The sequence below is a fragment of the Marmota monax genome, unplaced genomic scaffold (genome assembly GCF_021218885.2).
Source record: "Marmota monax isolate L192 unplaced genomic scaffold, Marmota_monax_Labrador192_F-V1.1 WCK01_AAM20220418_F8-fsc00900, whole genome shotgun sequence".
NCBI classification, from domain to species: domain Eukaryota; kingdom Metazoa; phylum Chordata; class Mammalia; order Rodentia; family Sciuridae; genus Marmota; species Marmota monax.
Window position 1 is genome coordinate 6,365 of NW_026693642.1, and position 125,362 is coordinate 131,726.

The 125,362-nt window shown below is 36.1% G+C and overlaps 1 protein-coding gene across 1 annotated transcript; it reads right to left on the minus strand.

The window, feature by feature from the left end:
* Positions 1–11,811: 11,811 nt before the first annotated feature.
* Positions 11,812–112,308, minus strand: LOC131424754 (zinc finger protein 260-like). Its single transcript, XM_058584079.1, has 3 exons — positions 112,145–112,308; positions 47,834–47,960; positions 11,812–18,554 (listed from the first exon to the last, which is right to left on the minus strand). The coding sequence occupies exons 1-3, from the start codon at positions 112,145–112,147 to the stop codon at positions 16,882–16,884; spliced, it is 1,803 nt and encodes a 600-aa protein (XP_058440062.1). The 5' UTR covers positions 112,148–112,308; the 3' UTR covers positions 11,812–16,881.
* Between the last annotated feature and the right edge of the window lie 13,054 nt (positions 112,309–125,362).

Sequence of the window (125,362 nt, forward strand, 5' to 3'; positions counted from 1 at the left end):
TTGTTTGTACTCCTTTTCTTCCTTGCTTTTTCATGCTGCTCATGTTACTTCCACTTCTGTTTGACTGCTGAGTTACTGTTTAATCCTATAAATTTATTTGGTTTTGTGTATCTCCAGAGTCTGTTTTGTGATGGGAGACTATGACTAGAGATGATGAATTTTGTTGCACTTTAATGCAGATTCATTCGTTTCCTAAACTGTGTACGGATTCTGATGGCATATAGCGGTCTGTGGTTTGGTCTTGGGACTTATGTTTAGGTCGAGTGATGTGATGGTATTGAGGTTGGTATATCTTGGCAACCTTGGAAGATTGCTCTACTGACAAGGGATATTAACAGGAGAATGGTCTGGAGTATTTGGGGGTAGCTAGGGAATTGGTAGCACTATATAACGCCTTGGAACATTTACCTATACACATTTAGTAAATTACACATAAACAGCGTCGTGATGCTTGGGAGGAAAGGTATTAGAAGGGGAGGGAAGAAGTCACTAAAGGGAATGAGAGTAAACAGGTAGAATTCAAGGAAAGGGGAATAAGGAAATTGAAACAACAAAATAAAAAAATAAAAAAATATAACTTTTAAAATAATAATAATAAAAAAAAATTTTAAAAAATAATAATAATAAAAATTGGGCTGGGGATGTGGCTCAAGAGGTAGCATGCTTGCCTGGCATGCATGTGGCCTGGGTTCAATCCTCAGCACCACATACAAACAAAGATGTTGTGTCCGCTGAAAACAAAAAATAAATATTAAAAAATTCTCTCTGTCTCTGTCTCTCTCTCTCTCTCACACACACTCTGTCTTTAAAAAAAAAAATTAAAAATGCAGTCTTAGAGTTCGATTAACTTCTCTTCCAGTAGGTGGAGCTGTGCCCACCGGGCCAAGCTTCTCCTCTCAATATGCAGGAACCAATTATTGTGAAGCGGCTCCTCCTCCCCCACTGGGCGGCTCTCCAATCCTGAGTGCCTAGGGCCTTTTCTTGTGTCTAGTCACTTCCCCACTTTTCCTCCAGCCAGGCCTCGTTCACCGGTGATGCTCACCACAATACTGGCTACACACCAGGTCTGCTGCTCCAGGGAGCCCTATTTTCTTGAACGACTGGGCACACTCTCCCTGCTTGCCATTCCCCCAGACCCTAAGGTTGTGGAGCATGGGGCTGAGAACTGTCAGCATATTTTGCCTGCACTCCAGTAGTCACACCCCCGGGAGCTGATGCAAGAGACCTCAGTTGTCAGTGCTGGTGGGAGCGGTAGCCTGGGGTCCCACGCCGCTCCTGATTCCCTCGGTCTGACTATCGAGCTCATGGGAGAGCTGGAAGGGGTCCTTGAGGTTTCCCCGCTGTGTGTTTAGGAAGGGCTAGGGGGTTACTCACCTGCAGCTGCCTGTTTCAATGAAGTTATCTCCTCCGCCGCATTCTGGTGATGTCAGTTCTCTGCCATGGTGATGACGCATGCGAATGGCGGCTGTTCCTTCCCTTTGCCGGGTGTCCGATGCAACGGGTGGGTTCTGACCTGCTCTCCCAAGCCTCCTCTCAATCGTGTGACTGCTGCCTATGAAGGCTCCATTGGTATTAATCTCAAAAGGTTCATGGAGGAGCTGATGAGTTGTTTCTCTATTCAGTGGGAGCGTTTGTAGCGCTGAGTCACAGCGGTTTGGCTGTGAGACGCAGGCTTACAGGAGCCTGAATTCACCCGCTCTGGGCTGGGTGTGTGTTCTGAGGGGTGCAGACTGTTTGCCCTAGGTCCACGTAAGCACAGCATTGCCTAGTGATCCTGAGCAAACAGCATTCAGATGGTTTAAGACTCCCTTTGTGTGCGCAGATGAAGAGGTCAGAGAATTGATCTCTCCGCATCTGACGCCATGTTAAGATTTTTGAAATTTGATAAGAATACCATTCAAACTTCTGGTTTGATATTAAACAACATGCATTATAAAATCATATGTTTATTATCATTTTTTCTTATCAGTTGGTTTAATCTGGTCTGGAGTAAACCACTTGCAAATTCAAATTGTTCTTTTGATTTACTCATGCAAGATGAGCCCAATCTCCAACTAACACATTGTGACAATCCAAGTGAAATATTTTGTGTGAGGGGAGTTTATTAAATACATGTGCAAAGGTTTCATTCTGAGGAAGGATGACAGCTAATCCTCTATGTTCTGCCATAAGAGTTGAACAAAATATAGATGTTCATAAGAAAAGCAGTTCAGAAAACACAGCATTGTTTACATAAAACTACTTTGGCACCATGAGCCTCTTATTCCTTTGGTTGTTGAGACTGTTCTAAAATTCTGAGCAAAGGGACAAATTTTTCAATAGGCCTTTCTAAGTATAGGTATTATGAGGAAGGCTAATATTATCTCTCTTCTTCACAGGAAGTAGTACAGCTTTGTTAGAACATATACAAAGAAGTTAGGGATGACCAAGGAGTACATCTTACTCCTGTACTTACCAATGAGAATGGTGTGCTCTGCTGTTGCTTTTCTGAGTAGTTCAGTTCTAGTATTGGGATGCTGGGGTATGACAAATTGCACACAGTATAAGTTTTGATGATCAAATTATGGAATATATATATATATATATATATATATATATATATATAGAGAGAGAGAGAGAGAGAGAGAGAGAGAAAGAGAGAGAGATGTGGATATATGTATATTTCAATAGCAAAGTTTAGATAAATCAAAACATAATAAGGACAATCTCAGCAACTTAGCTAGAACCTGTCTCAAAATAAGTATAAACATACTGAGGATATAGCTCAGTAGTAATGTATCCCTCAGTTCAACTAGCATTAATAGTAAATAATAATAATAATAATAATAATAAAAACAAGGTAAGGATGAAAGAAAGTGAAAATGAAAATTAGCTTAGCTCAGGAAGATATGATGTCTCTATAGACAACATTTGCTCTCCTGCAGGAAAATGGCCTAAAGATATTTGATTATGAGAATCATTCCACCTATCAATCACCAGCATCTGGGAAGACTTTACCACACAGTATTTCAGGCAGGGGGTGAGGATGCACTTTGAGGATAAGGTAGGTAGCAAAGAGCCTCTGCCACTGACATATTCCCCACTTGGAATGGCCAATATGATTGAGGGCATACTGCCCCAGAGGAGGGCTTGGGCCTGCAGACTCCAGAGATTGCCCAGAGTTCAAATCTGTTAGCTTCTATTCCTGCCAGAGCCGGTCTCATGGTTCCAAAAGTCTTTCTCCTCCAGCCTTCCTCCCCAGGCCACTGCACACTCACCATTTCCTGATGCTCGGGAGTCAGGCCTGATCCCTAGGGATCTTCAGCACCTGCACAGCAGAGCAACCTAGTACTCAAAGCATGAGACCCAAGTCCAGCCAAATGGCAGAAATGGAGGACTCAGGAGAAAAGGAGTGATCAGGAGGCCCACCACTTCCTCCCTGCTGACACTCAGGATTGGATAGTTCTCACTAAGTACTCTTGATTGGACAAGGCTTCAGACCATGCCCTGTGAATCTGAGACCAGTGAGCCTTCTTTCTGAGTGACAGGAAATATTATCCAATCCAGGCATGAATACTGTTAGAATGACAGGTTCTTGGGTGTAGCTATTTTTTTTTCCAAATGTACCCCAGAGCCCAGAGACTCAGACTGCTATTTTAAGGCTAGGTTTCCTTCCAGAAGTGGGATCTAGCCCAACTAGCAGAACATTTTTATTTAAACTTATATATATAAGGTAATTTAAATTTATGGATTAAATATGTTTGTATATTATTCAGGAATGAAAAAATAATAATGAAGATCGTTATAAAATTTTATTTAACTTTTTCTGATCTCTGTTCTTTTTAGGTGACAGATTAAACTTTGAACTGGGAAGCAAGTCCCTAAAGCAACAATGCCCAATGAAAACAACACATAAGACACAAGGGCATTTTAAGTATTTCCAGTATATACATTAATAACATAAAAAGAAAGAGTTGAAATTGACATTAATGCTGGGTTATGTTTAACCCAGCATATACAGAATACTACATTTACGTGACTAATATAATGTCATAACCTCAAGTTTGAGCCTTTCCATCATATCTGAGTTCACGGGTACCCACATTACAATTTGAGAGCTATAGGTCACCTGAGTTTCTAATATTAAGGTTAGGTGAAGCATTAGCATTAGGGGGAGGGAGGAGGGAAAGCTTTCAGGTGCCAGTCAGGTACAAGTTCTTTTGTGTTTCTTTGCTCTAGCTGATTTTAAATGACAAAAACTTATGGAAAAGATCTTATTTACCTTATTCTTTAAATTTACCTCAAAGACAAATACCAGCTATAATTTATCTCAACATCCCTTTACATGTAAAAATATATGTTGATATTGAATATATGAGAAGTTTAATCAGGGTTTATTAATTATAGAACAGGCTGATACAGAGGAATGTAATTGTCTTCAATCTTACATTTTTGAAACATAGAGGGACTTTGGCTATAAAGACATACAACAGATTTTTTTTTTAATAGAGGGCATAGAGAATAGGGAGACCAAGGTGGGACATATAATTACTTACAGTACCATGAAACATCAGAGAATTGGAATCTGGATTTAAGAAAAGGAAGATTTGACATATTGTATTTGGCATATGAGTGACATCAGTGTGAAAAACCAGCCTCTATCTCAGAGCAAAGCCTGTCCAAGGAAGGGACATCACCTTTGTCCTTAGAAAGACCCACAGAGCACTCCTAGGCACATTCCCATCCTGCCAAGTTGTTTATCTACAAATAACAGAAGAGATCTTCTACACCAGGTGTCCCTGACTCAGGCTAGGTGGGGATCCATAGCAACCCCCTAGTAGCCACTAATCAGCATGAGACAGGGAAATACCTGGGATGCCAGATGACCCTCCCAGTAGTTTATGGTGGTTTGATAACGTGTTGGGAAACCATGTACTTCAGCATGAACACCCCTCTTGACTTAAACCAATTCAGTTCAAATGAATCCCCCTCTTGTAACCAATCACCCCTACCCAACTTGTTTCCACCAGTGAATGTGCTAATCATGTTTTAGAATTGTTATTTGATTTTCCCATGGTGTGTGAAGATTTGCTAAGAGATGCTATGATGTATGTGGGGGTCCCTGCCTTCTCCAAAGAATGTACAAAACTGCTGCAAACCCTGGGCTCGGGGCCTCTTAGCATCACCAGTTGCTGTGTGTGTGCGTGGAGGACCAAGCTAGCTCATAATAAACACCTCTTTGCTGTTTACATCGATCTTGGTCTCTGGTGGTCTTTTGGGGGTCCTGAATTCGAGCATAAGAAGTGCCCATGATGAGAAGGTTATAAGATTCTGAAAGAAAATTGATAGTGTGTCAGATAATAGTTAAACATTATCTTCAAGGTGTTTGTCAGCTGTGGAAGCACAGCACCTACTTATATGAATATCCCCCATTAAGCCATCATCCAACTGCCAATTTTATAGATGAGAAAAATATAGGCTTTTAGATATCAAATATCTCAGCAGCATGTGTAAGAACAAAGAAATGCCCAGGAGAGAACTTTATGAAATCTCTTCTAGCATTCTGAAAATTTGGTTTGCTTCTTACTTAGGGGTTGTCTGTCTAGAGAATTATCATTTCTTCTCTATTTTAAAGAGAGAGCCTAGTGAAGACATCACAGTAGTTCCCTTTGACTTGAGAGACTATTATTTATTCTTTTTTCACATTAAGGAAATTTTTAGTAACAAGTCTGTGTCAACCCAGGTTTTTTTTTTTTAACTTCATTCATTCATTTATTTATTTTTATTTTTTAATTGAGTTTTAAAAAAATAAATGACAGCAGAATGCATTACAATTCTTATTACATGTATATAGCACAATTTTTCATATCTCTGGTTGTATATAAAGTATGTTGACACCAATTCGTGTCTTCATGCATGTACTTTGGATGATGTCTATCACATACCACTATCCTTGCTAATCCCCTGCCCCCTCCATTTCCCTCCCACCCCTCTGCCTTATTCCTACCCCCTCCCTACCCCACTATGAGTCAGCCTCCTCATATCAGAGAAAACATTCTGCATTTGTTCTTTTGGGACTGGCTAATTTCACTTAGCATTATCTTCTCCAGTGCCATCCATTTACCTGCAAATGCCATGATTTTACTGTCTTTTAATGCTGAGTAAAATTCCATTGTGTATATATGCCACATTTTTTAATCTGTTCATCCACTGAAGGGCATCTAGGTTGGCTCCACAGTTTAACTATTGTGACTTGTGCTGCTATAAACATTGAAGTGGCTGTGTCCCTGAAGTATGCTGTTTTTAAATCCTTTGGGTATAGTTCGAGAAGACGGATAGCTGGGTCAAATGATGGTTCCATTCCCAAATTTCCAAGGAATCTTCATATTGCTTTCCATATGGACTGCACCAATTTGCAGTCCCAGCAGCAATGTTTGAGTGTACCTTTTTCCCCACATCCTCTCCAACACTTATTGTTGTTTGTCTTCATAATAGCTACCCTTCTGACTGGAGTGAGATGATATCTTAGAGTAGTTTTGATTTACATTTGTCTAATTGCTAGAAATGATAAGCATTTTTTCATATATTTGTTGATTGTATAACCTCTTCTGAGAAGTGTCTGTTCAGGTCCTTGGCCCATTTGTTGATTGGGTTATTTGGTTTTTTTGGTGCTTAGCTTTTTGAGTTCTTTATATTCCCAAGAGTTTAGAGCTTTATCTGATGTGTGAGGGGTAAAAATTTGCTTCCAGAATGTAGGCTCTCTGTTCACCTCAATTTTTTTTTCCTGAGAAGAAACTTTTTATTTGATTTCATCCCATTTATTGATTCTGATATTTAATTCTTGCACTATAGGAGTCTTATTAAGGAATTTGGGGCTTAATCCCACATGATGAAGATTAGGGCCTACTTTTTTTTTTCTATTAGACACAGAGTCTTTGGTTTAATTCCTAGGTCCTTGATTGGGCAAATGCTTGGAGACTTCAGGGAGCAACAAAGCACAATACTTAGTCCAAAATCTGAGTATGACCCAGGGAAGAAAATAATATCTAAATTGCTGAAAAAATAAATGTAACTCAAGCTTTCCAGTTGGAAAATTGGGGAAAAAAAATGATGTGATTTTATTTGCCACATGGACCAGTGATGACCCAAGGGAAAAAAATAAAAAAATAAAAAAGTAAATACCAATACCAAAAGAATCTTGCCTACAGAGAAACAATTGCAACCAGAGAATTCTTGTGGCAATACAATAAAATGTCCCAAAATGTCATTTCGAGTGCTTGATTTGTCATCTTCTCCTGGAAGGATGTGAAATGTAAGTCCAAGAACATTTTCCCTAAGCTTTGTCATTTAAAATCCCAAGCCTTAGCCAGAGTTAAGTAACACAAAAGGAACTTGTGCCTGACTGGCACCTCATCCCCCACTTCAATGGGTCAGCTGACCCCAAAGCAATAAGCCCCAGGATATTTCCTGCTTATTTTCCAGTTGGACACTAATGGATCAGTGGATCCAATAAAATGAACTCCAGAAATTATCCTCCTGTACCATCCTAAAAGAAGCACATATAACCCAGACCCTTATTTAACCCACCGCCATTTTCTGCCCCAATAATAAGTCATGCCAGGTGACTGATTGAATTCACCATTGAATACTGAATAAAGAAAATCTTGCTGATGTGAGGTTCCCTTCTCCCACTTTTGTCATGTGTGTGTCATTTGTGCTAGTACTCCTCAACCCAAAACTATACAAACAGGAATGGTGTTTCAGCCCCTTGTGTATTTGTCAGTGTATCACTGCCCACTTTCAAGGAGGCTCACAGAAGGCCTGGCAGGTGCCATGGAGAAGACTTGGACCTGGATGGCAGCATTAGAACACTCTTTTCTTCCAAATGAAGTTAATCAATATCGTGAGCCTGCATCCTGGATGGAGGCAGAAAATAACAATCATTACAGAAGATTTAGAGAGCTCAGAACAGTGTAAAACCAAACTGTGTGTCTGGGCTCATTAGCTCACTGGTGAGAAATATCTGCAATGGCCACATGATGACAGCCTTTCTCAAACCAAGGTCAACCTGGGTGCTTGCCTTGTTTCCAGGCCAGTCACCTGGAGGCCAGGCATTGGGCATTCACCTGCCTTCTTACCAAACCTACAAAGCCAGTGCCCAGGTGTTTGTTTATTTACATATGTATATAGATACAATATCTTTATTTATTTATTTTTTTGTGGTGCTTAGTTTCAAACCCAGTGCCTCATGCATGCAAAGCAAGTGATCTACCACTGAGCTACAACTCTAATCTCAGGTGTTAATTTTTAATTGCAGCTGAACACTCTGGGCAGGGGAAAAAACAACAGCGTGATGAACTACTGACCCCAGCTGGCTTGTTTTGCTACAGAGCTGATGAGTTTCAAAAGGGAATTATGTGTGAGGTCTTGCTCCCCAAGTTACAATGATGCAAAAATACACATAATACAGAGAACTTATACTTTAAAAGGGCTCAAAGTTTTTCTCTCTTTAAGAAAAAAAAATATTTGGCTATCAATGTGAGTCTAGGAAAGCTGATTCCAGATTTTCCTTCTTTTGTAAATAACTTCATAGGTTTTAAATAAAAAAAAATCAAGACTCTTACTAATCCACTAAAGTACATGCTGTTTTTCCTTGCCTCAGTTAAACATGGGAGGCCTTGTGACTTCTTGTTTCCTGGGATCCCATGCATCATAGCACCCAGCTAAAGCCATAGCTTTTTAAATACATGTTTCATACTTCATCATGTATGAGCATTAAATTATTGATATTCCATTATTACTAATATTTCTATAATAAAATAAAAACTAAGATATTTGTTAAGTGGATAAAAATTTTGATTAATATATTGATAACATAAACATGAAACATTTTGAGAATGATGAAAAATACATTTAATTTAATGTCTTCATTATTTTAGCTCTCTATGACTAATAGTAGATAACTCCTTCAATGTTTCTTCATTTTCTTTTGGTCATTTAAATTACAGTTCAGCAAATGTTTTTAAGTACACAAATTCCAGATTTTGTATTTTTAAAGAACAAAAATGAGAGATTTGAGCTCCTGTTGGGATTTTAAACTTCATAAGCCATTTGGGGCATTTTAACACATATTTTTATATATGTGCACACAGCCTAATTCTTAGAGAGGGATGACTTGGAGTTACAGTGTACTGTCCTGAACAAAAGAGAAAATTGCCTTAGGTTATTTCTAATAACTTTCAACTTTTTGAAAAAAAATAATTATTTGTCTTAAGAAATAAATTGTATGAAATCAATTATTTATCTTTCTAGCATTCTTCTTCCCTTTTTATTTTATTAAGAAGAAATAATGGGGCTGGGACTATAGCTCAGTGGTAGAGCACTTGCCTTGCATGTGTGAGGTACTGGGTTCCATCCTCAGCACCACATAAAAATAAATAAATAAAGATATTGTACCAACTACAACTAAAAAAAATAAAAGAAGAAGAAGAGGAAGAAGAAGAAGGAGGAGGAGGAGGAGGAGGAGGAGGAGGAGAAAAAGAAGGAGAAATAATAACGCAAAAGAATTCCAAAAAGTTAAGTGGTTCAGTGTGGGTATAAAGGTATATCTGTGATTCTAAAAATAGAAATAAGGAGCAAATTATCAGATTTGCCTCAAACAAGAAAGGTACTGACTTATTTCCACCATTCTTCACTAGGTTCCTGAGATTGTGAAAAATCACCAGCTCCCCGGCCCCAAAATTTATTTTGTTTCTCAAAACCAGTTCAAGCTAAAATATACTAGGAGCACTGTAGTTTTAGACAAAAGTGGGTTTCTAAATGATACAAATAATGAGTTATCTACTTTATTTTGTAGATAGAATTTTTTTCTTTTCTTCTTTTTCTGCCTAGATAATCATTCTGTACATATTCTCTTTTAGGCACAGATCTTGAAAGAAAGTTCCAGAAATAAGAAATGGATCTTACCTTGATACACAGAGTAATTAAGGCACATACTTGGAGCTTGGCATAAAAAGTGGCATAGAGAAATAAAATAAGTAGAGAACATCATAGAAAATTATACCTAAGTGCTAAGCAGCACATTCATAGTCTATAACTACATGAAGAGACAAGTAATAATAGCATATTTCATAAATCAGTCACTACTAATATACCATGATTACAGATATTTATGAAGAGACAGTTTTATGTAGATTTATTGGTTTAAAAAGGAAAAAATCAAATAATGTAAGTGATTTAAAAATGCCATTGATATTTTTCTGCCTTCAATGCCCTTTTAGCTGATATTTAAATTGTAATTAATTCCAACCAATAAGATGGATAAATGGGTAAAGGTTATTCACTATGAGTAAAACTACACAAAAATACTATCAAAACTGCCACTCCTGTCAAAATACTTATGCCTGACCAAAAGACTACTTCTTTGGAACCATTGCTGTAGATATGATTTTTGTAATAAGCATTTTTGTAATAAGAAAATTATGATTTTCTTGCACATTATCTGACATATTTATGCTGCAAATTTACTCCTTTGTCCTAAACATAATTCTGAGAAAGACTCACATATCTGCTGAATCTTCTGCAAAGCCTTTTCTGAGCTCTTGTCTTCCTCCCAGCACATGTTCCATCTTCCAATTTTACCACCTATATTCTAAAAGGAAACTTTTTAACTTCTAAATTACCTTGACACTTGAGCTCTCTTTTAATTTTTAAGTTTATATCATTTTTATATTAAATACAGTGTTTTCAGTAAAGAATGGCCATTAATATATTCCTGGTTTATTTAGAAGAATTCTGTTATGTTCTTGGTTTTGTTGACTGTGAAATGAAAAATAGGTTAATACTGTACAGAGTAAAAGGATTGTTTTAAAATTCCAGGCCTTTTAAATTATGTTTTATATTATGTCATTGAGGTATTTATACCAATATAAATATATTTGATAGCACCAGGTGAAAACATTCATAATTGGAAAATAATTTCCTATGCAATACTAAATACAAAATTTACTACTTTTTAATGTTAAAAGTCCTTTAGGACAGTTCACGTTACCAATATTTGTTGTATATATTACATCTAGTTTTAATGTTAAGGCTTATATTTGCTTGTGTTTGAAATAGAAAGTATGTTAAATTTTATTTCTTCAAATGGTGAATGTTAAGATTAGATTAGATTTTCTAGCAGAGGTTTGCATGAAACACCTGTGGTATGTTAAGGCAGATCTATCTAAGACTGCAGTTTCTTTTTAATATGATTGCTTTGGTTTTTCTAAAATAAGTGAGATTTTGTATGATAAAACTATATATATATATATGAAAGTCAGATGCAAATTGAATTTTGAAGTTGAAATATAGAGTCCACAGTCACACTTTATTTGACTCACCTAATGATAATATTTTCCAAAACAAATATTTGACAAACATCTGGTAAACAATGTATGAAAAATCCTTTTAAACTTAATGTTAAAGAAACATATCCCATTTTCTAGAGGTGGACAAAATATTTGAAAAGAGTTCACAAATAAAGATGTACAAAATACCAGTAAGAAGGAGAAAGAAACCAGTCATCAGAGATATTCAAATTAATATCTTAGTAATATACTGTTACACATCTATTAGGTTTGCTAAAATACAAAATGTTAAAAACCTCTCAAGTGGGCAGGATTTTTCAGCAACTGGGAATCCCATGTGGAATTTCTGAGAATAAAAAATGGTACCAATATACGGGCATTTTTTATTTTTGTTTCTGAAATTAAGCATAGACACCAAATCTGAGTCCCCAAAATTCCACTCTGAGGTTTTACCCAAGAGAAATGAAAACATAGGTCACAAAAATAGCATTTAGTAATATTTATTCATAATAACTAAAAACTCTAGTTTGGAGTCTACAGATAAGAAAATAAATACACTCTGGCAAATTTACTTATACACTGAGTAGTATTCAGTAAAGTCCTTTAGTGCATTACTGATGAATGTACCATGAATGAATAACCAAACAGAATAACTAAAGTGTATCTTATATAAAAGAACATAAACCCTGATATGTTTTACATAAAATTCTAGCACAGAAAAGTCATCAGTTAATACTAAAATACTGATTGTTTCTGGAGTGATGGGGTTGAAATGGACTGGTATAAAGAATTGGGGGATTTGGATGCTTATCAGTCATGAAGATACAATCATGGGACAGGGTTTCATAAGAAATTATGTTCCACTGGGTGTGGTGATACATGCCTCTAATACTAGGAGCTTGGGTGAATGAGGAAAAAGGATCACATTTTTGACACCAGACTCAGCAACTTAGGAAAGTTGTAAGCAACCTAAAGAAACCCTGTCTCAAAATGTAGATAGATAGATAGATAGATAGATAGATAGAATAAAAGAGCTGGGGATGTGGCTTAGTGGTTAAGCATGCCCTTGGGTTCAATCATTAGTACTAAAAAATAAATTAATTAATTAAATTAAATTAAAATTTAAAAAATAATAGAAAAGAAATGACACCCCTCATAGTCTGAAATTGTCCAGAGGATTATCCAAAAAGGAGAAGTTTGAGGGAACTCATGGGGAAGAAGAGAGTCAGAGAAGTTGTCTATTGGAATTATTTTTCCAGGTGATATAACTATTTGTATGGCAGGGGTTATAGATATCTGAAGGGTAATAGCACCTTGGGATTTCTTAACCACATTTTCTTTTAATTGTACATCAGATGCTAGGTGTCCAAAGTAGGTGAGTTGTGAGTGGTTAAATTTTTACTGCTTGGATTTATATTTTTAATATAATTAGTGGTAAATAAATTTGTATTTCTCATTCATGAACTTTTTACCCAATGATTTTATGTCTGTAATGAATATTTAATCCAGGAGCAAGCACATGGAGACCATTCTTGCTAGTTTAAATAATTAATGACAAGGAGAAAAAGAGAACTTTTGGGATTGATAATAATTACGTATATTTTGATAAGAGTTTAGAGTACACAAATAAATAAATCTGCCAAATCTTGGTAAATGTATACTTTAGATCTGTATATTTGTGGTTTCTTTATGTAAGTTTTTATAGAAAGTGAAGAAAATTGAACTGTAGTTAGTGATAGTCATGTTGTAGTATTTAAGGAATAATGAACTGTTTTTTTTGTTTTGTTTTGTTTTTGTTTTGCAGTTCACACTAAAATGCCAAAAATGAAAGAAGTTAATCAATTGAAGACCAGATTCTTGGATGCCTATAAAATTTTAATTTTAGAATCTAGCTTGGGTTATACCAAGATTTATACTAAAAGACAGATGGCATATGTAGTAGAGTAGCATGCAAAGGAGTTAACCATTCAGATACTGAGAAGTACTGTAAAACAAATTACCTCAGAACACATTGTTTGAAAACCAAACATGTCATAAAATTTATTACAAAACTAATTCAAGTTTTATATTTCAAAATGTTTATGATGAAGTATGAAAAATGACTGTGTGTCAAATTGGCCAGGTGATCAATTCATGACACAATGCTCTTGAATTAGAAATATTATAGACTTACTTTCTTACCAATTCTAAGGTATAATTTTATAAAAACTTTGTCCTATAATTCTTGATGTGACTAATCGATATGAGGGTTTTTTCTGTTATGGGGGAATTCCTTCTGCTATGACAATACATGTGAATTGTTGTCATCATTTCTGTGCTCCAGGAGGGCTCTACTGGATTGCTGGATGGGTAAAACACAAAAGAGGCCTGCAGAGGGTGAAAGGGCATCTCTTTCTCTACAATGATCGTCTTATTGTGGCCAAAATCTAGTAAGTATATTGCACACTATCTTCTATTTATCATTAAATAGAAGAGAGTATGCAGTAAACTTACTAGATTATATCTCCACTAACAAAGATATCCTTTGTACATAATGCTCACAGTAAAAATGCGTGGCCTCCATCACTAGAGTTAATACCTAAAGTGAGCTATATGTTTGGTTTTATTTTCCAAAAAATTATTCAAATTTTCATGTAGTCAACACATTTTTATTTAGGCGGTCTTTTTTTTTTTTTTTTTGGTCATACCCTGAGTAAATATAGGAGATACAGTGAAGAATGTGATGATCTGGTCCCTGTTCTTTTAGGTGTTAAATTTTAACATGATATTATATTTTACATGAATGTGGCAAAATTAGATTATTTGACTTTCTCTGGAGAAAAGAGGGTAACATGTAAAATAAAAGACAGAGGGTGTTTAGAGATATCCAGGGGGAAAATTATTATTTGTTGCAAGCAAGTTACCACTCAGGACCCAAGAAGAAGAATTATATATCAAATTGTCCCCAAACATAACATTTTATAACTAACCATCTCATGTACTTTCTCTGAGTCAGAATCTAGAAATGTCTAGCAGGGTGGTTCTGGCTCAAATACCAAAAGAAATTTGCAGTCATCTCAAGAATCAACAGGTGGGTGTACTCTAAGCTCACAAATAAGGGTAATGGCAGCCTCAGCTCCTTACTGGTTATTGGGCCAAGACTTTACTTGCTTCCATGTGAGCCTCTGCACAGTTCTGCTCATAACTTAGTAGGTCACCTTCTTCAAAGTGAAAGAACTTTTTGAAGCAATGTACCATCATTTCTGATGTATGCTCTTGGCCAGACAAACCAAACATGGCACAACATAGAAGGATCCACAGAAGGATAAAATATCAAGAATCAGGGATCATTTCTGGGCCATCTTGAAAGCTTGAAACCACAATGGCTATCATAAGAAACTTGGATTTCATTTTACAGTGTTTTCATTGGAAAGTGTTATAATTCATATCTTGAAACATTTACTCAAGTTAGATAATAATATTTACTGAAGTTATTCAATGTTCCTCAAGTTGGAAAGTGGTCCAGAAGAAATATAGAGTTATTATTAATACAAGGTTATTATCATTGTTCCAATAAGAGAACAAGAACTATATCTGGGTATACAATATGTATAGAAACATTTGGATAAATATGTATTTGTAATGTGTTTTAGGAATACCTAAGAGGATTCATTTGTTTTCCACAATAAGTACCAAGGCAGATAATATCCAGCCTAAAGAAAAGGGTCTCTTAATTATCTTTTTCTCCTCTTTGTTATTGATCAAAAATCAAGAAACAGTATTTTAACAAATGCATTTGCATAATGAGAATTAAGTCAACAGAGAATAGAAAATGCCTTATTTTTATTTATCTATACCCTCACATCTAAATTATGCCATGGCATTAATAAGTCACAGGCAGGGCTACATCCAAATTTGGCAAAACTTTATAATTAACATGAATGGTCTTATTACAAGTAAACTTAGGCTCTTACGGTATGTTAGGGATTAGTTTAAAGACACTAAACATTAAAACTATTCAGGGTATTATTTTTCTCATTATATAAACAATTTATATTCAAAGAAGTTAAGTGACTTCTCCTAAATTACCAATTTTGTAGTCAGTTAAACCCACACTGGTAAATAGGTCCATTTTATTTCAAAGTATACTCGATAAATCAATATGGAGTTTGCTGTATGTATTGCTGAATTTTTCTAAATTTCTTAGATGTTGTAAACATGTAAGTTTTTTGTTTGTTTACTTGCTTTTTTTAAATTTTTACTTTGGCTTTCTTCACAGCCCCTCCCCTCTCCCCGTTTTTTTTTTTTTTTTTTTTTTTTGGTACCTGGGATTGAATGCAGGGGTGCTTAATCACTAAGCCATATTCCCAGACCATTTTTATATTTTATTTAGAGACACGGTCTCACTAAGTTGCTTAGGGCCTTATTAAGTTGCTCAGGCTGGTTTTGGACTAAAAGTTCTTGTGCACTCGGCCCCCAAGCTGCTGGGATTATAAGCAAAAGTTAAAGATAACTACTCATTTTCTATATTTAAATTAGTTCTGTATTTCACTGATCCTCATATACATCAAGGTGTAATGTATAGGTAATGACTTTACTATACTCTCACATTTGTCAAGGTGTTTATTGTAAACATTTTATTGTTATATAAGGCATTCATTTTGGACAAAATATGTTCAATGTTCACTACTGGTATGAGTTTTAAAATGTTCAATGAATTGAAAATTTGAATAAGTTTTGGAAATATTATTTAACTTTTTAGGATTTCTGGGCACAATGAATTCTCCAAATATCAGTAGTGTTTAAGAAAACTGTGGCTTTGAAACATTTTTTTTTTTCCCATTTGTATTCTCTCTAACCAGTATATATCCTCAGGTGCTGAGTATTGGTGAATCATTTATGGACGCATTGTCACATTGTCAATTTTCACATTTCAAAAATTTCTCTCTGCTGTGATGATTGTGGAGAGGATTAAATGTTGACCCATACTTAAAGAAATGGTACAAAGTTCTTTTTTGTATAGCTTCTCTCCAGTGTGTTTTCTTGAATGTCTAGTAATGTGTGATATATAATTAAAAATGTTTCTACATTCTTTACATTTGTAGTCTTCTTTGCAGAATAAATAGCCTAGTAGTGGTGAAAAAGTTTTGATTTCTTATTAAAAGCTTTGCTACATTGTTTCCATTTGTAGGGGTTCTTTTCTGTATAAATTTTGTGGTTAATAAGGTTTGCTTTTTCTTTAAAAGCATTATCACTTTCTTCATATTTTTAAGGTTTCTCACCAGAGCATCTTCTGTTGTGGTAAATAAAGTTTTATTTTTGATTAAAAGCTTAGCCACATTATTTACATTTGGAGGGCTACTCTCCAGTGTGAGTTCTTCTGTAGCAAGGAAGGCTTGTTTTTTGACTAAAGGCTTTGCCACATTCTTTACATTTGTAGGCCTTCTCTCTAGTGTGAGTTCCGTTGTGGCAAATAAGGCCAGATTTTTTATTAAAAGCTTTGCCACACTTTTTACATTTGTAGGGCTTCTCTCCAGTGTGACTTCTATTGTGGCAAATAAGGCCTGCTTTTTGGCTAAAAGCTTTTTCCACATTCTTTACATTTGTAGGGCTTCTCTCCAGTGTGAGTTCTGCTGTGGCGAATAAGGTGTATTTTTTGACTAAAAGCTTTTCCACATTCTTTACATTTGTAGGGCTTCTCTCCAGTGTGAGTTCTGCTGTGGTAAACAAGGTGAATTTTTTGAGTAAAAGCTTTGCCACATTCATTACATTTGTAGGGCTTCTCTCCTGTGTGAGTTCTGCTGTGACAAATAAGATTTGATATTTGAGTAAAAACTTTGTCACATACTTTGCACTTGTAGGCCTTCTCTTCAATGTGAGTTCCGTTGTGACAAATAAGGCTTGTTTTTTGACTAAAGGCTTTGCCACATTCTTTACATTTGTAGGCCATCTCTCTAGTGTGAGATCTGTTGTGGCAAATAAGGCCAGATTTTTTATTAAAAGCTTTGCCACACTCTTTACATTTGTAGAGCTTCTCTCCAGTGTGAGTTCTATTGTGGTAAATAAGGCCTGTTTTTTGACTAAAGGCTTTTCCACATTCCTTACATTTGTAGGGCTTCTCTCCAGTGTGAGTTCTCCTGTGGCGAATAAGGCCTGTTTTTTGACTAAAAGCTTTTCCACATTCTTTACATTTGTAGGGCTTCTCTCCAGTGTGAGTTCTGTTGTGGTGAATAAGGTGTGTTTTTTGAGTAAAAGCTTTGCCACATTCATTACATTTGTAGGGCTTCTCTCCCGTGTGAGTTCTGCTGTGGCAAATAAGGTGTGATATTTGAGTAAAAACTTTGTCACATACTTTGCATTTGTAGGCCTTCTCTTCACTGTGAGTTCTTTTGTGACAAATAAGGCTTGTTTTGTGACTAAAAGCTTTGCCACACTCTTTACATTTGTAGGCCTTCTCTCCAATGTGAGTTCCGTTGTGGCAAATAAGGCTGGCTTTTTGACTAAAAGCTTTTCCACATTCTTTACATTTGTAGGGCTTCTCTCCAGTATGAGTTCTGTTGTGGCAAATAAGGCCTGCTTTTTTATTAAAAGCTTTTCCACATTCTTTACATTTGTAGGGCTTCTCTCCAGTGTGAGTTCTGTTGTGGCAAATAAGGTGTGTTTTTCGACTAAAAGCTTTTCCACATTCTTTACATTTGTAGGGCTTCTCTCCAGTGTGAGTTCTATTGTGGCAAATAAGGTGTGTTTTTTGACTAAAAGCTTTTCCACATTCTTTACATTTGTAGGGCTTCTCTCCAGTGTGAGTTCTGTTGTGGCAAATAAGGGTTGATATTTGAGTAAAAGCTTTACCACATACTTTACATTTGTAGGTCTTCTTTTCAGTGTGAATTCTGCTTTGCTTAATAAAGATTGATTTTTCTTTAAAAACTTTATCACATTCTGCCCATTGGTAGGACATCTCTCCAGCATGGGTTCTTCTGTGGTAAATAAGACTTTTTTTTTTACTAAAAGCTTTGCCACATTGTTTATGTTTGTAGGGCTTCTCTCCGGTATAAATTCTTTGGAGGTGAACAAGGCCTGATTTTTGATATAATTTCTGATGTTTACTCTCACATATAGTTTTCCATATTTTCTTTTCTTGTAAATAGTCAAGATAAAAAATTCTATAGTTCCCACTTATCACTTTGTGAAATATATGTTTTATGCCCTTTTCTGGTGAATATTCTTCGTTGTGATGAGTAGTCATGGCTGAAGTAAACAAAAAATTTTAAAAAAATTACATACTAGATTGGGATAAATATATTTGCATACACAACATGAAGTTAAGGTAAAATAAGTACATCAGGAGTGTAGCAGATTAGTAAATCCAAAGTTATCATTAATCCAGAAATATATCAGTTCAATAAAAATGTATAGACAAAATTACCTTGGGAATATTACCCAAATTTTTGAAGAGACCACAGTATCCAAGAGTAGTACATCACTAAGTAGAGTAATACAATAGAGAGAAGGAAAGTATGTTACTTTTATCATCCACAGACTTTTGTCCTCCATAAGGTAGCATTCTGTATTTAGTAAATATCTACCAGTTACCTTCACTCTCAGTAGAATAAGGAAAATGTAAAACATATATAAACATCTGTGGCTTTTTTAAAGAGTGTCTGAAAACTGGTTTTTATCTACCATGATATAGAGACATAAAAATAACTGATAGATTTTGGGTGATAATACCATAAATATTCCAAAAGGTTAGAGTGGTTATGGACTCTTAAAAAAATATGAACAAAAATTTTACTAAGAATTATACACATATATGCTATAAAATTTTCCCTAAAAACCTATTTAAAAGACTATAAAAACCTTGCATAGCCTATGGCCATAATACTTTGATGAAATCAAAATATGGCAATCAAGAATAATAAATTGATTTTTATAGTTTTAAATTTGTGTGATATGATGATTTCTTTTAATGAAAATACAACTTTATGTATTTACTACATACATTATGGTATCTTATACTATTTATACAAGGTAAAATGACTAAAATGATTCAACACATGCACTATTTTATATAATTATCAGTTTTGTACTTACAAGGTATTGTATTCCTTCTATTGGTATTTATGAAGAACATAATACACTACACTCACCATGTGGTAAACAAAACTCTTCACCCTCTTATGCCCACTAAAATAAAAATATGGAGACTTTGACTAACAATGTCAGCCCTACACAAAACACAGTACCTGGTGAGCAAAATTTTACTGATTAAATTTTTGACTTCCACATGTGAATCAAAAGCTCCTGCAACTGACTCTCTGCCTGCCATATTTTACTTAATGCAAAGTCCTGCATATATTTCTTATAACACTTTAAGAGACAAAATATTTTATATAACTAAATGATAATAGTATATAAGTACAATATTTATACTCATTTAATCATTGATGGGCACATATATTGAGTCCCTGTCTTGAATATTAAGAACAATGTTTGCACTAAACACAAAAGCAGAGGTATCTCTTCAATTGGCTGATTTAATTGTTCATTTAGTGCTGGCATTTCTGGATCTTTAGGTCATCCAACTTTAAATTTTTTTATGTGTGGTGCTTGGGATTAAGCCCCAAAATTCTATATCACTGAATTACAACATAAATCTTGGACAAGAGCATTTGTGTTGCATTCTGGCAAAGAATTTTTTGACATTTTGCCCATATCTTGAGACTCTCTTTGAGGATAACTTTAATGTTGATGGACTAATTATCCTGGTGGAGGATATTTCAATGCAGCACAATATTCAATAGATGGCCTAGGTGTTTCTGAAAGATTTTAATAAGGTTTATTTGAGAATCAGAAGCAGAAAGCAGAGCAGAATTTTTTTTAAGTTTTGCAATATGGCCATAAAAATATATGTAAAGTGAAGTTTTATTTCTGAAGAGATTAGTGTTGTTTTAAAAAAGGAGGCTAATATCTTGCTCAGAGAACCTAGAAAATGTGCTTTGAGGACATCTCAGCAATCAGCAAGGCCACACCCACTGAAGGACAAAGATTGTAGAAGTGAAAACACCTTTAAGAGACCATGAGATATAATTATACAAGCATGGAATATATCTTACTCTAATTATGACTTCATTCTTGTGGGTCTACATGATAGTGGGATTCACTATATATTTATATGTGTACATTAAAAAATTTTGCCAGGGGTCTGGGGATGTGATTCAAGTGGTAGCGTGCTCCCTGGCATGCGTGCAGCCCGGGTTTGATCCTCAGCACCACATACAAACAAAGATGTTGTGTCCACTGAAAACTGAAAAAGAAAAATATTAAAATTCTCTCTCTCTCTCTCAAAAAAAATTTTCAGATTCATTCCACTTTCTTTTTCCTAACCTTCCCTTAATTTCTCTTTTTCTAATCTACTGAATTTCTATCCCCTATTTATTGTGGATTATATTCCACCTATCAGCAAATATTTTTGACTTTGGTTTTGTGGGACTGTCTTATTTCTCTTAGCTTGATGATTTCCACATCCATCCATTTACTGGCAAATATCATAAATTCATCTTAAGAGCCCAGTAATACTCCATTGTGTATATATGCCACATTTTCTATATCAATCTATCTGTTGTATATGTGTTTCATAGTTTGTGTATGCTGAAAACATATACTGTAATTTTATGTGGAAATACCTTTAAACATGGGAATTGTTCAAAAAATAAATATATTGACTACTTCACAAATGAGAAAAAATAAAAATAAAAAAGACCTTTGGAGCACTGTACTGCATAGGGATGCTGAAATGAATCTCAGGATTCATTTCAACATGCTCAACTGCCCAGGCTTTCAAAAGTCCTTTGCAGCTGTGGTCCAAGAACACATAGCTACTGCTGCACAAGCTGGGAAACAGACCTTGGCCTCACCAATAGGCTTCCTTTTCTGAAGGAATGCAGGATGCTGGAGTTAAAGGTCCCTAGAGCTTCCATCAAGATTTCCAAAGAAACCCTTGAAGGTCAGGAAAAACATACCAGGGTGAAAATCTTGCAAGTATGACAGATGGAAGTGTGAGAAGGGAGACAGTGCTGCAGTGGAGTTGTTCCAGATTTAGCATGGCACATGGAATATGTACCAATGAAAACTATTGGCTGCAGACAAAGCCAGCCTAAGGGAGAGGCATATAAGCTGCAACAAAGTCACAGGGATGGGGTACCTGAGTCCTTTCGAGAGCATGTTTCATTGCCAATGTACCCCAGATGCTAGATTTGGTGCTACTATACCTAATGTTTTCCCCCACTGGATTTAGGTCTTATTTTGATCACATTCCTTTTTTCTATGTCTATATCCATGTCTTTTGAAGTGGGATTTTGTACACTGTGACATTATATATTGGATGTGTATATTTTGCTTTTGATTTTTAAAAGGCCTCATGGCCAAGAATTCACCTCCAGTCTCCAAATATGCTTTGAACCTAAACTTTTGGGCAATCCTGGAAGTATTCTTACTGTGGGGACTCTTGAAGGTGGGCAAAATGTTTTGCCTTGTTATGATGCAAATTAGCATTAGGAGGGTTAGAAAAGGAGTATTATGGTTTAGATATAGTTTGTGCTCCAAAGAATCCTCTGTTAATACAGAAATACTAAGAGGTAAAATTGTTAAATTATAAAAACTATAACCTAATCAGTGCATTAATGCAGTTGATGGTTTGATAATTTAAGAGTATACTGTACTGGATGGTAACCATAGACACATGGAGCCTGATTAAAGTAAGTGTGTCACTAGGGGCATACTCTAGGAATTATATATTTTGTTCCTGGCTTTGCCTGCTCACCCTATGCTTCCTGGCCGTCATTAGGTAAGCAGATTTTCCCCACAATGCACGTCCACCCAGATATTCTGATTCACTCTAGGTCCAGAGAAATAGAGTCAGCCCATTATAGACTGAAGCTTTGAATCCATGAGCCCAAAGAAACTTTCATTTCTCTAAATTGTTAATTAGGCTGTAAGCCACAGCATTAAAAAACTAACAAGCACAGCAGTCTTCATACAGTGCACCTTAGTTCTGACAAAAGTGGCACTTAGCAGTATGAAGCCATCCATCTATGATCTGCTCTGCCTGAAACTCAGTATTATTCACTCTTCCAAGTTCATCATTTTTAGAGCAAGGCCTAAATTTCTCTCCCAAGGTATTCACAGAGAAAGCTTAAAGATAAACTGTTTCACAGCTGGCATAAAGTTTGGCCAATTATTTTTGCCAAGCCCCACACCCAGAACCTGCCTACAGCAAACTTTTTATGAAATCAAGACACGTTTTTGTGGCACAACTGAAACTGGCTATTATATCAAGGAAAAAATTTGTGGTCAATGTTCCCAGAAAAAATTCAGGTAAAAGGGAATTGCCTAGATATATTTGCTCAAGATAAGGACACTGTAAGTGATTGGGGAAAAATATTCTGGAAATATTTCTTAGGACATACCAATAGTTGAACAAACCAAATTTTTCTTCCTACCTTGGTAGTATTAGTAGGCTTGCATGTATCATATATATAAAAATTTCCAGAAGGTGTATTTATTGTACTCAGCTACACTGCTTCTCTTCTACTCACCGAAAGGGTTTTCTAATATGATAATTGACATGTTACTTGGAGATTAAAATGTTTACTAGTTAAAGTTTCTGTGAGTATCCATAAAACATATAGAATAACTGGGGTGAATTGATGCCTTACTTTGATGACAAGCAGAAAGAATATGTTTTTTGCTCACTACATTAAAGGAAACTAGTCTGATAGATAAAAGACAGGAAGGGATATTCTTTTTTAAAAAATTGTTTATGAAGGCATCATAATTATACATATTAATTAGGTTTATTTTGACAAAAGCATACATGCAAGGAATTTGATTTCAAGTTCCATCTGTTCTTTTTTTTTCTTTCTCCCCCAATTCTTTCTCCTCAACTCTGTTAAATTTCCCTTTCTTCTACTTGTGCATAAGAAATTCCCTTAGTATCTTTATATGTGTATATAACATGATTTTGTTAAATTCATCTTTTTATGTTTCTCTTTCCCTTCCTCCCCATCATTTTCCTACATCTACTACAATAATCTTTCATATATCATGATGATATCCAGTCCTCTTTCCCACCACTGTCTTTCAATTATTTTGCTCCAGCTTCTGCATGTGAGAAAAAAACATATGTCTGCCTGTTTTCTGAGTTAGCATGATTTTCTCCATTTCCATCCATTTACTGGCAAAGGCCATTATTTCTTTCTTTATAGCTGAGTACAACTTCATTGTGAATATATACACCACATTTTCTTAATCCATTTGTCTGTTGATGGGATCTGGGTTGATTCTACAATTTGGCTGTTTGAATGTGGTCCTGCAAACATTATAGTGGCTGTAAAGTTATAGTTTGCTCATTTTAGATCTTTTGAATAAACACCTCTCTGGAACAAATTCCTAGTTTTTTCAGGAATCTACATATTGATTTCCAGTTCTTCTAATTTTCAGTCCCACCAACAATATAAGAATGTATCTTTTTCCCCATGTACTTGCTGGCATTTATTATTTTTTATGTTCTTTATTAGTTGACATTCTGAATGGAGATGAATTTTTTGTGTAATTTTGATTTGCACTTCCCTAATTGCTAGAGATGCTGAACATTTCATATATTTTTTGGCCATTTGTGTTTCTTGTTTTGTGACATTTATGTTTATTTCTTTTATCCATTTATTGATTGGACTATATGTTTTCTGTTTGGCATTGATATTTTTGACTTTATATATTATGCATATTAGTCCTTTGTCAAAGGAGTAGCTGGCAAAGATTTTCTCCCATTCCATAACCTCCCCCCTTTAATCATTTCCTTTACTGTGTAAAGGCTTTTTAATTTGGTGACATCCATCTTATTGATTTTTGGTTTTACATTGTGGGCTTTAGGGGTTTTGCTGAGGAAGTCAGTGCCTGCAACTTTGTGATGTACTGTTAACCCTTTCTCTTCTAGAAGTTTCAAGATTTCTAAGTATTTGATCCATTTTGATATGAGTTTTGTGCAGGATGAAAGATAGGAATATAAGTTGATTCCTCTACATATGCATATCCATTTTTTCACAATGCCTTTAATATAAAGTCTCTATGTTCTCCAACTCAAGTATCAGATGGCTGTAAGTGTTCAGCTTTGTCACTATATTCTATTCTATTCTATTCCATTGGTCTTTATGTCTACTTTGATGCTAGTACAATGATGTTGTGGCTAATAAGACTCTGCAGTATAATTTGCAATAAGATATTGTGATGCCTCCTGAATCACTTTTCTTGCTCAGAATTGATTTGGCTATTATGGATCATTTATTCTTCCAAACAAAGTGTAGGACCTTTTTTTCCCTAAGTCTTTGAAGCTTTTGATTGTATTTTTATGGGGATTGCATTGAATGTGTATACTGCTTTGGTAGTATGGCTATTTTGACATTATTAATTCTGCCTGTCTAAAAACATGAGAGGTCTTTTAGTTTTCTGAGGACTTTTTAAATCTCTTTATTCAGTGTTAAGTGATTTTTGTTGTATAGTTTTTCACTTCCTTGAGTAGATTAAATCCCAGGTATTTTATTTTTCTTGAGGTTATTGTACAAATGATAGTTTTCATGATTTTTTCTCTTCTGAATTACTGTTTATAAAAAAGCTATTGATTTAATGAGACTTTTTTCTTGTACCCTGTTATTTCTTAAATTCTTTAATCATCTCTAGAACTCTTTGGTGGAATTTTGGGGGTCTTCTACATATAAGATTCTGTTACCAGCAAACAATGATAGTTTAATGACTACTTTTCTGATTTTTCTCCCTTTAATTTTCTTCTCTAGCCTGATAGTCCTGGCTAGAGTTTCAGAAACTATATTGAATAAAAGTGGTGAGGGTCAATATCCTTCTTTTGTCCCTGATTTTAGAGGAAATATCTTTCAATATTTTTTCATTTAATATGATGTTGGCTATGAGTTTTTTGTATATTGCCTTAATAATGTTGAGGTAACTCCTTTCTAACCCTACTTTCTCCAGTGTTTTTTATTTTTATATTTTTATTAGTTGTTGATGGTCCTTTATTTTATTTATTTATATGCAGTGCTGAGAATCAAAACGAGTGCCTCACATATGCTAGGCAAGTGCTCTATCACTGACATACAACCCAGGCCCTTTCCAGTGTTTTTAACGTGCTTGAGTGCTGTATTTTATGAAAGGTCATTTCTGCATCTATTGAGATGATTATATGATTTTATTCTTAATTCTGTTAGGTGGAGAATTACATTTATTGATTTGTGTATGTTGAACCAGCCTTGCATCCTGGGATGAAGCCCACCTAATCATGGTATATTATCCTCTTCATATGTTTTTCAATGTGGTTTTCAGATGTTTTATTAAGGATTTTGGCATCTATAAGTTTTTATATGGAGATATTCATAAAAGCTCATCAATTCACTTAAGCCTAAAGCCAAAAACATTGATTTTGAGGACCCAAGATACACCAGATATTACTACATTGTTTTCTGCCCAAGTGGCACAATCTTCCTTTTGTGTGTTTCCATTCTGAAGACAGGGCTTCAAATATGTGTTTATTTTATTTCCCCCTTCTGGGGAAAGCCATACGTGAAAAGAAGTGTTTTTTTTTTTTGTTTGTTTTTTTTTTTTTTTTTAAATCAGGTAAATTCTCCCACCAGGACGTCTCAGATATGGCATCAGGCTTTCATGGCAAATTTTTGTTGTGATGACCCCACTGTACATGCGGACAATTTTCCTCATGATTTCCTAGTTTGTGTGGCACTTCTATAAGTGCAATATAATTTTAGTGACCTCTGCCTTTCTTGCTTGGTGCAATTAATATTCTCTTACTCTGTCCAGAAAAGTCTTACTCCAATCCACCTAGATTTTAACATATGTGGGCCGTAGGGTGGTAGAGCTTCTCCGGTGTCCTTTAAAATCTGAAGTCCTTTTTCTTTCTAACATGGTATTTCCATTCTCCCCAGGACTTAGATATATCAAAGATCACAAGCACTCAGCTACAGAAAATGTATTCCCTGGTAAATTCTGGCCATCTTCACCATCCTGAGATCCCACCTTAGAAAAACCCATATGACATTAAGAATGGTTTCTGTGACACATTAGAGAAACTTGTTCTGCAAGGCCAGAAACACATACTCTTGACTGGGGTTCCCATACTCTTTCATGAAGATGTAATATTCTCAGATATTTTCCCTCAAAGTTAGGTATTGAGGGAAATATATGTGGATTCTATTGAGTAATACAGTAATAACTGTATGTTTTAGTCAGCTGTTTAGTGCTGCAACCAAAAGACCTGATAAGAAAATTTTCAGAGGAGGAAGTTTATTTGGTGCTCATGGTTTCAGAGGCCTCAAGGTATGCCAGAAGATCATAATAAAAAGATGTGGTACAAGAAATTGCCTCAGGACATAACCACAAGGAAGAGGGGAGGAGAGAGCATTTCTTACCACAGACAAAATATAAATTCCAAAATCATGCCCTCAATGACCCCCCTTCTCTAGCCACATCTTAAAGGCCTACAATTACTACCCAGCTAATCCCTATTAGAATATTAATGCACTGATTATGTTAAGAATCTCATATCCCAATCATTTCACATATAAACTTTCTTGTATTTTCTCATGAATGAGTTTTTGGGGAACACCTCACATTTAAGTCATAACACTGTTTTTGTCAAGGTATTCTTTCTGCCTCATTATACACAGTGAGTTTCTGTGTGTCACAACATACATGCTTCTATGTGGATTTTTAATTGTAATTATCTACTCTGACTTTTTTATTCTCCTAAGGAGATTTCTATTATGATAATCAACTAGTTCCTGGCTGATTGAATGTATCTTACCCAGAATTACTCTCATTTTCCAAAAAGTACACAAAATTACCTGGTTGAATTTATGTGCTGCTTGGCAGCTCTTCATGAAGAACATTTTTTTCCCATCAGTATATTCAAGAAACACAGTCTGGCAGATAATCATCATGCAATAAATCTATTTTAAATTGTGCATTGGCATAGATTTAGAGGATTCATCGTGGGTTACCATGGGTCTTGAAAGAATCATGAAGATTTATATGGAGATATTCATGAGAGCTTATTAGGTCTGTGTAGTACAACTTAGCCCTGAGGTAAGAACCAAGATGCACAATTTAACAAAAGAGGTGAAAGATCTTTACAATGAAACTACACAACCAAAGAAAGAAATTGAAGAAGAACTTCAAAGATGGGAAGACTTCCCATGCTTTTGCATAGGCAGAATTGGCATTGTCAAAATGGCCATACTACTAAAAACATTATAACATAGTTAATGAATTTCCTATTGAAATCTTAATGACATTCTTCATAGAAACAGCAACTATAAAATTCATTTGGAGCCTGGGGATGTGGCTTAATGGTAGAGTGCTTGCCTAGCGCACGTGAGGCCCTCTGTTCAATCCTCAGTACCACATTAAAAATAAATGAATAAAATAAAGCTATAAAAAAGTTACCTCATTAATTTTTTTATTTGGAAAAATAAGAGACCTAGAATAGCCAAAACAATCTTTAGCAAGAAAAGTGAAGCAAGGGCTGGAGATGTGGCTGAAGTGGTGCTTACCTGGCATGCATGAGGCACTGGGTTCTATCCTCAGCACCACATAAAAAATAAAATAAAGATATTGTGACCACTTAAAAATTTTAAAAAAATATTTTTTTTTAAAAAAGAAAAGAAAAGTGAAGCAAGGGCTGGAGATGTGGCTGAAGTGGTGCTTACCTGGAATGTGTGAGGCACTGGGTTCTATCCTCAGCACCACATAAAAAATAAAATAAAGATATTGTGACCACTCAAAAATTTTAAAAAAATAATTTTTTTTAAAAAAAGAAAAGTGAAGCAGAAGGCATCACAAAACCAGACCTTAAAATTATACTACAGGGCCATAGTAACAAACACCAGAATGGCATTGGCAGCAAAACAGATACATACAAAGAATAGAAGACACAGAGAAAAATCCACATAAATACAGTTACCTTATACTAGACAAAGGTGTCAGAAACATACATTGGAAAAAGATAACTTCTTCAACAAATGGTACTGGGAAAACTGAAAATCCATATTTAGCAAAATGAATTTAACCTCTATCTCTCACCCTGCACAAAAATCAACTCAAAGTGGATCAAAGACATAGGGACTAGAACACAGTGCCTAATAGAAAAAAAAGTAGTCCCAGATCTACATCATGTCAGCTTAGGAACTAACTTCTTATCAAGACTCCTAAAGCACAAGAAATATTATCAAGAATCAGTAAATGAGATGGAATCAAACTAAAAATATTTTTTTCACAGCAAAGGAGAAAAGAACATGAACAGAACGATGACAGAATGGGAGGAAAATATTTCCACCTGAAAATCTGGTAAAGCATTAATCTCCAGGATATATAAAGAACTCAAAAAACTTAACACCAAGAAACTAAATAATCCAGTCATTAAGAGGACTAAGGAGCTGAACAGACACTTCACAGAAGAAATACAACTAATCAACAAATATATAAATATATGTACAATATCTTTAGCAATTAAAGAAATGCAAATCAAAAATACACTGAGATTTCATCTCACCCCAGTCAGAATGGCAAATTTTAGGAATACAAGCAACAATAAATTTTGGCAAAGATGTGCGGTAAAAGGTACATTCATACATTGCTGGTGCATCTGCAAACTTTGGAAAGTTATATGGAGATTCCTCAAAAAACTTGGAAAATGCAACCATCATTTTACCCAATTATTGCCCTTCTTGGTATGTACTCAAAGAACTTAAAATCAGCATCAACAATGACAGAACCACATCAATGTATACAGCAGCTCAACTAATTGAGGTGTTCTTTAACAGATGAATAGATAAAAAAAAAATTGTGAGATTCAATACCCACACAAACCCATTAAATTATATTCATGCCCTGGATGATTTGAGTATTCCCCAAATTCAGGGTTTCCACCTTTAGCTAAATCATTGTGACATCAATTATTGTTATTAGATGAATTCTAGATAGGGAAGATGGGTGGGAGGGAAAAGGAGGGGGCAGGAGATTAGCAAGGATGGTAAAATGTGATGGACATCATTATCCAAAGTACATGTATGAAGACTTGAATTGGGTGTCAACATACTTTATATAAAAACAGATATATGAAAATTTGTGGTTTATATGTGTAATAAGAATTATAATGCAAAAAAAGTATGTGTATAGAGGCATGAATTGGTGTAAACATACTTTACATACAAAGATATGAAAATTTATGCTCTATATGTGTAATAAGAATTCTAATGCATTCTGCTGTCATGTATTTAAAAAAATAAAATCAATAAAATTAAAAAAATATTCTTATACTGGAAAAACTTGAGCTGGAAGGCCAGAAACATATGGTGTAAATTTTAATCAGACTTAGATAAGTGGAAAATGAACAGATGTATTTCTTCCATGTGAAGTTCCTGAAATGGAGTAAGAAAAATAATTACAGAATATTCCAAAGGACATACTTATGACTGTCAGTGTCAAAGTCCTTCTCTTGCCTCAGAACCCTTGATGGTCTTGTTCCTATCAAAATGTATAATTTTCCTGGGAGTGTATTCAACACACATAGCTACTTTGGCTAATTTATACTCACCAAAAAGTTTCATGTTAGACAATTAAGTTCCTTGGTGAGTGGAATATTCCTTGCTCATAATTTCTGTCAATTTCTTAAAAACACACAGAATTAATCTGATATATCTATTCTCTGCCACACTTCAGCAAGAAGTTTTCTGTCCCTCAGTACATTTAGGGAAGTTAATATAACAAATAACAGACATGTAAGGAACATCTTTAATATTGTGGATTGGCAAGAATGCAGAGAACTCAGTTCAGGATACTATATAACCTGACATATACATGAATATATAACAGTTTACCCATCTGTTTAGAGCAGGTGAGCTGATGTATGTGTATCCTGTTATTGAACAAAATATCCTTAAGTGAAGCATTATTGTGTGGCACATAAATATATATCAGATAAGCCAATAGTCTGTTGTTAAGAAAATTTTTATACATTCAACATTAGGCTTGGGAGAGTAGTTTCTTCTGACTACTATAAAGTCTTGTAGATTTTTGAAATTTGATAAGAATACCATTCAAACTTCTGGTTTGACATTAAACAATATGCATTATCAAATCATATGTTTATTAATTATTATTCTTGCTTATCATTTGGTTTAATCTGGTCTGGAGTAAACCACTTGCAAACTTCCGATTGTTCTCTTGATCTACTCATGTAGGATGAGCTCAATCTCCAACTAACACATTGTGTCAATCTAAGTGAAATATTTTGTGAGAGGGGTGTTTATTAAATACATGTGCAAAGGTTTCTTTCTGAGGAAGGATGACAGCTAATCCTCTATGTTCTGCCATAAGAGTTGAACAAAATATAGATGTTCATAAGAAAAGCCATTTAGAAAATACATAAAACTACTTAGGCACCATGAGTCTCTTATTGCTTTGGATGTTGAGACTGTTCTAAAATTCTGAGCAAAGGGACAAATTTTTCAATAGGCCTTTCTAAGGATAGGTATTATGAGGAAGCCTAATATTATCTTTCTTCTTCACAGGAAGTAGTACAGCTTTGTTAGAACATATAAAAAAAGTTAGGATGACCAAGGAATACATCTTACTCCCTGTACTTACCAATAAGAATGGTGTGCTCTGCTGTTGCTTTTCTGAGTAGATTAGTTCTAGTATTGGGATGCTGGAGTATGACAAACTGCACACAGTATAAGTTTTGATGACCAAATTATAGAATTATAGAATACACACACACACACACACACACACACACACACACACACACATATATATATATATATATATATATATATATGAGAGAGACTTAGAGATTATATATATATGAGAGAGAGAGACTTAGAGATTATATATATATATATATATATATATATATATATATATATATATTATATGTCTTGGACATTTTGAGTATATATTCTACTTATATCAAACTTAACACAGCCTCTACTACACATTTGTGTAATGTTTTAAAATTCAGAGACCAAAAAGGAAATGTCTATTAACTTCATTCTGGAGGGTTAGACTTTGCTGGATCCTGCCCAGTAAAATCCATGCAGAGATGTGATGCAAAAAGTCTTCAGAAACCTGCCCAGTAAGATCCATGCAGAGATATGATGCAGGAAGTCTTCAGAAACCTAGGTAAGATTAGCATTTGTTTGTGTGTGTGTGTGTGTGTGTGTGCATTTACGCACGCATGTGTTCACTAGGGATTGAACCCAGGGCCTTGGGCATGTGAGGCAAACATTCGACAAATTGATCTGCATCCCCAGTCAAGAATAACATTTATTTACAAAATCAAATACTTTAGGAAATATATCCAGCTTGATGTCATTGTCTAGTGCATCAAATCCCATATTTTTTATAATTTTTAATAATTCATAATGATTCTCTTGGTTTTTCGGTTTAGGAAATCAGAGGATCCAAACATTAATGATCTGAACAATATCTTTTGAAAAATCTAAAGTAATTTGTACTTGCAAGAGGCAGTTTTCCTTGAGAAAATCTTAGCACACCAGATAATATTAGAAACGAGCAAACAAACCAAATAAGCACAATTTGAAATATTTACTTCTAGAAGTTTTTTTTTAATATATAACCAGAAAGATATACTTCAATGTAATATAGATGTTTAGTATTTTAAATACAGTAGATTCGCAAACACTACTAAGAAAGTGTATTAATGGATACCACTTTTTTTGTAACTATTGGGAAGCAGTCAGTCAACTAATCAGTGCATTTCCTTTCAAACAATTTAGAAATGACATATACACTTCCCCTTATATTGGTAATAATGTAAGTAAAATTCTATTAATACAAAAACATTAAAAAAAAACAATAAAACTGTCATTTTCTCAGAAATCATGATTGAGGCACTTTTAAAATAAAAATGATATTGTGTTGGACTGGGGATATAGCTCAGTTGGTAGAGTGCTTGACTCACATTAACAAGGCATTAGGTTCAGTCTCCAGTACACACACACACACACACACACAACACACTCACACATTATATATATTATATATATTATAATATATTATATTATATATATATATTTATATTATATTATATTATATTATATTATATTATATTATATTATATTATATTATATTATATTATATTATATTATATTATATTATATATAGTGTTTAAACCTGAAACTTAAAAAGAAAAATACATGTGAATACAGTATTTATGAAAAAGTCTTCTTGCCATCTATTACTCAATAGGCACATTGTAACTTACTCTGGCAAGAAGCCATATGAAAGATAAGAGTGTGGATAGAAGTCACAAGAACTTCTCTCACATGATCATAGACAAGGTAAGGCATAATGGTAATTCATTTAGAAATGAATGTTACATAGGGAAGAGTTCAATTTTTCAAGGACTTTCAAAAACATGATCTCATGATCTCACTGGAGAGAATCTTTATGGATATATTCAATGCAGTAAAGCCTTCACTTATTACAGTTTTATTTACATTCATAAAAATCTTATACTAAAGACAATCCCTATAAAGTAAACAATATGGAAAAGCTTTTAGTTATTCTAGCTCCATTAGAAAACATGAAAAAAATTCATATTTGAAAGAAGCACTATGAATGGAAACAATGTCGTAAAGCCTTGGCTTATTAAAATTCCACTCAAAACCATGATCAAGCCAGGTGCAGTCATGCATGCCTATAATCCCAGATGTTTGTGAGGCTAAGAAAGGAGGATCACAATTTCAAAGACAGCTTCAGCAATTTAGTGAGACCCTGTCCCTAAATAAAATCGGGAAAAAAAGGGTTGGAGATGTGGCTCAGTGGTTCAGCACCCCTGAGTTCAACCTCTGGTCCCCCAAACAAAACAACAACAACAAATCTATAAATTCATCCTAGAGGAAAGCCTTATCAGTGTAAGCAGTGTGTTAAAGAATACACCTTCCAAGGTTATATCTCAATTACCCACCTTCTCTGCTTAGTAGAGAGGGAAGGGACAACAAAGTGAAATAAAACAAAAGAAATGTTCATATGTACAGACAACTGAGGAGTGGGTGATTTCCACTATTATCCTTTGTGTTACCTATCAGTTAGAGGATTGTAGCCTTTTAGAGTTTTTTTCTCACAGCAGAAGGAAATTCATCTTAATTCAAACAGGAATCTCCAAATTTTGTCAATTTAGACCTTTCCTCCTAAAGTTGTTGTCTCCTTGCACAGCACCATTGGCTGTGGGTCGAATTCCCAGCACCTGAGCCTTTCGGGGACACTTTATATTCAACCTATACCTCTTTATTTACATTTAAAAAAAAAACTCATGCAGGAAGTCTCTATGTAAATAGTGTGGAATAGAATTCAAGTTTTCCAATTTTATTCAAACAAACTAAATGACTTTCATTAGAGAAAAACCTGATAACTTTAAGAAATCTGATAATGCTTTCAATTTTTCAGTTTTCTTTTTTTTAAAAAAACATGGAATTATTCAAATGTGAGAAAAGTCATGCATATGTGAAGAGTATGGTAATGTTTTACCATATTCATTTTAAAACAAAAAAAAATTAGTCTTGAGAAAAACACTACTAAGGCATGGAAAGGGGGATGCTTTTATTTTTACTGTATCTATTCAGAAGTGAATAATGAATGCTGGAACTGAACATGTGTGTTAAATTGACTTTAAAATGTGAAAACGTTGTTTTTCCTGGCCCAATCTCTTATCATGGAATAAGAGGTTTGTATATTCAATTTTCTAATATTTTGATGCTTTTTGTCTTGATAGTCAAAAATTTTGTATATATTGGTATAATATATCGTACATTATTAGCTAGTACACATAGTGTATGTATGTGCACACAACATTGTGTAAAGTATATAGGAGACATAGTAGTTTGTATGAAATTACATTGTAAATAACTAGTTTATATGATAATGTACATAAATGTGCTTAAACTGTATGCAATTGATGTTATAGTATTTTGTATTAAATAGTTTCATAATGTAGTTTTTAAAACTTATCAATCTGTAGTATAAAATGATTCATCTTTCTTCCAGAAAGCCCGATTAATTATCCCAAACCAATTTTTAGAAACTTGCTTTAATGATACTATATAGTCTCACCCCCTTGCTAGCAGTTTGTTCTCTCAGCCACCCTTAGTGGCTCTGGAGAACTTACAGTGATCACCTATGCTCGACAGTGAATACATGTGACAAAATGCTGTCCAGCCCATCTGTCATGTGATGGTTGTCATGTGTTTGTCTCAGTAACCTAGGGTATTATTTTCTATAATCAGTGCGGTCAGTGAGAAATTATTAAAACCATTTATAACACAAGCAGAAGTATGAGTCATATTTTCAGAACCAACAGTTGTTGATGGCCTTTGGCGCATGTCATCACAAACTTATGAGTTATACCATGTGTTGTCATCTCTTCCCACACATAAACATTCTCGTTACATAGAGAGAAATGGTTTATAAACTGTGCCATGCATGGCACTCATCCACCATTAAGGTCGTAAAAGCAAGGTACCTTAACCATTCAGCATTGAGTCCTGATTACTAAGAGTCAGGCTGTAGCTTTATGGTAACTGCATTTAGTCTGGTCACCATTATTATTTGTATTGGTCACCATGTACATACAACCATTGTACAATCCTGGGAGATGACCAGGCATAGTTTCTTGTAAAGTTGCAAAAAGCAAGTAGACACATAACTTGGGGAGAATTAAAGGAATCCCCTAGTTAGATTCAGTTGTCTAACAAGGGCTATTGTGCAGGCAAGATGGTGTATTTGTCTCCTGTGTGCGGCTTCCTCTGCAGCCGTATGTTTACCTTCTGATGAGGTTTCAATCTATGGTGCTGGCACTGATGAGTATAGAGGGAAGGAGCATTTGGCATCAACCTATCATAATGCATGAGAAAAATCTAACTCAACAGGTTCTTCCCATGAAAAAAGACTGGATTGTTTGTGGGCTTTCCTTAGTACTGCTGCTTGATCACAAAAGTGGATATGGCATCTACTTTTATAGGTTACTAATTACTGAAATAATAGTAATTGCATTGACATAAGAAATTGGTAAACTAATAAGTCTCAGATTTGAAAATTCAATGCCCTTAAGTCAAGAACAGGTTCAACCAGATTAAAATGAGGTGTTTCTTCAAATAACAAATATTAAAGGAAAAGGGTAATATTGTTAGTTGAAAAGTAGCCACCTAAGTCAAACAATGGAAACATAAAACTGTGAAGCATCAAGAGTATAAGTGTGAATATAATAAAAGGCAAATTCATTTTAAAATGATCTCTTGAAAAACACTGAACTTCCAGACAGACTATGTTGGAATTTTGAATCTATCACTTGCCTCAATGTGAGCCTGGGTAAGAGTTTACACTTCTGTGAAATGTGGATAATGTTGCACCCATCCTACAGGATTTCTTTGAGAATTAAGGTACATGAAGCATTTATAACAAAAAATGTAATGTAAAAGGTGAGCTTAGGCCATGCATGAAGCAAGTGGATTTTAACCCTTTTAATGTTTTAAAAAGAAAAGAAATACGAATTCTTATATTTTGGTTTGGATTACGTGGATCTAACTGCCCCAAAATAGGGTATAATTTGAATCCCAATAAATTTTCCCCACTGTTTTGGTGGCTCTAAGGCCCTGTTGAAACAAGAAAAATTTTACACCATACCACACCCCACCCCCAGACTTCACTGCCTAATGGCTTCACCAATGTTTTAGTTCTAGCACCGTCCATGGATGGCTTCCCAAAAATGGTAAACAAGATGAGTCCATTACTAAGGAGTGTAATATAATTTCCCTCCCTAGGGAGGGATACTGTGTTACTTGTCAAACATAGTCTTTCCTTCTTTGTAATATAGCACTGTACAATTAGGGAAAAAATCTACCTACTCTCTTCTCTCAGTGAAAAAAGGGAAATGTAAAATAAATGCAAACATATGTGACTTTCTTGGGGACTCTCTAAAAATTGGTTTCTATCTTTCACGACAAGGGTCCTGGAGAAAATAGATATTTAAATGAAAATAAAATATATTCAACAGAGGTCTATGGACTCTTTAAAACTATATATGGACAAAATTTTTAATTGGAAAAATACATGTCTTGAGAAGATTCACAAGAAAAACAAGTTTGAGAGACAATTAAAAACATGGCATAGCCTATATCTGTATTACACAGATGACACCCAACACATGACGATCAAGGTAAATGACTTGCTTTGGATTTTTAAAATTTTTGTTATTTATTGACTTATTTCATTGACAAATTAAACTTTATGTATTACTAGTTATATCATGGTATTTTTGAGTATATATATATATATATATATATATATATATATATCTCCAGTGAATGAAAACCTGTATTATTTCTTATAATAATCATTTTGTGCTTAGAAAACACTTGTTCATTCTATTAGCATTTATCAGGAATACAGCACAATACATTCACTACACTCATGTGGTCCAACAGAACTCTCAACCTTCTTATGCCCCTTAAAATAAAATACTGCAGATGTAGAACAACACTACACCAAACACAGTGCCTGGGAACATCAATTTACTCATCTGAGTTGGTTCCAAACTCAGATGCTCCTGCAAATGAATTTTTTGATCTGTTTTATTTCACAATAAATGACAAGATTTTTTTTACAACTAATAAGAACAATTCCATATTTTTCTCATTCAATCATCAATGGGCACATAGGGTGAGTCCATAACTTTACTATTGTAAATGATGCTTGCAATAAACAGTGGAGATATCGCTTGAACATGTTGATTAATCTCCTGTGGACACATAATTAAGATTTGCATTTCGAGTTCACATAAACATCTACTTTTAACTTTTATTATATATGGTTCTTGAGATTAAGCCCAAGGATACTGTACCACTAAGTTATGAAACAAGCCCTTTTAAACTTGTTAGTCACTAAATTGTTGTAACTTGTCCCAAACTTGAAACACTTGTATGGCTTCTAAATTAGCTGGGATTGACAGTATGCATCACTCTTGTCTATTTTTTAATAACATTCAAACTATTTACCAAAATGACTATAAAATCCATCATTGGCTGATTTTCAAATGGACAAACCAATTAAAAATAATACACCACACACACACACACATAAATGAAAACAAGGCTTAACCAATGTAACAAACTAAAGCAGCAGGAATTAAACATTAGAAAACTGAGAGTTATGAATTACCTGAAGTATAGAAAATAAAAATTTAAAATAAGTTTAGTGAGCTAAACCAGAATACAGAAAACTGAACAAAAATCAGAGAAAAATTATTGATTCAAGCAGAAATTTTATATTTCAAAAATATAAAATTTTATATTTAAAGAATTTTATACTTTAAGATCAAGGGTTAATGTGCACAGCTATAATCCCAGCAAGTTGGGAGACTGAGCCAGGAGCTTCATAAGTTTGAGGTAAGCCCCAAGTTCATGAAATCATGTCAAAAAAAAAAGGTATTTTTTTTATAAACATGAGGTATAAACCCAAAATCAAAACCTAAGAAGTCCAATTATCTCCAATTGTTGGGGGGGGGGGGCATGAAAACACTCAAAGCAGGTTTTCATCAAAGACTAAAAATTCACAAAGAGCTGGGCAGGGTGGTACATGCCTATGCAAAACCAATGATTTGGTAGATTGATGCAGGAGAATCACAAGTTCAAAGCCAGCCTCAGCAACTGATCAAGAACAACTAAGTGAGAACCTGACTAAACAATTAAAAAAAAAAAAAAAGTTTTGGATATGTTGCTCAGTGGTTAAGTACCCCAGGGTTCAATCTCTAGTACCTCCATAAAATTCAAAAAGAGAAATACTTGAGGTCACAAAAAAAAAAAAAAAGATGTAAAGCCTGGAAACATATTTCTACATAATTATTATGCAATTCCTTAGGAAGATTTACAATACAGAATGGATTTCTGAATATATGTTCTTGGTTGGCATTTTTTTTCCTTTTACCCGTTTGACAATATTTGATCTCTAAATAGCGAAGAAAAATAAACACTTTTAACATATATAAATGCCTCCAAAGAGCATCACCACTAGATCTGTCCTCTAAAACTACTAAAATAATCCATTATAATGAAAAATAAATCTGTACAGCAACACAAATTACATGAAATTTTAAAGTTCTCTTGGGGAAAAAACATCACTTTCAAAGACAAAACACTTAATCTGGCAATACAATTTGAAAGACAAAAGCATAAAAATCAATATAAACTTGTTAATGTATATGCAACATTAAAATAACTGTAAAATTATCAAAATTGTGAAAGTATATATGAACAAAACAAAATTTTATAATACATCAAATTTAATTTATTATTAGCTCAAAATACAGTGTAAATTTAATGTAATTTTTAAAAATTATTTTTAGTGTTAACAGACCTTTATTTTATTCATTTATTTATATGCAGTGCTGAGAATTGAACCCAGTACCTCACACATGTGAGGCAAGCACTCTAACATTGAGCCATAACCCCAGCCCCATAATGTAATCTTTATAAAATCTTATGTGAGTTACAAAACAAATAGCCATACAATATGCAAAGGGATATGGGAAAGAAATCAAAGCATGTCAGTCTGAAAATCAATGAACCACAAATTAACTGATTAAGAAAAGTAGAATAAACAATTATAAGAAATAAAGAAACTCTGAAAGGAGTAATTCTTCACTTTTGGAAATTTGTTAGATTGTACCTGCAGTATTATAAAACACCAATCAAATCACAAAACTTGACTAATAGAATTTAATCTAAAAAATACTATTGTATGTAGTGTATAAAATGCTTTAAGTGTAAGAACACAAATAAAATGCAAAAGAATATGAGAATATTGCATACAACATTAACCAAAAGAAAAGTGGAATAAGAAAATTACAATATGCAAAACATAGTTTGAAATAACAGTTACATGGGGCAAAACAGATTTTTAATAAAGAAACTGTGACAGGTAGACTAGAAAATTATATGACGATGAAAGTAGCTAGGTGCTCTAGCACACACCTGAAAACCCAGCAGCTAAGGAAGCTGCTTAAGGAAGCTCAAACCAGCCTCACCAACTTAGAAAGGCCCCAAGCAAGTTAGGGAAATCATGTCTCAAAATAAAATATAAAAAGGACCAGAGATTTGGAGCAGTGGTTCAGCACCCTTGGCCTCAATCCCCATTACCAAAGTACATTAATTAAACTTAAAAATGAAAACTTTTTCCCCCTCCATTACTACAATAACAGTATGAACACTTGTAACTCACATCGTACTTCCCAAATATAGAAAGCAAATATTGAAAAAACTGGATAACAAAATAGGAAATAACATTGTAGTATGAAATAACATTGTAGTACTAGGAGATACAACATCTAGCTTCCTGTAAAGTCAAACAAAACGGCAGTCACCAAACAGAAAAAAAAAAAAAGAAAGACTCAGAAAAACTATTTTGAACAAATTACATTTACAAAAGTAATGTTCTCAATAGCAAATGAAATATTATACTGGATAGAACAACTCAGGTTATAAAAAGTTAATATATATGAAAATATTAACATTTCCTACATATTATGGAATAAAATTAAAATCAAAAGTGAAAGAGGGACTGGGGTTGTAGCTCAGTGGTAGAGCACCCACCTTGCACCTGTGAGGCACTGGGTTAGATCCTCAGCACGACATAGAAATAAATATTGTGTCCAACTAAAAGTAAAAAAATATTTTTTAAAAAGTGAAAGTGATGTTAGAAAATGCATAAATATTTCATAATTAGTTGATTTGCTCTTTTTCATGAATTGAAGGGCAAAATTAAAAGATATTTCTACTCCTCAAAGTTTTCTGGAACTTCATGCAATATCTATTAAACTCCAAATGTTATTTTTCCCAAAAAGAGAAAAAAGATATTCTACAAATTGTTATGAATAACTCAAAAATATTCAAAACACAACCAAATTGGAACAATGTTCTGACTTAAAAACTACAATATTCAATAGTTAATACTGGCAATAAGACCACTAGGCATATAGAATTCTAAGTGAGTATGGTAGTAAACTCAAAGTTTATGGCAAATTAAGACACTTGCAATTGTTAAAATATTATTCAAAAGAGACATCATGTCAAAGCAAACAAAATATTCCTTGAAATAAGTAAATAAGAAAATTTAAAATATATAAACTACAGAATATTTTTCAAGTCCAAAAAGGTAGGAAATTTTGTAAGAGCTATAATAAGGAAAACCATAAAGCAGACTTTGATAAAAGAAATAAGTCACTAGAAGCTACTGACGTGGATCTGGGGTTGTGGCTCAGTGATAGAGTGCTCACCAAGCATGCACGAGGCACAGGGTCCAGTCTTCAGCACCACATAAAAATGAAATAAAGATATTGTGTCCACTTAAAACAAAAAGTAAATAAATAATTTTTTAAAAGAAAAACACTGAACTGTTCTACTAGTATAAATAAGATAGCTAAACTTAACAAAATGGAGAATAGTGTTTGAGATGGAGGAATATAAATAAACCTTGTTTTTATGAGATTTCATTTTTTTTGAGATGTAAAATTTCTAAAGACATATTATATAACAATTTGAACTAAATATATTTGAGATGTTGGAAATAGCAAGATTTATTTGTGGTTTTGATCACAATTAAAATTTCAAACACTATACAAAAGATAAAACATTTTCTTGTCTGCACAAAAAAAAATGCCATTTTTTTCCTAAAAAGCAAGAATTGAAACCTAAGTTATTAAGGATAGCCTTTAATTTGCAATCCTCCTGCATCAGAATTCCAAGTAGATGGAATTACATGAATTTTTATTATCTATATATTGATGAATTTGTTCTAATGTGTAGCATAAAGCATTTTAAAGGTAGCTTTCAAAATTTTGCAGTTTTGTTCCAATTTTGTTGGCACATTGGTGCAACCACTCTAGAAAGTAGTATAGAGATTCTGCAAAAAAAAAAAAACAAAAACCAAAAAAACTTGGAATGGAATTTAACCTGGTTATATCACTATGTGATATATATACAAAGGAGTTAAAAATCAGCTATCACATTGACACAGACACACCAATATTTATAGCAACACAATTCAAAATAGCTAAGCTACAGAGCCAACCTAGATGTCCAATGAAAGATGAATAAATGAAGAAACTGTAATATATATATATATATACAATGAAATATAAATTGGCCATAAAGAAGAATAATTTTGTGACATTTGCTTGTAAGTGGATGCATCTGGAGACCATCATCTACATTAAAGAGCCAATTAAAAAAATAAAGATTGAATGTTCTCTGATATGTGCATGCTAACCCATAACAAGGGAGGGTGGGGAGGGGAAAAATAGAAGTTTATTGGATTAGACAAAGAATGAAGAAAAGAAGACAGAGGGCTGGGGATACAGCTCAGTTGGTAGAGTGCTTTTCTTGCATACACAAGGCCCTGAGTTCAATCCCATCCTGCATGCACACACACATACACACACACACACACACAAAGTAGGATAGAAATAAAGGAGAATGAATCTGATTACATTCATATATACATATATAAATACAACATGGTGAATTTCAACATTGTGTACATCCACAAGATTGGTTTCCCAATTAGAATAAGATGTATTCCATGCTTGTATAAAGGATCAAATGTTTTTTACTTTTTTGCATAACTAAAAATAACAAATAAAAGGCATTATTGTGGGAGAGGTTTTCAAGATGGCAGAATAGAGAGGTTGCCTTCCTGGCTGCTCTGTGGTGGGAAAACAAAAAAGCAGACACACAGTTTTTCCAAGATGGGTTTAAAAAAAAAAAGTGAGGAGTGACTTGGAGAGTTGGAGGTTGGATATTTTAAAAAATTAAAAAAAAAAAAAAATCCCAGGCAACATAGCTGCTGCCACAGCCAGGCTTGAAACACCAGCCAGCTTTGTTCCACCATGAGCACAATGGAGGGATAAGGGAATTAAAGAAGCCTGTATGGATTCTTGGGAGACCCAAAGCATACCTGGAAACAGCATTTAGATATCAACGACATTGTCCAACAAACCTGAAAGATGTAGTATCCAATATCCTGCTGAGGAAGAGTAGCTACCATCCCTCCAAGAAGCATGCAGAGGACATCATAAGGAAACATTCTGCAGCCACAGCAAAGAGGCTAGCAGCAGACAGAACCAATGCCTAATAAATCCAAGTTTGGCCTGAAATACAGGCCCAATAAATAAACGCACACTGAATGACATATAGTGTTCTTACATGACCAGGACAAAAATCAAACATGGAGAGAGGTAGTCTCTTAACAGACTACTGGTCATGTTCAGCCTCCAGACACCTCCCTCTCCAATCTGGCTCCTTACAATACTAGTGAGAGAGATGCTTCTGGTAAGGAATTTGGAAGAACAAGGGGGAAGAAATTGGAGTCTGAATCCAAGACCAGGAACTGTAGGGTCTCCATGTGAGGTATGGGACTCACAGTTGGCTCCCCAACACAAAAAGGGAATCCAAGTGAAATCCTTGGGGTATAGTCTTTCAGCCTGGACCAGTAAGTCTTGGACTCTGGAAGTGTGCTTATTTAAAATCTCCAAAACAATGGGGTTCAGTGAAGAGTCTGGAGCCTACTTCAACCTAAACACTGCCTCCAGGAATTCTGACAATTATATTACCTCTTGCACTCCAGCAATCCAGAGGTTGGAGCATTATGCTCAAGACAACACTCCAGATCACTTCAAAAGGCAGAGATTCTGAAAGAAAAATAATAATAAAAAACAGTAGAAATCCTCAAAGTGAAGAAATCAATAAATCAAATAAAAACTCAATAGAAGAATCAGCAAAAGACTAGACCACTTGGAAGACATAAAATCAGGCAATGAGACAAAATACATAATCTTGTAAATGAAGCTAACTATGCAGAGAAGATGTTAAGAAACCATGATCAGAACATCCAAAACATATGGGATGACATGAAAAGCGGAAGTTTGGAGATTTATTGAAATAAATGAAAGAGCAGAGATCTAAACCAAAAGAATACACAAATTTTTCAATAAAATAATATCAGAAAATTTCCCAACCCTAAAGAATGAAATGGAAGATCATATAGAAGAGGTTTACAGGACACTAAATGCATATAATTAGAATAGGCCCACACCAAGACATTATAATGAAAATGACTTACAGAATAAGGATAGAATTTTAAGGGCTGGGAGAAAAAAATATCAGATTACATATGGAGTGGGGGGAAATTGGGATCTCAGTTGACTTCAAGCCAGACATCAAAGATAAGAGGTCCTAGGATATTAATACCACATTCTTAGGGGAAAAAATGGTTTTCAATGAAGAATACTATATCCAGAAAAATTAAGCTTCAGATCAGATGATAAAATAAAAAACTTCCATGATAAACAAAAGTTAAAAAAAAATTCACAACTCAAAAGCCTGCACTACACAACATTCTCAACAAAATATTCCATGAAGATAAAATGAAAAACAAACCAAAAATCAGCAATGGGAGGAATTATGCTACAGGAGTAATCAATCAAAGGAGAAATTATTTCAACTTAAAAACCAGAAATAAACCCAAGTGGCTGAGAATACATATCATATCTAAATCATAACCTTGAATGTAAGCGGACTAAAGTCATCAATTAAAAGACATACACTGGCAGAATGGATTAAAAATGAAGATCAAACGATATGCTGTCTCCAAGAGATTCCCCTCATAAGCAAAGACATCCACAGAATAAAAGCAAAGGGATGAAAAAGAATATATCACTCACATGGATTTCCTACACAGGCAGGAGTTTCTGTCCTCATAACAGATAAAGTTAACTTCAAGCCAAAATTAATCAGGAGAGACTAAGAAATACATCTCATACTGTATAAACAAATAATACATCGGCAAGACATAACACTTGTTAATATTTATGGAGCATCTACACACACCAGACAAACCCTTCTCAATTTCAAGAATCAAATAGACCATAGCATAATAATACTGGGTAATTTTAGCAGATCTCTGTCACCAGAGGACATATCCTCCAAAGAATAATACAAAAAACTAAAAAGTACAATCAACAATTTAGATTTAAAAGAAATATATTGAGTATTTCATTCATTAACAAGTGATTACACTTTCTTCTTAGCAGCACATGGTTGCATCTCTAAAATAGACTGTATAGATTTTTTTTTCAATTTTTAGATTATCCATTTTATTTATAAGTGGTGCTTAACATTTTAAGCCAGTGCCTCACACATGCTAAACAAGCAATCTACCACTGAACAACAACCCCAACACCAAATAGAAGATATATTAGGCCACAAAAAATTCTATGAAAATTTAAAAAAAAATAGAGAATATACCCTGCATTCTAACAGATCATAATGGAAAAAACAATTAGAAATCAATGATAAAGTAAAACAAACAAACAAAACAAAACAAAACAAAAAACTGAAGCTAATCTAACATTGAACAACCAATGCAACCAATGCATAGCAGAAGAAATCAAGGGCAAAAAACAAGTTGATGACGATGTGGGGAAAAAGGCACACTCATGCATTGCTGGTGGGACTGCAAATTGGTGCAGCCAATACGGAATGCAGTATGGAGACTCCTTGGAAAACTGGGAATAGAACCAACATTTGACCAAGGTTTCCCACTCCTTGGTCTATATCCAAAGGACTTAAAAACAGCATACTACAGGGACACATCCATATCAATGTTTATAGCAGCAAGATTCACAATAACTACAGTGTGGAAATAACCTAGTTGTCTCTTGGTTGATGAATGGATAAAGAAAATGTAGTATATATACCAAATAAAATATTACTCAGCAATAAGAGAGAATAAAATCACAGCATTTGCAGATAAATGAATGGAGTTGGAGAATATAATGCTAAGTGAAGTTAGCCAATCCTAAAAAACAAATGCCAAATGTTTGCTCTAATTTAAGGATGCTAATTCATAATGCTGTGGTGGAGAAGAGGATTAGATGAAGTCTAGATAGGGCAAAGAAGAGGGAAGGAAAGGGAGGGGCGTAGGGGTAGGAAAAACAGTGAAATGAGATAGACATCATTACCCTGAGTACATCTATGGAGACATGAATGATGTGACTCTCCTTTGTGTACAACCAGAGATATGAAATTTTGAGCTCTATACGTGTTATAGAATTGTAATGCATTCTGCTGTCATATAATAAATTAAAACAAAAAAATGTTTTGAAAAAATAAATAAAATAGATAAACACAGCCACACTAATTAAGAGAAAGAGAACAAGTCAAAGTACTAAAATTTGTGATGAAAAAGGAAATATCATGATGGACACTACTGAAACACAGATGATAATCAGAAACTACTTTAAAAAATTATAATACAATAAAATATAAAATCTTGAAGAGGTCGACAAATTTTTAGAGACATATGACGGAACCAAACTGCATCAGGAGGACACATACAATTTAAACACATCAATTTCAACTAATAAGATAGAAGGTGCTATCAAAAAAAAAAAAAAAGCCAAGGACCAACTGGATTATCAGCCAACTTCTACAAACCAAGTGGATTCTAAGCCAAATTCTAGCAGAAATTCAAAGAATTAACACCAACAGTCCTCAAATCATTTCATGAAAACAAGAAAAAAGAGAACCGTCCAAACTCATCTCATGAAGCTCATCCTGATAACAAAAAGCAGACAAAGACACATAAAGGAAAGAAAACTGCAGACCAATATTCTTGATGAACATAGATGAAAAACTTCTCAATAAAATCATGGCAAATCACAAACAAAAACATAATTAAAATAAGTGGAGTTCACTCCAGGGATGCAAGACTCGTTCAACATAAGAAATCAATAAGTATAATACATCACAACAATAAAATTAAAGACGAGAATCGTAATTATCTCAATGCATAAAAAGCATTTCACAAAATATAGCATCAACATATGTTCAAAAAAAAGCTATGAATAGTAGTTATATACTTCAACATTATAAATGCTACATATGCTATACTCAAGGACAACATCATTCTAAATGGTGAAAAAAAATGAACGAATTCTCTTAAGAACTGGAACAAGACAAGGATGCCCTCTTTCACCACTTTTATTTAACATCATCCTTGAAAACCCTTCCAGAGAACTTAAGACAAAAGAAATAAATTAAATGGAAACTAACAGAAAAATAACTCAAACTATCACTATTTCCTAACAATACATTTCTATTTTCAAAAGACCCAAAAATTATCACTGGAAAATTTAGAACTAATAAATGAATTCAGCAAAGCATCAGGATACAGAATCAACACCCACAAATCAAACATGTTCTTGTACATCACTGATGAATCACCTGAAATAGAAACTAGAAAAACTCCCACATTCACAAGAACCCTCAAATTAAAAAAAAAAAAGCGTGTGTGTATATATATATTTGGGAATCAATCTAACAAAAGAGGTGAAAGACCCCTACAATTAAAACTACACAATACTAAAGAAAGAAATTGAAGAAGACCATGAAAGATGGAAAGATCTCCCATTCTCCCATGCTCTTGGAAAGGCAGAATTCACACAGCAATTAGAGAAATGCAAATCAAAACTACACTTAGACTTCATCTCACTTGTCAGAATAAAAACTATTAAGAGTACAAGCAACATGAATGTGGAAAAGATGTGGGGAGTAGGACTGCAAATTGGTGCAACCATTCTGGAATGCTATGTGGAGATTCCTTAAAATAAAACTTGTAATGAAAACACAATTTGACCCAGTTATCCCACTCCTCAGTTTATACTCAAAGAACTTAAAATCGGCATTCTATAGTGATATAGCCACATCAATGTATATAGGAGCTCAATTCACAACAGCTCAATTATGGAACCAACCTAGGTGCTCTTCAACAGATGAATGGATAAAAAAAATGGTACATTTACACAGTGAAATATTACTCAGCCAAAAATAAGAGTGATATATGGCTTTGCTGGTAAAAGGATACAACTAGGAAACATTATGCTAAGTGAAATAAGCCAATCCCAAAGAACCAAAGGCCAAATATTTTCTCTAGAATGCAAATGCTAATTAATTCACATTAAGTGGGTAGCTAGGGAAAAACAAAGGTACTTTAGATTAGATGGAGGAGACTGAAGAAAGAGGAGAGGGTAAAGGTGTAGAAAGGATAGTAGAATGAATCAGTTTTATCCTAGGTGAATATATGATTACATGACTGCTGTAATTCTACATCAGGTACAAACAGAAGGATGAGAAGTTATACTCCATTTATGTATGATGTGTCAAAATGTGTTTTACTCTCATATAAAACTAATTAGAAAAAAATTTAAGTTGAAAAAAGAATAAATAAAACTAGGTTTTAGATGTAAAAAAAATATTCTTCAAGTAAAGAAAATTAAATATTAATACTTATTTAGAAATCCCAAAGAAAGTTATCCTCACCCAGGAAGACCAGGTTTCTATAGTTCTCTAACATCACATCTCTGTATAAATTCTTCTGAGCAGGTTCCAGGCGTTCCCATTCCTCTTCAGAGAAATCAATGGTCACATCCCTGAATGTCACTAGTTCCTGAAATAAGATAAATAATAAATAAGGAGACTAATTAATAAATAAGGAAAGTAAAGAACACACTGACCATATGACTATTCATAGTTTTTGTTAATTGACCTATTCAGTTTTATTTCTATTTTATCAACTAGTGCATTACCTTTGGCCTTATGAAAATCTCCACAAATCTGCAATCCTAAACAACAAGCCCAATGAAAACATTCAAGGCCAATTCACACACAAAGCGCTTTCTTTAGATATTGTTTTGTAAAGTCCAATAAACTAGCCAATGAAGGTTCAGGAAGGATTACAATAGACTATATCTATAAAAAATACGACTTTTAAAAAATAAGTAAGCAAAAACAAAATGCCATTAGGTATTAGTTATTTATATGTATATGTGGGTTAAATTTAGCTTCTACCAAAGTGGAAACTATCGTGTCTACACATCCTGGGCTGTGCCTAAATTTTTCATATTATTTGCCTTGATCACAAATAGTACCTTCCCTTTTAAGAATTTATTGGCTTTTTAATAAATTGCAATGGCTGAAGCCAAAATTAAAAGTATATTAGCCATCAGTAAATTCAATGTCTCTCTCTTTTTTAAAATTTTTTACAAAGTGTTAGCCTTTCAGAAAAACATAAGAACACAGGGTAAAATTATTTCTTAGGGGACTTTTTATCCAATTAATCTGAAAATAGTCACTTCAAATTTTAATGCAGTAACAATCATACTGAAAAAAAATGCCTAGGCTTTTAATTAATAAATACCATTTTCAGTGCAAAAGATTTGCGGATGTATTTGTATTTCTTTCAAATTTTTAAAAAATCTCATTTCAGAACCAACACATAAGGTACAAAATAATTTTTATAGAACCTCATTTCCATGATCAACTTCATTCTTGTTTTCTGAAACACTTAAAATATTATCTGAGTATTCTTTTAGTTTAGAATTATAGTTTTTATTTAGCTTACACACTGAAAATATGAGAAGTGTCTAAAAATATCGACAATTGGTGCACAAAAAGGAGGCAGTATATTAAGTCATTCTTTCACACTATAAATAGAACTAAGGTTAGTAAACACCAAATTTTATGTAGATAAGTAAACTTCTTTCTGAAAGATGACAGATATCAAACTAGTTTTACAACAGTTTAATGAGGGGCTTAGCACATGTATTATAAGCTTGATATTTTTCTACAAAAACGTTTTGGGGGCTGGGGATGTGGCTCAAGCGGTAGCGGGCTAGCCTGGCATGCGTGCAGCCCAGGTTCGATCCTCAGCACCACATACAAACAAAGATGTTGTGTCCGCCAAAAACTTTAAAAATAAATAAATAAATAAATATTAAAAAATTCTCTCTCTCTCTCTCTCTCTCTCTCTTAAAAAAAACGTTCTGGCAGCATTTTGGGGAAATAATAAATTTACTGAGAATATAACAACATATTTCTAAAGGGGGCAAGAATACTGATTATTTTCCTTAGAAGTGAAATACTTGTCATAAAATGTATGACAGTCACTTTGTAGGATTGCGTACATTTTAAAAATACCGATTAATCTGCAGGGAATTCCACATAGGCACATTTAACAAAATTTTCTCCATCTGGTAAGGTTTTCGTATAGGTGACTCCTACCATTTCAATCATTTATTTTTTTTTTCTTTTTGCTTCTTTATTTTCTACTTCCTCTTCTATTCATCCTTCTCTCTTCCCATACTTGTATTTGCTGCTCCCTTTTCTCTCAAAGAAGAATCAGTTAGTTATCTGATAGTCCTCAAGGAGTTTTTTCCCCCTATTTGTTTTGCAGTTTTCTTTACCACTGTTTTGATACCAATGTTGTCAGTATTATAGGCAGTTATACCAACATTGATGACAGAATCCATTGCATGGAGTGTAACCTCTCCTGCATTGTGCTCATATTTGTATCTGACAATTTGTTTCAATAACAATGATATAAGAAACTTTTAGATAGAACTAAGGGGAACATTCATTGAAGACTGTGAGTTTAAAATATATTATGGGATTTATAAATGTTATTAAAATAACAAGCAGCAATGTCAATCCTTTTTTACCATTTCAAATTTACACATATTACTCTTAAGAGTTTTTCACATATTGATTCATAACAACCAAAATAATCTGATACTAATAATAGTATTTATCTTTTGACATTTTCTGAAATATACACTAAATGGTACAACCTGATATTTACCAAAGTTTATTTGTCCTGTAATTCTGGGGTGGGGTGGGGAGGATAAACATTAAGTTCAAAATAAATTAAAACAATTTTCAGAGCAAGAGTTATTATAAATAAGAAGAGTCATAGACACATGTTAAGAAGACATAATCAAGTCAATGAAATGATATTTATTTTATGGGCACATACATAAAATTGTAACTTTCTATACATAAAAATGGATAAATTTTCGTGTAAAATAATAAATTTGGTTTTTAAAAAAGTTATAAATCTATGGGGATTGAGCCTTTTTAAAAAGACACTATAGAGATAATCACATTTAAACATAAAAAATAAACAAGAATTACATTTGTGAGTCTTAAACATTCTTCAATTTCCCTTGTTATTTATAATTTGTTTTGAGATCTATTTCATAATTTTCAGACATTTCAATCATATGATTGTTGTTTCCTTAACTGAAAATTCATGGAACTTTTGTGGTTTGTGTCTGGGAACTGGAAGCAAAATAAAAAGAAAGCCTACAGGTTGCAGTCGGCTTCATGACCTCCAATAATAAAGCAAACACCTCTGGTAAACAACAGGCAGAACATTCATTGTCCAAAGAGAAGCACAAGAAAAAAGTTATAAAGAAGAGATTCTGTATCAAATATGATGGTTTCCAAAGGTTATTTAGAAAACTCTTGACAATGTTCTTAATGAAAACAAGAAAATGTTTATCTTTAAAGAGAAAATCTGAGAGGATTTGGGCCAAGCAAATAAGGCTAAATCTGTGCAAGAGCAGATTGGTATGAAGTCTCAATTGACATAGAAGGACATATCACTGCCGTGATACCAGTGGACAAGTCAAAATATAATAAAATGTAAAGCCCAATGTCAGTCTACTCATAAAAATACATTAGTTTTATGCAATTGTTTAGCTTTACACGTCTCTTATGCTCTAAAGTATATGTCAGTAGGCTTTCTTTAGCATTCTACAGAATGAATCTGCCCTAATTACTGCATCCTTTCAGGACTAGCTAAGTTGTTAGGGACAAAGGATGTGCATTTCTCAAGTACTTAAAGACAATGGAACATCTAAACATAAAGTAAACAAAGCATGTTTCATTTCTTCAGCAATGTTCAGTGAGCCCAAAACATCCCCAACTGAAGTCTAGATTACCAAGATTTTTTATGCTCCTTTTTCAAAAAGAAAACTTTTTCAATCTTGCAGGTCATGCAGTCATGGCATGAATTTACAAAAGTGTAAGAATGGAAGGGAGGCTCTCAATATAGGAGATATATATGGGTATATATATATATAATGTAGAGTTAAATTTGACTATTGTGAGAAGCAAAGGAAGTAAAGTAGGTAAATATGCTAAACACAGATGTGAAAGATAGAAAAGGAAGACTGCAAGTTCTAAACATGAAGTACTTTAGGAGGTAAATTTAATGCAGCCCCTGACCTGGGCCACACAACTGGAGACCAAGCATGTCTTCTTCCCTTGTCCTTCCCTAGGCTTCTTTCTCAGGAGTGACTGTCCACAATTCAAACCCACATCTTGAAAATAGGCCTCTAAAGAAACAAAACATGTGGTTCTTCAAAGACTTTATTTGTAGGTTCAAGATTAATTTAACTAGAAGTCATTTAGCTCAGACCTCCCTGATTCCAAATTTTATTCATATAGTTTTAAAGGAGAAAAGACCCCTTTAAATGAGTAAATACAGAAAAATATTCGCATTTAGTGAGTTTTGTTTTGTTTTTTATTAGGGGTTGAAACTAGTGTCAATTTACAGATTTACCACCAAAAAATATCCACTGAAATATTATTTATTTTTCATTTATTTGTTTGTTTAAAACAGGGACTCCATAACTAGTCAGGGCTGATTTTATATTTCAAAACATAAACAAACAAAAGCACCCATTTTCCCAGAAAATATATAATTTTGGTGCTATCTCCACAATAACAAATCATTAATATAAATCATATGTGAATAATTCTAGGATTTGCCAAGCCATATCTCACATGATTTAATGTTAGCTTAAAATGTCCAGATAATAATATATATGCCTGACTCTTACAAGGGTTCAAAGAAAAGGAACAGATTATTTAATATATCTGGAATTCACCGATTTAATTACAACACAATTTCAAAGAATCGAGTTTGTTTTTCTTCAGCCAAAATGGAAGAGAGATTTTTTTCTACTTACAGATAAACCATGGAATTTTATCTAAAATAAGCTACCAAATAGAGCACACATGAGAAACCACTAAAAACACTTTTGGGTAGAAGAAGGCCAAATAATATTCTTACATAATGTAAGGGCAAGTTATTTTCTAAAACTCAAGTTATATCCAGTTGTTTTGGTTATATCTGTTACATTTGAAGCTACAGAAACAAAATATACTTTACAGTTAGAGAAAAGTTAAACATGAAACAAGTTTTTTTGTTGTTGTTGTTTTGGTCCCTTGTTTGTTTTTGTCTCTTTGTCTTTGTCTTCCTTTGTATTTCATTTTGTCCTAAGGTGACAAGCCAAGGGAAACAGTACTGAATATAACACACCTGCAGGATCCAAGGGTATAGTCAAGAAAATCCTGGCATCTAAGACATTCTCCCATCCCTTTTTTTACTCACTGAAATACATTGTGGAACTTTTATATGCACAACTGTGTGTGGGTTTTGTTGGAACTTTGGGATAATCTTCTTGCATTCACAACTCAGAGAAAATTAAGATAGGAGAATACATTCTATCTGCAGTGAATTGAGGCTAAGGAAAGAATACATACAGAGCAGTTACATAAGTAGATTAATTGAATAATGGGAGATGCTTCTAAGCCACAGGACAACTAATTTTTCCTGTGACTCCACTGCAACCCTCAGGATGTCTTCTAGGAAGATTTTATAAGGAGGCTGATAGTCTATTGACAATCCAAGTGAATGGCCCCTGTGGGTACCAAGGCTATTCAGCAAGCAGTTCTCAAATCCATGACCAGGTACAAAAATAGGACAGTGGATCAGGGCATTCGACTTAGTAAAGTTTCTCTTTCAGTAAGCTTTTCAGTTCCTATGACCTAAACAACTATACAAAGAACTCAAAAAATTAAACAATAAGAAAACAAATAACCCAATCAACAAATGGGCCAAGGACCTGAACAGACACTTCTCAGAGGAGGACATACAATCAATCAACAAGTACATGAAAAAATGCTCACCATCTCTAGCAGTCAGAGAAATGCAAATCAAAACCACCCTAAGATACCATCTCACTCCAGTAAGATTGGCAGCCTTTATGAAGTCAAACAACAACAAGTGCTGGAGAGGATGTGGGGAAAAGGGTACTCTTGTACATTGCTGGTGGGACTGCAAACTGGTGCGGCCAATCTGGAAAGCAGTATGGAGATTCCTGGGAAAGCTGGGAATGGAACCACCATTTGACCCAGCTATTGCCCTTCTTGGACTATTTCCTGAAGACCTTAAAAGAGCGTACTACAGGGATACTGCTACATCGATGTTCATAGCAGCACAATTCACAATTGCTAGACTGTGAAACCAACCCAGATGCCCTTCAATAGATGAATGGATTAAAAAAAATGTGGCATTTATACACCATGGAGTATTACGCAGCACTAAAAAATGACAAAATCATAGAATTTGCAGGGAAATGGAAGGCACTAGAGCAGATTATGCTTAGTGAAGCTAGCCAATCCCTAAAAAACAAATAACAAATGTCTTCTTTGATATAATGAGAGCAACTAAGAACAGAGCAGGGAGGAAGAGCAGGAAGAAAAGATTAACATTAAACAGATACATGAGGTGGGAGGGAAAGGGAGAGAAAAGGGAAATTGCATGGTAATGTAGGGAGACCCTCATTGTTATACAAAATTACATATAAGAGGTTGTGAGGGGAATGGGAAAATAAACAAGGAGAGAAATGAATTACAGTGCATGGGGTAGAGAGAGAAGATGGGAGGGGAGGGAGGGGGGATAGTAGAGGATAGGAAAGGTAGCAGAATACAACAGTTACTAATAGGGCATTATGTAAAAATGTGGATGTGTAACCGATGTGATTCTGCAATCTGTATTTGGGGTAAAATTGGGAGTTCATAACCAACTTGAATCTAATGTATGAAATATGATATGTCAAGAGCTTTATAATGTTTTGAACAACCAATAAAAAAAATAAATTAATAAAAATATAACCCTTTTTTTAAAAATTGAAAAAAAAAAAATAAACAACTAAAACTAATAACTTAGAGGTGAAAACATTTATTTTACGTCATAGTTTTAGAGAATGCAGTTTGTGGTAGGCTCATTCCTACCATGGCATAAACATCATGGAAGAAGGACATGGAGAAAAGGTGTTCAGCTTTAGGGACCAGGCAGTAAAGAAAGACCAAATTACTGAGAGAAGGTAATCAGATTCAGGGCTACACTTGTGACCTACTTCCTCCAACCAGTTCTGTCTTTCCACAAGTCCAGTTAGACTAATATACTGAAGATATAGAGCACTCATGAAACAATGTAAAGTCTATCTTTTAACCTTCCTGCAACTGGGGACCATGATTACAACATGTGTGATTTGGGAGACATCCTAGATAAATGCATAACAGTTGTCAAAGATATTCTGATAAAGTGACCACGCCCAAGAAAGTCAAAAGTGGGAAAGGCAGAATCCAGTGAATGTTCTCTCCTTTCTTACCATGAGAAACATTATCCTCTTTAAAACAATTATTTTTGAAAGGATCATCCATTATTCGTGGGGAAATAACAATTAAATCACTATGCCAGTTTCAAATAGTGCAGGGAAAGGAAAAAAGATATTTGAGGACTTGTGGAAAGAGTTCAAAATTGAAGGCTTCAATGTCAGCTCAGTGAGCAGTCAGAATGAGGGAATGGGGGTCTTCAATTTAAAATCCTGCTTCTCATATTGTGAAAGAATCAGAGAAAATGAATGAACCCTGAGGAGAAAGGAAGAACTAATGTCCTCAGTCAACAAAGCTACTCTTTGACTTTTTGTGTACTCAAAACAAACTGTGGAGACATAGAAATATCCAGTAATAGCTCCTGGCAGACACTGTCCAGAAGTTTTAGCTGCTGGCTCATCTGCCACAGCATGTCCCAGAAGGGTCATAGGGTCATGAGGTCAAAGCAGTGGTCCTTGATCAGATGAATGTAAAAATAATTTTAGGCAGGACACAGTCTCTCCACAGCTGATTCACCCTTTCTTCAATGAGCTACCCTCATCATTTCAGTATTCCCAGCTAAACATATTCTTAACTATCTGGCATTCTAGGTATTTCAGCATGCTTTCTAGAGTTCTGCATGACCTGCACTTCAGAAGAGGCCTCTACAGAGTTACATGGACCTCACAAGCAGAGAAGACTCCAGAGTTCCAGAGGCATGATAGACAAAGTGCTGTGAGGCTGTAGAAGGACGACCCCTCATTTATGACTGCTGACCCAGTTGAACAGTTCACACCAAGAATTCATTACTAGACAGAGTTCCAGGCCCCACACAGACATAGAATAACAGTAGACGCAATTCAAACCCTGCCTGAATGATGTCAGAATAATACATCCTTAGCTGAAGCTCTTCTAAACCTGTTTCTTCTTTTCAAGGGACCTTTGAATTTTATCAGAGCTTTACCTTGGCTTTCAAGAACTGGGAGTTTTCTTACCGTTCCTTTAGTGGGCTACTCCTTTATTTTCCTTTCGGACATGGAATCACCATTGTCTCTATGTCATATTACAGAGATAATATTCAAACAAGAAAAATCTGGACTCTGGACAGAACTGCACAAGAAAGAACTGGCTACCATACAAAGGAAGGAGGTAGTAGAGGCTGGTGGCTGTACAATCAAGGCTTCTAACAATTGTTCTCTCAGTCTATTTTCATCAAAGAAAACCAAAGATTTTACAAAAGGAAAACAATTATTAAACACATAAAAATGGGAGTTGGACAGAAGCACTACTTTTAAATTAAATAAAATAACTTATTAGCTCACTTAGATAAGGAGTCTGTTTGAAACACATTTCAAAAAGAAAACCTACTCGCAGAAGAATATACATTTACACATTCCAGATTCTAATTGATGAAGAGTAGCTCCAGAAAAAAGCCATTCTCTGGAGATGAGGCATGGGAATAATATGCTTTAATTCTCGGAGCTTAATATCCCCTCTGGTCCCTTAAGATTTTTTCTTTTTTTTGAGAAAATTAAGCAAGCCCAAAGAAGAAACTGATAAATTAAACTCCACCAAAATTTAAAAGTCCATGAAAAGGTAAGAGGAGGTGAAAAGAGATAATGCTACCTGAGAGAAAATATGTATATGAAAAGAGTATCAATAGAAATGAATTATCAGTGAAATATGTTAAAAAGGATAAAAGTAATAAACATACAAAATGATTAAGCAGAATAAGATCACATAGGAAAGTGCTCAATGTTGTAGGTTATCAATAAAAAGTAATATATATTCACATGAAAAGTAAGGGTAAATGTTCCTAAGGAATAAACACACATGCATGCAAGGAACCATGGCTGATATGTTTCACTAATATTTACCAGTCAATTTATGTCAATCTATTTTATATAATACACTGTTTCATGTAAAGTGTAAAATATTTATGAAACACTATTTGGAGACAAATAAAAATAACACTGTCCATATAATCAAAAGAAAAAACATCAAACAATTCAAACTCCATAAGCAGTGCAATGGGTGAATAAGCTCCAGAAGTTTACTGCAAAGACTAACCCCCTATTATCACATATACGGTGCTCCCAATTTTATCTGTAACAACCAAGGCACTGATTTTGCATATTCCCAATTATTCTTTCATAAATAGTTTACTGGACAGCGTTTTACCCAGTGGCAAGAACAAGATAATTTTAACAAAACTTGGCTTTAATTTCCCTCCCTCCTTCTATACCATTAAAATTGACCTGCTTCAGCCTAAGCCAAAATGTACTCTTTTTATGCCCTGTCTTAAGTATGTAGCTTTTCTTGAACTTGTGACTTTCTTGCCCTATTTCAAGTACTCAGCATTAACAGCATGTGCCACTATGCCTAGCTCGATCTAAATTCTCCAATTTTCATCAATGCCTCCAATTCTGAACTTCCTTGTGTTTTATTTGCTCCTTCCTATGGGGCGGGGGGAAATAAGTCTGCTTCATGCTTTGATCATAACCCTTGCTGTTCTATCACTGTGGCTTATTTTAAAACTAACTTTTTCCCCTTTTTCTCTATTTCCACTATGTCTTTATAGCCATAAAGAAAATGAGATTGACCTTTCTTCCATTAAACAAGCTCTCCATCCTTCAGAGCCTGTACCACAGAAATGAAGAAATCCATGTACTCCAAATTGGTATAAATGTCAAAAATTAGTGTCATGTATAATGAAAATAACAAATAAAACTAAAAAAAAAAAAAGATCTAAGAAATGACACAAACTCTCTCAGGACTACAAGTAAACTATGTAGGGACACCTGGAGTGTACCCATTGAAATCACCTGGTCCCTTTACCCCTGAAAATTAAAAACAGATTCTAAAACAGAAATCCCCTGAATTTCTCCTTTGGTAGCAAAGCAATAAAACCTCGATTTTCCTTTTTCTCTAAACTTTGTACTCATTACTGTTGTATCGGAACAAGGACCAAAACATCTGTATCAAATTTGGTTTCTAGCAGGGGACCTGAGAGTGCACCTGCTTCAATCTTCATAAGCAGGCCTGGAACTCTGTGTAATTTTGCTTCCATTATAGAGGATACAAAGTGGTTGGTTGATAAGCCTGTTGAAGCCTAATCACTGGAAAATTAGGAGATGGGGTAAGATTGCCTCAAGTTGAACTGGAGGTGCTTTTCCTCTAAGTAAAGGGGAAAAAGAAAGATACCTTCCCAGAAACTACCAAGGCTCCTTTTGCTTCAGGGAATTTCTGTCTTCTCTACCTTTATGGTATGAATTGCTCCACCATTGGTTTGCTTTGGGGAAAAGGAAAATGAATGCAGTAAAGTCATGACAACTAGCCACTTGATAATCTCCTTCACTTTGCGTAAGACCCTTGACTGCACACATCTGCTTTCCTTCAGATGTGCATCTTGTTCCTATTTGTGTAAACACCTTTGGCACCATTGGTGGAGAAGTCATGGTTAAGCTTAAGTATGAAACATAATTCCTGCCCCTCCTTGAGGGGAGTGTTAAGCTTTTTGAATTCCTTGTATATCCTAGAAATTAACAACATGTCCAGGTGGCAAATATTTTCTCCCATTCTGTAGATTATGTCTTCATGCTCTTTTATTTTTTTGGAACACAGTGTAAAACCCAGGACTTGACAAATGCAAGACAGATGCTTTGCCACTGAGCTAATCTCAGTGTGATTGTTTCTTTTGCTGTGAAGAAGATATTTAGTTTGATGCCACCTCATTTATTCACTTTTTAAATATTTTTTTAGTTATACATGGACACAATATCTTTATTTTGTTTGTTTATTTTTATGTGGTGCTGAGGACCGAACCCAGTGCCTCACATGTGTCAGGCAGGTGCTCTGAGTCACAACCCCAGCCCCTATTTATTCATTTTTTTATTATAGAGTCTTGTTCAGGAAGTCAGTTCCTGTGCCAAGGTGTTGAAGCATTAGACCTACCTTTTCTTCTAGTAGTTGCAAGTCTTCTAGTATAATTTCTAAGTCTTTGATCCACTAAGAATTGATTTTTGTGCTGGGTGAGAAACAGGAATTAACTTGAATTCGATTACATATAGATTCCCACTTTTCCCAAGACCATTTGCTTATAAGAGGCTATCTTTTCTCCAGTGTGCATTTTCAGTACCTTTGTCTAATATAAGGTAACTTGTATGTATGTATGTATGTGTGTATGTATGTATGTGTGTATGTATGTATTTGATTGTTTGTTTTTAGTTGTAGTTATACACAATACCTTTTGTTTATTTATTTGTATGTGGTGCTGAGGATCAAACCCAGGGCCTTGCATATGAGAGGCAAGTGTTCTACTGCTGAGCCACAACCCCAGTCCCGAGGTAACTTTTTATGTGAGTTTTTCTGTTTTCTATTCTGTTCCATTGGCATTTTTGCCTATTTTGGTGCCAATATCATGTTGTTTTTGTTACTAGAGCTCAGTAGTATAATTTAGGGCCTAGTATTGTAATACATCCTGCTTCATACTTCTCCCTAAGAATTGTTAACTATTCTAAGCCTCTTACTTTTCCAAATGAATTTTGCTGGCTGCTTTTTCTATTTATAAATGCCTTGTTTAACAGAAGTGGTAAAATGGGATATCCTTGTCAAGCCCCTCTTTTTAATGGGAATTATTTCAGTTTCTCCAGTTAGAATGATGCTTGTCTTTAATTTGTCATATATGCCTTTTACAATGTTGAGGAAATTTCCTTCTATCCCTAGTTTTTCCAGTATTCTATACAGGAGTGGAAGCTCTATTTTGGCAAATACATTGTCTGCAACTTGAGATAATTATGTGTTTTTTGTCTTTAAAACTATTTATGTGATGTGTCACATTTATTGATTTCCATATGTTGAACCAACTTTGCATCTCTGGGATAAAACCCACTTCGCCATTGTGAACTATTTTTGTAATTTGTTTTTGTATGCAATTTGCCAGTATTTTATTAAGAACGTTTTACATCTATGTTCATTGAGGATATTGGTGTGAAGTTTTCATTCCTTCATGTGTCTTTGTCTGGTTTTCATATCCTTTTCTATTTTGTGAAATAGTTCAAGGAGGATTGATGTTAGTCTTTAAAATGGAGAATCCATAGAGTCCTATACTTTTCATTTTGGGTAGGTTTTTGATGACTTATTAAATTTTATTATTAGAAATTTATGCTTAAATTTTCTATATCCCTCTGGTTCAATTTGATCAGATCATGTCACTAGGAATGTGTCAATATCACCAAGATTTTTTGGTTCACTGAAGCATAAATTTTCAAAGTACTCATTTATATTTCTGTAGTGTTTCTGGTGATATTTTCATTGTCTTTATGGGTTGTACAATTTGCATTTTTATTTAGCTGGACTAAAAATTTATGAATTTCATATTCTATCAAAGAACCAACTCTTTGATTCATTAATTTTTTTAAATTTTTTATTTATTTTTGTTGTTGTTGTTGTTAATGTCAATTTCAATGTGTTGGGCTCTGATTTTATTTCCCATCTAGTATTGGCACTCATAGTGATTTGTTCTTCTTTATCTGGAGTCTTGAAATGTAATGTTAGATTATTTGTTTGGTGTCTTTCTGTTCATTAAATGAGCTCAATACTATGAAATTACCTCCTAGAGCCACCTTCATAGTGTCCCAGAGGTTCTGATATGTTGTAATGCTGTTCTCATTTACTGCTAAGTGTTTTGTATTTCACTCCTTATTTCTTCTCCTTTCATTTCATCAGTATGAAATGGCCTTCTTTGTCTTTTCTGATTAACTTTGGTTTGAAGTCCATGTTATCTTATATGAGGATAGGAATCCCCTGCTTGTTTATGAGGACCATGTGAATGATTTTTTTCCCCAAAATTTTTACCTTGATACTGCAGATCTCTTTCTTTTTGAGTAAATCATTCGGAGACAACTAATTTTTGGGTCTTAATTTTTTATTCAATCTGTCTTTTAATTATTATTTTTATCAGAGTTTAGACCATTTACATTCAGTGGTTTTGTTGTATTTTTTTTAAGTCATGCAAACTGTGCATTACTTATTGTATTAGAAATCATTCACCTACTCTCACAGGTCAAATACTTCAAAATTAAATGGAACACTTTTAAATATCTGAGAGGTCAAGAAAGAAAGTACAAGATAAGTAAATAAAAAGGGCTTTGAACTAAGTACTAAAAACAGCTTAAAATATCAAAATATCTCAAATGTAACAGTACTGAGAAGAATAATTATAACTTAAATTATTTGTATCAAAAAGAAGCTAGAATAACAAATTATTTTTTAAATATGTAGTAGGAGAAAAAAATAAGAGTAGGTGCCAAAATATATAAAATTAAGAAAAAGAATACAGCTAAAATTGGACTAAAATAAACAAGTCTAATCAGGAAGAAAGAACAGAAAAACATAACTTTACAGATGCCAAAAATATGTTACGGTAATATTACAATCGTATGCCAACATATGTGAAAGCTTACATAACGACTCTATATTAGAAGGATTCATGTGCTGCTAAGAAAGTATATTCAGTCACTGATGGATGAAATATTATATGTATACATACATATATGTCTTAAGTCTAAATTATCAATTGTATGTTTTACTTCTATAACTTTTTTATTTAGTTATTGTTTGAAGATCTATCCAGTGGTGACATAGGCATATTAAAAGTGCCAAGTATTATTGAATTGTGGTTTATTTCTATTTATTTCTTCTTCTTTAAGTTAGCATAAACTTATTTTATTTTTTAATTTGTTGTAATTAGTTATACATGATAGTAGAATGAATTTATACACTTTGATATATCTTACACAGATGGAATATAATTTCTCATTTTTCTGAGTGTACATGTTGCAGAATCCTATTGATCATGTAGTCACATATATACATGTAGTAATAATGTCTGTTTTATCCTACTATCTTTCCTATCCCCACATCCCCTCCCCTCTTTCCCCATCACTTCCTCTACCTAATCTAAGGTAACACTATTCTGCCCTAGTGCCCCCACACACACACTCACACACCTTATTGTGAATTATCATCCACATATTAGAGAAAACATTTGGTGTTTGGTTTTGTGGGATTGGCTTATGACATTCTCCAACTCTCATCATTTACTGGCAAATGCCATAACTTCTCTCTTCTTTAAAGCTGAGTAATATTCCATTGAGTATCTATTTAATATTTTCTTTATCCATTCATCTATTGAGGGACACCTAGGTTGGTTCCATTGAGAAGGATTTGTTGGATGTACATAGATGCTCCATTGTTTGGGTATAAATATGTGATTGTTTTGTTGATGTTTGATCCCCTTAATACATATGAAATGGCTTTCCTTGTCCCTTCTCATTAATTTTGCACCTTCTCATATCCGATAAAGTTCATTTTATCTGATGAGGATAGAGACTTTTGTCCCTTCTCATTAATTTTGTCCATTCTCAGATAAAGTGGACTTTATCTGATATGAGGATAAAGTGGACTTTATCTGATATGATGATAGAAACCCCAGCTTATTTACATGATCCATGTGAATGAATGATTTTTTCCATTTTTTTCACCGTCAGTCTTCAGATGTCATTGCCTATGAGTTCAGTCTCTTGGAGATAGCACATTGTTCAGTTTTCTATTTTAGTTCAATCATCCAGTCTATGTCTTTCAATTGATGACTTTAGTCCACTTACATTCAAGGTTATTACTGAGATGTGCTTTGTATTCCCAGACATTTGGGTTTATTTCTAGTTTTTAAATTGAATTAGTTTCTCTTTTTTTCTAATTTATTTTATATGACAGCAGAATTCATTACAAATTATATTACATATATAAAGCACATTTTTTCCTATCTCTGGCTGTACAAAAAGTAGAGTCGCACAATTCGTGTCTTCCTACATGTACTTAGGATAATAATGTCCATCTCATTCCACTGTCTTTCTTACCCCCATGCCCCTCCCTTTCTCTCCCTCCCCTTTGCCCTATCTAGAGTTCATCTATTCCTCCCATGATCCCTTAGTTTCTCCTTTGATTTCCTATATTCTTTTTTGTAGTTCCTACCTTTGTTGGATTTGATTTTTTTTTCATTTCATCTTCATAGAATATTTTGTTGGCAATGTTCTGTAGTGCAGGCTTTCTAGTTGCAAATTTTTTAACTTTTGTTTATAATAGAAGGTTTTTATTTTATCTTCAAATCTGAAGCTTAAATTTACTGGGTATAGGATTCTTGGTTGACACCCACTTTCTTTCAGAGCATGACGCATGTTATTCCAGGATCTCCTAGCTTTGAGGGGCTGGGTTGAGAAATCAGCGGAGATTGGAATTTTTATCCCCCTATATGTAATCTGATATTTTTTTCTCTCACAGCATTTAAAATTCTGTCCTTATTCTGTATGTTAGGAATTTTCATTATAATATGCCTTGGGTCTGTTGTGATTTTGTATATTTGGGGTCCTGTGAGCCTCTTGTATTTGATTTTCCATTTTATTCATTCGGTCTGAAAATTTTCTGATATTATTTTATAGAAAAGAATGTGCACTTTATTGGTTTGTATCTCTGCACCTTCATCTATCCTGATGAATCATAAATTTGTTTTTTATGTTATCCCATAGTTCTTGGAAGGTCTGTTCATGATTTCTGAAAATCCTCTCCATGGTCAAATCTATTTTCAAGATTATATATTTTGTCTTCATTGCTTGATGTTCTGTCTTCTAAGCAGTCTGGTCTGTTGGTAATACATTCTATTGAATTTTTAACTCCATTTATTATTTCCTTTATTTTGACGATTTATGCTTGTTTTGTTGTTGTTGCTGTTTTAGAATCTTTGCCTCTTTATTGAAATGATCTTTAACTTCATGTATTTTCTCTTGAATTTCATTTCTTATACCATCATTTACTTTACACATAAAATTTAACTATATACATTCTAAACTCCTTACTTAACATTTCTTCCACTGTGGTATTGATGAATTCTGTTATTGAAGTATCTTGGTTTGTTTGGGGCAATTTTTTCCCTTGATTTTTCGTGTTTGTTTGTCTACCCATCTAATAGTATGGATCTCAGGTAGGAGAGTTTCAACCTTGTGGACTTTATTGTTCTAGAAGGTTTCCATCATATCACTGTTTAGGGGAATACAAATAATAAGAACAACAATATGCAGCATTAAACCAAATAGTTCCCACTATGATGTCAAAAAAGTTAATTATCACAGTAAAGAGAAATTATATGATCAGTTATTGCCTACTATAAAAATAGAAAGTTTCCAAATGTTTTATAATTTCAAATTGTGGACAGGGGAAGGAGAGAAGTCATATACAATGTAATGACTATAAGGGAGGAGGAGAGAAGAATAAATAAACTTTTAAAACCAGTAAAATAGAAAAAAATAGATTTGCAGTTTGCAGAAGAAAAGAGAGTATCAGAAGAAACAGGTAGGAGAAGAGAATATATGTGTATATAAATTAAAAAAATTAAGAATTAAAAACAAAATCAAAATATACTAATCAAAACATCCTAGTTAACAATAAACTAAACCATGAAAAATAGCTGCCTTCAAAAATGGTAGAAAATAAAATATGAATTGTATAAATGTTCATGTACCATTAAGGTCACAATTAAACAAAGAAAAAGAATTGTAGAAAATCTTGATGAAATGTTAAAGGATTCTTTCCTTTGGAGTTCAAAAAGTTCTCAGCATTACAGCAGTTTTAGGTGGAGTCATTTGAAGAGTGCTCACACTGAGTGTTGTTATTGAAAGATGCTTTTTATTTCCTGTCATTTTAAGTTATTTCTAGCTTTTAAGTTGAATTAGATTCTCCTTTGATTGAGTATTCTTCTATTGTTGTTTTTCCCTTTGCTGGCTTTGGTTTTTATTCTCTGTGCATTCTTGAAATATTTTATTAAGTTTTATAGAGCCAGATTTACAGGTGTAAATTCTTTTAACTTCTGTTTACCTTGAAAGGTTTTTATTTCATCTTCAAATGTAAACCTTGATTTTGTTGGATACAGTATTCTAGGTCCACACCCATTTTCCTTTAGAGCTTGGTATATATTATTCTAAGACCTCCTAACTTTTAGAGTGTGGGTTAAAAAAATCAGCTGAGATTTGGATAGGCTTGCCTCTAAATGTGACTAGTGTTTTTCTCTTGCTGCTTTTAAAATTTCATAATTTTTCTGTATACGAAGCATTTTCAAAATGATGTCTTAAAGTAGGTGTGTTTTAATTTTTTTTAAATATCTGGAGTCCTGTATGCTTTCTGTATTTAATTTTCCATGTTCTTTTTAAGATATGGGAAATGTTCTGATATTGTTTGACTGAAAATATTGTGCATTACATTAGTCTGTATTTCAAAGCCTTCATCTCTCCCGAAGAATCTTAAGCTTAGCTTTTTAATGAAATCCCATATTTTTAAAAAGTTTTCTGCATGGTCCTTTAACATCTTTTTTTCCATAGTCACCTTTTTTCCCCCATTCAAGATTATATATTTTGTCTTCAGGGCCTGCAAATGTATGTATCTTTCCCATGGTTTAGTCTGTTTGTGATGCTTTCCATCAAATTTTTAATTTGATGCCTTCATTTTAAGGATTTACAACTGATTCTTCTTCATGATCTCCATCTCATTATTGAGGTAATATTTTATTTGCTGTATTAGCTTTCTGATGTTGTTTTTTATGTGCTCTCTTAACTCATAGATAAGCTTTACCAAGAACTTTCTGAATTCCATCTCTGACATTTCCTCCACTGTGGTGTCCATAGGGTCTGTTGTTGAGGTATTCTCTATTGTTGGGGATTTTTTTCCCCCTTGATTTTTTTTAATATACTTGTGTGTCTATCCATCTATCTGGATAGATCTGAAGCTGTAGTTTCTATCTTATAAGTTTATTGTGCCTCTGTATTACTAGTACGTCACAAATTAGGGGAGAGGCCAATGATAACAACAATCTTTGCAAACAGTACATAACAGCAGACAGGTACTTGGTTTCTATTTTGATATCTATAGAAGCAACTGATACAATAGGCAGAAAGAGAAGGATCAACAATTTCCATCACTGAACAATAAATAATCATAAGTTATGTCTGACATAATATTAAAAAATAGGTGTTGTCTATTACTTCTTCTTTGTTAATTATTGCTCTGGCATTAGTGGTAGGGGCAGACATCATATACATCAAATAGTATTGAGGTGTTAAAGATAGAATTCAGTATGAGGAAAGAAAAAAGGTAGGAGGATAGAAAACATTTTCAGTTTCAAAGGATAAATATGGCAGACACAGTGGAAATATAGGTTATGTTGTTAGTGAGGAAGGGGAGAGGAAAAACAATTATGAATATAAAGAAAAAGAGAGAAAATAGAATTGGACTGCGAAAGAAAAATATAGTACAAAAGGCCATACCAAAAAAAAAAAAAAATCAAAATATGCTAATCAAAATCCCTAACCCTCACGGGCTGGGATCAAAGCACAATGGTAGATTGCTTGCTTTGCACATATGAAACACTAGGTTTGATTCTTAGCACCACATAAAAATAAATAAAAATAAAAATTCATTGACACATAAACAAAATTAAAGAGGGGGGGACCTAACCCTCCAAAAACAGAATGAGAAAAAAAAAAAAGCTTCAACAAAATGACTAAAAATGAGGAGAAGAAAACAAATATATATATTCCCCTCCCCACCCCCATCCCAGGGACACACACACACACACACACAAAAAAAAATTATATATAAGTATATATTTGTGGTAACAATAATCCCAGGGAAAAAAGGAGAACAATGGTTCCCAGGAAGAGAAGGAAAACAATAGGGTCTGGAATTTCACAAATTCCCATCCTACAATTGTTTTCCCTGACTACCCAACCAATACATTCTACTATGATTAATTCTAACTTAACCCTATAAAACTCAGACCCATACTGTATGTAACCTGATGCCATTTTCTTTCTTGAAACTGTGCCCCTCTGCTTTTTAATAAAGCATCACTGATCCATCAAGGTCTGTCACCATTTTACTTACTTTTGCTTTCAGTAATAGTATTCACAATTTAGGACATTTTATGAAGCATCCAGGAAATGGTAGAGCTCAAGTTTTACATGAGTTTATTTGAGCTGTAATTCAGAATAAAAGATACACTTAAAGTTAAAAGGAATTGTGAATGTTAAAACAATTAGTGAGAAGAGTAAGGGAAACATTTTTAAAAACAAAACAATATCAAATGGATCAAATGCATTACAACAAAATGTCAATTTTTTTTAAACTCATAAATCAATTTGGGTCAGATGTTTTTCAAAAAAAGACACCAGTGAGCCAGGCACAGTGGCACATTCCTGTAATCCCATCAGCTTGAAAGCCTTAGGCAGGAAGACTGCACAGTCAATGCCAACCTCAGCTATGTAATGAGGTCCTGTGCAACGTAGTGAGACCCTGTTTCAAAATGAAAAACAGAAAGTACTGGGGATGTGAATTAGTGCTAAGACCCACCTGGGTACAATCCCTGAGGATGAACAGTGCATCTTTCTTTTATATTACTTTGATACTGAAAAGGAGATGTCTTTTGCATCTTTTCGGGTGCTATGCACAAACCCACTGCAGACAGTGAATTTTCTAATGAGCAAAAATTTTTAAAAGTACATGTGGACTATCATGAGCTAAAAGTATGTCATCCATAAGGTGAATAATATATGCATCAGGGAATTTTTCTCTTACAGGTATGACAGCTTGTACCAAAAATTTTAACAAAGACTATTACACATAACACCTTCCAGTAATATCTCTTAAAATTTATTGCTGAAACACTAAGAGCAATTTTTGTTGTTTTTTCTTTGTTTGTTTACAATCATCTGGATGCAAGGGTATAGTGAAAAAGTAATCTTTTAGATCTGTCATCATTAGATGATAATCAAAAGGAATGGCTGTAAGAGAAAGAAGTTCTGTTTGCTGTTAGAGTCTGTAAACAAGTCAGGATGGCGCCTGGCATTTTGCCAGAGAAATGTTAGAGTCTGTAAACAAGTCTGGATGGCGCCTGGCAAAATGCCAGAGGGAGTGGTTTGTGAAGTAACACCAGCGAGCCATTAAGTGTGGAGATTTCTTATTGGTTGACTGATGTATCTAGTTTATGCTAATTAAGATAAGCTGTGTGGAATGTATAAATACCTCTGTTGTCCTACAATAAACAGCTCCTACTCCTGCTGTATCAAGGAACACAAGTTGTTCGTCATCCCCCGCCCCCCCGCCCCAGTTATTTTGCTGCAGCCAGACTGCGGCAGTTTTCAAGGCACCCATGGGGCTGATAATGTGATTGACTGTCCTAAGATCTTAAAACAATCTCCACTTACTGGATTTCTTCTTAATCACAGAAGTTGGTGCATTCCAGAGACTAAAGGTTTGGTCTATATCACTAGCCTGAAGTTGTTCCTGGACCAAAATATTGGCTATTTTTAGTTTCTCCACTGTTAAGGGCCACTGACAAATCCAAATTGGCTCTTCTATAAGCCAGTTAATATTTTCTGCTATGATTTGGGACAGGAAAGGAAGTCAGTGCCCCTGCCAAAATTTTGACTGGGTGAATTAACTTGTCTTTCCTGAAAAGATTGGGCTATAGGTAAATATCCTTCTTCTTGATTCCTTTCAAATTCTCTAGGAGACATAAATTTTTGGTTAACTTCCTGATGTGACACAATAGAGTTTGGAGTTATTAATAACAACACAGGATGCTTAGAATACCTTAAGCCCATGAATTTACTGTCAAAGTGTCTAAGATATATGGTTTAAAAATTCCAGAATTAATCTTTTTATCCTCCCATTGAATGTATTGAGCTTTCTGGGCAGGTTGTACAATTTGATCAATCCCTTCTAAGCTAGCAGGTGCAATGTGTAAAGGCCACTTCTTGTTCATTACCTTCTAGAAGTAACTAATTTGCTCCCGTATCAAGCACAGTTCTGAAATTTTTAAGGTTGATTTTAAGATCTAATAGAGTGTGCTCCTGTCTAACCAAAAGAGCCCAATACACCCAGTATGGGGACCCAGAAGTCTGGATTTCACCCAGACCATTCACAGAGTAACAAGGCGAGAATATTACTTGTGCTATCCTATCCCATGGAGAAAGCTGAATAACACATTTTGTTTGAACTGTAATCATAATCTTTCCTTCAAAACTGGCATCAATAACATCTGGCAATGTGGGGACAGGTTCATAGAGTACTACATACATGGTATATGTTAAAGGCATCTCAGTGGCATGCCACTAACCTCATGCTAGGTGTGTGAGCAGCAGAAAATTTACCCTATAGGCACAGTCGTGGGCATAAGGCCATGTGTTACAGTCCCTGCGCTTGTTCCACGCCCCACTCCCCAACTGGTTGCTGCAAGGACAGTTAGCATTGGTGGCTGCCTGTAATCTGCTTACCTACTGCCTGAATATATATACATGGTAACTGTGTGAAAACAATTAGACCTGCTTCCTGCTTGGTCTCTGGAGGTCTTGATTTCAGACTCAGCTGCCACACTCTCCTCTACTCGGCTCTGTGGATCTCCTCGCTGGATGAGAGAGAGCCCATGCACGTGATGCCCAAGCAGGGACCTGAGGTAAGCCTATAAGACAGGGTGTGGCCCTTCACAGAGGGGTGAGGAATGAGAAATGGGGAACCTACAGAGTTCCACCAAAGACTCCCAGCTGCAAGTGCTGCACATTCTCTTAGATACTAGAGGTTTAACCCTGAATAAGAGAGAAGCGCAGAAGTTCTGGGATATAAAAACCAACCCGTGGATCAATGTTGCTGGTGATTTTGATCCTACAATATGGGACAAGATAATGGCAAATGTATGGCAAGCTGAAGTGAGACAGGGGTATACTTTACCACTATTTTTTTTTTCCTATTATGACAGTCATTCAGCAAGGTTTAGGGGGCCCTGCAATAGACCCTTGTCATGTAATGATGGCCATGAGAGGAGATGAGGCTATGAAAAAAAGACAAGGGGGAAAAAGTGGGGGTGACAGTCTACCTCAAAGCAAGCAACCACAGCAGGTGCAGGAGGGAAAGAGGCAGTGATACCTCTAGCCTTCATGGTGCAGGAAGAGGTGACCACAAATGGTGCAAGTGCGCCTTTTACTGACAGGCAAAGAATACATCCTTCCCTGAGTCAAGGGCAACTGCCTCCTTATAAGGCAAGGCCAAAGCCAGCAATGGATTATGACAGTTTAGAAATGACCAGGCCGCCAGACAAGACTCAAGCCATGGTCTCCCAGAAACCCTTTCCAGGAGGCCAGAGATCCTACTGAAGATATATGTAAGATAAAACAAGAAAAGTGGGGTAAGGGAACACAAGCCTTCCCAGTCAACACGGCCCCCACACTACAGCATGCTGCCACTTAGTATCCACACACATTGGGTTCTCTGAAAAAGTTAAAGAAGGCAGTGAAAGAGGACGAGCTCTGGGGGCCTTTTGCAAAGCAGATACTCAAATCACTCAATCTTGAACTTAATTGTCCTCAAGACTGGAAAGACCCACACGGAACCTCTCTTGAGCCCACAACATTTTGGAAGTGGAAGACATTTTTTTTTCTATGATTAATGTGAACAGGCCTACCAAATTATTTCAATCAGGTCCAACTCTGTGCTTTAAGGACCTGGAGGAAGTTACCAGCTGGGGGAGGTACAGTTTCTATACAGGGCTTAAGGCAGAAAGCCACTGAGGACTTGCCATAGTTTATTGACAGAGTAAAGAAGGTGGTAGAAGGAAAGGTGTCTCATGAAGGACCCAGGGAGGCCTTAGCCAAGGAACTGATCTAAGATTAAATAAGGAACATAGAGCAGCAGTGGTGCCAGTACAAAACTGCACACTAGATGACTGGACTTTGGCCACCCAGGATACAGGGACACAAGAAGCTCAAGCCTCTCTGCTTGCCTCAGCCACGGCAGTTGCATAAAGGCAGGACTAAAGAGGCTTGCAGACAGCTAGTCAGAGACTTCAAAAAGTGTGCACCCTTTTTCTCCCATTGGCCCTTTACACCCTGCTGGAGTGAATCCCTAAGAGTTAAAATCTAATGCTTTATGGCAAATGGATGTCACTCATTATGGTCCTTTTGGAAATTTCAAATATATTCATGTGGGGCTAGAGTTGTGGCTCAGTGGTAGAGCACTTGCCTAGCATGTGTGAGGTGCTGGGTTTGTTTCTCAGCACCATGTACAAATACATGAATAAAAGAGAAGTCCATCAATGTCTAAAAAATTATATATTCATGTAATCATAATACCTATTTAGGCTATGTAATGGCCACAGCCTCCACAGGAGAAACCACAAAAAGGTCATCTCTCATCTACTTAAATGTTTTGGAATTATGGATGTTCCCATGTCTATTAAAACTGACAATGGGCCAGCCTATACTAGCAAGACATTCCAAGGGGTTTGCAATCATTGGCATTTACAGCACTTAATTGGGATCCCCATAACCCTCAGGCTCAAGGCATACTACAAAAAGCACCTAAGGAATTAAAGACTATGCTACAAAACAGAGGGGCGAAACTATACCAAGACCCCACTCAATGCCTTAAACAAAAACTTATTTGCTTTAATTTTTCTTTCAATGTCACAATCTTCTATAGAAACAACAGCCCATAAATATCAGAGCCCCCTCTCAGGGCCCTCCCATCTACCTTTGGTCTCATGAAAGGATCCCAGAAAAAATGCATGGGATGCTCTGGGGCCCCTTCTAACCATGGGTTGAGGGTTTGCATATATTAAGAGGAGCCTCACAACACCTGGGTGCCTGCCAGAAAGTCAAGCCCTGGACCTGAAGAACCACCACCCAAAAAGATCAAGGACCTAACTCTGGAGAAGAAAACCCACACACAAGGGACTCAACAATGCAAACGGACCTCACATAACCTGGGGTGATATTAAAGGTCTTGTTGAACAAGCCACCAGATTGGCCCCTTTGACGGATGGCAATACCACCCCTGGGAATGTGGTGATTGTCCTACTGTGTTCAACACTCACTGCTCACAGTGAAATCTCCCATCAGTTCGGTCATTAGGCCACCACTTTAGCAGTTGCTAATTGGGAAAGGACAATTCCCAAGCTCTTCTCAAATAATTCCAAACTTATTGATCTTGGGTTATCTATGCAGGAGGTAATCATACCCTGGAATACCATCATTTCCATACCAACTCTGCCTATTTGTTTCTACTTAGTGGATAAGGATACCTATAATATAGACAGTCCCCTCTGTTTTGCTCTTGCCAATGAAACTATAGTAGATAACTATAATAAGCCATACATTGGGCTGTCTCACACTGACCTTAGAGTTATAAGGTTATGCTAGCTATAGCCATACACTCCCCCATGGCAAATGCAAGAAACCTTTGCTGCCACCAGGCCCACAAACACTTTTTGGAAAGCCCCCCTCAGATTATGAGAGCATCCAATGGAATCAATGTGACCCTACCATACCTTATCTCCTTGATAAGCAGAATTTCTTTGGGAAAAAACAATATCTATGGTCCTGGGTGCACACAGCACCCTGGAACATAACTGATGTGCCCAATGACCATGGATTTGGCTTTGTGCCAAATTATACCCATAACTACCATACACACATTTGTGTTATGCTACCCTTTGCCATGCTAATAATCAATGATACTTATGGCATAAATATCACTCCTACAGAGGTCCCTTGTGCAGTCAATACATCCTGCTGGCTCACAAATTGCCTAACCCCTGCTATGAAAGCTAAATGTATATTTATCCTCAGAGTGCCCCCAGCAATCTGGTTTCCAGTGAACCTGTCCAGAGAGTGGAGGAGTCCACGGGATACGAAGATGAAGAATGAATGAGATCCTATGACAGACAAGGTATGCAATTGGCCTGATCATTGCTGGAATTATTGTCCTGATAGCCACCATTGCCACCACAGCCACTGTGACTGCTTTGCTCATTCAGAGTATCCAGATGGTTCAGACTATAAACAATTTGTCTACTGCCATGGCAGAAAACTTTGCTGTTCCAAATGACACCACTATTTTAGTCATTCAGAAAGAATAGACCTCCACCAGGAATAACTAGATATTCTGTTTATGTTGCAAAGGCTCACTTGTGACCCTATGGTGCAACTTGTGGATTTCATAGTATTTTTGTCACCCAATTTGCTGTACCTGAAAATATAATCTTTCACTTCTCCAATTTTTGTCAATATATTAAGGGTGCTTGGGATGCTAACTATGTTATAACTACACATAACCTTACTAAGGCAATTGTCAAAATCAATGAGACTAAGGTATCAATCTTGACAACCTCTTTCTTCTTCCAGGGATTGACTGAACATTGGAAAAACCTGATATCCAAGTTAACTAATCCTTATACTGCTACTATTCTGGCCCTACTATTTAAAATAGTGATAATTTTTTTTCTTCTATTGTGAGACACTTATGTAACCATGTAAACTCCACTGAACAAAAAACAGTGATGCTGGCTGAAGTCCTTGCAGCACAGTCAGAGGAGAGAGATGTGGGGACAAGTGCATGGAGTACTGCATACATGGCATGGGTTAAGGGCATCTGAGTGGCAAACTACTCCCCTCGTGCTAGGCGCATGACTGGCAGGCCACTTAACCCATAGGCACAGCCCTGGGCATGAGGCCATGTGTTACAGCCCCTGCGCTTGCTCCATGGCCCACTCCTTGACTGGTTGCTGCAAGGACATTAGCAGAAATTGCATTGGTGGCTGCCTATAACCCGCTTAGCTATTGCCTGAGTATATATACATGGTAACTGCACAATAAAATCAGACCTGCTTCCTGCTTGGCCTCTGGAGGTCTTGATTAGTGACTCCACAGCCACACTCTCCTCTACCCTGTTCCATGGGCCTCCGCACTGTATGAGAGAGAGCCCACACATGGCAAGACTTGAATTCTTCTATAAGTAAATTCGCTTCGTCCCAACACTAATCCTATGTTATCTGGTGGCAGTGGCCCATGAACCCCTATAGGGAAAAGCGGTGGGCCCATCTCAGGAGTTAAAATTAGTCCCATGGCTGGTCAGAGTCCTAAGTTTTCAGCCCCTGGGTGGAAACATCCTGAAAGAATAGTAGTGATGGACCAGCTGGGCTAAGCTTGATGATGTCTGTCGGTGAGCCCTTGGCTCCTCTTCCTGTATAAACTGTAACACCCCTACTGTTTGGCAAGGCTAGGCAAGCCCCGCCCCCAGTTTCATGGAGGCAGTGAAGACATATGTGGAGTGGCAAATTGTTGTTAGTTATTTCCACCATGCCTGCTGGGGCCTCCGTGAACCAGGTGTTCACCTCTCCAATGGCGTAGGTGCAAACCAGATGGATCTCCCCAGCTTCATGGCAATCCATAGTCCCTAGCCATGTGCCCAGTCTTACCACAGTTAAAACATTGCCTCTGAGAATAGCATCTCCTAGACTGAGGCTTTGTTTTAAAGCTGCAGCCATGGTCAAACCTTGCAAATGCATCAAACCCACAGCAGAAAAAAAAAGGCGAATAAATTCAAAACAGTTTCTTTTTAGTGATGTGGTCAGATAATTTCTTGATAGACTTTATTGGCATTTTCAAAGGTTAATTGTTTGACCAGAACCTCAAAAGTATTCGAATCACCAATCATCCTATTTGCTGCCTGATAAAGGCATGTTACAAATTCAAATTCCGAGAATTTTTCCTCTGGTTCCTACCGGATCTGACTGAAATCTACATTATTTTTCACCTTTGGTAATTCTCTCCAGCCTCTTCTGGCATATGTACTTATTTGATCATAAACTGGTAAATCATAATTTAACTGTTGCTCTAAATCAGCAAATGGCCCTATTATGCCTAACATCTCTACTGGAACATCAATGCCATGCATGCAATTTCTTTCAGGTTGTTCAGTACAAAAACCCATCCAATTTCATCGCCACAATACAAAAAAATAAATCCTCTCCAGACAGACACACTTTCGCTAGTGTGACCAAGTCATGGGTAGTAATGCCTCGCTACAAATTGGTTCAAATAGGCTCTGAACAGAAGGTGAATTTGAGACATGCCTGAAGTAAAAATATTTAAGCTCTATCTTAGTTTTAAAAGGAACCACAGCATGAACTCAAACACATTTGTTTTGTTTGTCTATCATCTCAAAAATTGGAAAAAGCTGGAAACCTGTAATGTCTTTTCCTTCCCCCAATGCAATCCTAAGACCATGTTGAACTGAGGAGAGTATGGCTACAGCCATGTCGAGAAAGCTAAACCTCCTTCTCCTGGAGGGAAGCGACCATATCCAAATGGCAGAAGCAGGACAACCCCAAGGCAGATTACAAAACCCATTTCCAGCTCACATTCTCCACTGGACTGGGAACATTCCGAAACCCATAGCACAGCCTCTCTAGAATTCCCCCATGTGGCTCCTTCCCTTCCATCTGGGATTTCACTTCCTGAATCTCCACTTGGGTTACCATCCTTTCTAGCACACACTCCATCAATGAGTTTCCCTAATGCACTTGTGGCTCACTCTCTGACCTTATCTGCTGTAATTGGAATAGCTTTAGGTCTTGCCCTGAGGCTCTCTGTCTGACATTTATCATCTATAGACCTGGTATGACTTGACTCCACCCTTAGTCCAGCCACACACAGAGAATTTCTCCTTGGAGCAGAGCAAGGCTGCTTGTCATGCTCAAGGCTCCTAATTGCATTCTGCAGCCCTTCCGGTAAGTCCACAGATGACCAGTGGTCATCCTTTCAGTCTGAGGGAGAACACATTTCTAAAGCAGTCCAAACTTTCTGAATATTATCTATTGTATTCTAGGTAATTTAGCTGAAAGGCAACCTCTCCCAAGTTTGCAAATTAAGTGATTCTTCCTCACCAAAGCATGGACAGACATCACTGACTATTTTTAGAAATTCTGTGAGCTGGGTTCTTTTGATCTGTTTTCCCCTATGACGGATTAATGAAGATTAATCCGTCATAGGGGAAAATTATTAACAAGATCATGAAATAATCTGTCTCTCTGAAGACAATGAATTCCCCATGTTACTAATTAGTATCCCTTACTCTTCATTTACAATCTGTTCTGTTTTACAAACCAATTTATGTTAATCTGAATTTCTAAGTGTGCTTAACCAAGGCCAAACACACCGAATTCACAATGAGTATCCCATGTTGGGCTCCAATCTCTAGCCCCCATCCATTGCAGGCTACTAAACCAAGGTCACTCGGGTGAGTTTGGGGTGACAAAAAAAGACGACACAGACACAGAATACCTTTCTCTGGACTTCAGGAAGGCTTCCCCAGCTCCCAGCCTCAAGCTCCCAAAAAGAGTGGGGGGGGGGGAGAGAAATAAATAAGAGGCTGACAAGGTGTGGGGCATGTTCAGAGGCTTGGCTTTCATTTCTGGGAGAGCTATTCCATGAAACACTCTACCCTAAAAAAGGCAAAGGGTAGGGTTAAAACAGAGGTAGGTGTGACCTAACCCCACTGGGTAACACATACTTCTGTAGCTACACCTTGATTATCCAAAGTGAGGTAAAGCCCAAATGTATTTCAGGATGCAATAGCTGTTCAGTACACCTTTACTCAGGATTAAAGGTGTGTACATAGCTTCTGTGCAGAGTGGCTCCCCCACCAAAAAAGGTATCCACGGAACAAGGATTAAATTGAGCCCACAAAGAAATAGTGAATCAGAGGCATTCCTTGTGCCATGGAGGGAGAGAGGAAAATATGGCATTAAAATAATTTTTTTAAAAAATCCCAGGTAAAAACAATAAAAACAAAAACCAGTCAAACATTAACTACTGTACAACAGTCTGCTTCTTCCAGGTCACCAACAAGGCTGGAATTGTCTCTCCATCCCTTCTAGTAAAAATCCAAGAAGAAAATAAATAAATAGATAGATACATAGATAAAAATTCAACAGGTAAAACCCTTCCATTCTAAAAAACACCAAGTTTAAGTACAAATCAGCTTAGAAATGTAATCACTGATTTTTCCACAAAAATTGACAGTAGGGAAAATGGAACAGGGGTCCCCTTCATGTTTTGAACATAACTCTTGCTGCTCTGTCACCGTGATTTATTTTTAAAATGACTTGGTTTTGTTCTGTCTTTTCTCCCACTCCCCTTTTATAACTATGGGAAGATTAACCTTCTTCTTCCCTTGCCTAATTATATCTTCCCTTCAGCCCCTGCACCATGACAATAAAAAAATCAAGACTTCAGGGCTGGAGAGAACAGAGGGGGAATAGGGAAAGGAAATGAATCCAAAACAATTTTTACTATGTACTTATATGAATATACCATTGTGAATCCCACCATCATGTACACCCATAAGAATGGGTTCCTACAAGAATAAGATATATTTCATGCTTGTACAATTATATCAAAATAAATTCCACCATCATTTATAACTGAAATGAAACAATTAAAATAATAACTTCAGGGCTGGTACCAGAAGATCTATGAAATGTCTGCCTCTCTATGCTACAAGTAAACAAAAACTCCTGAAAGGGCACAGCTAGAGCATAGTGTTAGAATTACTTCATTAAAGGCACATTATTCCCCAGAGCAGTTAGAAATCACAGACTCTGGGAGAGGAGACCCCTTCGTTTTTTCCTTGCTAGTAAAGAAGTAAAACTTTCTCCATTTTCTCAAAACCTTCTCTTCATATTTAGATTAGCATTGGGAACAAGGGCAGAAAGAAAGTCCTTCTCTGCTTAACCTTGGATGTGTACACTTTCCCAAGATTTCAATCCATCTTTGAAGATATTTGTAACCCAAATCTGAATTTCTCACATGACATTATAGAAATGGCCACACAATACTAACAATTTATACCCTCAGAAAAGTCATCAAACTCCTCATTTCATCAATATTAAAACACTAATTTTGGATCCTTTGGATCCCAAATTTTCCAGTGCTCAATATCTTCTCTCTCTCCCTCCATACACACACACACACACACACACACATATTGGCCTTAGTTTATGACTTTTTTGGGTAAAATCCACCTGTATCTTGCCACTTAGGAAACACTTTTATATCTTTCAAATACTGCTGATACAATATATTTCATGAAAAATTGAAGCTGAAATTAGTGAACATCTGCTGTTTAAGTTGAAAAGCCCAGAGAGGGACACCACTGATTGCAACAAAAATATATCTAACTCAGGTTATTCTATCAAAAGGGAAATTCTCTCAAAACATTTGGCTCATTTAAGGACTGGATGACCTTCTCCACCAAGAATCACTGTGTTGTGCCCTTGTATCTGCATGAAGTGAGTTTTGCCTTGGAATACCTGTAAGAATTAACTGAGATAATCTTTCTAGTTCTTTGGAATAGTTTCATCTTCTTTCACAACTCTGAACGCCCAGGTTACAAGGATGATCTTTGTCTTTTCCTTCAATACTAGAATCAAAGTGACTGACCAACAATGGGTCTACAAGGAATAGAAAAAAAAGTTGTGAGAAGATAATTTTAATGTCTAATCTAGGATCAACTTAGATGAAACCTATAACAGGACATTCCTGTGATACTCAGGGTAACCAGTGCTAGCACAAGAGGCTCCATTCCCCAACCTCAAGATGCTCTGCAGGAGGAGATGGCTACACAGGGGCTGATATCCTCTAAGAACTCTAAGAAACATGGCAACTGTGGGTACCATGCAGGTCTTAAAGGCAGGACCAGGTAAAAATATGGCACTGAGGACATATCACCCTATCATGTTTTCAAAAGGAAAACTCAACAAAAAGACATTGTGATATGATATCTGTGCCTTAGGAGGATAAATGAAGAGGTACAAAGGTGTTTTACATTAAGTGTTCAATAACTATTCTCTGCTTGTCTGATATGTGAATGATCATAAACAGCAACAAAAGATCTTTTTCAAAATGCCATGAATAACCAAGTGAAAAATGAATTAAAATATTCTGTTAGTTGAAATGTAGCATGGGTAAGCATTAATAACATAGTGAAATAGATGCAGGAAGAAAGCATTTAGAAAGACTACATTTTCCATAAATATGGCAAACACAGTACAAAACAGGTAGGTGATCTCTAAGTAGGAAAGAGTGACAAGCCATGATACAAACCACAGCTACTCCAAATATGAATCCCTTACATAAATCAGGATTCTCCTGTAATGACCCTCCCTGTTTTCATGACCCGTTCTGAGTCAGTGTAAGGTACAGGCAAGGGACTACACAAAGAGGACTGCAAATCACACAATCATAGCCAATCAGGCACAGGACAATACAAGCAGGGCCCTAGTTGCTAGTCCACTCTTACCATGTGGGCCAGAAAAGACAAAATATTGAGCTATATCTGTGTTGAAATGAAATTCAGTTGAGTACCTGACCTTAGAAAAGCCCAGGTCCCCACAGCTTGTTCTAGCTCTTTCCAAACAACCCTTGTCCCTTGTTGCAGAATACCTAAGCCCACAGACTTACCATTTTCTGGCTTCTGCAACCTCTCTACAAATCTGCCATCACATGAACAGCAGATTGACAGAGACTATGACAAAACCACCCAGATATCAAGGAACCTGAAGATGATTTCAGAGCTTTGTTTAAGCCATAGACAAAAATATTTTAAGATCATGAAGTCTACCCTCTATTATCTATCTGTGCCTCTCATTGGAAAGTTATCATCCTATAAAACTGGAGTGGAAAGGCTCCAGGCTCAGATTCCTCTAGTCCTGAGTGGCAAGACAAGAAATTCAAAGTCTGGTTGCAGAGCAAAAGATTGAAAGGTTCTTAGCTACAACTCTTTTCACAGAGTGTTCCACCTTGAATAGCTGACTTTGTAAAGGATGTATTTGAATTTTACCTCGAATGTAAATTTATATCAATTTACCAATAATAATATCAATAATGCATATTTACAAATAGTGAGAATTACTTTAAAATATAATAAATAATAATAGTGAGTTTTACTTTAAATTTTCAGGTTTTATAACTTTCATGTTCTGGTTGTATATGTGTGTGTGTGTGAGAGAGAGAGAGAGAGACAGAGAGAGACTGATTATAGGCATGAACAACAACAACACACACACACACACAGAGAGAGAGAGAGAGAGAGAGAGAGAGAGAGAGAGAGAGAGAGAGAGAGATTAATTGATTGATTGATTATAGGCATGAACAACCACACCCAGATCATCCTCTTATAATTTGAAGAGGCAGCTTGATCTTTCCAAAGGAGAAAGGTCACTACAACATCACTCCATGAAAACCAAATATGAGCTATGTATGCAACCTTGAAATTTTAGTGGTCACATAGTCCCTGAAAAATCTTGTAATAATTTATTTAACCCAACAAATCTGAAACATTTTCATTTTAATACATGACCAATTTAAAATTATTAATTAATTGTACATATTTTCAGCAAAAGCCCTTCACAACTCCCTCTGTGTGTTAAATTTCAACAACATTTCAAAACTGGCCAGCCACATTCAGGTGTGCCACACCTTCAGTGGCAAGATGCTGCCATATTGCAAATGCAGATCTGAGGTCTCTCATGCCCCTGAGTCCAGAATAGTGAATAACCTGATTTTTTTTTTCTTTTGATCAGAGGTGAGGAAACATGACTTTCCTCCCAAGATCTCTTTTGGCCCAAGTGGGGAAGAGATGGTGCCCTGAAAAAAGTAAGTCCCCAAAGGTAGAATGCTGTTTCCCAACTGCTGTTCATCAGTGGCACCTCCCCTTGCAGACATCAGACAGTGAATAATGGTGATATGGTCTAAGAAGGAATGAATCCCATGTGGACTTCAGATCTGTCCTCACCTTAGACACCATTTTTTTATATGAAGGGAATAGACTAAAGACAAACTTCTTATTTTGCATTTTACCCTTAACCCTAATCTTAGGCTTTGGTTGTTTCATCCTTTGGTGTGGAGTCCTATGAGAGTTTAAGCACTGTTAACATGTTTTCATGTCTCTATGCATTTTTATGTACTCAAATAATCTAACAAAAGAGTAAATATTAAATCAGAAGAACAGGAACATGGTACCTATTACATGTCTGCTGCTTGTCGGTTAATTTGAAATCAGCATGCCATTATTACTGGCATCCTGGTTGCAATGTGTGTTTCTTGCACAGCTACTAAGCATAACAAGCCACCACCAAGTTTTTAGACTATAATCAAGACAATTTAGGCTCAGTTTACCTAGGCTATTCCTCTACTGTCTGCCGGGCTCCATCAGGAATATATTCTATTGCTTGATTTGTATTTTTGGGAGAGAGTTGGCGTACCCTGGAGTACTATTTTACTCCACCCAATGGGATCTTATTGTTCATGGAGTTGTTGGAAGTTTGAAAGGAAAAACCAGAAGCTTTCAAAACATTTAAGACCTAAACAGAGAACTGGTACACAGTTCCCACCGGTAGATTACCACAGGAGGTCAAGTCCTGGTGGCCCAGATCCAACCACACTAGCTTGTGTGGGACCCAGGCTCACAGTACACCCGAGTCCACCCCTCCACCCAAAGGGCAGACAACCATAGGAGCCAGCCTCTGGCACAGGACCACCTCTTCTGACCAGCAGACAACCGTGGGAGCCCAGGCACAGCCCAGATCTGTCCACACCAACTTGCGAAGGACCCGGGTCCACAGTAAGTCTGAGTCTGCCTGCCCTCTACCTGAGAGCCTAAGCCTAACCCACTTCCATCTTGGGACACTGCAGTCATCGCCATAGCCTTCACACCCAGTAGTCCCTAACTTTCTGATGGCAGACAGGGCCTAGAATCTAATGCATCTCAGAGCAGGCATCCCAAAGGGAGTGTGAGGCCACTCTTTCAGCCCCATCTCTGAAAGACACTGCTTCCATCTTGGGGCACCATAACTATTATCTCGAGTTACCTCAGCTATTGCAGCCACCACCTTTAGATGCAGTAGCATACATTGAGGGACACCAGCAGGGTCTGGAAGCCCAACATCAAGGTGAGGTACAGACAATCTGCATGGGTACTACAAGAATATAGGGAAGAAACTGAAATATCTCAGATCCACAATGAAAGAAAGGAAGACACATAGAAACCATGAAAAAACAAGGGAGGAAAGTGCCCCAAACAAACCAGGACTCTATTTTAACAGAACCCATGGACAGTGAAGTTGATGAAATATCAGAGAAGGAGTTCAGAAGGTTCATAATTAAAATGATCAGTGAATTAAAGAATGACCTAAATGAGCAAATACAGGCAAAAATTGATCACTCCAACAAGGAGATAAGAGAGCAAAAGATTACTTCAAGAGAGAGATAGAGACTCTGGGGAAAAAAAAAAAACTACTCAGAAATCCCTGAAATGAAGGATACAATAAATCCAATGAAAAAACTCAAAAGAAAACATAACCAATAGACTAGATCACTTGGAAGAAAGAATGTCAGATAATGAAGAAAAGTATACAATCTGGAAAATAAAGTTGACCACACAGTGAATATGGTAGGAAACAATGAACAGAACATCCAAGAATTATGGGACAGCATCAAAAGAACAAATCTTAGAGTTATTGGGATAGAGGAAGGCACAGTTTCAAACCAAAGGAATGCACAATCTCTTCAATGAGATAATATCAGAAAATTTCCCAAGAATGAAGAATGAATTGGAAAACCAAATACAAGAGAGTTACAGGACACCAAATGTACAAAATTACAACAGACCGAGGCACATGATAATGAAAATGCCTAGCATACAGAATAAGGATAGAATCTTAAAAGCCGGAAAAGACAGGAATCAGATCACATAGAGGGGGAGATCAATTTGTATCTCAGCAGACCCTCCAAGCCAAGAGATTGTGGAATAACATATAAAAAGCTCTGAAAGAAAATGGATGCCAACCAAGAATCTAATCCAGCAAAACTAAGCTTTAGATTTGATGATGAAATAAAAACCTTCCATGATAAACAAAAGTTAAAAGAATCTACAACTAGAAAGCCTGCACTACAGAACATCCTTAACAAAATATTCCAAGAAGAGGAAATGAAAAAAACAACAAAGAAAATCAGCAAAGGGAGGTATTACAGTAAAGGAAAATGTAATCAGAGGAGAAACAACGTGAAGTTAAATGCCAAAAATGTCTGGGAATACAAATCATGTCTCAATAATAATAAATAATAAATCAAAGGCACTTCTGTATATCGGTGACCCTCAGAAAGGAAAATAAGAAAAACTACCCCATTCTCAATAGCCTCAAAAAATAAATAGATAAATAGATAGATAGATAAAATACTTGGGAATCAATTTAATGAAAAGAGGTTAAAGAGCTATATAATGTAACTTACAGAGACCTAAAGAAAGAAGTCAAAAAAGACCTTTGAAGATGGAAAGATCTAACTTGCTCTTGGACAGGCAGAATTAATATTATCAAAATGACCATACTGCCAACAGCACTATACATATTTAATGCAATTCCGATCAAAATCCCAATGACATTCCTCATAGAAACAAACAAAAAAAAGCAGTCATGAAATTCATCTGGAAAAAATAAGAGACCCACAATAGCTAAAGCAATCCTTAGAATGAAGAGTGAAGCAGATGGCATCACTATACCAGACCTTAAACTATACTACAGAGCAACAGTAACATGGTATTGGTACCAAAACAGACGGGCAGACCAATGGTGCAGAATAGAGGAGACAGAGTAAAACCCACAAAATTACAATGATCTTATCTTAGACAAAGGTGCCAAAAACATGCATTTGTTGAAGATAGCCTCTCAACAAATGGTGCTGGGGAAACTGGAAATCTATATGCAACAAAATAAAATTAAATCCCTATCTCCCACCATGTACAAAAACTCAACTCAAAATGGATCAGGGACCTAGGAATAAAACCAGAGACTCTGTGTCTAATAGAGGAAAAAGTAGGCCCAATCTCCACCATGTGGGATTAGGCCCCAACTTCCTTCATAAGACTCCTTTGGCACAAGAATTAAAATCAAGAATAAATAAATGGGATGGAAAAAACAAACAAAAAATAAAAGTTTCTTTGCAGCAAAAGAAACAATCTGTGAGGTGAATAGAGAGCCTACATCTTGGGAGCAAATCTTTACCCCTCACACATCTGACAGAGAGCCTACATCTTGGGAGCAAATCTTTACCCCTCACACATCTGACAGAGCTCTAATCTCTAGGGTATATAAAGAGCTCAAAAAGCTACATATCAAAAAATAAAATAAAATAAAATAACCCAATCAATAAATGGACCAAGGACTTGAACAGACGCAAATCAGAAGATGATATACAATCAGTCAACAAATATATGAAAAAAATGTTCATCATCATTAGCAATTAGAGAAATGCAAATCAGCACTACTCTAAGATTTCATCTCACTCATAGGAATGAGACAGAATGGCAGCTATCAGGAAGATAAACAACAGTAAGTGTTGGTGAGGATGTGGGGAAAAGGGTACACTCATACATTGCTGGTGGGACTGCAAGTTGGTGCAGCCAATATAGAAAGCAGTATGGAGATTTCTTGGAAAATTGGGAATGGAACCACCATTTGACTCGGCTATCCCTCCCCACAGTCTATGCCCAAAGGACTTAAAAATGCATACTACAGGGACACAGCCACATCGATGTTTATAGCAGCACAATTCACAATAGCTAGAATGTGGAACCAACCTAGAAGCCCTTCAATAGATGAATGGATTAAAAAAGGGGCATATATACACAATAGAATATTACTCAGCAATAAAAGAAAATAAAATCATGGAATTTGCAGGTAAATGGATGGAGCTAGAGAAGATAATGCTAAGTGAAGTTAGCCAATCCAAAAAAAAAAAAAAAAACCCAAATGCCGAATGTTTTCTCTGATATATAGAGGCCGTTTCATAGAGGGGTAGGGAGAGGGAGCGCGGGAGGAATAGACAAACTCTAGATAGGGCAGAAGGATGAAAAAGGAAGGGAGGGGGTATGGGGTTAGAAATGATGGTGGAATGTGATGGACATTATTATCCAAAGTACATGTATGAAGACACAAATTGGTCAACATGCTTTATATACAAACAGAGATATGAAAAATTGTGATCTATATGTGTAATGAGAATTGTAATGCATTCTGCTGTCACTTACAAATAAAATAATAATAATAACAAAACATAATAATAATAATAAAATAATACCCCAAAAACATAATAATAATAAATAAATAATAATAAATCCAAGGGAGGAAAAAACTGGTACACTACCATGCTCACTGCATTCTATTGGCAAAGTATATAGACCATCCTACATCCAATGCTTGGCAAGAACATTCTGTGTGCAAATGGAACTGAAAAAACAAACAAATAAACAAAAAACACAGTGCCAAGTGCTGGGGAGAATGAAGAACTGGGGCTGTTTTTGCAGTCGTTTATTCTGCTTCCCCCCAACACCAACACAGATAAAGTTTTTGTGACTTTTCAAATTAGGAAAATTTTCCAAACACTGTATCTACTAAAAGTCTAGTCTGGGATGAAACTTATACTCACTACTGCCAGACTCTAAAACTCAAAGTGTTCTATACCAAACTAATCCTGCAGATGCTCTAGAACAACAAGGAAATGAAGCAAAATGTCTGCAATAAAGGCAGGATTCCTTTTAGAATTATATATCCTGTGTACTTATTTTTAGAATGTTCACAAGAGAACACATTACCTGTTTTGGAAACCCTGGAATAATGTGAATAAATAGCTAAAGAAATAAAATTTAAACATTTTTTTAAAATTTCTTATCATGGGTTAAACTGCAAAGTGTTTACTGCACTTCATATATATGCAACGTTTTAATTCCTTTTTGGTAATTGTAAGCTATTTATCATTTTCAACCTAGACTAATGGAAAACACTGTACCTGAAACAACCTTTTAATGTGAAAGCAAGTACCCAAAACAGATCTCCTGGGGAAACATTTCCTCCAGCTACATTTTAACCCAACACCTGAGTATTGTGGAAGTCATCATTTGATTTTAACAGTGACAAGTACACTGGGAACCAAGCTTTTAATGTGTTAACTTTTGTGGAAGACCTACACAAACCACAGCACTTGCATTACCTAATTTCTATCCTTTGCACACAGTCATCTTTGAGAGACTTTTTTTTTTTTTAGTCTTTGAACTCAGTTCACACTTTCTGAGATTACAATATTGGCATGGCACTGTGGTTTGTACTCTGCCTGTATGAGCATCAGTGTGGGAAGGGTTTTACTGGGAAATATTTCAATCCAAAAGAAAGTCAAACTGGGTATGATGGTGCATGTTGTAATCCCAGCAACTCAGGAGGCTGAGGCAGAAGGAATGCAGATTAGACATCAGTGTCAACCACTTAGTGAAAATCTTTCTCATAACTAAAACAAAAACTAAAAGGGCTGAAGATGCAACTCAGTGGTAAAGCACATTTGGGCTCATACCTGTATTGAAAAACAAATAAATTTTGAAAAGGCCACTTACCAAATTGGGGCCAAAATGAAATGAAAAGATAACTTTTCTTCCCCCACCAGGGTTAGCACATATATAAATGCCTTAGAATACTAAAATCCATAAGAAGAGTAAACATGTCCTACTTTAAAGCAAAAAGCAAATTGTTGCTGTTATTCTAAGATACTTTACTTTGAGCAAATCAATCACATTTGCCATTTGCATTGATATATGATGTTCACACAAAACATACACACAGACTAAGTATTCATGTGAAGTTTCATAAATGTTCTCACAGTAAATACTTTTGTATAACAAAGACTACAATCAGTCTTGATCAGAATAAAACAAAAATCAGTTCCTTCTATAATAATCCAATAAGCAACCAAGATTTTAAGAACTAGTATACATCAACTAATTACACTAATACAAATGTTTCATTACATAAAATTTTAAAAATATGTAAAATAAAGTGAATAGTACAATATACTTGTTAACTAGATTCAACATCTGCTAATTATCTGCTATTTCTACTTTTTCTATGTCCCTACCTGCTTCCCATCCAAATCCCACTTTATTAAGTTTTGGGTGTGTTCAGATGGACACATATTGAATCTAACAAATATTAACTGTGCAGTTTTGACAAGTACACCAATAAAATTTTATTGCTGTTAAGCATAGAATATTTACAATATTCCAAGAAAATTTTCTGTGAATCTTCTCAGTCAACATTTTCCTCCCAAGATGAAAGTTACAATCATGATTAAAAAAAAAAAACAAAAAAAAATGATTCATTTTGCCTAAAATCATTCAAAATACATGATTTTTAGTACATCTGTTTCAGGACACAATATTTGGGACATTCAGCAAGAAATCAATCCATTTGTGAGACCCATGGAAAAGTTCTTCACTGAAAAGAGTATGCATAATTTTCTTTGTCATTGCCAATTCACATGGTAAGTGTGATTGCATTGATAATTGTATTAGAAATAGTGTATATAGAGAGGAAGCCCTCTTCATTGTTGTTAATTAAGTAGAATTACTTTCTAATCATAACATTTTGCTTTAGGAATCATACCAATTGTTACTTATTGAAAGACATGTACTTGACTGTTTCTCCATGGTTCCATGGTGAAGGACAATTTTTAAAGAATTCCAAACTGCTGTAGAACAACACTCTTACAAGATACAATGAAAATGCATATGTAGAAAAATGAGATGAAAACATCTGAGATACTCACAATGCAAATCATATACTGGTTTGTGTGTTAGTGTTAGATGGTACATGTTTCTAAAGGTTGAGTCTGGATTCCTGTGCTGATCTTTTTACGATGGAGGCATGGTCAGTACCAGATACATCTGCAGCCCACATATGGAGAAACATCCCTCTAGAATGTGGTGGACTCTCCCTCAGGATGGTAGGCCATGCCTTAGTAGTGCAGTTGTCTCTCTCAAGGGGCCTGCATGAGAACTCATTGATGGTAGATTAATAGCCCTTCTCCAACAGTGAAAAACCTAAAGAGCTTTTATTTATGTTTATTTTATCTACCAATATTTACCCTGTTGGGAATTAAAACTGAGAATTTAAAAAACAACACTGCATTCAATTAAACATATTACATGTTAACACACATAGAATTATTAGTAATATGTGTGTGCGTGTGTGTGTGTGTGTGTATTTTAGTTATAGGTGGACACAATATTTTATTTTTATGTGGGGCTGAGGATAAATAAAACCTGGTGCCTGCCTCACGCATACTAGGCGAGCGCTCCACCTCTGAGCCACAACCCCAGCACCAGTAAAATATATTTTGATCACAAAAAATATCAAGGGAAGAAGTGGCGTTGTTGGAAAGTTTTAAAAATCTTGCTGTTTGGCTAATTAAAAGCCAGATTCCCCTCTTTCTATATTTTATGTCCAACCTGTGTCATGTAACCTGTGGAAAAATCAACACTATACTTTTGAGAGAATTAGAATTAAAAAGGCAAATAACATTTTTCTATTACAATAAAATAGCTTTGAATCTGTGGTCCCTTAGAAGCAACTCTTGTTTTCCCACAACCTGTCTTGATAATGCTGCTGCATATCATTGCTTTTTACCATGTTCTACTGCTCACAGTGGCTTGTTTGTACATAAATATGTTTTACTATTTGGAAATATTTATTTTGTTCTTGTATTTACCTTTTCCTACTCAAGCTTTTAGTTCCTTGGACCCTTTTTTTTTAATTTAAGCTTATACTACATGACTTGGCAGGGTTTTTTCCTTACACTTTGTTGAGGTATAATTGATTTATAATAAATCAGACAGGTTTAGGTTGTGCCCTGAAGAACCTTCAGCACATCCATCATAATAAATATATCCATTCCACCCAGAATTTTTCTGCTCCCCCTTTATTACCCTCTTATTTGCAAGAAACTGCTGCTGTGCCTTTTCTCACTGTAATCTTTGTGTGTGTGTGTGTGTGTGTGTGTGTGTGTGGTCAATGGACCTTTATTTTATTATTAATTTACTTATATGCAATGCTGAGAATTGAACCCAGTGCCTCACACATGATAGGCAAGCAATCTACCACTGAGCTATGATCCCAGCCTTTTAATATGTTATATAATCATACATTCTATGTGTTCTTGTCCATCTTCTAGCATATTTTTGAGTTTCACATGTTGTGTGTATCTATGCCTTCCATTTCAGTACTGAAAATTTCTTTTGTATATATTAAAATTTGTTTATCCATTCACTTATTCACCTTTGATATACATGGAGATTTAGCTCTCATTAACACACTTGCTGCAGACATTTCTCTGTGGTCTTTGTGTAGAACCATGTTTATGTTTCTCTTGGTTGATGCCCAGGAGTGGAATATGTTGACCATGAGATTGGTGTACACTTTAAGAATCTGCCAAGCACTTTCTTTGCAACTGATCCACATTGTAAACATTTTTAAATTTTGTTTATTTATTGGTATGTAGTGCTGACAATGAAACCCAGTGCCTCACAAATGCTAGACAAGCACTCTACCACTGAGCCAAACCCCAGCCCTCTCCAACTTTTTTTCTTTTCTGCTGTTTTAACTCTTATATTTAAATCTGTTTTAACTCTTCTATTCTTTTTTTTTCTTTTCTGCTGTTTTAACACATTTAAATCTGTTTTAACTCTTTTGTATTTTTGTTCTTTTACTGCGTTTTAGATTCAATTTTTCAGTGTCCAGAAAAAAAGGCATACTGTGGGGGCTGTGGTTTTAGCTCAGTGGTAGAGTGCATGCCTAGCAAGTGTGAGGCGCTGGGTTCGAACCTCAGCACCACATAAAAATAAGTGAATAGAATAAAGACATTGTGTCCATCTACAACAAAAATATATTTTTTTAAAAAAAAGCTTGCTAGGCCTATGTTTGGAGTTACAATAAATTTATAACTCAGTATAAGGAAGAATTTAAATTTATAAAAACAGTGAATCTTTTCATATATGACATATATATATATATATATATATATATATATATAAATTTATTTGGGTCTTTTCTTAATTTCTTTTAAGTATTGTGCATAGTTTTTCAGGATGTAGGCCTTAAATACTATCTTAATAACTTCATTTTATTTTTTATGTGATGCTTAGGATTGAACTCAGTGACTCATAAATACTAGGCAAGTGCTCTACCACTTAGCCACAGCCCTAGCTCTTAAATATTTCATATCAAAAGTTTTGTTTTCTTTTGTTTTGGTACCAGGGATTGAACTCAGGGGCACTTGACCACTGAGCCACATTCCCAGCTCTCTTTTGTATTTCATTTAGAGACAGGGCCTCACTGAGTTGCTTAGTGCCTCGTCATTGCTGAGGCTTGCTTTGAACTGTCAATCCTCCTGTCTCAGTCTCCCAAGCCATTGGGATTACAGGCATATGCCACCGCTCCCGACATCAAAAATCTTTTGATTTTCATTTAATTCTATCTATCTATCTATCTATCTATCTATTTATTTATTTTTACCATTGAATTAGTTTTCTTCACTCAGCAAAGAATTGAACAGGAAAGAAGGATAGTAAGAAAGCAGCAGGATTTTTGCAAGAGCAAAGGTAAATAAATAACAGACTTCTCTGAAGAAAAGGTACCCTGGAACCACAACCTGGAATCCTAAAGGAAAGTACTGACTGGTTTTTTTCATAGGTTTTGGGCCTTCCTCCTTTTTCAAACTTTTCTCCCTCTACTCTCTCCTTACTTTTGCTCATTGGAATCACGTGTGTACACATCTATTTTAGTCTTTCTGCTGATTCCCCATTTGTGTCCATGGGCACATTTGTCAGCTAGGAATTTGGCCTTATTAGGGGACCCTCATTGTGCTCTGTCTGGATTTGCCTCTGGCTTCCGTCTTTGCCTCCTGGCCTTACTGCCCACACTGTTCTAAATCTCCCTCGGGTTGTTATCTGAACGTTTCTTTGATGGGTTGTGAAACTTATTTATAAATACTTAACCTTTTTATGTCTATCATAAATGGTGCTATTTCAAAAGTTCAATTACTGCTGAAGGCAAATAGCCATGTCTGTAATTCCACACACTCAAGAGGAAGAAGGCACAAATTAAATTTAGCTGGACACTTTCTCTAAGTAAATGAATAAATAAATAAGTAATACTAACAGTAAAATAATTGAAGGGGGCTGGGGTTGTGATTGGCCCTGGAAGTGATCCTTAGAACTAACCCCCCCCCAAAAAAAATCACCGTCTGATATTTGTTGCTATGATATAGAGGAACTATTGATTTAAAATAATTTTTACAATGATTTTCATATTTTTGTATAACTTTATTTGCAGAATTTATCCTTTTATTTTAAGTTTTAATCTTTCATCAGTAAAATAAACTTCTACTTATTAGAATTTTAGGAAGTACAGATAGAATGAAAGACAAAAATCATCATGTTATAGTGTTTTTTTTAATGTTTCAAATGTGTTTTACGTGGACTTAAAGTTCCAGTATTTCCAAACATTCGATAATGGCATTATTGGATTTGAACTGAAAAAAAAAAAAAAAAAAAAGATGGTAAAGCCTAGGAGAAATAGAAATATTTCTATTTCTACAGAAAGCCATACAGTGATGATTTTCTTCTCTCCCAAGATGAATCCTAAACACTGGCCACAAGTGGAGAGAAAGTGTCTCATTCAAACTGGGAGTGACAGTCTCTAGAAACACTAATCTCTTTCAAGACAACTTCTCCTGAGGTACTGGAAAGTACTGGCCACTAATACTGCCAGCTCAAGGACTCAAATTCCTGAGTGCCCAGACTTGACACACACACTAAATCACCCACAACTTACATAAGCCCAGTCCCCTCCATTGTTTGGGGGCTCATTTTACTTATTTATTTTTAGAGACAGAGTCTTACTGAGTTTCTTCATGCCTCACTTTTGCTGAGGCTAGCTTTGAATTTGTGAATCCTCCTGCTTCAGACTCCTAAGCTGCTGGGATTACAAGGGTGTGCAACCACATTTGGCCAGAAATACATATTTCACTCAATTTCTCTTAATGGTATAACATCTTGCATAACTATAGGATGCTGGCACAAGCAGAAAGTTGGTCTCAGGTAGTGCAGCTTAAGCTTGCTCAGATTCACCAGTGTTACATATACTGGTATGTGTGAATGCTTCTGAAGCTTTATCATGAGTGCAGATTCATGTGCAGATTACCAGTCAAGATACAGGGTTATATCATAAGCATTCCTCATTCTGTCCTTTCTAGATTTCTATAAAACTTTGTGTAAACTAGTATTATTTCCTCCTTAAATTGTTTCTAAAAGCTGTACACAGTGTTGCATGCCTGGAATTCCAGGTACTCAGGAAGATGGGGGCCACCCATAATATTCTCATTTGAACAACATTGTGTTCATGAACTACACATTGTGAAAATTTTGTGGATCAGCTCTGTTCATCCAGCATCAATCTCCATGCAAGTTGCTGTATCTGTCAGTATGTTTGTCCATGTTATTACTCCGTGGTGTTCCATGGCATGGACATGGAGCCCTTCATTGGCCACCCCTGAAAGTACATTGGGGGTGTCTTTAGTTTTGTGGGTGCTTTTGAATCAAGCTGTGACATATGTGATTAGGGATATTTTGGAACTGTTTCCATTTTTCCAGCATAAATGCCAAGGAGAGCCACTTTTGGGACTATGTGTAATTGTTTAAGAAAGTGACAAATCTATTTTTAAAGTTGCTCTATAACTTTACATTTCCAACAACAATATGTAAAGTGACCCAGTTTCTCTGCCTTTTTGCCAAAATTTGTTTTTTTTTTTTTTTTTTAGTGTCTTTATTTCAGTCACTCTGGTGGATGTGGATTGATTTCTCACTGAGGTTTTCATTTCTATGTTCAAAATGGCTAATGAATGTTTTCCATGTCTTTACTTTCCCTCCTTCTGTTTTCTTGAATGAATACAGTTGATCTTCCTGTAGATCTTGTATCCGATGATCAGATTACAGCAATTTGTATCTTGTAGGAGCTTTTTGATAGAATGTTTCTATATAGACAGTTGTGCTGGACACAGCTTTATATTTTCCTTCAGAGTCTGGTTTTATTTACTTTGCTTTATTGCAGTTTCTAAAACTTCTGGAATTTTCCTTTTATTTAAAGTGTGATGAGTTTTCATCGTGAGTGGTATCGAATTATATCCAGTGCTTTGTTTTGCATCTATTAAGATGATTATCCATTATTGTGATTATGTATCAACAAACTAAACAAGAAATATTGAATTTCAAAGGCTAATACATCCTTACGTTTTTAGGATAATGCTCACTTGGTCATGATGTATTGTCCACATTTTATATGGCCATGATCAATTTATCAAAAATTTTAGAGGTTTTGCATGTCTTCTTGAGGTATATTGGTCTATAATTTAATTTTGTGATGCCTTTTTTCCCTTTAAAAAATTCAACCCACTTGAATCAAAGTGTGAAATATGATGTATCAAGAACTATGTAATGTTTTGAACAACCAACAATAAAAATAAAAGGAAAAAAAAAAAAGCACCAAAAAAAAAAAAAATTCAAATACCAGTGGTCTCATAGGATGAGGACAGAAATATTGCTGCATCTTCAAGTTTTTGCAACATTTTGTGTAAACTTATCATTATTTCTTTTTTAAATGTTTGGTAAAAATTGGCACATGGGTGCATGTCTGTAATCTCAGGTACTCAGGAGGCTGAGGACGACCGGAGGATTGCAAATTCAAGGCCAAACTCAGCAATCCAGTGAGAACTTTTCTAAAAATGAAAACAGCTAGGGCTCTAATCCCAGCAGCTTGGGAGGCTGAGGCATGAGGAATGGGAGTTCAAAGCCAGGCTCCACAACTTAGGGACACTCTGGGTCTTAAAAATATACATATAAAGAAAAAAGGGCTGGGGATGTGGAACAGTGGTTATGTGCCCCTGGGTTCAATCCCTGGTACTGGAGGGAAAATTTTTTAAAAAAGAAAATAACAGCTAGTGGTGAAGCCCTTGCCCCCTACCATGTGTCATGCTCTGGGTTTAATTCTCAGTCCAATTAAAACAATAATTTCTTAGAGTTCACCAGTGAACTGTCTTGAGCCTAGGTTTAATGGGAATGTTTCAGCCAATTCAAATTATTTTAATAGCTATAATTATTTTAACAGCAATTTGTATCTTGTAGGAGCTTTTTGATAGAATGTTTCTATATAGACAGTTGTGCTGGACAACTTTGGGTTCTCTCTTTCTCATGAAAGCTTTAATAATTCTCGTTTTTTTTAAGAAATGTAGACACATTTCTCTTTTATCAAAGTTGTTGAATTTGTAGGCCTAAAGCTGTTCATAATCTTTCCTTATTTCTGTATTCTTAAAGTTCATAGGCTCTCCAGTGATATCCTGATTTTTACTTTCTAATGTATTATATTGTGATCAGAGAACATAGTTTGTAAATTAAAATCCTTTTTGGTACTTGTTTTGTGGCTCAGACTAAGGTTGTGTCTTAAAAGTATTCTTTGCAAGCTGGGCCTGATGGCACACACCTGTAATCCCAATGGCTTGGGAGGCTGAGGCAGGAGGATTGAGAGTTCAAAGCAATTATTCTTCCTGGTACCCTGGAAACCAGTGAAAATTGGAAAATTGTCCTGCTGTTTGGGTGGAATGTTCTGAAAATTGAGAGGAATGTTGAGATCTCTAACAATAATTGTGTATTTTTCCTGTTTGTTTATACTAGCTTTTTCCTTCATATATTTGGCACTCTTTAGGAGCGTAATGTTGAAGATTACTATGTGCTCTTATGAATTGACACCTTTCTCCCTAAAGGACCTTCTTTATTCCTGATATGATGGTATCTGCCTAGAAGTCTACTTTGCCTCATAAACAAGAAATTGAGAGTAGCATCCCTAGTAATAGGACTGAGTGACATCATCACATACCTCCTGCCATGATACATGGTACTTGACACCTAATCACTTAGTGACAAGGAGTGCTTTGTTCTTGAGGTTTGACTCAGGAGACTTTTGAGTCTGGAATGATGGGTCAAGTTATGGGAATATAAAATATGTTCTTTACCTTAATGCTTCCTTTTGTAAAGTGTTCTACTGAACAGCATATGTATTAAATCCCTATGTTTTATTAACTGGGCCTCTCTCTATTCTCCCTCCTCCTCCTAGTACTGGGGATTAAACCCAGGGCTTAGTGTACTTTAGGGAAGTGTATGGGAGGTGGTCTAGAAGAATGATTTGCATTCTCTTTCTGGTGAGCAGAGAGGCTCTAACCATCACTGTCATAGTGACCGGGTCCTGGAGGTAGAGGACAGATCTTCAGGCACAGGTGTGCCATCCTGCAGCCCCTTGGGTCAAATTACACTCACCTGTCCTCTGTAACCCTACCCCTCCTGACATTTTTGGATGGAACTTTCTAAGAATGAGGGTTCCCGAATAAAAGCTAAGTTCCGAACATGCTCGCTCTCTCTCGCCAGCCTATTGTGACTTTTTCTCACTCTCCCACTTGGGGAGATTGAGGCCGAGAGTGTAGGAGCTGTTCTGAAGCTTGATTTAAAGGTAAAGTGTGTGTCTATGCTTTATTTGGTATTCCCAGAAATTCACAGGAGCGAACTTAAATTCAGCTGCCTACACAGGTTGGGGGCAGCAGAAGTGCTCTGCCACTGAGTGATATCCCTAGACCCATGGTCTGTTTTTTCAAAAAATATTTATATTATAGTTATAGTTGAACACAATACCTTTATTTTATTTAATTACTTTTATGTGATGCTGAGGATCAAACCCAGGGCCTCGCACATGATGGGCAAGCATTCTACCACTGAGCCACAACCCCAGCCCAACCCATGGCCCTTTTAAAATTTACAATTGCTCCAGTGATTGCAGCTTCAGAAAATCCATAGCCTGTTTGGGCATATTTTGAGAAAGCCTGCCCTATGACTTTTTAAAAATATATTTATTTTTTAGTTCTAGATGGACACAATGTCTTTATTTTACTTTGTGTGGTGCTGAGGATCCAACCCAATGCCTCACACGAGCTAGACGTGCACTCTACCTCTAAGCCCAAACCCCAGCCCATGCCCTATGACTTTGTGAGCTGCAGAAAGCATTTCAGTTTATGGCTTTCCTCCCTTCCATACCAATTGTCTTCATTTCCTTAAGTTTTTTTAAACAAATTTAATGTTATATTTTTTATATCTTTATTTTCTATTTTTATTTTTATGTGGTACTGAGGATCAAACCCAGTGTATCACACATGCTAGTCAAGATCTCTACCACTGAGCTACAACCTGATTCCTCCTTAACTTTTTTTTAGTTGTAGGTGGACACAATAAATTTCTTTTATTTATTTTTTAATATGATACTGAAAATCAAATCCAGTGCCTCACACATGCCAGGCAAATGTTCTACTACTGAGCCAAAACCCAGTCCCCCTCCTGAACTTCTTGATGGTGAAAAAACACATGTCAAAAAGGCTGGGGGTGCAGCTAAGTGGTAGAGCATTTGCCCAGCAAACTGAAAGGCCCCTGGGTTTGCTGGCCCTACCCTACATTGTCAAGAACAACAACAACAACAACAAATGCAACAAAATCACTCACCATATATTACCACTATCACTGACATCCACATCTATGATTATTTTCCTGTCTTCACAACACTGAAACATCTCAACCAGTGGTGAAAATAGTGTCTCTCCATTCATTGCTTCTAGCATGGAGTGTAAGATAACAAAAGATCAGGCATGGTGGCCCATTTCTTCTATCATCCTAGGGACTCTGATGGCTGAGAAAGATGGGAAGATCTCAAAGTTGAAGGCCATCTTCAGCAATTTAGTAAGGCTCCACATAACTCACTGAGAACTTGTTTCAAAGTAAATAATAAATATATAAATAAATAATAAAAAAGAGCTGGGGAAGTGGCTCTGTGGCAAAGTGTCCCTTTGTCGAGTCCTAGTAACAACAACAACAACAAACCACAAACAAGTTCTGCCCCTCCTTCTTCTCTCCCCTCTCCCAAAACTGTTCCATTCCTTCTTCCTCAGCAAGAACTAGAGGTCCATAGGGAAAAAAAAAAAAAAAGGTGATGGCCAGGGGATGGGAACAGCTCAACCACGACAGAGCTTGTACTTACTGCTTAGCATGCTAGAGGCCCTGGGTTGGATTCCTTGGGACCTACAACAACAACAACAGCAGCAAACAAACAAACAAATAACAGACAAAGGAAAGATCAATACCAAAAACAAACACACAATACAAAACAAAACAAAGCGAAAAAACACCATGAACCACAGTTGATTCATTTCATCCTTCCCCTTTTTAGGACTTCAAATTTTGAATTCAGATTTCCTAATTAGCCTCTGGGACTAGAGGTGAGTTCCACCATGCCCATAGACAATTTCCTTTTGGGTATTCCCTTTCCATTGTCTTCAACTGATCCAACTGGAAGATAGGGTACTATTGTATCCCAGGAGTGCCATTTGTAATCTAGCCTTAGCAAGAAGAAAGCAGTGCACCTTCCTGGCCATAGTGATTGGCTTAGGCATCAATAAAGATTTATTCTGATCAGTTCCTCAGCCCACTTATTGATTGGATTATTTATTTGTTTGTTTATTTTTGGTGGTTTTGAGTTCTTTATATATCTTAGAGATTAATGCTTTATTGGAGCTGCTGTTGTAAAGATTAACAGACACTTCACAGAAGAAGAAACACAACTGATCAACAAACATATGAAAAAGTGTTCAATATCTCTAGCAATCAGAGAAATACAAATTAAAACTATTCTAAATCATTACTGTCAGAATGGCAATCATCAAGAATACAGGCAACAATAAATGTTGGTGAGGATGGGGTGAGCAAAGTACACTCACACATTACTGGTGAAATTGCAAATTGGTGAAACCACTATAAAAAGCAGTATGGAGATTCCTCAGAAAACTGGAAATGAAACCACCGTTTGACCCACTCCAAAATATTTAAAATCAGCATACAATAGTGACACAGCTATATCAATATTTATAGCAGGTCAAGTCACAATAGCTGGACTATGGAACCAATCTAGATGCCCCTCAATAGTAGAATTGAGAAAGAAAATGTGGTATGTATATTCAGTGGATTACTACTCAGCTTCAAGGAAAAGTGAAATTATGGCTTTGCCAATAAATGGTAGGAGTTGTAGAATATCATGCTAAGCGAAATAAAATCAATCCCACAAAGCCAAAGGCTGAATGTTTTCTGTAATATGTGAATGCTAATTCACAACAAAGCAGGGGGCAGGAGGGAAGAGTATTGTTACCTTAAATTAGGTAGTGGGAAGTGGTGGGAGGAGAGTGGAGGGGACATGGGAATAGGAAATATAGTAGAATGAATCAGATATTATTACTCTATGTATATATGTGACTACATGACCAATATTATTCTGCAACATGTGCACTCAGAAAAATATAATAATATCCCATCTATGAATGATATATCAAAGTGCATAAATGCATTCTACTGTCATGTATAACAAAATAAAACAAATTAAGGGCTGGGGTAGTGGTTCAATTGTAGAGCACCTGGCTAGCACATGAGAAGCCCTGGGTTTAATTCTCAGAACCACATAAAAATAAATAAATAAAATAAAGGTTTTGTGTCAACTACAACCAAAAAAATATAAATGATTATTTAAAATAATATTTTTTAAGAAGAAAAAAAACTAAAACTAAGTTTAAAAATTTATTCTGCAACAGATTGGGATACATGTAGAAGATATGAACTAAGAAATTGCAAAATCTTTGTGGGCAAAAAAGGAAAGAAGTTGGTCAAATAATTCACTATAAGTTTTATGCAGTGACATTGTAGATAATTTTCTCCCTGCTTTAAAACAAATCATTATTTTTCTCCCCAAGTACTGTAAGTGTTCAAAGATGCTTAATAAAATTTTTAAATGATTAAAAAAACTCTGTCTGTGGTTGAGGATATAGCTAAGTTGGTAGAGTGCTTTCCTAGCATGTACAATGCTCTGGGTTCAATTCCCAGCACCAAAATAAGTTAAAAAAAAAAAAAAAAAAAAGATAGACACACAGATTAAAAACCTCATTACTCCGCTTCACAGTGCCGCAGTCTGGCTGGGCACAAATAACCGAGTCGCCACAAAGCACTTGTATGTTCAAACAGGAAACTTTATTGCCTGAACTCCACCAGCACTCCAGGCACACGCCCTGGGAACTCTCCCCCACTCCCCTGGGCTGTGCACGCACTCACTCTGGGAACCACTGGGAGAACTCAAAGGGAACTCCAAAGTAGGGGGCACCTGAGGCAGCAAGAGCTGCCCTATTGCTGGACAGTAAAGGTCATATATACAATTGAATACACAGCTTAACATAACCATCATCATCTCAATGGCTCACTCCTGTCACCTCTCAACCACTCCCTTCTAGCAAAATGCCATGAGTCATAGTGACTTGGCTGTGGCCCTCAACATCTCCTCTATTCTGTTTAATTAAACAACAAGCAATGTGGCTTAGGGAACATGCCTGTCTTAGGTTGTCCCATACTACATATGGTCCTTACTTGTCAGAGGATGAGCTGACCTCAAGGCATCAGCCTCCTGTCTTAGGTTGGTACCACTGCAATTGGATCTTACCAGTCATTGACTACTGGTCCAGCATACAGCCATACTTGTGGATAGGCCTTTGGACCAGTGAGGGGGTGAGGTTCTTTGCCTCACCTCTATTGGCCCCCAAGTTTGAGCTTTGCACCAGTGAGGGGGTGAGGTTCTTTGCCTCACCTCTGTTGGCCCCCCAAATTTGGCCTTGGTGCCAGTGGGGGGGGTGAGGTTCTTTGCCTCACCTCTGTTGGCCCCCAAATTTGGCCTTGGTGCCAGTGGAGGGGGGGGTGAGGTTCTTTGCCTCACCTCTGTTGGCCCCCAAATTTTAGACCATCACAAGCAAAAGGGAGGAGGATGCAAAATGCCACGATCTCAAGCCAAATGAGAGTTCCTTTTGGAAAAATTGTACCACCGATGACACCATCAGCAAAGATACCGCAGCACTACCACAATTCGTTGCACCAACAGATAGTTCACAATGCATACAAGTGATACATAGTCCAGGCAAGTTCTGCAAGCAGTTCAAAGCAGAGGAATCCATCTATATGTCCATTTCCTCCCAAAGTAAATCGACTCCTTGATTGAGCATCACTTGTTGAGTTATTATTCATTGATGCATCAGTTTATACAGTTTGTTGTGATAGCTATTGCAGAAGCTGTATTTCGGTTTTATCTTTGTCTTCACCAGCACTGGGATGAAGACAGGAATTCTGGCAATGATGGCTAAAAAAAATTATGTAACATTCCAGCAGGCACTAAAAAAAAACAATTTTCTAAACAATTTAGTATTCTGAATAGAATTAGATATAATGAAAAGGAAAGGTGAAAGTAAACAAACAGATCTGTTAATCTCCTTTTTTGTTCACATATTAAAACAATCCTCAACAGCTGTTTACCCAATTTAAATTAAACCATTTAAATCACATGAATAATAAAAATATTTGGATCCATTTTTTCATGAGCACTCTAATGGATAATGTGTCCTGGGCACTGCCCTGATGGTGTTGCTGGGTTCCTCCAGTGCCCCGTATATTTGTGGTAGTGGGCCCCGGAGCATTGGGCCCTCCTGTCCGTTTTTTGGCAATGGAGCACGATGCTTTTCTCCATGGTATCGTGGGTCAACACCTGGTCCTTGTCAGTTTTTTGATAAAGAAATACCCTCTATGGTGGTTTGAGAACGGCATTCATTAGCCCAATGTCTCCCTCTATGGCATCATGGGCAAATACCTGGTATTTTACCCCTTTGATCATATCTAGTTTTGTTAAACCCTCCTCCTATGAAGCAACTCCTTCTAAAATGTCCTGTTTGTCCACAACTGTAGCATGTTTTTGGCCTGGCACCTAAAGCCTGTTGTATTGCAGTTGCCAAGACTTGCTCCCGTTCATTAATGTCTCTACATAATTTAATATATGTGTTTAAATCTCCATGTTTCCATGGTCTAATGACCTCCCTGCAACATTTGTTTGCTTGCTCGTAAGCTAGTTGTTTTATTAATGGCATCGCTTGTTCTACATCCCCAAAGATTCTGGTAGCTGTTTGTATAAGCCTATCTACAAATTCAGCATAAGGTTCATTAGTTCCTTGTATTACCTTAGATAATTGTAAATCTCCATGCCCCTGTAAAGTTTTCCATGCCCTAACTGCAGCTAAAGCGATTTGTGAGTATATGGCAGGATCATATCTAATTTGTTGCAACTGACTCTCATAAGGTCCCTTTCCTAACAACATATCTAAATTTCTCTGAGGATAACCAGCTGCTGCATTTCGCTTAGCCGTCTCCATGCAAAATTCCTGATTGGCAACCTTCCATAACAGATATTGTCCTCCATTTAGCACAGCTTTGCACATACTAGCCCAATCTGCTGGCGTCATGTCAAAGTAGGTAATGGATTCGACCATACTTACAGTGAAGGGTGTTTGAGGACCATAGGTTGTTACAGCCTCTTTCAGCTGCTTCACTGTTTTGAAATCTAGAGCACGGTGAATTCGCTGCCCTTCTGTTGTCTCAAATACAGGGCATCTTAATCTTTGAGGTCCTGTCTCAGGATCCCATCTATCAACTACGGGGGTTTGGGGCCCCCCAGCATATGTTGTCTCCATAGGTGGAGCTGTTGGTTGGACACTTACGCCCTCTGGTGATACAAAGGTGTTAGTAGCAGCCTCCTGTTGTAACTTTTCCCCTGATGGCTTTTTCTGCTCTAAACTTTCTGCCCCTTTCTGACTATCTCGAGAGGTCTCCTCTTTTTCCTGATCTAATATGTCTTCTACCATAATCTGAACTGAAAGCTTTGGACTAGGCAAACAAAATCGTATCATCATCCACAATGGCAATGTGCCAACTGGCAGAGTTCCTGGGTTTTTCTTTTCCCTCTTTCTTAAGTCTTCACCATGATGGTCCCATTGTGATATATTCAACAACTCCTCCTTAAAAAGCCATGGGCTACATTTTTGTATTGTATCAACGTATGCCCTGACTGTTCTTGCTTTTACTGGGGTGCCTCCTTCCTCTAACAATTTACTTAACATTCTTTCCGTTTGTTTTTTGCTAATTTCTGACCCCATATTTCTGCTACATGGATAACCCAACCCAACAAGATAATACAAAACAAAACCGAAACAGAATGAAACAAAAATGGAACAAAAATTCTTTGTATCAGTTTTTCTATTTTCTTGATATGTGTATCCATGGTTTTTCTCTATCTCTTCCTCAGGGCCGGACAACTTCAAACTCTGAGCCAACCATTTTCCCCAGTTTGCCTGAGAAAGTTCTAGGGACAGGCAGCTTGAAACAAAAACAAAACAAATCAAAACAAGAACACATTGTTTTTTGAAATGGACACCCATTCTCTCGCCCTCCCTCAGGGGTGAGCAATTTCACTTAACACCAAGCTTCAGGCATCCCCCGCACGGGCCACCAAATGCCGCAGTCAGGCTGGGCACCAAATTGGGAGGTCATGAGCCACTTGTAGGTTCAAACAGGAACTCCTTTATGCCCGAACTCTCACCCGCACTCCACAAGCACTTCCCAGGAACTCTCTCCCTCTCCACCAGGCTCCACGCGAACTCCACGGGAACTCAACTGGAACTCAGTGAGAACTCAAAAGTAGGAAGAACTCAAAAGAAGCGGGCGCCTGAGGTGCAAGAACTCAAAAGTAGAGAGAACTCAAAAGTAGCGGGCGCCTGAGACAGCAGGAGCCACCCTATTGCAGGACAGCAGGGGTCTATAGACAACTGAATACACAGCCTGTTTCAATCCAGCATCATCCAGTCACAGCAATTATACACAGCTTAACTTAATTATCATCATCTTAATGGCTCCCTAGGGACACCTCTCAATCACTCCTTCTGGCAAAATGCTAGGCGCCATCCCAACTCGGCTGTGGCTCTCAAGGCTGTGGCTCTCAACAATTTTGAAGTCTAGAAATTAACCACATATGGCTGGGGATGTGGCTCAAGCTGTAGCGCGCTCGCCTGGCATGCATGCGGCTCGGTTCGATCCTCAGCACCACATACAAACAAAGATGTTGTGTCTACCGAAACTAAAAAAAAAAAAAAAAAAAGGAAAGGAAAAAGAAATATTAAAAAAATTCTCTCTCTTTAAAAATAAAAATGAAATAAAAAAGAAATTAACCACATACCTGACGACAATTTATTTTTGACAGGGTTGTCAAGATAATTTAATAAAGAATAGTCTCTTCTACAAATAAGGTTAAGATGAATGCTTATTTACAGGCAAAAAATGAGATTGTTGTACAATGATTATCTCAAAGTAAACCACAGAACTAATTTTAATGCCAAAACTATAAAAATTTACACAAAAGCAAAATTAAATATTCATGAATTTAGATTTGGCAATGGAGCCTTTGGCTGCAAAAATAAATTCAACAAAAATGTTTAATCTCTACTAAAATAAAAGTCCTGTGCATAATACTATATTGTCATGGAAGTAAAAAAGACAATATTAACACAGTTTTCTTGTTTTTGAAAAGTTATGTCAACAAATATTTAACCTGAGCTGAAGGCCAGTTATTTCCCCTTTTGAAAATATGATTAGAGCCATGCACACAACACTTCTGTTTCAGGTTTTCACACTGTAGTGCCCATATGCATCCTCCATATAAACACAAATGACAGAGACCACACTGTTAGGGACAACTTGCACATTCCAGAGTCACCCAAATTTTTTCACCTATTAAATCAATGTGGTTCCATAAACTTTTGTTGATTTGATATAAACTGAAATGTACAAACTGTGTCTTAGGGATCTAGACTGTGATAACCATGGACTGCATATGCTCTCTATGTTCCTTTGTATCAATACATTTTTCTCTTCAGAGCCATATGTAACAGATTGTTTGATCTTTTATCTGCCTAAATGTTGTTGTTTTGTGCTGTAAACAAAAAATATTAAAATTTACCAAAACCTAAAACTGTGAATAAGCAAAACAAAACAAAACGAAATCAAAGCTATGGAAAACTGAAAATTCCATACACCTTTGAGAGGATGCAAAATGGTACAAGTAGTGTGGAAAGCACCTTCATGTATTATAAGCAATAAATATATAAATAATTATAATAAATAATGAATTGCAAAATAAATCAAAATTCACACCAGACATGTACAAAAATAACTCAAAACATAGTTAGAAAATAATTTGTACATGAATATTTATAGTTGAATTATTCAAAATAACCAAAAGTACTGGGCTGGGGCCATAGTTCAGGTGGTAGAGTACTTACTTCACATGCACAAGGACCTGTATTCAATCCCCTAGCACTGTGCACACGCACATGCACACACGCACATGCACACACACACACAAAATTGATAATAATAACCAAAGATGCAAACAACCCAAATATCTAATAGCAGATTCACTGATAACTGTCACTTATAGTGGTGCAACCTAGAATCCCAGGAACTCTAGAGGGTAGAAAGTGGAAATCACAAGTTTGAGCAAGTTTATGGAATCCCTGCCTCAAAATGGGGAAAAAAAAAAAAAAAAAAAGGTCTGGAAATGTTGGTCAGTACAGTAGTAGAGTGCACCTGGATTTATCCAAAATACTTCAAATGACACAATAAAAACCACAACTGATAACTAAAATTTGGTATGTCCACAAAGAATTTTACTCATCAATACTTTAATTAGAATATGCTAAAATATATAGCAAAAATAGCCTTGAAAGCATTATGTTAAGGGAAATAAATTAGAGGAACTTGCCACATACTGCATAGGTCAAATTATTTTAAATTTTATGACAAAGCAAATGCATTGGAAAAAAAAAATGTATCTTAGTCATTCCAGGCCATGAGGGAAGAAGAAAATGGAAATGGGTGTTGGAAGGCACTGGTTGTTGTATATATCAGGAACTAGATAGTTCTGATGTTTTCCAACACTGTGAATACACTAAATGGTACTGAATTTTACCCTTAAAAAGAGTTATAAAAGTAAATTTAATTTTATGCATATTTTACCAGAAAGTAGAAGACATAAGTTTGTACAGGAGGCAGAGAACAGTCAAATCCACTGCCAATAAAAAAGGGCAAACAATACTACCAAAATTGTTTCCTATTAAAATTCCAGTGACATTCTTCATAGAACAAGAAAAAGCAATCATGAAATTCATTTTGAAAATTAACAGGCCCAGAGTAGTTACAACAATACTTAGCAAAAAGAGTGAAAAAGAAGGCATCACAATACCAGACCTTAACTATATTACATGGCAGTAGTAACAAAAATGACATGGTATTGGCACCAAAATAAGACATGTAGACCAACAGTACAGAATAGAAAACACAGAGAGAAACGCACATAAACACCTTATCTCATACTAGACAAAAGTAGCTATTCAACAAATGGTGATAGGAAAACTGGAAATCCATATGAAGCAAAATGAAATTCTACCTCTATGTCCCACTCTGCACAAAGATCAACTCAAAGTGTATCAAAGACCTAGGCACTAGAACAGAGACCATGCATCCACCTAATAGAAGAAAAACGAGGCTCAAATCTTCACCAGGTCAGCTTAGGAATTGACTTCCTTAACCAGACCCCTAAAGTACAAAAAGTAAAACCAAGAATCAATAAATGGAATACATTCAAACTAAAAACTGCTTTTCAGCAAAAGAAGCAATAAATAATGTGAAGAGAGAATACAGAACGGGAGAAAATCTTTACCACAGGCATTAATCTCCAGGATATATAAAGAACTCAAAAAACATAACACCAAAAAATAATAATAAAAATAATCCAATCAATAAATGGGCTAAGGAACTAAATAGACATTTCATGGAAGAAGAAATACTATCAATCAACAAACATAGAAAAAAAAGGCTCAACATCTGTAGCAATTAGAGAAATGCAAATAAAAACTATTCTAAGATCTCCTCTTACTCCAGTCAGAATGGCAATTATGAAGAATACAAGCAATAATAAATGTTGGTGAGAATGGGGAGAAAAGGGCATACTCACACATTGCAGGTGGGACTGCAAATTGGTCAACCACTATGGAAAGCAGTATGGAGATTTCTCAAAAAAACTTGGAATGGAACCACCATTTGACCTAGCTATCCCACTCCTTGGCTTGCACCCAAAGGACTTTAAATCACCATACTACAGTGAAACAGCCACATCAATGTTTAGAGAAACTCAATTCACAATAGCTAAACTATGGAAACAACCTAGATGCCCCTAAATAGATGAATGGTTAAAAAAAAAAATCAGTGCACATACACACTGGAATATTACTCAGCCTTAAAGAAGAATGAAATTATGCCATTTACAGATAAATGAATGAAGTTGGAGAAATCATATTAAGTGAAATAAGCCAAAAAACAAAAGCCAAATGTTTTCTCTGATAAGCCAATGATGATCCAACAAGGGAGGGGGGAATGATGAATAAATTTTGGATTGTGCAGAGGGGAGTTAGGGGAGGAAAAATGGTGTGGGTATGGGAAGGATGATGGAATTAGACAAACATTATTACCCTATACACATGTATGATTACCCTACTTTTGTGACTCTGCACCATGTATAGCCAGAGGAATGAAAACTTGTGCTCCATTTTTGTACAATGTGTCAATTCTAAAATGAATTCTACAGTCATGTATAATTAATAAGAAATTGTGAAGAGACACACAAAAATGCAAGTGATAGTTTCTGAATAAAAATTATTTTTCATAATAAAAAAACATTTACATTACTATGCCATGGCTATATGTATGTATGTATATATATATATATATATATATATATATATATATACACACACACACATATGATCATTAGTGAAGTGTTGTTATTTTCTTCTTATGACTCATTTATATTTGTATGAGAAAAACATGTCTGAATAGTCATGAATATTGGATGTCTGTCAATTTTCCCTATATACATAACTAAATGTAACTTAAACTATATTTTCATATATTCACATTTATATACATAGTAGCACAATTCACAATGGCCAAATTGTTGAAGCAGTTCAGATGCCCATTAATAGATGAATGCATCAAGAAATCTCTCTCTCTCTCTCTCTTCATCCATCTCTCTCTCTCTCTCTCTCTCTCACTCACTCACTCACACACACAGTTTTACACAATCATAAAGAAATTTTAAATATTGGCATTTGCCAGTAAATGGATGGAAATGGAGAATATTATGCTAAGTAAAACAGATTAAAAAAATCAAGGGTAAAATGTTTTATCTCATATGTGTCAGCTAGAGCAAAACTAGGAAAATGTGATTGGATATCATAAATATACAGGGGAGATTAGAGATTGAGAAAAGAAGGGACAGGAATGGAGAAAAATGTGGACAGAATTGAACAAAATGTTATTTGCATATATGAATATAACACTGTCAATTACATATTTTTGTATATATAAAGTACCAATGAAAAGAAATAAATGAGAGAAAGAAAGATTAGTAGATTAGACTAAGCAGAATATTAGGAGGAAAGATGGAAGAGAAAAGAAGGTAATGAGGATTAAAAGGGAAAAATCAAATTGAACCATGTATAATTTTGGCAAAATAAACACAATTAATATGTATAACTAAATGTTGTAATTAAAAAAATTCTTTTTTTAATTTGTTGTTGTTATTTTGGAAGTGGTAGGAATTACACTAAGGTTACCTCACAAGCAAGGAAATTTCTATACCACAGAGTCATAAACCCGACACAAATGTATGTTTCTAATCTTTATTTTTGGAAGAACATCGTCACTCTTTCTCGTAGTTATTGTTTTAAGCCATTTATTATTATTAAAATAATCTTCTCATATCTTAAGGAATACTCTTAACACATGTTAAGAATTCCATTGTTCAGCCAAAACTTTGTACTATTTTGCATTTATGTCTTGTATAATCGCTTGCATATCTAATCCAAAATCAAACCTTGTTTCTCTAATGATCAATGTCATCAATCTCACCAAATATTCAGTCCTCTGGACTTTACAGTCTCCTCATTCTTGCATTGGCTCCAGCTTAGGGTTGATAATACTCTAATCTACACTAGAACATAGGCCTTCATTTGTATCAACCACACACCTACACAAAACCTTGTGCTGGGATAAACAAACAAAAAATGCTGTCATCTGACATTTCCATATTCATACAGAAGCAATTGTACAAGTCACCTCTATGAGAAATAAGCCACACTGACAAACAATAATAGGAAAACACAACCCTGACAAATAAGTAGAGAACAAAGAAAATATTTGACAACTTATTTTTAGATTGTCCTTACAAATATGCAGATATGTTCATGACAAAATCCAATTTAGATAGCCATCTTTCTGTCTATAATTTTATTACCAACTCCACTTTTTCAAAGTCCAACTCTCATAGGTTTGCCACAGCTTTTATTCCAAGTTCACTACGATCATATGAAACTGATTAAACATGACCAAATTTACCTTTCAATTACAAAATCAGACCTAATTTTTGAGGAAAAAAATATGGCCTGCAGCTAAAGCATACTATATACAAAATTGACTTAACAAGTACTTATAAAATATTTCAATTTACAGTAGGTGACCACACTTTATTTTAACATGCTCATGGAACTCTCTCCAAAATAGGTCATATTGAAGGCCACAAAGGAAGTCCTAACAGAGAAAAATGTGCAACCAATGCTTTGTATCTTGTCAGGTCATTATTGCCTGAAATCAGTAGCAAGAAAAATTAAAGATACTATACAATCACATGGCGATTGAATACTTTTGAGTGTATGTCATAAAATAAATAAGGAGAGAAATTTTTAAAATCATAGATTCAAACAATAGAAATACTATATACAGAATTTCTGGGATACCATGAAGGAAGTTCTAAAAAAAGAAAATGCAGTTATGAGTTCCTACATAAAATACCAGAAAGACACAAACAAAATAACCTAGTAATACATCTGTTAGTCTTATAAAGACAAAAATCAAATTATTCTCCAACTGAGTATAAGGAAAGAATAAAGATAAGAGATGAAATAGAGAATAAAAAGAGTACAAAGGATTGATGAAGAAACTAGTTGGTTCTTTGAAAAACATTAATGAAATGAATAAACCCTTAGACAAACAAATCATAGGAAAGAGAAATTCATAAAATTAGAGATGAAAGAAGCAATATCACTACAGAGGCCAATGCAATTGAAAGGATTATCAGGGACTATTTAGAAAACTCATATTCTAATACACTGGAAAATCTGGAAGAAATGGTTAAATTTCAAGGCATGCATGACCTACCAAAGTTAACAAACTGCATATTGAAAACATAAAATAACAATAAAATTCAATGCAGCTGGGCACAGTGGCACATGCCTGTAATCCCAGCAGCTAGGGGGGCAGAGGCAGAAGGATCATGAATCCAAAGGCAGCCTCAGCAATTTAGCAAGGCGCTAAGAAACTCAGTGAGACTCTGTCTCTAATAAAATACAAAATAGGGCTAGGGATATGGCTCAGTGGTCGAGTGCCCCTGAGTTCAATCCCCAGTACATCCCCACCCCGCAAAAAAAAAAAAAAAAGTAATGCAAATAAAGCAATAATACCAAGCTTTTCAACACAGAATCTCCTGGACAAGATGACTTCAATACTAACTTTTACCAGAACATTAGGAGGAATCAACACAATGCTCCTCAAGTTACTCCTCGAACTAGAAAAATAAGAAACACTCCCCAATTCATTCTATGAAGCCAGTATCATCATGATTTTAAAAACCAGGCAGGAGACCAGCTGTGTTGCATACCTATAATCCCAAACTGTGTTGCATACCTATAATCCCAAAAATTTGGGAGGCTGAGCCAGGAAGATCACAAGTTCAAAGCCAGCCTCAGTAACTTAGCAAGACCTTGCATTTTAGTTAGCTATTTCACCACTGTGACTAAAAGAACGAGCACATTTATAGAGGATTAAGAGTTTATTTGAGGGCTCACAGTCTTAGAGGTTTTAGTCCATAGAAAGCCAGTTTCATTCCTCAGGGCTCAAAGTGAAGCAGAACATCTTGGTGGAAAGAAAGAGTGTGACAGAGGAAAACAGCTCACATGGTGATGAGAAAACAAAGAGAAAAACTCCACTTACCAGACATAAATATATACCCCAAAGCCCTGACCCCAATGCACTATTACCTCCAGTGACAACTCAGTTAATCCCATGCAAGAATTAATTCACTGATAGGGTTAAGGCTTTCACAATCCAATCAATTCCTCTCTGAACCTTCTTGCATTGTCTCGCATGTGAGCATTTGGGGGACACCTCACATCCAAAACTTAACACTTAATCTCAAAATAAAATCAAAAGAACTGGGATTGTATGAGTTGAATGGTACTGGGTTTAATCCCCAGTACTACCAAACAAAAACCAAAGCAAGATAAGAACACTTCTTGAGGGAAGAAAATGACAAACCAATATAACTAATGAACTTAGATGAATACCCCCTCAATGTGATAGCAAACCAAATCATATTTAATAGCACATTACAAAGATCATAGAGCATGATAAACTTGTTTTTATTGCAGGACTGCAACAAGCACAAATCAATATACATATAATACACCACATAAATACAAATATAAAATTCACATGATCATCTCAATAGATGCAAAAAAAAAAAAAAAAAAGCCTTTGACAAAATTCAATATCACATCCAGATATATAATCTGAAGAAACTGTGAATAGAAGGAAATTGCTTCAACATCAAAGGCTACATAACAAATCTAATGCCAGCTTTCTACTGAATAGGGAAGAGCTGAATGCAGTGCCTTTAAATGATGAAAAATAGAAAGGACACCCACCCCCACCACTCCTGTACAATAAATACATAAATTTAGCTGAAGCTTTAGGCAAGACGCAAAAATTAAAGGGATACAAATAGGAAAGGAAGAAGTCAAATTATATGTCTACAGATGACATAAGGTTAAACTTAGAAAATCCTAATGTTTCCACCAGAAGATTCCTACTGGTGATAAACAAATGCATCAAAGTTACAGAATAAATAAATCAGTATGAAAATCAATAACTTTTGCCCACAATAATGAATCTGTTGAGAAATAAATCCAAAAGTTGTTTTATTGCAAATAACTTAAAAATGCTTAGCAATAAGTCTAACAAAAGAAAGTAAAAATTTCCATGAGAAAAATTACAAAACACTGAAAACATTAAAATCATCTACAGATAAACTAAAGCCATCTACATTAAATAAACTAAATAAACTAAAGCCATCTATAGACTGAAAAAAAGCCATCAGATTACTTAAAGCCACCTACAGATGGGATATAATCTTGATCAAAATAACAATATTATTATTCTCATAACTAGAAGAAAAAAAAAAACCCTCAGAGTCTTATGGAATAGCAAGCAATTCTGTAAACTGTAAACCCGAAAACCTCAAAACATCTGACTTCAATTTATGCCACAGAGCCATAATAGCAAAAACAGTGTGTTTCTGGATCATAAACAGACACCATTAAACAAAACAGGAGCTACAGAGACCTAGAAATGTTTCACCATCTAATTAATGATAAAGATCTCCAAATATGCTTTGGAGAGAAGTCCTTACTTGACATCCATGCATATTATGAAACTATACCATTATGTTAATCATCAAGGAATAACAATATAAACAAAATCCACACACGAATCCATTTGCAGGTATGTTAGAATTATATATTTAATAGCGATAGAGAAGTCTAGAGAAATCAAACCATAACAAGGCCAGTCTCAGAAACTTAGCTAGACTCTGTCTCAAATAATTAAAAAAAAAAAAAAAAAAAAAAAAAGGCGGGGGGTGGGATTGTGGCTCAGCGGTAGAGTGCTCCTCCAGCAAGTGCAAGGCCCTGGGTTCGACCCTCAGCACCACATAAAAATAAACAAACAAAATAAGGGTATTGTTTCCGACTACTTCTAAAAAATAAATAAATAAATAAAAAGTACCAGAAACGTAGCTCAGTGGTTAAAGTATCCCTCCGGTCAATGGTCCAGTAACAAACAAAAGGAAAGTAAAGAAAAAAAAATGAAGTAAAAATGCAAACGAGCTAGCTCAGGAAGAAGCGAGTTCCCTATATCCTACACCTCCTCTCCCGCGGGAAACCCGCAGGTGGAGACTGGATGAAGATAATCGTGCCCCCAGTCAGCCACCACCATCTGGGAAGACACTGGCTGCAGGCACAAGGCGGCCAGATAGGGTTAGAACCGGGAGCTGAGGGTGCCCGGGGGGGGGGGGGGGGGAGGCTGTTCGCGGTTCTGTCCCGGGCACACTCGCCATCTGGAGGGCCAGTGGGACTGAGGGGGGGTACTGGGAAGGCTCAAGCCTGCAGAGCAGAGCGAGATTGCCTGCAGTCGCGTCGGCCGGCTCCCGTTCCCGCCACAGCCACGGTTCCAACAGTCTCTGCTTCCCCTCCCCCTGCCGCCCGCCGCCCGCCGCCCGCCGCCCGCCTCCCTCTCAGGCTCCGGATGCCACGCCACACTCACCATTTCCCCGTGCTCAGAAACCAAGCCTACGACCCAGGGATCTTCAGCACCCGCACAGCACCCGCGGAGCACCCACAACAGGGGACTCCAAACGTAACAGACGATCCTGCAGCTGAACAGTAGGAATGGCGGACCCGAAGAAAAGGACCCGGAGAGATCGAGGAAGCCCGCCCCCTTCTCGCTGGCTGCACACAGGATTGGACAGTTGTCAGGAAGTGCTCCTGATTGGACAGGGCATCGGAGGGTGCCCACCCACCCCCAGTATGAGCCCAGTAAGCCTTCTTTTTGATTGATATGGAATTATGTCCAATCCAGGCATGAATAAGGCCAGAATGGCAGGTTCTTGGTTGCATCGTGGTTTGTTGTTGGGTTTTTTTGTGTGTGTTTTTTTCTTTCCGAGGTCTGGGAATTGCACCCCAGAGCCTCCAACCAGCATAACATTTTCATTTAACCTTGCATATAATGTAATTTCCGTTTATGGATTACATATGCCTGTATATTATTCATGGTTGAAAGTGATATAGTGACAATTACTATGAAATTTCATTTAACTTTTCTGCTCTTCTTAGGAGGCAGATTGAACTGGGAAGCAACCTCCTAAAGCGACAACATTCAATGAAAACAGCATGTAAGGCACAAGGGAAATTTAAATATTTCTATTATTCACATTAACAATGTGTTAGACCAGGATGCAAGAAGAGACCACTGACTCCAATTAAAATCAAAGTAAAGCAAGCTTATTATTTTGACCGGCCAGCCTGCTTCTCCCACCCAAAACCGCTGGAAACAAGACAATAGCAGCAGCTTTCCTGCAGCCCAGCTTTATAGCCCAGAAAGTTACACAAAGGGAGGTTACAGATAACAGAACTCTGACAAACATCACACTAATGGTAGTTTACATTTTTTGCTGGACCCAACATCAGAATTTATGAGGATCATTAGAGCCTCAGAGAGGGTCGTTATCTGGCCAGGGAAGGCCAATATTTATGAGGTGTCATTAAAGTTTCAGAGAGGGCTGCTATCTGGTCAGAGAGCCAGGCAGGGGTGAGTTCAAGGCACAGGCAGGCATTCCAAGCAGGTTCAGAATTTGCAGTAATTTATAGTAAAGGTAAAATTATCTTTTCATGGCTTTGTGGCGAGATGGCTCCCAATTTTAAGAAAAGATCAGGTTGGGTCTATCAAATGGAAAAAGAAACAGCTGAAATTGATTTGAATAACATAACCCAGCATAGTACATTTAGGTGACTAATAAAATACTACTAATAAAGTATGTGTTTTTGAAGCCAGATTTAAAGATCGGTAGTTAGTGTAGTTAGGTAAATCAGGTCTAATATTGAGTAAAATTGAAAATGAAGGCCATGTTGAGAATGGAGCCCAGGAAAGCAGAGCAGCACTTGGGGAAATTGAAAGGTTAATGTTCCCAAGGCCCAGAGCCCATTCTAAAAAAAATGTTAATGAAGCAGGTCCCAGCATACTGGGAGGTGCTAATCAAAAGCTGCCCCAGGCCCTTCCTGCCCAGATTACTTCTCTGGCCCATCTGCCCCTCACCTTTTGGGTCTTCCCACCTACATTATATCACTACAAGATAACAGAACAAAGCCCAGGAACAACACAGGAAAGGGTAAAGAAGACCTTAGCTATAAAAGAGGGAAGGTCTCCCCCTAACTTGGATTCCACCTCTTGAATCCCCTTCTTCCTCCGCGGAGAAGTCTTTTCTGCTGTCCTTTAATAAATAAAGCTTTAATAAATAAAGCTTCTACTTTCCACTCTAAACTTGCCTCCATGTGCTTCTCTGGTGTTATACTTCAGCATTGGGGAAGCAAGAACTCCACACCGGTAAACAGCAGTAACATTTTGAGAACTACACCCTCAAGTGTGAATCTCTCTGTCATATCTCAGTTCACAGTAGGCAAGTTTTCAGAGCTATGGGTCCCCTGATATCAGTGAGTCAAGGGCCTGGTCTCCTAATATTTCTCCTCAGGCCCCAAAAGTAGGAGAACAATGCCCTCCATGGGAACAGGAACTTCCAACCAGGAAGTGTCCAAAAGTAGATTAGTCTTTCCCACTTGATTCTTATCACAGGTTCTTTCCCATTGCAGATATCAGATAGCAAACACAAGGAGATGGGGTCTGAAGACCTTGGGGTCACATACACCATGATCTTCCATGGCCTTGACTCTATTGTTTAAATACATTAAATTCAAACTTATCTCACAATTGGGGTTTAGAACTAATGACCAGGATGTAATATCTGTTTCCTCCTATGGACAAACTCCCAAAACTAATAAAGAGCTGGGCTGGGACTCAAGATGAACTGTGTCTGATTCTAAAGCCAAAATCCCTCCACCAGATCACAAAATTCTTGCAACATCCCTTATTTTCATCAGACTTGGAAAGTGACAATTATTCAGAAAAGCAGGATTTGTGATATATGTATGTAAAATCCAGTCCTATGTATTATATAACATAACACAAACAGAACATTCTCATGTATCTGTGTCACCTTGAGGTTCCCATTCCAGGATCCAGGGTTACATCAAGGGCAAACACCATCTAGAATTCACCTCAGCACCTCTTTAAATACCAAAATATAGGTTGATATTGAGTACATGGTAAGCAATTCAGGGTTTATCAATTATAGGACAAGCTAATCTGGAAGGATGCAAAGACCACTAAATCCTATTGAAGCGGCACCCCCTTTCTCCACAGAAAAGCCCTCTTCACCATGGCTGATTTTAGGACTGTCAGCAAAAGAGTCCAATGTAGATAAACTTCCTATTTTCATGTCACCTGTTTACTTGGCCACTGGCCGAGAAGATACCAGCACTCCAGGTGCTGGACACCCCCTTAGTAGTTTTCACAAACGTACCCAGTATAGTACCTCTGGCCTTGAGCTGGGCTTCACAGAGATTTCTACATTTTTAAGATAAGTTACAAATGGGCCCATGGTAACAGCTGGCAGGGGGAAGAAAGAAAGGGGAGATGAAGCTCTCCCTGTCTCAGGTGTTGACCTTGAAGAGTTAACATGCCCAGAACAGTGAAAGAAAAAGCTGCTTTTATGTGAACTTCTGCAGGCTGTGAACTTCTGCGCTCCTCCCCTTACAGGCTGGATATAAAACTATAAACTCCCTGAACTCGGGGTTCAGGGGATTGATTGATTATAGCAAAGGCTATACCCTCTGAACCTGGCTACAGCCAAATAAAACTGTTTCCTGCTATCTTCGGTGCCTTACCTCCTTTGTCCCTACAACACTGTGTTTCAAAACAAAGAGGGACATGGGTTATAGAGGCATGCAGCAGGTTTTTGTTTGTTTGTTTGTTTGTTTGTTTTTAATGAGGGCACAGAGCAAAAGCAGGCCAAGGAGGGCATATAATTATTGTCACTACCATGAAACCTCAGAGAATTGGACTCTGGATTGCAGACAAGGAAGAGTTGACATATTTTATTTTGGCACATGGATGACATGAGTGCCCATGATAAAAATGTTATAAGTTTCTAAAAGAAAATTGATAAGGTTTCAAATAATGGTTAAGCAGTGTCTACACAGTAACTTCAAGGTGTCTTGTCAGGTGTGGAGAAACAGCACCTACTTATCAATAGTCCCCAAGAATTCGTTAAACCAACTGAGTCCTTTAAAAACATCCAATTGTAGAGATGAGGAAACACAGGCATCCAGATATCAGATGCTTTATCAGCAGCATGTGTCAGAACTGAGAAGTACCCAGGACAGAACCTATGGAATTTCTTCTAAGCTTCTCAAAGTCTGATTTCCTGGTATAGGGATGTCCATTTAGAGAAATATTGTTTCTTTGCCATTTTAAAGACAGAGCTTAGAGAAGCTATCCCAGGAGGTTCTTTTGACTTGAGAGACTATTTTTTATCCTTTTTGCATGTTAAGGGAAGTCTTCAGTAACAGACCTATGTCAAACCAAGTTGCTTGGAGACTACAGGCTACAGAAAAGCACAGTATAGTTTCCAGAATCTGAGAATGATGTAGGGGAAAAAAATTAAATAGCTGATAATCAACTGAAAGGTAACTTAAGATTGTCAGTTGAGAAATTAGAAGAAAACTAACAAAAGAAACAGTGTGATTCAATTTGCCAAATAGACAAGAGATTAACCAAAATGCTAACACTCAGAGAATCCTGGGTGCAGAGAAGCAGCTACAAATAGAGATTTCTTGTGGCAATGTAACTTCAGCAGCCCTTCTATGATGGGATGTAATCTGACTATAGCTATTAAAATGTTACATGGTCATATCCCTTCACTCAGTATTTCCTTTCCTGGGAGTGCGTCTTCAGAAGGAGACTAGTTTATGTAACCAGCTGAAGTGTCCTCTCACCAAGTCTCTTATATGGATGTTCTGAATACCTAGTGCTTCAGATTGTGACTCTTTTTAATATATGGATCTTAAAGACATGAATAATTCTTTTTTAAAATATTTATTTTTTAGCTGTAGTTGGACACAATACCTTTATTTCACTTATTTATTTTTATGTGATGCTGAACATCAAACCCAGGGCCTCACACCTGCGAGGCGAGTGCTCTACCCCTGAACCCAGCCCCAGCCCCATGAATAATGTTAACACAATTAATTGGTATAAAGTCTAATCGAATTAACTTTTTCTACTTATAAAAAGCAGCAATAAGAACACCGAAAAGCACAGGAAAATGCCAAGCAAACATAGAAATAGAAGATGGCAATCTACATATTAAAGACTGAGTCTTAAAGAAAATTATCCCAGCAAGCACCTTGATATGCAGAGTCTGGTATTAGCAAAAATGAATTTCTATTTAACTTCATCTGTGGCATTGTCATGACAACCCAATGATACTGATGCAACCCACTAGGACACATGTACACTCTCCCTGCAGCATGGCTGAATGAAGGTATATTTGAGTCACATCACATTCCACCAGCATTGAAAGGCTGAAGTGTTGCAAGAAATGATATTTCTTACTTAAATATTATGAAGGCATGTGAGGACACACTCCTTAACTAATAGGGCTATAGTGATTTGTGTGGGGGGAGGGAGGGGCTAATGGCACAATAAAAAAAGTGTAGATTACTTTTTACTTCATTTGTTTGCATAACCTTTATTCCTGTCTGTGTCAATAATTTACTGGAGGTAAAAGTGTTAGTTTTTAAGACTTGTAAAAGAACTAAAAGTCAGTGGAGATGACTGATAAATGGACTACCAGGGGCAGGGAGCTAAAACAAAAAGAGTAGCAACAGAAAAGAAATATTCAGTGCCCAATAAACATTTAAAATGATGTGAAAATATTTTCTCTGTAACTTATACAAGTATGTAATCTGGATTTTTATACCTATTATATTGCCAGGGAAAAATAATGCAGTCTAGATTTTTTGAGGATAGGAATGTGAGTCGTACAAGTGGTAAATTCCTGGGACAAGATTTAGGGGAGTACCCACACTTGGGTATTTCTTCTGAACCTGTCTTGGCTATCTCCAAATCCTGCCTGTGAAGGCCCTTCTCCAGAACTCTCACCTAACCTTAGAACAATGATATTCTTGTTGGTTATGTGGTGTACTTGCTCATTCCCCAAGGAGACAGAATTAACAAGTAGCTCCATGATGATCTGCATGGAATTCTGCAAAGAGACTGTCTAATATGTAGGAGAAAAATTAATGTTGGTCATACTGGCTGACTCCACAGAGAATAATCACAATTTAAAATTCTTATACCCAGATCAGGTATATATAAATATATACATAGGCCTCCATACAGTGGTAACACTGGGATACAGAATAAGGTCTAAGGATAAACATTTGAGTAAGAAACAAAATAGTATTCAGCATTTTAATATCCACCCTACCAGCCATGTCCAGTGGTACAAACATGAAATTTCTGCCACAGACTCAATATGGAATAATTTACTCCTGTCATTTCTGGTCCCCTGCAATTCCTGCCTCCATCCCCATGCCACACACACAAACACAAAAAGGGGAAGGTCAAAGGACTCCTCAGATGTGATCACAGATGAGGACTTGACTGCATGGGTCTTCTCGGGGCTGCCCTGTTTTGTCTGTGGGTGGCTCTCAATAAGAGACCACAAGGGTCTGGTGTGAGGGCTGAGTCAAAATTTGGACCTTTTTTTTCCTGGAATCTTCAAAGATTTAGAGAAATCAAGAAAATATCTAGTTCTCTTGCCCATTTCCCTCTGAGAAACTGATGTGACTCCATTTTTGAAAATAAATAAATAACAGCAGCTTCTACCTCAAGGCCTGTCCAAGGAGGGGGTGTGACCCTTGTCCTTGGAAAAACACACAGAGCACTTCTAAGCACACACCCACCCTGCTGAGTTGTTTGTCTGTAAATAACAGGAGAGGTCTGCAGCACCAGGTGTCCCTGACTCAGTCAGGCTAGGTGAGGACCCATAGCAACCCCCCTAGTAACCTCCAATCAGCATGAGACAGGGAAAATACCTGGAATGCCAGATGACCCCAAGTAGTTTATGGTGGTTAATAACATGTTGGGAAATCATGTAGTTTAGCACGTACACTCCATGTGGCCTAAACCAATCAGTTCAAACGAATCCCCCTCTTGTACTAACCAATCACCCCTACCCAACTTTTTCCCGCCATTGAGTGTGAAAATCAATGTTAAGAGTTGCTGTTTGACTTTCCCGCGGTATGGAATGATTTGCTGTGTGATGTTGTGACGCATAGAGTACCCCCAAAACCTATAAAATCTCATTGAACAAAGGACCGGAACTCACTCCCTAGGACGACTGCATCAGGAATGGTTGTGAGTCCAGGTTCGAGCTTGCAATAAAGACTCCTTTGTGGGCTGGGGATGTGGCTCAAGCGGTAGCACGCTCGTCTGGCATGCGTGCGGCCCGGGTTCGATCCTCAGCACCACATACAAACAAAGATGTTGTGTCCACTGAAAACTAAAAAAACAAAATAAATATTAAAAAAAAAAAAGACTCCTTTGTGTTTGCATCAGATTCAGCTCCTAGAGGTCTACTGGAGTCCCACAAATCTGACATAACATCTGGGGGCTCGCCCAGGATTCCTCAGACTCCAGAACTCCCGAAGCAGAGAGTCTAACACCAGTGAATCTTGTTTGTTATTCGTGTGTCTGTTGTCTGCTTTGTTCTGACTATGGCCCGACCTGTAGACTCTGTATTCTGGGCTGGCAACTGGCCTTTCCATAGGGTTGCCAGCTGAGGCTCCTGGGAGATGTCCCAGACCCCAATTTGAGGGGGATACTCCCACAATCTGTTTGTCTGAGAGTAAGGCCCCAGTTGGCTTGAGGCCAGCACCCCACTTCTGTTTTTATTGATCTGGGGTCATAAGACCCAATCTGAGAGGGATACTCCCCCCAATCTGGGGTTGTCAGACCAAATCTAAGGGAGCCTTCCATTTTTGCCTGCAATCTGAAAAGGGAATCTGTGTTTTGGCTTTTTGTCTGTGTCTCTGTTAAGTGTGATGGCATTGTTTTACTTTGGACAGATGCAGTGTCCCAAGTTCTGATCTGCCTTAGATGTGTGTAGGTAACTTTAGCTAAATTTTAGCCTGAAAATGTCCCTGGGATGCTTCTCCTGCTTGCCTGAAAGGGACCAAAAGTCAATAGAACCACCAGCTTTTCTGTTCTCACCTCTTACACCCCTTTGAGCTGTGTTTTAAAGAACTTGGATAAAATTTACTCCCCTTTGTTAAGCGAGATTAGAGAAGCTGTGTTTTCTTTTCTTCCCATAGTTGGCTTGAGTGCACCCACTGCAGAGGGAAATGCCTGCTGGGAATCTAAGAACTTTGATATCTCCCTTTTTCTTTTTTCTTAAAACCCTGAACTCATTATTAAATTGGCAGTAATTGGCTTTGAGGATAGGAACCGAATTTTACAAATTTTGGCACCCCAGATGGGACTCTAGAGGAGTCCCTGCTCTGCTTTCTTGGGAAGCATCGCACTCCAAACAACTGCATGTGGAGCATTAACTTTTTGAGAGCTGACTACTGGAAAGTTAGGGGATATGGAGTGTGCCTGGTGCCAAGGGTCAGACAAAACCAGAGGAGCTAATCCTATAAGTAAGAGGAGGGACTGAGGGACTCCCAGCAGCTGCTGAAGCCCCTTTTGCGTTGGGGAACACCCGCCTTCCTTCCCTGCACTGTAAGGATTACTCCACCTCTGTCTACTTAAAAAAAGAAGAAAGGGGACACTGAATGCAGTTAAGTCGCCACACCAAGACACTAGATTTTGCACTTCTGGTTGCCCCTCTGTGAGAACAACTGGTCCACTTGTGGGGACATCTATGGTGCCATTGGTATATGAGTCACAATTAAATGGGTGTTGGAAACCTGGGGAGATTTTTCTCTTATCTGGTCTGTCTGTTTCAAAGGTTTCTGTCTGTCAGCCATAGTCTGGAACTCCTTTCTGTCTGTCTGTCTATATGTTCCTGGCCCTTTAAGACATGGGCAATAATGTGTTGATATTATAGATTATTTTTGGAATGATTGGCTGAATGTGGTTCTAAAAGATGATGTTTTATTGTAACATCTGGTATCTGAATGGGTTTTTGAAACATTGCACAATCTTGCACTTAAAAGTTGGGTTTAGGTAATTGTTTAGTTTGATTTCAGATAATTCATGCTAGAGAACTTAAATACTTTAGGATGGAAAGCTAAAGAACTCTACTTCCAAGTTGGCAAGTAACTCCCAATCATTTAGTTTTATTTTTTCACCAATTTTTTAATTAGGTAACCTGGGAAGATTTCACTAGGTGTATCAGTGCATTCATTTAGGCAAGGATAGTAAATCATGGTGTGGTATCTGTTCCCCTCAGTGTGTAGGATTCAGGAAAGGAAAGTGTTGAATTGAGATGTTGGTCTGGCTTATTGAAATAACATTGAAGAGCAACAGTCTTGGGAATTTTTAAAGCTTAATTTTGGATATAGATGGTAGTGTGTGGTTCTCTTTTGGAACTTAATACTACTATAGGAACTTCAGAACAAAGGAAATGGCTTAATGATCCTGAAGGGATTTCTTCTGATGGGAGCTTTTATATTATTAAGTAAGATCCTGTTTTCAGTTTTGTGTGAGCAAATTTTTCTAGTGTAGGAAAAATTTTTTCTTTGGCAAAACAAGATGTAGAGGTATGAAATTTTGTGAATTGTATCTTAAACTTGTATCATAATTTTCAACATCCAAACCTGAAAATTATGACTCAAGGTTAAAATGCCTTAGGCATGAGATTTCTGTTCAGAATAGAAGTTTTCCCTGCTCCTTCCAGACCTCAGCCAGGACTTAAGTTGAAATGCAAATGGAAGAAGCCTGCAAGCTCAGTAGGAGACTGATCTGAGGCCCAAAGGAAAAAAAAGAGTAAAGGTGTCTTTTACCTGAACTCAAACTAGATTAAACCAAAAAGTAAATTGTATAGTATTTACCAATTACTGGCCAGTCATTTTTTCTAGGACTCATGCTTTTTCTTAGATTCTGCATTTTTTTGAGCTCATGATTTTGATCCTACAGACCTAGGTTAATGTTTTTCTGATCAGTTCTATTTTTGATCAACTGCGGAGTTTTTAAACATTGCAATGGAGATTTCACCTGCGAAAAGCTACAAGGCCTTTACTATTGTGTTATGTGTGCACATTTGTGTTATGTGTTGTATGTCTATATGTGCATATGTCCATATATCATGCACATATATACAATTGGCAGATATATGAGGAGCCTTGTGAAATTAAAAAAATAATGGATCCAAATGTCTTTGATTCACATGATTTAAATGGTTCAATTTAAATTGGGTAAACAGATGAAAATAAAGATGTCTTTAAAATTAAGCTTACAAGTTTTTCTAGATGCTAAAATCTAATAAAATGTTGATATCTATGAAATGTCTGATATGCTTTGGTTCTAGGACTTTTCTTCAACAAGGAAGAAATGGCTAACACTGTTCAATACACTTGTCTTAAGTTTTGGTAAAATAAGTAAAGTAGATTTGACATGGAATTACTCATTTATGAGTACTTTTGTTAGATATCTGATTAATCTGTAGATTTGACATGGGATTACTCATTTATGTGTACTTTTGTTGGATATCTGATTGACTTACAAGGTTAAAATGCTAAATATTAAATATACCATTGAGTACTCTTAACTCCTTGGATTACATTGAGTAACATTATTGATGTTTTCATAAGTTGGTAAATGAAGAAAAAAGGTTTAAAGTTATTTTGTCATCACTGACACTTAGACATTGTGTTTTCATGTGGTAAACAGATGTGATTCTATATACAAGGGTTTATAGAAGATTTCTATATACAAAGGCTCAAAAGTTTCAACTGTTCCAATTAAGAGTACTATAGGTAAAATCAAGTATTTCTTTTTATTAAAATGAAATAATCTGCCTAAATTCAGAAATTTACAAGGACTGTTTCAAAATGTGAACAGAAAAGGAGGTTAACAGATGGGAAGGAGAAATTAAAAGATTCTAGGTATGGAAATCATATTTAATAGAAGAGAAAAATGTTCCTGGATAAGAAAGTCTTTAATAAGAGAGTTTAAGTAAGTGATAGAGAAGGTCTGTGTAAGTTTGTTTTTACAATCAGTCATATGTTAAAAGGACAAAGATTTTTAAAAACATTAGTTTACCCATAATATTGTGTTCGTTAAGTTTTGTTTCTTGTTTCTAGAGCAAGTAATCTTAAAGGGGGTTGGTTAAACAAGAACTGTTATTTTAGAGAATTGTACTGTGTTATTTCTTTAAAAGCTAAACTTGGTTAATATAAAAACATCATTGTAATTGTGGTGCTATTAATATGTTCATATCTTCCAGGTGTACAAGTCTGTGAGGTCAAAGCTTTAAAAGAGCATTATATCAAACTGGTGTTCTAAAGTTGTATGGTAATTTTAGGCTCAAAAGAAAAGACATATTGGAGATTTATTTATATCATTTCATGTTCTATAACTGGACCTGTTATCAATAAGATATGTAAAGTTTTATGTTTACTTTTTACACTGAGGTACAATTTAAATGTATTTTTAAGTTAAAGAGAGCCTAATCTGTGTTCAGGTTAATATTGTAAAACACAAAAGTACGTTGCTATTTTCCTACAAAAGGTTAAAAGCTTTCAGCCTTTCTTTAATTCATTTTTTAGATGTGTATCATAATGTGTTAGCTGATATTCATGTGAACTTGAGCAACAATTTATGTATGTTTAAAAAGCAAAGATCAGCTTCAGAAGTAGGGCATTTTACTTAAGATTTATGAAGAGCCCCGCCTTACCTGAGATAAGGCTCTCTGTCCCATCTCACTACATGTGAAAATGACTATGAAAAAGTAGGCCAGATTTCAGTACATTTAAGGTTGTGTCCAAAAGTTGGTTTTTGTCAAGATTACTAGGATCTCAAACAGGGGATATGATGTATAACTCTGCCAAAGTTCAAGTAGCTATTACCGAACTAAAAATGATTTTACTCTTGTTAATTTTATTTTATAGTTTTCTTATAAATGGTCTAAAGATTGCTTGTTAATGTTTTGCAGAGGTACTGCCTTAAGAACACACAACCTGGGTTAATTTAAGATAATAAATTATCACCTACAGGATAGAGAGATAGACATTAAAGCCCAGTACTCTGGTGAAATTGATTTGCTGGATGTTTAAGATTAAGAATTAAAATCAAAGTTAAATTAAAAGGGCCAAGAAAACCAATTTGGCTCTTGCCCTCTGAGTCAGTCTGAAACCAGGGAACAGGGGACTTCTCTAAAAAGCTTTGCAACTTTGGGCCACATAACCTCCTGATCAGGGAGATTAATGGAGAACAGAAAGCTAATCAGTGCATTTGCTATGAATAGGAGGGTCATCAGAGAAGGGAGGCATCCCTGATGCTTCCAGGGGAAGCCATGGTCAAGCAAGACCTGGACCCATCCTAGAACAAATGGCACTAGCAGAACTGAGAAGCTGCTCTCAAATTCCCCCAGGATTCCCATGGAAATTCGGCTGTTAACAATAGATAGAAACAAAAATCAGTTTGACTGATTGTTTAGGGTTAGGGTCAGATTTAGGGCTAGAGTTAGGTTCAGGGTTAAGGTCAGGGTTGGGATTATGGTTAGTGTTGGCGATAGGGTTAGGTTTAGTTTAAGGTTTATGTTTAGGGCTAGGGTTAGAGTTAGAGCCAGGGCTAGAGTTATGGCTAGAATTAGGTTTGGGGCTAGGGCTAGGGTTAGCTCTAGTATTAGGGCAAGGGTTAGTGTTAGGGTTAGGGCTAGAATTAGGGCTAGGGCTGATGTTAGTTTGATGGTTATGGTTAGGGCTAGTTTTAGATTTAGGGTTAGCGCTCAGTCTAGTGTTAGGTTTAGGTTTAGTGTTAGGGTCAGGTTTAGAGCTAAGGTTAGTGTTAGCTTCAGAGACAGGGTCAGGGTTAGGTTTGTGGTTAGGGTTAGGGTTAATGTTAGAGCTAGGTTTAGGCCTAGAACTAAGATTATGTTTAAAGCTAGGGCTAGGGTTTGGGTTAGGGTTAGGTCCAGGGGTAGAATTACTGTTAGGGTTAAGGTTAGGGTTAGGGTTAATGTTAGGGTTAGGGTTAGCTTTAGCATTAGGGTTAGGGTAGGGTTCGGTTATGGTAAGGGTCAGGGTTAGGGTCAGGGTTGGTGTTAGGTTCATGGTCAGAGTAAGATTTAGAGTCAGGTTAGGGTTAGGGTTAGGGTCAGGGTTAGGGTCAGGGTTAGGGTGAGTGTCAGGATTAGGGTCATAGTTAGGGATAGCATTAGGTTTAGTTTAATGTTTAGTTTTAGGGCTAGGTTTAGAGTTACGTCTAGAGCTTGGGTTATTCCTAGAGTTAGGTTTGGGGCCAGGGCTAGGGTAAAATTAGGGTAGGGTTACTGTTAGGGTTAGTGCTAGGGTTAAGGCTAGGGTTACAATTAGGACTAGTTTTATGTTAGGGTTAGGGCTAGGTCTAGTGTTAGGTTAGATTTAGCGTTAGGGTCAGGTTTAGTGCTTGGTTTAGTGTCAGGGTCAGAGTCAGGGTCAGGGCTAGGGTTAGGGTTTCACTTAGGTCTAGAATCAATCCTAGGGTTAGGTTCAGGGTTAAGGTCAGGGTTGGGATTATGGTTAGCGTTGGGGCTAGCTTTAGATTTAGGTTTTTGTTTACATTAAGAGCTGGTGTTAGGTTTAGGGTTAGGGTTAGAGCAAGAGTTAGGGCTAATTTTAGGGTTAGGGTTAAAGCTATAGCTTCGGCTAGGGTAGGGTT

Bases quoted from the DNA above. Each gene is read 5' to 3' on its own strand.
- LOC131424754 (XM_058584079.1), bottom strand. The intron at 18,555-47,833 runs GTGAGGATAACT...TGTTTACTTCAG, and splicing joins TAGAAACCTGGTCTTCCTGG to CCATGACTACTCATCACAAC.